The following is a 135,784-nucleotide window of genomic DNA, read 5'->3' as shown; positions in this document are numbered from 1 at the left end:
GTCAGAGTGAGAAAACAGCTTCTACAGGAGGAAGACAGTTTTGTAACAGAGGCAGCCCTGTGACTGTAACAGAGGCAGCCCCAAGCCAGTGCAAGGTGGCCACGCTGGGATGGCTGGAAGTGAGTCCAAGAATTATGAAACTCTTCAGGGAAACAAGCTCTTCTCTTAGACAGAACCATGAATGAAAAGAAAATCAGGTGCTCCCAACAGATTCCAGTGCAGGTTTCCAGAAGACTTTCTGGGAAAATCCTGAGGACCAGAGACCTAAGAAGTTAGAGGGATTTGAAGGGACAGTTCATTTCCTTATTTCAAAAGGTTGTTATTAATCATTTCAGGTAACAGTCACTTCAGAGGCAATGAAGGACATCTCTGCCCGGTGTCAATGAGCTGCTACTCTGAACAGCTCATTAAAAGCACCTTCTTTCAATTATGAAATTCTTGTGGCCCACCACCCTTGATTTAAGAGGGAGAAGAAAAAAAAAAAAAAGGCATGCTATGCTCAGCCTTTCTCTGCACTGTCTGTGCCACTAAAGTCAGATTTTCCCATTTCCTTTCAGTGGAAAATATCCACCAGACGCTGCCCATCACTTCCCCTCATCTTCATCCTTGTTGCTGTGTGGCCTGACAGGCACAGCAGCACAGGGAATGGGGATGCACAGCAGCCACTGCAGGTGTCCATCAACTGAGATGCTCCAGACAATGTCACTGTCTGTAACTCAGTCCCTGCTCCTCATGGTTTGCTTTATACATAGGCAAAAAAGGAAAACAGTAAAGGATGGATAAATGGCATCACCAATAGACATCCATGCTGCTATTAGTACTGATCATGGTAAATGCCTGGCCACTTTTCCTTTTCTTTGGCTATTGTGTTGCCAGGTAAGAAGGCACCAGGGGTCCAACATGCTTTTACTAAGAGGGCAAGGTAGCACTGCATGAATTACAGTCCCACTGGTCCTTCCCTCTCTATTGCTCACAACTCACCAACTGCAGGAACACTGCCAGATGGTCATTACCAGGGAGGAGTTGGGATCTTTAACAAAGTGTTATGTTTTAGGTCTAAGGACAAAAGAGGCTATAAATTACAAGCTTTCGACACCTGCAGATTCCACATTGCAGTTCATCATCTTATGGGCTATCTGTGGGTTTATGTTGGTTTTCTTCCACTTCTATTTTGCTGGAAATTTCCCCTCTTGATCCTGACCAGAAAACCACAGCCTTCTTCCTGCACTGTCTTTGCAAATGTTAATTCAATTTATTGATCAAATAACTGCACAATTCACCTTGCTAGATCACCTTCCTCTGCTTATACTACCTGAGTCCAAAAGATGCAGGGCCTCCTCTGACTGACTGAGGTGACTGATTTCCATCTCAGACCTTGGACCAGCTGCTCTCTCACACCCATCAATATTGTTCTCCTCAAACACACTGAAGAAAGTAGAAAAAAACCCCAAAACTCAAACAGGTTTCTTAAGAACAATGTTATTAATAATATTTCATAGCAATTGATTACCAGAATTTTCCAGGCACCATTTTGTGAGAGACGACTTGTAACTCCCCCAAAACAGGGCCTGAGAGAAACAGGCCTGCAAGAAAAAAACAGCCTGAGAGAGATAAGGGAGGGGTGGGGAGCAGAGGCCCTCCAAGCCGAGGAATGTCTCAAACACTCGCAAGTAGCGAAACTATGGTCATGGAGTGGGTAGTGTGGAGCTTCGAGCTGATAAGGCTGCCTGGATAGCACACCATGCAGCTGGAGGAGCAAGCCCTGTGAAGGCAGGATGGTTCTGCTCTGGTGCACCTTGTAAAGTTTCAAGGGCCATCTGTCTGGTGAATGACCTTTGTTTCATTATCGACAAAATTCATATTAAAGTTGACAGCCCTGAATATGCTAATAAAGATTAACAAGACTATGCTAACTACATCATCCCATGAAGCACCTTACCCCTCCCCGTACATGGGATATGAAGGTATGTGGGTTGACCTAGGGAATGGACCCAAGGAAAGTGTGTATAAATTTGGGGGGGGGGGGCGGGGGGGAGGGCAAGGAGTGAAAGGGAGAAAGGAAAAAGAAGACATGAAGAAGTGAAGAAGACAGCTGCATCCCTGACGATCTTGGATGGGACAAACACAGGAACCCGGACCAATCATCTCTATTTACTCTCTTTCTCTATTTTCTATTCTCTCTATCTCCCTCCTTCTTCCTCTTTTCCGTCACTACCATTAAGTGTTTCAAGGCATACTATAATGCTTGCCGTAACTTGTTATATACTTAGCCAATTATCATGTATCTAATTAGTACATTGTGGGAAGGTAATAAATGTCTGGTCTTTGAGACTTGTCTCACCATTGTCCACTTCATTGGGGATTTATGAATCTGAGTCACTTGTCTCCCTTGTCTGAGTGGGACGTGACACATTTGTGTCATCTATTCCTTATGCTTTTATGGCATTCAGGAGTTTCAGTCACCAGCAGCAGGACTCAGCTGCTGCTGAAGTGAGTGCGTGGGATGGGAATCTTTCCCCTTGGAGGCAGGTTGGTGCCTGTTCATAGTCCTCCACACCCTTCCCTAATCCCCACCGGTCTCATCCCCAGATCTGCCCCCGAGTGAATGAAACACCATGACAGAATAGTGTTAAAAACCAGCTTCAAATTTGCCCTTTGAATGAAAAACATAATCAGAAAACCACTTTTCATTTTCTCAGTAAACGAGCTGAAATATTCTCCAAGTGATCAGCATGTTTTGTCTGACCCCAGCTGAAAAGCTGAGTATTACTGAGCTGTGGGAGGTATTAGAACAGTCAGAAAAAATTTGAAAGAAGCTTTTTAAAATACTTCTCTGGTTCAGAAACTGCCAAAACTAAATGCTTTAATCTTTCATCTGAAAGGTATTTGGGGAGAAACTATTCAGTAGATTCAGCAAAATCTTCAGGAGTTGCTCTGGGCAACGCAACACAACATGTTTGGATGGAGTTTTGACAAGCAGATTTCACCCTGTCAGAGACTCTTCACCATGTAGCTGACCTCCCTCTAAGTATAAAGTCCCTTGGCATTTGTGAAAAAAGAGACATGGGCAATATCTACATTATTTGCTGTTCCTCAGGAATGAGCCTCTAGTCTGGTTAATGTTTATGATATAGTCTGGGTTTATAACACTGTTCAAAAGCTGAAGGAATATTTTTTATAATGAAGGTGGTGAAACACTGGAACAGGTTGCCTGGAGAGGTGGTAGATGCCCCATCTCTGGAAGCACTAAAGGTCAGGCTGGATGGGGCTCTGAGCAACCTGATCTAGTTGAAGATGTCCCTGCTCATTTCAGGGGGGTTGGACTAGATGACCTTTAAAGGTCCCTTCCAACCCAAACCATTCTATGATTCTGTGAAAGCAACATCATGTCAGTAGCAAACCCACTCCTGCTCCTGGCCTCCCTGACCCGCAGCAAAGGGTGAGCTCAAAAATTTTCATGTTTGTGAATCTCTTTGGCTTCATGGGATCCTTCACTGCTCCTGCTCAGTAGCTCAGGTGCAGGTGGTAATCACAAAGATACAGACCAGCCTGACAACACACACCGTGTAAGACAAATAACATTTTCTGAAACATTTTCTTCTCCCCATCAGCACTTCCACTGCTTTTGCAGTGTTAGTGTTGGGTAAGAGATCTGCCACGCTGAGCTGAACACCAAAAGGCTTTATCTTTAATTTGCCAGAGAGCTAAGGAAAAGGAGATAAGCAAAATCTTGTGTCATCTCATTAAGATGATAAATTATTCATAAAATGTTCTCATAAAATCAAATATAGGAAATGTCATGTTCACAAATAAGTGGCTACAGCTGCTACAGATGTGAAAGATGTTTATGAAGCAGATGCTTTCTCCAGTGACCTTTGGCACTTCACCAAAACTGAGCAGCAGATCAAGAGCAGCAGATCAAGAAGCAGAGAATATGTGAGCAAGTCCCTGAGGAAGCCAAAGGTTTTGATCCCATAAACAAAGCAATAATTCTTGTCAATAATTCTTGACAATTGTTCCTCAATTTTAGGAAGCACAGAACAGTAGGTGCAGTCCTGCCAGGTCTCACTCACTGATGTCACCCAGCTCTCCCAGGCTTATGTCCAGCCTGAGGTCCTGGGGGCACTGTGTGATGCTGCCCCCCATTCATCAGCACATGCTCTGAGCAAGGACTCCAGCTCAGGGACACCTTGGAGGAAAGCACCATCTTCTGAGAGCTTGTGACCCATCCCGACCCAGCACTTGGAGTCTCTTATGCAGAGCCATAAAAATGCTGAGAGCTCTCTAAACCACGGAGTGTGGTGTGACACACACTCCAGAGACATCAGCCTGTGGCTTTTTGGGGAGTTGCAGCATGCAGTTTTTAGCTGCAAGGAAGTGAATACTGATAAGCATTTATGAACACATGAGTGTAGTCACTCTTCCTCTGAGAAACATGGATCTACAGCACATGTTTGTAGGAAAGCAAATAGAAATTAGATATCTTGGCCAATTTTGTTCTATCAATTGCAGCAACAATAGTGTTAAAGGTACTTCTAAAAGATCTTAATTTGCAAACATACAAGTATAAATACAATGGGTATATGGTTCTGAGCTCTATTGATGCTAGAAATACCAGTAATCTACTTAAAAGCCTTGGAAAAGCCTAAAGAGTCTCAAATCTCTAATCATAACTTTAGTCTCAACTCTAAAAAAGTTTTCACATTTGCCTAAAGATGCTTGAGGCAGGAAAGTTTTTCCCAAGGAAGAGTATCTGGAGTTCTAGGGGCTGATCACCTATTTAAAAGCAATTTAGTGCAAACAATGTTGTAAGAAACGTGTAAAGACATAATTATACTGCTTTAAAATTGTTAAGAAATTCACTGAAGAGCTATTGAAGAGTGCATGGGCATTTCACTGTCAGATACTTGCACAACAAGACCCAGCAGGTGATTATCACCAGGGACTTCCCAAAAGAATTCATAATTCACAGTCACCATGGAGATTTTAGAGCTGTATTGCATACATCAAAAAGAATTAGAATTATATTGTTATATGCTATACATGTAGTTATATACAGTATTTAGCATGTACTACAAATAACTACAAATGTTCCAGTCAGTACTTCTGGTCAGAAGGAAGAATGTAGAACAAATACAAAGTTAATGCCAAAATATTATTTAAACAGTGTAAAGAAGATCATTATAAACTGTACCTGCTTAATTTTTTTCAGAATGTCCCATTATTTCTGATTCTGAGAAAACATTCCACAATGGAGAAGCCCCAATAGAAAACCAACATTCAAGCTTGTGTAATCCTCCCAAATATAAAAGTGCAATCTCCACATGTAGTCCACATGCAGCTAAAAACACCAGGAGACAAGTAAAAAAGATTTAAGTTGAAGCAACCTTTTCAGCAAAACCAATATAATTACATCAAAATGTATATCTTTAATGGCTATGGGCGTAAGCTGGCAGAGATTTCACCCAGGAAACTCAAAACAAAATGTTTTCTCTGGTATCAGCTGGTAGCATGTGTCTGCATCCATTTGACCAAGTGCAGTGCATCCTGTGAGCTGTGGTACCCACATGACCTCTTGCACCCCTTGCACTACACTGCCAGGGTGGAGCAGCTTCCCTTGGCCCTTCCTGAGGCTGGGTTATCGCAGTGCATCAGGATGCACTGCAGACTAGCCAAAACATGGATGGGGAGTAAGGGCTCCCCAGTGAGCCATGAACAGCTCACACTGAAATGAAGACTTCCTTGGTCTGTGCAACGCAAAACCCAATTTCCTGTTCTGGCTTTTTTCAGGACACACTGCTGACACAAAATACACATTTCCTGACTCTTCTTTCAGTTTTTATTCTAAAGAGAACGTGTGAAAAGCTGACATTTTGTTCTCTTTGGAGATTAAGACAAACATCTAAACACTGAAAACACAAGCTTTTATCTTCTATCTTCAATTACTAGAAGCCAACGGGAGAAAAGATTTGGTGAACTCCCGAGGAAGAGGATTTTCCTGCAGATCACCAAACAAATGCATTATCTCCAGGAGGACAATGTATTTATGAACACCCTGGGTGAGGGTGATCGGCTGCTGGGCCTTCCTCTGTGGTTATCCTGCCTGGGAAATGTCAGTGAGTTTTTCACCCCACTTAATGAAGTACAAATGTAGAGAGGGGACAGAAGATAATCTGCCAGAAGAAATTCTGAGTCATGGAGAAAAACAATTTCACAAATAACCCTTCAGCTGCTCATTTCTCCATGGATATTTTAGATGGTGATAAAGCACTATGGTGAATTATGCACCATATTTTACTTTTACCTTGACTGGAGGACTAAGAAAAAAACTAGTCAAAAGCAGTCAGAAATGTGGGATAACTTTAGGGCAGGAATAACATGCTCCAAGGTCAACAGAGCTCTGGGGTGGGAGCTGGCTCCCCTCTGAGTGAAGCTGGATAGGACGATGCCTTCCAGGACTTCCCAGCATGTCTGCTCAGTGCTGGGAGACACCTGTTCCAAAAGGAAACTCCCCTGAAATGAGTCTAGTGGAGACAGTGGGTCCTCAGCACCAACTGGTTTGCTGCCCAGGTGTAAAATAGCTCTATATTAATTCTGTGCTTACTAAAGAAAAAAGATTAATTAAAACTAAATAATCTGGCAAAAAGTTTTGAAAATCTGTTTCCTCTTATTGAATGCTAGAGATCATCCAGTTCACCTCCTTCCCAGAGAGATTTCTCTTTTTTGTTTACCACTTATGTAATGGGAAAAGTTTTATGCACCACAAGGAAATGGAATAGATACCAATATTCAGTCATCAATCATTGTTGATTGATCAATCATGTTGAGTGGTGGTTGACAGTTCCTTTTCAAGCTGGCAACCTGTCACAAGCGTGGTCCCCCAGGGATCGATAATGGGCCCAGTGCTTTTTAATATCTTCGTATGTGATATGGATGATGGGATCAAGTGTACCCTGATGAATTTTGCTGCTGATACCAAACTGATTGGGGAAGTGGACACTTTGGAAGGGAGAGCCACCCTGCAGGAAGACCTGGATAGGCTGGAAAAGTTGTCTAGCAAGAACCTTACGAAGTTCAGCAAGGACAAGAACAAAGTCTTGCACCTGGGAAAACATAATCCAGGACTGTAGCACAGGCTGGGATCTACCCAGTTGGGGAACAGCTCTGTAGAAAGGGACCTGGGGGTCCTGGTGGACAACAAGCTCAACATAAGTGAACAGTGTGCTGCTGTGGCAAAGCAAGCCAACAGGATGCTGGGTTGCATCAACAAGGGCATCACCAGCAGAGATAAAGAAGTCATTATCCCACTCTACTTGGCCCTTGCCAGGCCACACCTGGAACACTGCGCTCTGTTTTGGTCCCTGCTGTACAAAAAAGGTGTGGACAGGCTGGAGAGGGTCCAGAGGAGGGCCACAAAGGTGATCAAAGGACTGGAAAGCCTGCCATGTCAGGAAAGGCTGAGAGAACTGGGTTTGTTCAGCCTTGAGAAAAGAAGGCTTAGGGGAGACCTTATCACCATATTTCAGTATTTAAGGATGGCTACAAAGAACATGGAGACATCCTTCTTACAAGGAGTCACATGGAAAAGACGATGGGTAAAGGGTACAAGTTAATCCTGGGGACATTCTGATGGGACACAAGAGGAAAATTTTTCACAATGAGAGCAATCAGAAACTGGAATAATCTCCACAGGGAAGTGGTGGATTCCTCAACATTGCACACTTTTAATATTCAGCTGGACAGGTGCTGGGCCATCTTGTCTAGATCGTGCTTTTCCCAAGACAGGTTGCACCAGATGATCCTTGAGGTACCTTCCAACCTGGTACTGTATGATTTGATGATTGTTATTTGTGTTTTCGGTAAATGTTCATATTGAATCTTTTCCATACTAAATTTCACTGAAACTATTCACACTTCTTTCAGACTGAACTCTGTTTTTCTCCCCATTCTCTTCCATGTGTACTTTCATACTTTTCTGTGGGTTTAACAGATCGCCACAGGATATTTTAATCTTTAAGTTGAGGGTGGGGGACTAATAGCTTTCACTGGACAGCATTTCCAGAGCACATGGGTGACTATGTAGTGTGTGTAAGCTGATACTGGTTTAAGCATGTCATAAATACAAGGAAGTGGAACTAAACTTGTGGCAAAATCTTCACTTGGTTACCCTAATTATGCATACAAGTGCCAGATATTGCCACCAGTCTCCTTATCAATACAAACAGTAACTTTTAGTGATCATGACTAAAGACTTTTATCTACATTCATGCAAAGTATTCTAGAACATTTTAAACAATATAGTCACTTAAATGCTTTAATCTTTATTGTAGGTTTCTTTTTCTAAGCAGTGGCAAATGTTTGTGTAGCCCAATATTATCCAATTGGCATGAGCGAATGGACCTGCTCAGGAAAATGAATGGGACTAAAGTACTCATCAAAGCAGTCCGTGCTTGTTGGGAATTCCTGGGAAGTAAAACTGTGCTATTCCAAGCAGGTGAGCAATGCCTGGACATACCTCTGTGTATATCTCATATATACTTTAGGAAGGGTCTGCCTACCTACGAGACATTTCATCAGCCCATACCTGGGTAATTCCTTCTTGTTTTGATGAAAAATAGGATAATAATGCATCATTCCTAGCTAAGAACCTTCATAGACTCCAGGGACAACTGCGACCTCTCTCTGTGCCTGCTTGGTGTGAGTGTCACCACTGGCTCCCACCCCAACCCTAAACTCAGCTCAAGAAGACAATTGCTGTTCTGCTGTGCCCACGCAATCCACAGCGCCATCTCATGGGTTGCTTGGATTAGATCAAGGACAGATATCTACCAGACTGAGATTTGTTCTATTTTGCTTTTTTTTTTTTTTTTTCATTTGGGAGTGAACCACTATACCTAAGCTATCCATCTGTTGGGACAACAATGTGTGGGACAGGCCTGCCAGCCTGCTTGGACCCACCTATGGTGCACAACAGTACTGGGAGATACTTTCTTGTGCCAAGAGTGCAAGAACAGTCCTGTTTGCTCAGTGAAAATAATCCATGATTTGTCTGTTCGAGGACAATGCGCTTAAAAAGAGTTCATATCTACAAGTACTACACATAAACCCATGTCTCACATTCAAAAGGTGAGGGTTACTTCTCATTATTTCATTGCAACCTGTTCCTAAGGCTGTTATCTCTCTGGTGGGACAATTGCTGCAGGAGATCCTCACATACATGCAGGAGAAGGATCGGTTCCCCCTTCAGTAGAGCCAATCATCCTCTGCCTCCCTCTGTTGATAGGCCAACCAGCAGCACTCTCGATCTGGAGGAAACAGTAAATCCTCCAGAAAACTCTATACTTGGAAATACATTTTGTTTACCTTTGATTCACCGATTACAGCGGGTCAGTAAACCATGTTCACATCAACAACAGAAGGTGGCTATTAAGGTGTATTTCCACAGTGGTTAATCTGTTACTAACTAAAAGCCTTCAATTGGAGGGATTAACACTGCCAGCATTGATTATAATGAGTTCTACATAAACAGACACGACTTTGTCTTTATGCTTGTGCATAATTCCTACTCAAGCGGTAGTTTGTGAAAGTTGAAAGGAAAAGTGTGTATGCGGGAATACCCTCACACACATCTCCCCCCCATTTACAGTTTTCCCCAGCTCCCCATCTGAGTTACAGATACCCCATAGTCCCTCTGAGCTCTCCGCGTCCCTCCCAGCCCCTGCAAAGGGACACAGAAGTCAACCTTAAAAAAAAAAAAAAAAAAAAAATCAATAAGTTTTCAGAGCATTGGAAAAAGATTAAAAGTATTTTTCTTAAAAAAGAGAGAAAAGAAGAGTTAGGGAATTATAGGCCACTCAGCCCAACTCCAGTTCTTGGAAAAATGTTGGAAATATTAGTAAAACATCTAGAAAACAACAAGATGATAAATAGCAAGAAAAAAAGCAGGATGACAAAATGAAAATGGTTTTGTCAAAAACAAACCACATCAGATCAACTTAATCCCCTCTGATGGCAGAGTAACAAGCCTTGTCATTAGGAAATAGTTGAGCTAAAGTACAGCTTAGCTAAGCAATTGCTAGGTTATATTTAGGTTTAGTAAGGCGTTATTGTCTTGCATGACATATTCTTACATAAGGTACAGAAATACGCACTACAAGATTGGTGCAATATTGGAAACATTTTCAAAGATTTTAGTGATCCAGCTTTAAGGAGAAATTGGGCTTTCTCACAGGTCTGCTCTGGGTGTAGGCTGATTCAATATTTTAATTACCACTGGTATAAAGACACCAGGTATAACAAGAGGAGGAGGCAGAGTGCAGCCCAGGGGCAGGATGTGACAGCCAGGTACAGGAACAGGGGGGCTTCAGTTTTGCCTCTGGAGAAATGTAACATCAAATCAGTGTCAGTGAAGCAGGACTTCAGCAGTCCCATCTCTGGCCAAGACGCACAACACAACCACCTTTGTCCTGACATTTCCTAACTGTAGGAGTTTACAGTTAATGTGTCCTGCTGAGGCACCTGGCATGTGACAGCACATCCACGAGTCCCAGATTTTATCACCTGCAGTATCCCATACCACCTGAGGTGTCTAAGAACATGATAATCACTACAAATGGTGGATGGGATAAAAAATAAGATTCTGGGGGAAGAGATGACAATACAAATGCTGGAGCAATCAGCCTAACACACAGGTGATGGTAGACTTACGGAGTTCAAAATCAGGCTAAATAATAAACTAGCTTTCAGTCTTCTGGGTATTTCTGTAAGTGGCCAGTCTCCAATTTTCTAGCCATTTCAGAGAGATTGAAAGGCATCTTGGCAGAGGTGATGTGCTTTTTAAGGAGGAATTTGAAAGAAGAAAGTGTTTCCACAGGGCATGTGCAGAAGTTGGTATCCCCTGGGCAGCTTCCAGTGTTTAAATCTCTTATGGATCATCTGTCTCACAGTGCAGGGCAAGAGGTGTGCAGATATTTTTAAACCTGCAGAAACCTAGGACTTTTCTTTGCTGAAAGAACCAACCGTTATCAAAATAAAGATCTGAGTATGCTCAGACCACATAATTTTAGAGCACAGAAGCAACAGGTTCACTGAATCTTCCTTTTCCCTATGGTTCTCCAGAGGGAACAATTGCAAACAGACACAACGAGGAATGAAATTTGCCCAGATAAAAGGTAGAGAACTGTCAACATTTGTTCTCAGACCCACTCATATGTTATTTATTCATGGCACAAGAAAGCAGAACATCAGTCTACTCAGATAATAAAAAATATAAATGTACAAAACTTTTGAACATTTTCCAAACTCCATTCTTCTGTGCTGTCAGACTTTGTCAATAATCAGAGACAGCTCTCCATACCGCAATCACACAAATTCATCTTTGGAGATGCTCTATTTTGTCCTGAGCTTAGGCAGCAAAAATCAGACCTGTTGATACACCCACAGTCATGCTTCTTGCATCTCTAGGGAAGAAAAAAGAGTTAAATCTCAACTCCTTGAACACCCCACTAAGGAAACATCTGAAAAATTACCATCTTAATGGAGATATGTGAAGGAAAATGACAGTATCAAGTGTTTCTTTGACAGCAACTTACCTTTAATTTTGAAATAGCCCATTCAAGTTTGCCTATTCCAGGGTTCACCATTTTCCTTCTCCCCTCCCACATAGGCTTTTAAAAAGCACATCATTAGCAGGTCTTAATTACAGGCAGGTCTAGAGAAATCAAGCCAACTACATGGATCTCTACTGAGACCATGATCAGCGCTGGAAAATTTCAAAGTCTCTGAGGAGAAAAGCACATACCTGTACAGTGCTGCAAGCCTGAGCCCAGGCGACATCACGGAGGGGTGCATGGCACCTGCCACGGCTGTGGCGTGCTGGGAGCACAGCAGATGGTCCACCAGATTTATCTGTTCCCAGTGTGCCTATTGTGTGCCACACTCCGGCAGAGCCTGCGTCTGGGCAGCCAGGAGGGAGGCTGTCTTCTTGCCTTGTGCTGGCTCTGCTGGGGCATGCCAGAGGACGAGGGAGATGACACCTTCCCAGGGGGCTGAGTGTTTCAGGAAAAAGCCTCTGGAGTCATGCGATGAGAAGCAGAGGGAGGTTTCTCTGCAAGGTGAGGTGCAAACCTTAAGTGCGGGTGGAGGCAGGGACTCCTGAGAACATGGTTTCACAGTCATGTTTATTAGAAAAGTAGAATAATTTAGGTTGGAAGGCACCTCTGGAGGTCATCCAATCCCACCATCTGCTCACAGCATCACCAGACTGGAATCTAGCTCAGGTTGCTCAGGGCCATGTCCAGCCAGGTTTGGATGCCTCAAAGGATGGCAATTTCACAGCCTCACATGGTGACCTGCCTTTGTATTTCACCTCCCTGTGAACATTACTTTCCCTATATCTCATCTGCATTTACCTTGCTGCAGCCTGCATCCCCTGCCTTGCACACTACCACTGTGCACTTCTGGGTCCATCTTCTCTCTAATGTAACCCATTATGTAGGGGAGGACAGCAGGTACAGCCTCTCCCTTTGCTTTCTCTTCTCCAGACTGAACAAGCCCAGGTCTTCCAGCCTCTCCTTACTTGTCCTGGGCTCCAGCCCCCTGACCGTCCTGGAGAGATGGCTGGGATGCGGGAAGATGAGACACCTCTGGCAGCGGCATCCTGCACTTTGGACAGGTTAAAGCAATTGTGAAACCACAGCCTGAGAAGAGGAGGAAGCAGACTCAAAGCCAAATTTTGGAAGTGATGGAAAGTAAGAGTCTCCTTGGGACCCAGAGGGTCTTTACTGCATTGTAGGAAGAAACTGATGCTAGAGTGAAAGCAAGAGTAAGGACTCACTGCAGTGGCTTGGGGGACAGTGTTATGGCTGCATTCCCTTTTTGGGGCTGGAATTAACATCTGAGTGAGACACTCCCCCTTGGGGTAATCCCGGACCTACTGTGTGGGGCTGGCAGGGGACAAGACCTGTGTACAGCATGAAATCAAGGAAGAAGCAATTTAACAGTGAAGGTCTGTCGTATCTTCTTGGAAGGACTGCAGCAGACACTTGACACAGTTGCACTGACTTGTATTGATGCTGTGGGTAACTTGTTCCAGCAGGTCACTGCTGAACTGTTCATATAACTATGAGCGCATTTCCTCCTGAAACACAGCAAGAAACAGAGCTCCACAAATTAAACATAGCCTGGCAGCGGAGAGAAAGACACAGCCTTCACTAGATCCATGCTGATATTTAATCTCAGCATTGTAGGAGGGACTCGTGTGCTCCCTGTATTCCGGAGGGCATCATCAGAACAACAACAACCCATCATGTTTTAAAATGGTTTTCAGCGTAATTAGTTATATATTTAAAAAAGATGAAAGTGTTTCTCTGCCAGAGAAGCAAGCATACAGTTCTTCTAATTTAAATAATTAATTATTTTTGGACTACAGCCAGCCTGTTTCATGCTGGATGACTCTTGTTAATGTTGTCAATTTACTGAAAATGAAATAGTATTATTAAGATCTTGCTATGATAATAATAATAATAATTAAAAAAAAACCAAAGTAACTTGAGGTTCAAAGTAATAAGACACCTAATATTCCAGACCAAGAGGAGAAAATAGAAGGATTCTTAACAGTATTGTTGGTAATAAGCTCTTTCAAAATATCAGAGAAGTGTCCACATAAGCCTGTTGCCTGTACAAAGAGAGAGCTTCAAGTTCATATGCAACATATTCTGCTATCAAATATTGAAACAGTCTCTGCAAATTTCAGGATAATTTACATAATTGGATGAAACTGTTGTATACATGAGGTATCACATTGCATATAACATTGGAGATTGATATGAATTAGATTTTATTTCATTCATTTTCCCTCTTGCACTCCCATAGAAACGTCAGCAGGTAAAGGACACTTTGAATTGCAAGACTAAACTGTTCTTAAACAAAGTAATGTTAATTCAATTGTTGTTTTCTTCACTTTACTCATAGCTGCACTTTTTCTTCTTTAATTGTGTTCTTATCTGTCTCTTGGTGCATGTATTATTCGTCTTCAGTCTGCACATGTTCTAGATAAGGCTCTGTAACTTCAGAGGCTGTTTTCATTTGTTACTTTAAAGAGAAACAGGCTGCATGTGCCCAGCTGCTGTTTTACCAGCTGGTAAGCAATACAAACATGTGTTCTAGCAGCCTGGATCAAAACTCATTCTGAGCTGCTCTGCTTCCCTTTGCATGGGTGAAAGGCACCTGCAGAGGAAAAAGAAAGAAGCCAGGACAGAGAAGATTTGAAGCAGCTCTGATAGCCCTGTGTGCATGGAACCCTCCGTGCTGCACATACGGGTAGTTTCACATGTGCAAGGATACATCCTGGAAAACAGGAAAAGAAACACTTCTGTTTGCTCCTAACCCCTGAGAAATGGCCCCGAGTAAAAATCCACCAAAACTGTTATCCCATTATTGTAAATCTTTGCTTTCTGAAAGATTCTTCCTTTAAAGTACTCTACAAGAAAAGACATTTTCACTACAAGAAAGACATCGAGGTTCTGGAGTGCATCCAAAGAAGGGCAACGAAGCTGTTGAAGGGTCTAGAGCACAAGTCTTGTGAGGAGCAGCTGAGGGAACTGGGGTTGCTTAGCCTGGAGAAAAGGAGGCTCAGGGGAGACCTTATTGCTTGCTACAACTACCTGAAAAGAAGTTGTAGTGAGGTGGGTGTCAGTCTCTTTTCCCAAGTAACAAGTGATAGGATGAGAGGAAATGGCCTCAGGTTGCACAGGGGGATGATTAGATTGGATATTAGGAAAAATTTCTTACCAAGCATTGGAACAGGCTGCCCAGGGAAGTGGTTGAGTCACCATCCCTGGAGGTATTCAAAAGACATTGAGATGTGGCACTTAGGGACATGGCTTAGTGGTGGACTTGGTAGTGTTAGGTTAACAGTTGGCCTCCATGATCTCTAGTGTCTTCTCCAGCTAAATGATTCTATGATTCTGTGAAGTATAGCACCTTTTCTCCTGCAATCCCCAACGTCACAAGGTGATGCTCCTCCTGGGTGGAAGGTGTTCAGCTGGGAACTGACCTGTGAGCTTTTTCCAGTCCCTCAGTTATACCCACGTTACCACATCCCCTGTGGTTGCCCCTCCATGGGTGCCACAGGAACACAGCCTCCTGCATGGAGTTTGGCTTTAAGGGGGGAGTCATGTAAAACACAGGTGGCCCAACCACATGGGTTCACCTCTGTGTGAAAGCATGCTGTGGTGTACTGGCCTGATACTTCCTCGCCTGCATTTCAGCAGTGTCTTCACCTTCTGTCAGCCCACACTCACGAAGAACAGGGCAACACTTTGTCCTTCAGTCCATTGCTGCATGAGGTACTGGGTGACACCAGTCTGGCTGGGGTGTGCTAGGTACCATGGGCTCCTGAATGTCCATCTCTCCATCATGTCACCATCCCTATAGCAATCCTCAGTCACTACAAACATCAGTACTATGCTTTAATTTTAAGTTTACTAGTGATGTCCCAGAATTTGGCCCTTATTAATGGCTATGCAGATAATTAAGAAATAGTGGATTATTTAAAATAAATATGCCAAATAAAAGCTATTAAAAGTCTGGCATAGAGGAAGCAAAATATCCCTGCACAAAATACTAAGATGAGATCTGGCTACAGCATGCATCCAGCTGTATTTTCCTTAGGTTCTTGTCTAGTATTATGTATGTTTTTAATTTATTCATTTCAGTACTTCTACTGTATGAATTCATGCAGTTTACAGAAGTTAATGATGCATGTGAAGTATTTGCTAGAGTGAGGGGCTGGATTCCCAGCAGGAGGATCTGCAGAAATGCAGGAGGACTCTTATGACTGTTGTAAGCAAAGGCAGGGTTTGGCCATGCATATACAGCAAAAATCAGGTGCCTCTCCCAAAAAATTGTCTTCACTGTTTACTCTGCACCATTCCAAAAGTAATAACACTTGTCTGCCCTGGTTAATGTTTTCTAGAGGACACTTTTCTTTCATAATGCTACTTAACAGTATAAATAAGAGACGGAGCTGCCGGGTAGTCCTAGTGAAGGCAGCAGGATCCTTGGAAGCTGCTGTAAGTAGTGATTTTTTTTCTTTCCTATAGAGACTTCAAAAGCGTATCCTCTTGTTGTACACAATTGATTTTAAATCTTTCCTAGGGTTGTTTCTTATATTGAAATCTGTCTTAGCAATTGTTCCAGTGATAAAGAGGCTTTTACTGGGTCAGCCGGATATAAAAGACATAGGGATCATAATTTAGGCATGCAGTTGCCTGCACATTGTCAGGTGGCTGGCAGGAGGCGTAGGAATCTAAAAGCCAGAGTGGGGTGTCTAGTTGCCTTGCAGGGAAGCAATGTGATCTCTGGAGCCAGCAAATCCTAAGCACCTAAAAGTGAGTCTTTTCCAGATGTAATTGCTGCTAGAGGAAATAGGCTCTGCTCCATTAAAAGCCTGAGGATGGGTGCTTACAGCTTTTTTTTTTTTTTTTAACGTATTAGTGATTCTTTTTAAGTGATTCTGCTGAATTTTATATTCAAGATCTACAAGAAATATCTTTGCTTAGGGAATGGGATATCTAAGGTCTGCTTCTCTTTTAGATGAGACATCTCCTTATTGCTCTAATCATCATATTACAGGATCATTGAGAGGGAAGGAGAGAAAATGGTGTTTTCCACATGCTCAGGGCAATTAAGATCACAGTGAGGCCAACATGTCCACGGAGCCAGAGACCGAGAAGTGGTCAGGTACACACTGGAAAGTAGAAACTGGGAACCTGGTCTGATCTGTTCTTGGGACTGCTGCTGCTTTGCAGAGAGAAGATCTCCTCTGTCCCACCTGGCTGCCCTAACCATTGCACTGGTTCTTTTCTATCTTCTTTTTTCACCCTCTGGCCTCAGTGATGCTTCATCTCCGAGTATATGCAGTAACTCAGGTTCAACAGCAAGTACTGATGGTGGCCTTGTAGAAGAGTGAGAGCTCATGTTCACTGTTTCCAAGTAAAAGGAAGCCTAGAAGTGTGTGATGCTACTCTTGGAGGGTGCACTTTCTGGGTGAGCTCTCCAATGCTAAACTTACAGAAGATAGATGACACTGGGAACAGCTCTGTGAACAGTCATATACATTTCTAAAGGATAGTGTAAACTTGGATTCCATGTTTCTGATGCAAAAATAATTACTTTTAAAGAAATAGTCACACTGGTTGGATTCTCTGCAGAATCCAATGCCCTTGACTTGTGGTTGCAATCTTCTCAGGGACTTCAGCTGCAGAGACATCAAAACTCTGAATTACAAGAGAAGTAAATGTCTAGTTAATCAGCCTGGAAAAGCCCCCGAGTGTGTCCAGGCATATACAATGAGGTATGCAGAGAGCTTTCTGGAGAGCCAGGAAAGCACATGTGAGTGTGAAGTGCTTCTGTGAATAAGTGGTCCTGGACAGTAGGCTTCTGAGGTCATTTTCTCACACACAGATGTGACTTATCAAGTGTTTTGTGACTTTGGTGATTTTTTTTGGATACGACCTTGAGTAGATGAGATTAGTTCAGCAGACACCACTGGTGAGGGAGGGGGCATCTTGATGTGCCTGGTGCCCTCACAGTGCAGCTTTTGGCCAACAGATTTCTCAGCTTTCCTCATCTAGAAGCAATCAGGAGGGAAGCAGCACCATCTGGTGAGCAAACAGCTTTTCTATTTTGTGCCTGCATATGTTTTTGAGCAGTTCAAAATTTCATGTTGTCTGAAATGAGATTATTGTGAGGACCTCTTATGGGAGTAGCATGGGATGAATATTCATCTCCTGGACTGACATGGGACTCTAATGGCAGAAAATTGTCTTCAGAATTGTCTCTCCAAATCATAGAGATAAAAATCATCCCTAAAGTGGACAAATTAGCTATATCCACAAAGAAACAAGTTCTGTCATTCAGAAAACTTAGTCCAGCTCACTTTCAGGTCTTCTGGTGGAATTAGTCTAGGATAACTTCAGCTAATCCCAGTTTTCTCCATTTTCTTTCTAGGATATACTGTCCAAAATAATTACTGCAATTCTGGGTTGCATGGTAGGGAAGATTGTGTGATAATGATGAGGTAATATATTCACAAGTGTTATCACCAGGTCTATTACAGATAAATTGCTTAAAGGAACACTGTCCTCCAGGTGTTGGCATGCTCTTGTGCCATTGTCTAGTTTGATTTAAAGCTCTTTATGAAAGCAATCTTTTCTTGAATATCAGAAATATATTGTCATTCCATAACATAGACAGAAAGAAGAAAAGAGGCAGATAGGTAAATGGGTTTCCTCCCAGGCTATTTAACAACTCAATGTAGGTTTGGAATTAGGATTGAAGGGCTTTTCACTTTTATTTCCATGTTTATGAACAAACTGTTTTTCTGGAGATTATATGAGTAAAGGTCTTAAAATAGGAAGCTTCCTGCAAAATTAGCTCCTTCAGATAGGGAATTCCCTAAGGGCTTTTTAGCACAGGTTCTCAACTCTTCATTTTTTAACAAATTGTTAGCAACTATGCTTGGTAGGAAAATCTCTCAGTCATTAAGACCATATGAGAATCTGCATCTTCTCATTCATACTGAAAGGATCTCTGTTATCAGTTTATCACTGGCTGATCACTTGCTAACCTAGAAGCCACAATAATATCAAAAGGAATAGTAAATATCAAGTATGAAGTAACAATCCCCAATCATATTCTAAAGGTTTACAGGATGCAAATTCAATTATAAAAGTACCTTTACATTTCAAAGAAGGGCCTAATAGAGTGGGCCACTTGTATCTTCAACAAGGCCTAAACAACAAAAAAGATCTCTAGAAACTGTAGCTGCTGAGTCTTTTATAATCTTATGATTTTAAAATCAACCATTATCAAGATTTTTGTGAAGGCTGACTCACGAGTCTTGACTGCTTTTGATTGGCCAGTAGTGAGTAACAGATGGATGATTCAGATTGTATTTAATTATCTGTGAATTCAAAGCTGTAATAAAATAAAATTAATTCCATTAAAGTACATAAATTAACCTCAAAATGCAATCATGTCATAACTAAATAGAGCAAAAATATCAGGATACGAAAAAAACCTTCAGAAAACTAACCAATATTTTATAGAATGCTTACAGCACAATCAAGGTATATCCATTAGCCATAAATTTGAGGCCAGGTCAGTTAAATTCCATGTCTACTTTGTATTCCAAATAAATAGAAATTGGCAGTTCAATGTGTATATAGAAAAGTCCATCTTACTGCTGTACTTTGTAATAAGTGTTAAATGTGATGAGATAGGGAACAGTTGGTGACTTATGTTTAAAATGAAATGTTTCATTCTTTGGTATTCATGTTATTCTTAATAAATGATGACTGCAGCTGAGTGAATAGTTCACAGTGAATAATTTATCCAGAGGTAGCTTCTGAATCGGCCTGCTGGATATGTGGAAATAGATTAGGCTTAGCTCTGATGCTTCTGTTTGGGAGTTGATTTCTTTTCAGAGTCTGACTAATACATTGGCTCACTGATAGCAGTTTTAAATATTCAGAACTGGAACTCTTATGCTGAGTTACAAGTAGCTAGATATATTGAGAAGTATCGTATCAATGTCAAAATCAGAGGAGGCCAAACTATAATTCAAAACTACTGTGCACAGTAGTTGAAAATGTAGTTACCAAGAACCCTTATGGTTCTTCCATTGTCAGTAACACAGTGGGTGTTACTGCAAATAGGCCTGCTTTCTAGAAATACTTTTATCAAACACATAAATGTTTGAATATTTGATTACAGCTCAAAAATGTTTTGTTGTTCTTATGCAGGTCTAACTGTAACTGGATATTCAACTACTAACATAAATTGCTCCCTCTGATGTTATGGAGAAAGCAGGACCGTGAGCATAGCACTTTATGACAATAGTCTCTCAAGTTGAATCATGCCAGAACAGAAATGTGCAATTGGTTTAATATGCCTCTCCTTGCACAAGTTTTAGTAAATCTGGCTCATTATCTCCCCAAATTCTTTGCAACTCTCTCACTGTTTCTTTGTCCTAGATTCCTTCTCAGAAATGAGGCCCACTGGGACATTCATGTCCACATTTCCAAGGTCCCTTTGTAAGAGCTTATACAGTGCAGAGTGTCAGCTCTGTAAAGGAATGTGGCTACCACAGCCAAGTGTAACAGGTTAATAAATATATCACCCTTTGACCAGTAGAGCATCTGATAAAAATAAGGCCTTGTTTTTCTTAATGACATTGAGTCCTTCTGCTGTGCTGAAAATTAACCCACTCCAATGGTTTAGTTTGGCTATTAAGACACTACACATCACTTCAGGTTCTTATTTAAAGCATTACAACATTTTTATTCAGAAAAAAAGAACACCTATTCCTTAGAGACATAGGGCTTTATATTCAGTTTGCTACTGAAAAACAGCCATCACCATTTGTCCTCTCCTGAAATAGGGTGCCTTTTCAATCTGACCAAAAGTTTATTTAAAGATCTCATTCATGCCTGTTTGCTCAAATTCTGTTTGTATGTGGCTACTGATTGCTGCCCACTTGCATTTATTTCCTCTTTCTCCCTTTACTCACAAAACATCCAGACTTCTTCCATGATGTGCTTCCAGGAATTGTCTTAGATCATTAGTGTCAAAAGCACAGTGGTATTGCAGACCTTCAGTGATTAGCCATGTTGTTTTCTGATGGGATATGATCCGTTCCCTGGCCTGCTGAGGGTGCTGTGTATTCAGCTAATCCATGCTGAATTTTGCCTTTGCACGTATTTAGGGGGAGGGTAGCAGAAAGAGTTAGAAATTTGACAGGAGGCCTGGGAAAATAAAAAAAATATCCGGCAGGAGTTGGAGAACATTGAAACAGAGGACAAAAGAAAGAGATAAGATTTCTTATTCAGTGGGAATGACAGAATAACTTAGTAATAGCTTCTCCCTTTTTCCACAGGATTTTAATACAAGAAGATGAAGATCACGTTCTACATAAGTTTGCTACTGGCTGGGCTTCATGCTGTTGCCCATGGTCAGCTCCCACCCAACCACCACAATGGACACGATCCAAATGAACCTAAACACCGCATGCATCACAGAGGTGAAGCAATCGCTTGCCTCAAACTAGTGCCAAACAATGCTGACTTTGCATTTCAATTTTTTAAAGAAGTTACACTGGAGGCACCTAATAAGAACATTTTCTTCTCTCCTGTAAGCATCTCCACTGCATTTGCAATGCTGGCCCTAGGGGCTAGATCAACCACTCAGACTCAGATCCTGGAAGGACTCACCTTCAACCTTACAGAGATTCAGGAGAAAGAGATACATGAAGGCTTCCACAACCTCTACCACATGCTGAGCCATCCCGAGAATGGGGTCCAGCTCAACATGGGGAATGCCATCTTTCTAACAGAGAAACTGAAACCTCAAAAAAAGTTTTTAGATGATGCCAAAGCTCTGTATCAGCTGGAAGCTTTTACCACTGACTTTAACAATCCCACAGAGGCTGAGGAGCAGATCAATGATTATGTAGAGAGGAAAACACATGGGAAAATTACTAATTTGGTCAAGGACATGGATCCACAAACTGTAATGCTTCTGGTTAGCTTTGTTTTCTTTAAAAGTAAGTCCTCTAGGATTTGCATTCATGTTATTCATTCTTATCAACAGATCTAATGTCAGCTACCTCATTTGGAAATTGCTCTGGGTGAAATTTCAAATGATCTTTACTGGGCCAGAAGAGCCCAGAATGGCATATGGGAGGTGGTGGAGAGGTGGCAGGACCCTGCTCAGCACAGAGAGGCAGCCAGGGGCCACGTAGGCTTCGTTCTCTTTGTGGCAGCCATGGGAGCTCTGCTCCAAGCTGCAGCCTCCCATGCAGCCTGAGCTTGCTTACATGGGTTTAGCTGTAACTCTGATTGTCCTGTGTTCTTCTAATTTTCAGTGAAGGTGCTGAGACTCATGCATGACCTAATCCTTGTAATGCCTCTCTTTAAAAGTATGCATGATTCAATGGCCTAATTTACTACATACTCCTTTTTTTTCCTATCAGACTCCTTTATGTATACACACTAACGTATTTATATATGGAACAAGCTAGTGATGAACGGGGGAGGACATTTTAAGGAACAAAGTGGAACCACAGTGCATTTCTGATGTGGGTTAGATGTGCTCTTAAGCCTGACACAGCAGCGCTCAGATATAAGATCCTACATTAATTTTATCTACGAAGTGAGGCTTATGATTAAAGTCAGTAGAAATTAAATGAATGAAGTATGTGAGCAGACAGATGATGTCAGGTAAACCCTTAAATGGCAACTTACAGAAAGGCCACTTAGATCACCTGAACAGAAAAGGAGTGGTAGGTAAGAAGAAAAAGCCTAATTAGTTCATTACCAGCATCTGAAAAATAAAGTGAATTTGGAATCTAATGCACCCTTTTGACCAGGTAAAAGATTCTTGCCTTACTGGGATACAAGTTTTCAAAAGTTACGTTTGAAAATTCTGAATTTAACAAATGGATGAATAGGTGAATATTATTGCTAGCTACATAAAATTCAATTTATGATGGGATGGGACATGGGATATTCAGTCGCATTCTCCTTCTCTGTATTAGGCAACTGGGAAACACCTTTTAAACCAGAGCATACTGAAGAAAGGGAGTTCTTTGTGGATGCTGAAACTACTGTGAAAGTCCCTATGATGCACCAGACGGGTAGATTCGACTTCTATTTTGATGAGGAGCTGTCATGCACTGTGGTACGGCTTCATTATAATGGGAGTGCTACTGCATTTCTGGTTCTGCCAGCAAAAGGGAAAATGAACCAGTTAGAGCAAACTCTGGTCAAGGAAACCATCCAGAAATGGTCAGACCATCTCTTCCAGAGGTAATCTTTTGCCAGTCAGCTGCAGCAGCACCTAGATTTATAGCCTTTTTTCTTTTTTGGGAATGCAAAGACTATGAACTTGCTGATTCTGGGAACTGAGTGGGTTATTTTTGGCTTGTGCACCCTAGCTGTAAAAATCTTGCAGCTGGTTTGTATTTAACTATTTTGTTGACGCATGAGTGACTTGCTGCTCCCCCTACCAGAGCGGAGACCATCCTGATGGACTCCCAGAAGTCCCAAATAACAAGCCTAGATTGGTGTTTCTAAAACAGTCCATTGACTGAGTGGGAAGGTGGCAATTCTAAGACAAATCTCCTATATTGAGGTTTCAACTAATGTGTTTTACCTCTCATATGTCACTGACACATCGTGACTCAGACATATGTTTAAACCTTAAATAAACCATAACTTAAACAGTTTGTAGCAATGCATATATACCTGATGTGTCCTACACAAATATCTTCCTTACAAAAACCATTGCAGCACACAATGGTTGTTAGAACAGGCTAATGATTAATTGGGGTGTCCTGATTTTCTGGCATTTTGTTTTTGAAACTATAAAAATCTAATGAGGTTTTGTTAGCTCCTACCATTGACACTAACATCAGCCAACACATTTTACAACCTTGTTTGTCTGGGAGGAAAGAGATCTTAGCACCAGCAGATGAGTAATATCAAGTTAATACATGCCTAATTTACCAAGCTCTGCCCTGATTCACAACTAATAAGGCTGTGCAGTTCACACCCATGATTCTTGGTGCATCATTATAGAAATGCCAGCACAGTTAATAAAAACATAATGGGTAGCAAATTGAATATGAGCTAATAGCATGATATCTCAAATATGAAAAATAAAAGTGTATCATTATCAGCTGCAAAATCAGGAAAATCCTTATCTAAATGAATTCTTGGTGCAAATTCCTTCAAGATCAACATAGGAATAAATTCTTCATGGGAGAGGTTGTGATAACCAAATAGCATAGTAGTTCTACTGTTATGTTGATGCCAGCACTAATACACTTGGTCCCATCATTTTCTAGTGCACTGGGCAGCATCACATAAAGGCTACAGCCATGGGATTTGGATCCTGTCTGTTTTGCTATTCAACCCAAGCTGTCTCTGGGTGAGACAGCAAAAGACTTGAGCTACCTAAAGATTAATCACTGCAGTGGGTGACTTGGAGGCTCCAAGGATCCCTAGACAGTGCATGAAGAGCAATTCAGCAGAAAGCATTCCAAGCAAGAGCTGCCTACAGATAGCTCACAGTCAAAGGCAAGCTCAATCATGGCCAGTCCATGGGAGGAAAACTATTAGAGGATAGTGTGTCAAAAGATGCAGGCAGCAGGGTACAGACCTTTCCTGGAGCCATGCCAAATGTCACAGTTATGCCAAAATCACTGCTTTGCTTTGAAGTTTGCCACACTTCTCCCCAAACAGACTCTGTCTGTGCCCCACTTCAGGAGGTCTCCACCTGCTTGAATGACATGGGCTGTCACCTCTGCACCTTATCTTCTCTGCCTGTAAAGAGGGGCTCTCATTACTGTCCTCCTTTGCAGAGTGCTCAAAGATTTGCTGAAGCAAAACACCAGATATGATGATGATGATGATGTTGATGAATGATAGTGCTTGTATCACCATGAGAAATGCCAGCAGTTGAGCAATTGAATTAGTGCTCATTGTACACTCAGGGTCCAATACCCTGGGGTTTGACACTCACGGGAATTACACAGCTTTCTCACCACCATTTACCCCAGTGAAAAATCCTGCTCACCACATTCTCTGTTTCTCTTCTACCTAACAGCCTGGTGAGCCTCTACTTCCCCAAATTTTCTATTACTGGGAGCTATGAAATAACGAACACCCTTAGCAAGATGGGAATTGTGGATGTGTTCACTGACAAGGCAGATCTCTCTGGCATCACTGGCACCCCAGAGCTGAAGGTTTCTAAAGTAAGTCCGTGGCTGCTGGCTGTCTCCTTTCTTTCACAGACTTGCAGGAAAACCCCTCTGAGGTAGTATACAGAAACACCAGCTAAATACAGCTTGCTAGGCTCACCCTGGCCTCAGCCTGTAAGCTTACAAGAGGAGTTTGGCCCTCAGTGATGGTGGAGATCAGATTAGTTTACTGCACACTTGGTTTTTTCAAGCCTGGTATTGGCCAAGATTTCTTGGGCGGTATCTGGAACATGAGAGGAACATGAAGCCCTGGGCCTCTGAGGGGAGACGATAACTCTCCCACCCACACCACAGCTTGTCCTCCCACCCTGGAGACTCAGTTTCAGAGGTGCAGACAAACTCTTAAATGTGGAGCCACCATCCTTCATTCAGTCTTTGGGACAGAGGAAAAATGGTCTGGGAGGGGGGTTTTTTTGAGGACATTTCTGTAACTTCATCGTGGTCCTCATTTAAAGCAGTCATGACTACAACAACACAGCTCACATCTCTGCTGCCTCTACTCACTTCTCAGTGGATTCTCCAAAGCAGGACTGCTTTAAAAGGGGTCTGACTCATCTCTCAGGTGGCTGTTTATGCCCAGAATGACTGTTTTCTTTCTTCCTAGGTTGTTCATAAGGCTGCTCTGGATGTTGATGAGAGAGGTACTGAGGCAGCAGCAGCAACTGCTGCTGAAATAGTGACAATGTCTCTTCCTCCAACCATTGAATTCAACCATCCCTTCCTCATGCTGATTTTCGATAGAGATACAAACAGTACACTCTTCATAGGAAAAATAGTTAACCCGACCATCACTAGCTGAAGTGACGTATGAATTCCACTTGTTATTACTAATTAAAGAAGATGTGAAACTGCATGATGTGATTTATTTCCATTTTTACCATCTTAGTATATGGTTCTTTTTTAGCAAGAGTTTTCATTCTATGCCATTATCAGAAAATATTGATATTGACCATGATGCTTGCTTAAGAGGAAGAAAGGAAAATGTTTTAAATTCAGCTAGCAAAGAATGTTTTTTTTACTTGACTGAAAGCCAAAGAAAGACCTAAGATTTGCCAGCATTCAGAGAGAGAGACATTTGTATTACAACGGACGACTCCAGCTTAATAGGTGGTTGTCAGCCAGAATAACAGATAAAATGATTAACACTCTTGCAAACAAAGAAGAAGTGGCTGTAATTTACCATAAGTAAGTAAACAAGAGATGGGAAGAGTTGGATCAACAATGCAGGATCACAGGAAACTGAAGCATCTAATGGAGACAGCACTGGGAATGTGAAAAGCTGTCTTCAGCAGAGAAAGAAATGTGCTTTCTCCACCAGAAACCTTTCATCATTTTTAGTACTAATCTAGCAGCAAATCTTCCTGGGTTTCTTAACAGCTCAAAACAGAACAGGGGGATAAAATCCACTCTTGAACCTGAGGACTTTCAACTATGCATTGCCAATTTGACAGACTTAGATAGCTCGCATGAGTAGCTGACTTCTCACACATATATCCAGCAGTGGTCAGGAGGATGTAGCTGGATGGGCAGTGAGGTATTTGGATGACAATTACAGAAGCATACTGCCAGCTGAGATTTGTGGAAAATATATAATGAAGCTTTAGAAAATTGTAGATATTTCAAGTGCTGTCCTTTTACAGCCAAAAAGTAGGTAGGGAGCACCCAATAAGTACATCACCTGACCCAGGGGGTGGTGGCAGGCACCCAGGTAGGACATAGGGCAGTTTGAGGGCTGGCTGGTAACTGCTTTCAAATGACCTGCCTTGGCAACAGGTACCAGAAAGAGCACCTTTATTCCCTACATTTGTGGTTTTTGAAAGGAGATGAAATGGTGTCATGGCGTCAGGAATCACACTGGGAGCAGTCAAACGGTTTGGGAAGCTAACACAGCCTCAGCCAGGTCTTGTGTGCTCTCTGTGAAATTAAGAGCAAATGTGATTTTATCAGTCTGGTGCAAAGCACTGTCTCCCCTTTCACAGTCAAAAGGAAAGCCCTATTTCTGCTCTGTGTTCCTAGTAAAAAACTGGTGTTAATTCTCATCATACATGGTGCTTTTTGACAAGTCTCTCTATAGACAAGTGTATGAACTCACAAACATTGATGGCAGGACTCCCAGTAAAAGAGACGCATGTGCACTACATCATCTTCCCGGCTCCTTCCTGCACTCACCTCCATCTGTTTGGGTGGCTTTGTGGCCCGGTGTCCACACAGTGATAATTCATAAGGCATCCTATCTGACTGTGCAGCGTTCTTGTCTTCCTGAAATACGACTGCATGGTGCAGCACCTATAGGGTCAGTCTTAGCCATTATCACTCATACTGTTAACTGCTGTTAAAGAATGGGCATTTAGCAAAGCAACAGTAAAACTTTTAGGGATGAGAGAGCTCAAAGAGGTGAGATCCTTAGCTATGTATTGAATTCTCTAGAGCCGCACCAATTTGCACCAGTTGAAAAACTGACATAATTGATTTTAGTAGAGTGATCCTCAGTTTACATCAAGAAATGTGGAAGAAACAGAGGTCCCAGTATCCTGTGGGAGCTGCAAGACTAAATATTGCTCACTGCCTTGTAAACTATTTTGGAGTGGATGGAGGTATTATATATTATAATTATATATATTTACACATAAAATATATATCCAATTATATATTTATACAATATATTGATATATTAATATATATTTATATTAAATATAAATATAATATTTATATTCCATATAAATATGGCACAGTAGGAAGAAGGATGTCCCCATGTGGTTCTGGGAGAGATCTGAAGATCAAGAGAATTCCTCACATCAGCTACATCAGATATTGCAGTCTGTTAATCCATATTTTGGGAAGGAGACTCCTTTCTTTCCTACCCTCAGTACCTTGGTGCTCTCACAGATGTATGCCCTCTTCAGAAACAGGATGTGGGAATTCTGTTTTCCTTCCATATTCCAGGAAAATGAGCCCACAGGGTTGTAGGAAGGAGGTGCAGGGGCAGACATGTTGTCACGCAGAACTGGCACTCCACAGCTTGTGCTTTCCCTCTGTGCTGGTTTTGGCTGGGCTAGAGCTAATTTTCTTCACAGTAGCTAGTACGGGGTTATGTTTTGGATTTGTGCTGAAAACAGTGTGGATAATACAGGGATGTTTTATGTATTGCTGAGCCATGCTGACACAGAGTCAAGGCCTCTTCTGCTTCTCACACCACCCCACCAGCAAGCAGGCTGGGGGAACACAAGAAGTTGGGAGGGGACAAAGCTGGGACAGCTGACCCCAGCTGACCAAAGGGATATCCCAGACCATATGATGTCATGCTCAGCATATAAAACTGGGGGAAGAAGATGGAAGGGGGGGGGGGGATGTTCGGAGCGATGGCATTTGTCTTCCCAAGTAACCATTACGTGTGATGGAGCCTCAGCTTCCTGGAGATGACTGAACATCTGCCTGCTGATGGGAAGTGTTGAATGAATTCTTTGTTTTGCTTTGCTTGCGCGCGCAGCTTTTGCTTTACCTATTAAACTGTCTTTATCTCAGCCCACGAGTTTTCTCACTTTTACCCTTCCAATTCCCTCCCTCATCCCACCAGGGAGGGGAGTGAGCAAGTGGCTGGGCGGAGCTTAGTTGCTGGCTGGGGTTAAACCACGACATTCTCTCACTGCATCTCTTATATGATCTCTCTGTGTTTGTAAAATGTGTTGGAGAGGTTGCAGGGACAGTGAGTGACGTGGTACCTGTGTGCCAGCCATGGGAAGACAGAGTGGTGGTGACGAGGGGTGTCTGCTCTTCCCGCAGGGGATTTCCTGCCAATGTCATGATCAGCGTCCGGGAGCTGTCTGCCAGACTTACTTCATCAGGCAATAGCTCCTGGTGTATTGACATCGTGCTGTGATTTTCCACTGCAGGATTTGCCAGAGACAGTGTTGAAGAAGAGGCAGGCACCACACTTAGCACAAAAGAGCATCAGACAGCTTGCTCACTGCCTACGTCTGTGCTGCACTGCACAGTTCATTATATGGCCCATTCTCCTCTCTCCCCCCATCCACCAAGTCCTACTCTCCTAATCCTGGTCTTGTTGCCGCGAGCAACACCAAACAGATTTTCCCTATTACGCTTGCTCTTTGCGTTTCCTCTCCACACCAGATCTTTTTCACAGCCTCCCACTCTCCCTCCTGTAGGCTAACATTTCATCCCTCCCACCCACCGGTGCCGTTTGTTTGTGCAGGAGGTGAACGCTGCCAGCTCGGCTGTAGCGCCTGCTTCACCAGCACGTCCTGGTCTCCTCCTTCCCAGGAAATGGAGGGCAGGAGGCGACAGGGCTCCTTGCCTCCCACAGACCACCTCAAGGACACTCAACGGCAGAGCGGGGAAGGCTGGGCAGAAAGGCAGGGCTTGAGGCCACTGACCTATTCCCATTCGGTGAGATGGGCAATGTGTGCATATAAACGAGTCAGAGGTACATCTCAGCAGCAATTAACGATCAGGTTCATTAGCCATTGACACAGCTAGTGAGCGTGGGGATGGGACTCACAGCTGCGCTTGTGGTGATCCCAGGTTTAGGTGACCTGCTCATCCCCTGGCTAGGCAGAAAGCCCCGTTTCATTGACTGCACCAGGGCTATGCCATCGGCTGTAGCCCAACAGCCCCCAAGCACTCCAAGTACCACATCCCAAGACTGGAACTGACTCCTCGGCTCACACACTGTTTCTGGAAGGAGGTGTTTGGGGTACATTTTGCTCTTTTCTCACCATTGTCCAAGGCTGTACCTGGAGGAAGGGAACTGAAACTCCCTTCACTTTCCACCCCATGTCCTTCAGGCCCCCTATAAAGAGGAGTCAAGGAAGAAACTCCCCATTTACACTTCAGGCAGGTGTAACATGATAGCTCTTGTTCAGCATGAAGAAAGACATGGGTCAGCATAACCTTTAGCCTTGCAAATACAGCAGTGTTGCTGCTTGTAACACACCTACCTGCTTCGTGTTAAACTAACAACACAGGTCTTGGGTTTCTGCACTTGTCAGGCTTTGCTTGGACTTGTACTGTACACTGGGGTTTTGCTTTAGCTTCTTTGTTTATAACAGTAATTATCCAATAATCAGGTGCTATTACTTAATTTGTTCAAATCTTTCCTTAGCTTTATATGATTGTATGGTATACATTTACATATTGTTACAAATATAGATATTTCTATAACTAGGAGATATAAAGTAGTTATTCTGCATAGAGCGGAGTGTCTATGGCCCTAGAATGAAACATGAAGGAGTACAGGCACAGTGGGAGGATAGCAGGAGACTTGAGAGTACAGGCACAGGATGATACTGGAGGCCTCAGGGCTATGAACATCTCGCCAGTACTCAGTTACTGGTCATCAAAGAATTGCAGCCTTGGGAGCTGGGTAAAACCTGTTTGGGGGATAGCTAGGAGAACAAAGATTGAGTACCCGGGGTATGTAAAACACAGCACAGGTAGTAAACTCAGGTGTAATGTGGATCTGTGAACCAATGAAGGAAGAGCAAGCAAATGTATAAACATGACCCCAAGCAGACCCCAGAGCACAGAGTTTGCACCCACTACCCTTGTACTCCTCCTGGGAAGGATGCAGGATATGGCTGTCCTGCTGTCCCCTTCCCTTAGGGCTGAAGACATTGACCTGAGGAACCAGCGGGGCAGAGAAAGGGTGAATATAACACTGGAGAATGGGGAAGATGCTAAAGAGTTCATGTGTATTAATTTTAATGATCCATAATCTGAACTGCAAGTCTTAGTATTATAACCAGACCAGAACTTCTTGGGTAATACTGTTAAGATTTTAAATATACTACTGATAAATTCTCATCTTTGTGTACAAGGCATGCTTTTTTTCACCATAATAGGATTTTGGTAGGAATGGTAGGAATTGAAGCCACCTACTCTGTTACCTTGATGCAAAAAAATTGGTAATATCAGTGAGCCCCCTGCCCACCTGGGTAGAGCCAAAGGACAGAACAGCCCTATTGCTTTCTTGCTTCCTATATGCAATACCAAAATACCCCATATAGTGCAAGGTATTCTCTGAAATGAGTGAATCTGGAGGAGGAGCATGACCAGAGCCCTGGCCTTTTGCGAAGAGACAGTGCTACCAGAAAACATAGCGCTCCCCTGACTGAGTCTCAAGGTTGGGGCTGTTGCAGACCACAGATGTGAACAAGCACAACTAACACCTTACTTGCTCTCTGTCATCGTAATTACTGCAGGATGTCCGAGATACTGAGCAAGACCCAAGGGCTGGGGAAAATGGAAGCTTTCAACACAGAGGGACCAGCAGCTGCCACCTGCAATGATCTATCAGTGACAACAGACCTTTCCAACTCATCTCTTTGGCAAAAGGGAAAGGCACCGAGGCTTCTGCACCAAAATCCTCATTTCAGCAGTAAGTCGGAGGATGCCATCACCCGTAGGGAAGCAGATATCATGGAGAAGGCTGGCATAAGGCTGGCCACATCACAGAGGGGCAAGGTCTGGGAGGCCGCAGGGAGGACACCCTGACTGCCCCCACTCTCTCGGGGTGCAAGGGGACACCCCCAGGCAGGAGGCTATGACGTGCAGCCCAGGAACCTTCTGGGTGACTACTCCAGGGCTAACAGGCTCCCCTGCGCTCTGTTGAGGTGGTCAGAGGAGATGTGTCCCATGGGCAGTCTTTCAAATTGCTTTGTTAGTCTGGAAACCAAGGAAGGCAGTACAAGAGGCATCAGTATGACTTCTTTTTCTTTGCCTCCTTATCTTATCTGATATACTGATATTCTGTTATTCAGTCACTAGATATTTAGCAACTTGACTAAAAGCACTTCTTTTTTTTTCCTGGATAGCCATAAGAAATAATATTTCATCATTATTTATTCTGTCTTATCTTCACTAACTGAGCCAGTCTGCTACAGATTAGTGGAAGGCATCAGCATACCTCTACTCACTGACAGCAGTTCACCCAGAGGAGGTAAAAATCACAGCTAAAAACTCTATTAGGTTGCTTTCTTCATGGTTACATGGCAAAACTATTTAAAAACAGATCTTCCCAGCTGTAAATAACTGCGACTGTCCTTCTGTGACAGCTACACAGAAGTTGCTGTGACAAAACCCCTGTGTGCTCATTCACGTGTGTCAAAATCACCACTCCCAGAGCACCCAGCCTCTCATCAGAACTGGTGTTGAAACATACAGTTTTGTTGGTGTTGGGGCATTGATGACAGCCAGCATTTTTAAGGACAGCTTGTTGAAGGCCAGGGGTGAATGTGGTTGTGAGGGTTACTGGTTGTAGGAGACCAGCATGAGATTCTGGTTGTGTTTGTGATCACTCTCCAGGCAATCTGAATATATGAATTTTAACTACTTGTGTTACAGCTTGATCTAGTTCTATCCATTATTTTATATCCCTGGGTTTGCTATGTTTTTTTACACAGAGAAGCTATTTGTCTGCTAAACGATGCAGCTGAGAGATTACCAGACTACCTAGTGTGTTGAAATAGCTGGCTTCAAAACAAGGGAGATAACTGTTTAACTAAGGTAATGTGTTTGGCCACAGGTAAAAATCTAGCATGACTTAATATTTGTATAACATCCAAAACTTTAACAAAAGCTTTAGCAATATATACTAGAGGGATTTATTTTTCATATATTCTCAAAATATATCCTGAGTTCCTCATACAGTAGTGAGGAAGAGATACACTTCTGGGGTGGCTTTGCAGTGGCAATGAGCTCAGCTGGTCATGCTGGGCAGTGAGGGTGATGCCATCCCATGTAGCCCACCAGCATCAGTCAGGGAAGACTGGCTGACTCAGCAGTCTTCCCAAAAAGGCAGATCTCGTATGCATTTTTCCTCATGAAGTTGGCTTCCTCTGGTCACAGAAGAAAAACTTTCTAATGGTTCCAGATTATAGTGAAATACAAATGCAAAGTTTAAGAAAAAAAGGGTGTGTTTAATCTGGCAGCTGCAGCAAAGCTCTGCCTCCCTTTTTAGTATGGGAGGTTAGCTTGGTCTGCTTCTGCCCATGGCCACCAGGACTGGCAGTGCTGGGTGATGAGCCTGGCTACATGCAAGGCCACTTGGGTTGAGAAACCAGGGGTATCCCTGTGATGAGAGCTGAGGATAAACAGGAGCCCAGGTGGAAGGAGCCATGGGGTTGCAGCTCCCAGCCTCACTGCCAAGCAGAGAGCCACTGGCTGTGATGCAAGATCCCCAGTGCCATCTGCCCCATGCCCCTGACAGTGCTGTCCTTCCCCAGGTAGCACAGATGGGGATGGCAGGGGAAAGGAGAAACTTCCATGAAGCTGGAAGTCTGAAGTCAGGAGTATAAGTGTGTTTGTTGCCACATTCGGAAGCACGATCTCCCCTGCAGAAGAAACACCAACCTCCAAATGTTTCTTTTAATCTGGTATGAGCAAACCCCATATTTTTTGGATATGACAACTGGGTTCACGATATCATTGCAGAATCAAAAATAGACACTTCAAGACAGCCAAGCACATTTTATTTCAGCTTAGTTCTGCCTACCATGTATATCATATTGTAACCAATGCAGGTTACATTTACCCACACAGGGCGTATCTCAATGCCTTGAGCACTTCAAGAAGAGGTGAGTCTCACACCCCATGCAGATGAGGAAGTGACCAAGACTGTACAACAAGGCAGCACAAAATCTGGACATTTTTGAGATTACTGGGAGACTCAGATGACAGCACTTTGTAACAGAGGTTTCTCCCTAGCTCAAATGCATTGAGATGAGAGAAGGAACGGTGGGGTTTAGGACTCTGCTCCTTCCCACCTGCTCCCCACCACCACTGAGCAGTGTTGGTGCTGCTTGACATGCCAGCAGGGTCCCCTGGGTGGAGTGTGCTCCACCAAGGCATGCTTTCTTCTCAGCTCCCTTCCCCAGATCTGCTCTCAGGTTGGCTTCAATTTGCCACCATTTCTGAGCAAACCCTGGCTAATAAAGGGACACAGCCTGGGTCTATCCAGCTCTGCATCAGTTTGCTTCATGTCCTGGCATTTAGCTATGTTCAATGTCATTGTATTTCCTTCCTACAGATGCATTCACACACAAATGCAGATACACTCATCTTGTATGTTTTGGTGTCACAAAAGTGTTAGGTGCTGTTTTTATAATAAAATCAAATTATAGAAGATTGTGGCTAAGACGCTCTCAATGCACAGTGGAGATTCTATGAGAAAATGCTTTGCTAGCTGATATCTTTGTTTTCCAGTCTCTCAGGGTAAATTTAAGATAACCCTCATGTTTGCATTGCAGCAAGCATGCTGACTTTGCACACTCCTACCCTCATGCCCTATTGCTTGATTTTAAACTAGGAGATAAAACTCTGCACAAAGGCTCCATTGCACAGCTTATTTTTCCTTTCAGCAGAACTGAAAAAGAGAAGTATTTACATTTCATGGGTGCTTAGGACCAAATTTCCAGCCTGGCTTCAACTTTTGCTTTTGCAATTCTCTCTGTTAGAGCTTGTTCGCTTGCAGGCTTTCAGTGTCATGCTGCAGACTGGCCTCAACACTTGGATCTATCACATCTACTTGAACTAGATGTGCTGTTACCAACATACACTGCAGCATGTGCATAATTAATTACTAAATTGGTTCTTGCCTGAGCAAGGACAGTTAAACCCACAGCCTGCTCAGTGAAGTAATACAGTTATGTCATTATACAACTGCTTCATACGGAGGCTGTTTATGCCACTTCCCCTGAGCAGCACAGGCTGTACTGCTATAGGCACAGCTGTACCAGTGTAATTGCTCCTACATGGGTCTCTCACTGGCTCAGCTCTCAGTAAGAACTCAAAACCCATCACGCCATGGCCGGTCCAGGCGTGCCTAGGCTAAGAGCTGCTCTGTAAATCAGGTAAGTGTGTGAGTCTCACAGACACAGGATGGGCAGTATATCTACTCCTGTGGTGCTGGCTAGCAGTGGAAGCTGTGAGTTTTGCAAGGCTTCATATGTTGAATTTTAGTCAAAAAGGCAGAAACAGTTGCACTGATTTCCAAAAATTATATTTGATGAATAATTCGACCTTCACATTAAAATTGTATGTGCACAAGAACAAGCTTCTGCTATGATCTAAAGGATTAGTTTAAAGCAATATAGTTCTAGAATGAAAATGGCCTGTACAGAAAGTTTTGTTCTGGTATAAGACATCCTTTTAAATTTGTCACCTGGCCAAGAGTTTAAGCTCAACCAAAAAGTCACTCTTATGCTGGAATGAAAGTCCACACAAGGTAGTAACATACATTTTCCCATCAGAGTTTCACTGCATTATTTTCTCATGTAGACAGTCTTATGTCAGTTAAATTTTACTGATACAATGATAAAACTTATCCACACTGAAAAGACTGTTAATTTTTCTCTCTTTATTATTTTAATGATCTGTATCTTGTAGGTTCCTTTATTCAGACCAAAACCACCAGTTCTCTATTTTTCATGTCCTCTTCAGTGCTTCTGATGTGTCCGCTAGCAGACATCCCTCTTCTGTAGCTCATCTCATTACACGTTACCTGGGAAGAACAATTGGATCTGGTACACAATCGCAGGAGTCTGAGCATCTGAGCACATTGTCACATACAGTCCACATTACTTATATACAAGTCTAAGGATTTGAGACCTGATGTCTGGAGCATGTCAGAAGCAAAGACATTTGCCTATACAGTCCAACCTGTATGGAGTACAGACAAGGTGGATTATCACTGGGTCTGACCTACCACAACTATCAGAGTAGGTCCAATTCTTACTATAGAAAGGGACTGCAGTCCAAGTGTCCAAGCTCAGATCTTCCAATGCCTATTACGGGTATGATGTGGCTAAGCTATAAGATAACTAGGGTCAAGCTGAAGACATGAGTTTGGGTGGCAAGTGTATGAACCATGATGCTAAAGGCTAAAGTCTGCTCTCAAACGTTCTCTTGATACAGAGTCCTCGATTTCATGATATTACTGCACTGGTGTTCACAAGAGCACTTGTTTTCCTGTTGGTCAGAGAGAGCAAAGTCTTGTTAAATATAGCCACTCACTCAATAAAATGTAGTTGAAGTATCATATTCAACCTACATTTATCTTCTACTAAATAGAAATGTTGGCTGACAAGAAGTCTGACCACAGGACTGGATGTCCTTTAGAAGGACAATGACTGCAACTTGAAGACACCGCTGCTCACTGAAGAAGAATGGGTGGTGAATTGTAATTTAAACCTCCTGTCAATGCAAATGCTTCCATGCTCATTACAATGCCAAAAAGAAAAATGAATACCCCTATCAAAGGCAAATTATATGATGCAGAAATCTCATATTCATTCTATAATCAGACGCTGACCAAGGTTACTATCATTCAGTATGGAGTGACTTCAGTGGGATCCAAAAATTGTTTCATTATAGGGGGAGCAAAATAGGTGCTTTCAATCAAAAATGACTAAGAAGAAAACTGAAGATCCTAGATGAGGCTTTCTGGGAGGTAAGAAGGATGTCTTCAATGTGTTCAGTGTCTTATTCTGATCTGGCCACAGACCCAGGAAGTGTCTGAAGACTGCTCCCACGCTGGAGACACCACTCTTGAAAGGAATATATAATACAGTGTATTACAGGCTTTTAAATACTTCAGTTTGGCACAAAATCCCAACTGTAGGAGACCGGGAATCTTTCCAAGAAAAGGCATATAGAGCGGTGCTGATACTGTGCTTATGGCTGCCACACAGAAAAGCAAGACTAACCTACAGCTAAATCTTCACAAAGGCCCTGATGGTGAAGGTGCTTCAAGTTGGCCCATGGTCCACATCCTGTGGGAACACAACTTTCTACTCCAAGTGAGTCAGTGTCCAAAGAGACTGCACTGCCAGCACCAACCACGTGGAAAAATGCTGTCACTAGCTAAGGAACAGATCTCGAATGACCAGTTACGCTTCATGGAGTGATGAAATCTTGGGCCAGGTTTTGAGTGGCTCCAAGGACAGTTACTATTTCTGAGCTCTGTTCAATAAAGTCTCAGCCTCCTGCTACCTTGATTGTCTTCCTTTTCTTCTTCCTTCCTTCCAGCTGTTCTGTCACCCTCTAGGTGTGGATACTTATATAAAAACTGCTCAACATGAACATATCCTGCTACTCTTTGTTATCCAGCAAGGGAATATTAAGGTTTCATTTACCTCCAACACACTGATGGGCCTAACTTAACAGCATAAAAATAAATATCCAAAAAAAAAACGATGCACTTTTTTTTCTATATATAAATAGTTATCTGGTCTACAGATTCAGTGCAACCTGGTTTCCATAGCTGCTCTGGTGTGGATTCTTTGATGTCTAGCAAAGACAAGCTCATCAGCTGTGGCAACTGAGGCATGGACTCCCGATGAAATCCAGAAAGAAAGAGAGAGTTTATTGTTACAATGATACATACTTATGCTCTCGGATGCTGTCAGAAAAGCTCTTACTTCATAGTTAACAAATCAGCAATTAGACAGCTATCAACTTTTTCTCCTATCAGCATAAGGCCACTCTAACACGCGCTGTGCAGGCCAATCACTCTCTTGTTCATGCGCTGTTCTTGCGGTAGCATCTTCTCGCAGTTCAGTACTTTTCCACAGTTTAGTGTTGCAGCTGTCCGTTGTTTTTCCCTGCCACCTTGGCATAACTCAACAGCCTCTTATCTTTCTTCCAAGGCCTGTTTTTCATCAAAGCCTAGCACTTTCTCAGAGGCTGTGCAAGGCTGGCAGGCCAGTGCCTCCCACAATCAGCTCCTCCCACAGTGCAGGCTGTAAAGTGTCTCTGTCCTAGATCAGGTCATTCAACATCATTAAACTTGTATGAATTTGGTATGTTTCAGACCTTTACCTTTTGTCAGATTGGATGCAAAAAGAGATACTTTCAAAATATATAAATGGAATGGAGAGAAGGAGAGAGAGTGAGAATGAGAGAGAAAGTGTAACCTGAATTTTCTTAAAAAAAACCAAGCTGAAAATTCAGTCACAGTTACAAAGTTGAATGGAACTTTAGCCAGAAAATATCCGGAACTGGGAAAAGCAATCAAATGCTGTAATGGTCTGAAGGAAACCTCTCAAAAGAACTATCAACTTTTTACCTGGTTCCCATCAGAAGTGAAGAGATTCATGCATTTGTTCCATTTCCCAAATAATTTTTTTAATATAAATGTTATTCTCACTAGCAATGTATGTGCATCCTTAAAAAGTTCCATTTCAAAGATGAGTAAGGTTGCTAAGTGACATTAGCACTTAAATCAAGGAAATGAATAATTAACACTTCACATCTGGCACTGCCCACATATTAAATGCAATATTCTTATGAAACATAAAGAAAACCATATTTGAGTCCCCACACAGCTCACAGACAGGGGTTGCTGTCCATTTAACTATTTCACTGTCTAAATATTTTTACTTATGGGAAAGAAACAATGGAAATATTAGTTACAAATTTTCAACTGATAGTGGATTTTTAGTATAATATGTCTGCTTCTTGAAAATATATATGATCAAGTGACAGACATAAGTATCCAGTGTCTCTGGCCTCACATTTGAGACTGATCATTATGGATATCTCTTGCATGTAGCAGTGTGCAATTTATTATCCTTTTAACTCAAACTCATGAGAACTATGTTGTTGCCAAATGACAGCTTCATATGGTATTTGAAGAAAATGTTCATGTGTTCTTAAAGATCTGTTTATCTGCCCTTGCTTGTCCACTTCAGTTTTATTGTTTTCAGCTAAACTCAGATACTGTCTTTAAAAATCTCAAGAAGGGACTGGGCTCAAGACCAGCATGCATCAATGAATAGAAGCACATGGATACTGGCTTGTCTCATGGAAGACCAGGTAAAGTGCTAAAGCAGTTTAAATAAGGACACCAAGTCCTGTATGAAAACTAACTCCTGGAATACCCACCACATGCAGCCTACGGGAAGCCAACACTCAAGCCATGAAAACTCGTACCGACCTGTAGCAGGTTACTGTATTGATATCACTACTTAAAAGGAAAAAAACAAACAAAAACCCCAACCCCACAATGCAGAGCCTTTTGTCAGCCATTCTGGGCAATGTGGATAACACTAACTTGCATCCATTTGGTAGTTAGTAAACCTCAGCACATTTCAGAAATGCAGGAGAACATCTTTTGCTTGTCTTTTACAGAGGCCAAAGTGCAGAGATTTCTTCATTACATCACATAATTGCTTCAGGCCAGACAGTCAAAGACTGCAAGTCACAGGAACTCAACTTGATTATCACAGCAATAAGGAGATGCATACACAGCGCATGTAAACATGGAATTTGGACAAGGAATAGTAGGAAAATATATTCCAGGTTCAGGTGATCAGAAGTCATTGATGTCTGTATTTTCTGCCACTTTGAAGATGCAGTAAGTTTTTTTCCCCTTAGACATACTAATCTCTTAGACACTTTATAACTCCTGTCTTTAAAGTTGATTTTTTTTCAGTAATTTAAAGTAGAAATGCACCTGCATTTCACATCTACTGGAGAAACTTTGAGATCCCCTCCCAGGGGAACAGACATATCTTCCAGTGCCATTTTTTTAAGTTTGTGTCTCCTGCCTGCTTAAGTCCAACTCATGATACAAACTTAGTAAGGCACGGGGAAGGGCAGATGTCCAAACACATAAAATTATCCTTCTTCCCATCAGAGAAATAAAGGTTCTGATGACACCTGCTGGCTCCACAGGGACTAGGCAAACACCAACCACCCCTTGCTGCAGTGCTTGAGTTCTTGTATGTAAAAACACAGGCCAAATAAATTATTGAGAATGAAAATATTCCTCTGCTGTGAGTCAGAGAATCACAGGAAAGAAGGCTGGGGGTGACTTTTAAAGGTCATTTACTCCATCCCCTGGAATAAAGCAGGATTCATGCTACTCATGGGTCATTGTTTTACCTGTTACTGAAAACTGATAGTACTTCTCTGGACACACTACTACAGTGTTTCATAGTTTTTTTTCATTTTCTATAAAAGTTTCCATAGTAAGATGTCTTATTAACAGACAATTATGTGTGTTCAAGGACAATTAGACAGTGCTTGACTGCGAAGCTGAAAATATAAAGGAGATACTTCAGCCCTGTGTTATAAAATACTACAGCTTTACTGCTTTAGTCATCTCATACAGTAATGTACCCATCTCACCTCAGGTGAGACGCAGGAATACATAAATTCCCAAGATGCTTTCACTACAGGAATCCTCCCATATGAACAATTGCATAGGTCTAGTTCTCTAAGAAAAGGGTCAGGCTTATAAAAAGTGTAGGTGTGGAGCCGTCAGGGTGTTTGCATCCAGATGATTTCAATTATAATGTGCACTCTTTGAGTGGGAGAAGCAGCAGCCACCTTGATGAATCATCTCGTTGACAAACTATGTTCAATAGAATGTATAAAGAGCTGTTTTATAACTGTTAGAGCATGTTAGTTTATGTGTTATGAGTAATTTCACAGTGAGACTTCAGAAGAAATATAGATCCTTGAAAATCTCTGTATCTCCTGCACTATTGATACACTGGTATTTTGTTCAGTCTAAGAAACGTGGAAGAGGTTAAATCACGTACAGCCCAAATATTTTCTTAAAGTAACACTTTTTACCCTAATTCTTCTCATCAGACTCCATCCTGGATGGTATTACTGACTGACCTCAACTAGCTCCTTCAAGACAGGTGTAAATATCCTGTCTCTGCCCTTGAGAAACCAAATGGGTAGCCACTAGCTGAGGACAGAAATTCACAGGGCCTGGAGTGAAATGTATCTATTTGGTTACTACCTTGTTTGAGGAAGGCAAGAAACTCAGTTCAAAAAATTTCTTACTGGGAACCTGGTACAGATACACTTAATTAAATCACTAGTTTCCTTCCTGGAACCTGATCTCTTGGTACTGCAATCCTGCCCATCATATCTTACAGATCACTTTGAAGCTCAGCTGTGACCGAGTTACAAACATTGCTAAAATGGGGCAAGGCATGTCAAATGGGCATTACCTAATCAAGGACTATTGCTGTACCAAGGAGCTTGTCACTGGAAAGAACCATAGTTAGCACAGGGAACCTAGGCCCAAAACAAACCAAAAATTAAGATGACTGGTTGCTCCATGGTCACCGAAGTTTTCCTAAACCAGACTGGGGAAAATAAGTAAGAGGAAAAGCAGCCACTGAAGCAGAGGTGTTGCCAGCCCCACAAGAACTGCAAAAGGATGAAAGAGACTTATAACAAAAATCGTTTGAATGTTTGGAACAAGCAGCTGAGCCTGCCTCTGCAGTATCTAACCCCAGGTACTCAAGAGTCACAGGACTTTTGACAAATAGATTGGTGAGAACCTGGACTACATAATCACTGTCAAGTCTTGCAGAGTTGCATATGCATCCAAAAACACTTGTTCATTAGAGAACAGACGGTCTTTAGGTCAACTGCTGACTTATCAGTTGCCTATTGCCCAGCCTCAGACCTGTGCTGGCACAAGCTCCCAGCAGAGACACAACTAGGCAGCAACACACACGTATTGCCCTTGCTTGTTCTGGTCTCACGGCAGTTTTGTCTTAAACTGCAGAAAAGTGTAATTTTGCCAGTGTGACACACCAGCAATTCTTTCCCAGTAAATCACTCTGTGAATATGTATAGTTTGGCAGAGTGTTACCCATATGCTGTGTGGTCTTTTACTGCTCAGAAAGCTCTGTTGAATCCAAAGGGCGACTGACAATATAAATAGTAGTTGGTGGGAGGAATACGTTACTCCCAATAGTGTGTGGAGGATACTCCCAGCAAGGTGTTACCCAGCATGAAAAACTAGCAAGGGCTTTGTGAGTAGCTAGAGAGGAAGACAATCCCCTCTGATCTCTGTGCACAGCTAATATGTCTCATAGCAGCCTCCTTTTTCTTCCAGATAAAATAGGATTGTTGTGGTTTCTGTGGTCCAGAAAAGATTTCACTGAGACTCAAAGACTTTAAGATTTATTCAAATCCTTCTTTTCCCTACCATCTATAAACAAGATTTCATCTTTTGAATATTAAATATCACTATTGTTGCATCTTAACTCAGGCAGAGCTTCCAGTGGTGACCATGCGTGTCAGGGTTCTGATGAGAGGGCAAGAGGCTTAGTTGCTACTGTTGTTGCAAATAACATTGCTAATCTTGCTGAGCACATAAGCTAGGTATGGTTTTGTGTACACTAGATTATCCTTGTATTGTCTTCTTGGGCCACAAGCACAGTACCACAGCCTCTAGAAGATGCAGATTCAGAAACACATCACAGAAATGCAGCTTTGTTCAACCATATCAGATGTAATTTTTTTCCATGTAATGAGAAGACATTTGAATTTCAAATCCAACAGAACTAACCACAAAGAGACTAGGAAGTAGAAAAAAAATGTTCAGTATGGACAGAGAACAAATTCTGGAGTCACTGGGGCACTCACAGTCAAGCTTTTTATGTTTAGGGAATAGGCTGCATGATGTTAGGGCAGGGCCTTCACTCAGTAACCCTGTCTTATGTTGCTGTGTTCTTTAACAGAATGCCTATACTTGGGGCCTATTATGACTGGGATTGTTTCTAAACCAAGAATATTTTTAAATTATTTTAAACCAAGGAAGAATTTAAGTACCTAGAGCCTGTGAACCTTCACGACCCCTCTGTTGAACTTCTTAAGAGCATAAAACCCAGAAGTGCCCTCCAGTAACGTGTCCTTGCAACATGGATATAAACCTGGTCAGACCATGAAGGGGCTACGTTCAGGTCTTAAGCACTTCCTAAGCAAATCTTGCACTTTGTAAGAAAACACTGTTGTCACTTTTATAGAAGTAATACTCATCAGCAACAAACAAAAGTCCTGGATGCCCAAGTACTTTACGGGCTTTCTAAAATATCATCCTTTTCTCTGACAATGCTTCCACTTAGACTGTATATAATTTTTTTTCCGTTCAGTTGAAAAATAGAGACTAATCCCCTTATCTCAAGTTTTAAGGCCAAATTCTTTTTCTTTTACAATCCAAATCAGAACGGAATGTTCTGTTTCATTTGGGAGTATTTAAAAAAGTAATTTAGGAGAATGAGGGGAAGATAGGGAGTTCCATGTTTATATTTTATTTGGAATTAGGCCCATGACCAAAATAGTGAAGAGTTTAGATCATCCCCACCCTATAGAAATTGCTGAGTAAACTATCTGTCTTAAAGAATGTGCATTGCCCAACTAATAATGTTCAAGACCCAAAACTGGCCTGTCAAATCTGTCCAAGCCAGACCAAATGAAGATTTTAAAAGTTTATTCTTACTTCCCGTAGCTCTGTACAAAATTTACAGGAATATCAGCTCTCCCCATTTTGTCTTTTATAGGAGAAACATCACTCAGTGCTTATCAGTCAGTTCATTCTGGCATACTGATATGTTACTGAATAGCTGGCATGCACTTGAAACAGGGAGTTGAGCCTTGGTCTCTGCTCTAAAAGGAATGGCCAAATGGCAGGGCGAGGGCGCTGACAACACCCCTACAAATGCTGTAGGAGCTCCCTCCCTTGTGTTTCCCCCTGCCTTGGTGAATAGTGACCGATTCTTTTACAGAAGGGGGGATTTTAAGCAGGATTAGACACTGCTTCCACCACTGAGTAGCTCAGAGCCTGCCTGTAAAATAATTCTCATGAGCAACTAGATGTGTGGGGGGCCAAATCCTGCTGGGGTGCTGAAGGGCTGGATGCGAAGAGTTTACTGTTCTCTTGTTTCTCATGAAAGATATAACTTATTTACTGGAATATAACCCTCCCTCATTATGCCATTTATGGGAAACACAAGATGCAGTGTTTATAAAGCAGTTAATTTATAACAGACAAACCCAGATTATCACTCTTTGGAAGAGCAAATATTTGTTGAAAAACTTCTAAATGGGACAGACATCTTCATCTCATTTTTAAAGGTAGCTGATTGAGAAAAGTAACAGAGGAGCTACCTAATAGGTAAGACAAGATTTATATGAAGCATTTAGATTGTAAAGAGAAGGACTATCTTTTATATATATATATATACACATAATTTTATATATTTATCACCTATTCCCTAGATGTGATGTTTTAAGTGGCTCTAGATCTTAATCAGCATTTCAATATAGTTTTCTCTTGCTCTAATGCCTTCAGAAGAAAAATGTATTTGAGTAACAAACTTCTTTGATATCTGAGAATACTAGAAACAAATAATTCTTAAAATGGAAAGAATGTTAACTTTGCTCTAACACTTATATGTTTATTAATGAACTGTCTAGTCTATGCATAAAGTTCTCTAAAATTAGCAATAAGCTTCACTCAGGTCTAAAAATACAAGTCTAGAAATATCACTTTATTGTTTCCAGAACTGTTTTTCCTAATCCTAGAGGACATGCTTTATTTCTAACTCTTACTGAAGGTAAATAATAAAACTGCTGTAATGTCAACTTTAAATTTTTGCAATCTCAAATTTGCAGTGAATGCTTAGGGCAATTGTGAAGTTCTTATTCCTGTGATGTTTGTAACACCCAAATCAGTAGCATTTGTGTATGCCTGAGGACGCAAGACTCTTTTCTTGAGTGTTGAATGGTCTGGGATGTGCCTGTAAACAGGGGCTTTGCGTTTCTCCTGTCCTTTCAGTCTGAAACGTATTTGTGTTAGGAAGGCAGAGCCCTTTGGAAAGCAGCTCACCGCTTTCCCCATTCGGTCCCTTCACATCTCCCAGGGGGGATCAGATGGCCCGCCTGATCCAAGTACCGTCCTAGACCTCTCAGAGAGAGACGCAACAGTGACGTCTGCCAAACACAGCACTGTCAGATATTGCACAAGAACTGGACTATCCCCAGAAAAGATGGGGAAAAGCTGGTGCTCTGCAATGTCCAGTGAGCAGTTAGGTCTGATACTCTTTTAGAGCGACTGTTGCTGCTGCAGAAACCCTTTCTTTGTGACTGAATATGATCAGAACCAAAATTTTCCAATCCCTGCCTTTTGATAGAGCTGACTGCAGTGTCCAAGGATACCTCTTTGAAGTAGGGATGACTCCCAGGGAAAGGACCTCCTTCTTTGCTGCCAGGGCAGGCATAGCACTGTAGCAGAAACAGTACCTCAGTGCCTGTGTTACTTCCCACAGAAGTGGGTCACTACATAAGGAGCAGAAATGCCTACCAGTTACTGGCATAGCTCTTAACAGTGCTGCTTGCAGTCCATCAGGGCAGAGTAAGTATCCCAACCTTGCAGAAATCCTGTGCACCATCTGGCCAGCAAGGCAGCAGCTGAAGTCAGGCCATCCCCTTCTCTATTTCGTTCCTGCAGAATCCAGACACTGTGAATCTCATTGAAAAAAAAAAGAAAAAAAAAAAGAAAGAGAGCAAGAGCTAATGGGAAGGAAAGAAAAAATATTCACAACCACAGTACACTGCATATTTTACGCTGTTCCCTGGCTGCCATGCACTCAAGAAGAGGCATAACGTTCAGGGATTTCACTACCTCCCGATTAAGTCATTACAGCCCATCTGTGTTGCACCAAGTACAGAACGTGACCTATTATCACAAAAGAAAATAGCACACCACCTGACTGCCAAAAGCACCCTGTGACTTGGCACCCAAATGCCTCAGTACTCACATCAAAATACCTTTTCAGGACTAACTCCCACAGCCTGAATCAGGCAACTGTGAAATTCAGCTGAACTCTAAATAAACGGCAATCAAATAAAGCCAGCTTTCCTATATGCCAAATCACAAATTATACAATGACCGTAATTTGTTGTTACAGATCCTTAAATTAAAAGGAGTAGTTAATAGTTGCCATGTGTTTTCTAGATTGTTGAATCACTTACTACTTTAAAGATGGGGCCACATAATCCATCTCTTCACCTCATTTATCCATTTGCATGCCACTGTTATACAACAGGATTCTGTGCAGGCTTGGTGGTCCTGAATATCCTGTTTAATTTACAATGGGAAAACGCATCTCCAAAGATGATGGCCATACAAAATTTTTCCATAAGGTGCAATTCAACACTGCTGTATGGGAGAGAAATTTATATACTGCTTCAATGGAAAGATGAATGATAAGCATATTTGCATTTTATGCTTGAAAAGTGTGTTTGCATGTGCAAATTTACACAAGCAATGTCCGATGCTAAAGTCTGCCTGAGTCCTTCTGTAAGATGTGTTCAGTTCTCTCCAAAGATTTTGTTGGACAGATGAGAGACCCTGTATTAACTTCACTTAGAAATCACAACTTGTGTAGAATACTGTATTTTTAAGCACAGAACAACTGTTTCATCCTTGTGCTATTTGACACTGGCAAATGGTATTTTCAGGGAGGAGATGGCACTGACAAACCTGCTTCAGTGTTTGCTGGATGGTGAAGTATAAAAGAACAGGGAATCCTATGGCATGTGATCAGGAAAATGATCTGAATGGGGTAATAAACAACCTATAACAGAAGGATGAAAAGTGAAATGAAATTATGAAAGACAAGCATGTCATTTCCACCACATGCTGCCTAGAATTCTTGTGCTTATAGATGACATCTATTTCACAGGAGCGAAGGCTGCGACACAGGTCCAACAAGCCAATTTTTCATCTTTGAGCTGCATATTGTACTTGAAATTTGGCTTTCATTTTGTAAAGGAATTACAAGTTAGCAAGGGAAAATCAGTGAAATACTTCTGACGTGAACCACCAATACCAGAAGATCATGATATTTCTTCTGGATTCACTTAGTGATGTTGAAAACTGCCCTATTTCACTTATCTAAATTTGATCTTTCAGAGAGGAACCAGATCTCAGGTTTAGAGTATATACACTGGAGACACAGAAAGACCACCTTGCTACATCTCTGACCTTTTGCACTGTGAATAGAACAACAAACTAAAAAGTCATTGTGTTGCTTTTTTTTCTTTTTCCATTTTCTTTACTAGAAAAAAAAGATCTCATTACTGGATGTCAACATGAAAACAGGAATTTACCTACTTCTCTTAAGTGAAATATGTGTTGAAAGCATAGAGGCTAGCATCAAACCTAAAATTCCAAAGAAGGAAAAAGAGAGTAATTTCTTGGAGGGAAATAAAAATGTCAGTATTTCTGAAGAGTGGCAACATCATAAAAATATCTCTAAGCCTTTTGAAGACGGAGGTCTTGAAGAGTTCTCTCTTTACAACTTCACTGAAAAGACTGCAAATTTTGGATTTAACCTCTACAGAAAAATTGCAATGACACATGATAACAATGTAATCATCTCCCCCCTTTCCGTATCAGCTCTCATGACTGCATATATGCTGGCAGCCAAAGGGGAAACACACAGACAAATAGTAAAAAGTCTAAACCTCCATGCTCTGAAGAACAGAGTGGATCGCCATCATTTCCCAGCTTTGTTTAAACAACTGAAAGATAACATGACAATGAATGAAGAACTTCTCCTTGTGCAAGGTACTCTTTCTTTTATCCAAAAGGACTTCAGACTCAAGGAGTCTTTCCTCAATTTATCTAAGCAGTACTTTGATATGGAATTCCTGAGAGTGGACTTTCAAAACTTTACACAGGCAAAATTTGTCATAAATCACAACATTAACAAAAGGACCAAAGGAAAAATCCCAAAGCTCTTTGAAGAGCTTGACCGCCATAATAAACTGCTACTTGTGGACTACATTGTCTTTAAAGGTAACTGCTGTTTTTATTTTGCAAAATTATTATTTATTAGAAGAATCAGGACTCTAACTTCAGCTATATTAGGGGAAGTTTAAATGAATTCAGATGTTCTGTTTTCTCTACATCTCTATCCAGATTTACTTTCTTCTATTAGGTTTATGTAATAGGAAATTATTTTTCGTGGTAGGGAACCACAGTTCTTCTACACTTTCTTCCATACAACAGTCTCAAAGGGAACAAAAAGCCCTGCATCAAATTATCTCAATCCATCTCTGAATGATCCCTCTTTACAAATAAAATGATGTTTCATTTTCATTCACCAATTAAAATGAAGAAGCCTTAATCATGATAGTCTTTCCAATGATGGATACTGGGCATAAAATCATCTGATTTTACATAGTATACAAAATCATGAAAACAAAAATAATTTCACTATTTTAGTCAAGAATCTTTTTCCCCAGAGGAACCAAAGTACCCCGTTATATTACCTTACAGGGTAAGAGAAAGAAATAGCTGTGATGGGCAGAGACTGTTCTGTGGAGGTCCTCTACTGCCAAATATCTTACACTTCTTTTCCTGTTGCTGGGGTCTTTCTGTCCACTGGCTTAGAAGATAGATAAGGGACTCCAAATGGAGGTCCTGGGAACGACAGGGAGCCGTAGCCCACCCTCTACTCTGAAACAGCCATACAGAAGCCAGAGACAGCCGGTTAGATAAAAAGCAAAGACAAAGAGCTAGACTGACAACGGGGGGAAGAGGAATGCTATGCAGAGAAGCCACAGCCACAGCCACTACTCCAGTCCAAAGTACTCAGCAGATGCCATCCATGGAAACCCCACTGAAATAAATGCACACCTGAGAACAAAGAAAATTACCCCTCAGCCATACAGGCTCCCTATGGACTGAGTTTATTCTTTCATATTTACAAAAGTGCAGTTTGTCCAATGCCATTCTTTCCTTGGCAGAAAATCAGAGAAGAGATAAATGGCTGTGGCTACGTTTGAAAGCAATGCTAGAGATCAGAATCATTAGTATAGAAGAGGTCATATTCCAGTGCATGTTACAAGTCAGTGTACTGCTGAATCCCCATTCAAAAAATTGTATAATTAATTTAAAACCAGGATGTTGAACAGCTGGTAGAGAATTTTAGAGAAGGTGACATGTTAATGAAAGATGGATGCTCATATGGCATTCAATAAGCAAAAAGGATATCAGTTCTGAACTTGACTGGCAATTAATCAACCTTAGAAAAAGATTTCCCTTCTTTCCCTGCAAATGAAGGAGTTTACTTTGTGAATTACTTCCTTTTCCTGCTGTAAAAAATTTAAAAGCACATACACTAAATATACTGCAATTGTCATCCACTTATCCCAGACACAACTGACATCCACTTCAACTAGATACAGAAAATACTTTTTATACTTTTTTATAATAACTTTTATAAAACTTTTATGACTTTTATACTTTTTTAAAGGGTTTCTGAACATTTTTCTGAAGTCTGAATGCACATAATTACTTTTTTCTTTCCTCAGGCAAGTGGCTCTATCCATTTAATTCCAAATTCACAGAAATGGAGACTTTCCACATAAACAAATACAGAAGTGTACAGGTACCCATGATGTTCAAGTCAGATAAAGTTAATTCAACTTTTGATGAGAACTTAAGATGCACTGTGATAAAGCTACCCTACAAAGGGAAAGCCCACATGCTGATTGTCATCCCAGAAAAGGAGGGAGATTACATTTCACTTGAAGACCATTTGACTATGGAGCTTGTGGAATCCTGGCTTGGAAACATGAAAACCAGGTATTGCTTTGATAACCATTGGTCTTAATGTCCTTTATGTCTATTGCAGCAAAGCAACAAAGCGCAATGAAGATTAGCTGGTCTTCCTAACCCTTTTCACATGCTGGCATCTCTGTGGCATTAGGTACCTACAGAGCAGAGGTCCTTTAATGGCTACCCACAGCCCACGTGGCATGTGAAAGCTTCTACTCTGAGGTGACAAGTCTGTGGCTCATCTCAGTAAGAAATGTCTGTCTCACTGAGGGCACAGTCAATCTAGACTTTTCAAATTCTTCTTTAGGCCGCCTTTCTCCTTCAATTTAGCACTGCCAGGCAAAATGTCTAGTTATACAGTATTTTTACTAAACCTTCCCTACCCGTGGAAAACCCGAGTAATGGATAAATTTGAATATGAAAATGCAAACCCAAATTATTCCTGTGAAATGTAAAGTGACAATTCTTTTCACTGGTCAATAAACTAGTGTGTCACCCTGGTATCAGGGCACTCTAAGTGCTGGTGGAAATATTTTCTACACAGAAGGAAATGATTTCTAGCATCTTTGGCAGTCAAAAGGTCAGATGATATGATGCAAACCTAAATTCCAGCAGAGACTCTAGTTTTTGCCCCTTCTTTTTCCTGTGTAAAGCTTAATTCCTGAATAGCATGTGTTTTAGCAGTCAAATGATATACTATATAGTCCAAGTTTGCATTGAACTTTTTTCTTCCAAACAGAGAAGTGGATATTTCATTTCCAAAGTTCAAACTAGAGCAAAAATACAAAATGAAGAAATTGCTTCATGCTCTTGGAATTAAAAATCTCTTTACACGTACAGCAAATCTTAGTCATCTCACAGATCAAGGATATGTAGCAGTTTCACAGGTAAGCCTTCTAAAATTATTTGTTATTCAGATTACAATAGTATGTAAATGGTCTAACCAAGAGACTACGTCATATACACTTAGAGGGACACTAATAGGAAAGGACTTTATCTGCCAAGTATACGCAATCTGCACACCTTAATCGGTATGGATCCCACTTCAAGTATGAGGTGTGTAGAAATACAGGGTGGTTACATTTCATATATGCTCAACACCTTCCAAAGCTAACCCATCACAGGAGGAAAGCTCTGCCTCAAGAAGAGTATGGTTGGTAGGGAAGGAGTACAATTAAAGAAAAACTGTGAACAAGAAAGACATCGTAAATGACAGTCAAATGGCAAAAGCCAGAGCAAGGAAGGAAACCCAAAGAGGGAACCCATCATACACAGTTCAGAGACAGGTATTCTTCTTACAAATAAAGAACTTTAAAAAGTTCAAATAATAAAATCTCAAAAAGGTAACAGTGAGACAGAGAAGTTGAAGCAGTCCTGCCTTTCCTTCTACATACCTTGGCAGAGAAAAAACAGAATCTCACAGCAAAGCATCTGCACAACACAGCTGTATTTCAACCCATATGGATGCACCACTTCATACACTGAAACTTTTCAAGATCACTTAAACAGGCAAAGGCAAGGGTGATGAATGGTCAAGAAGGCAGGAACACAGGAAAAGAGAAGACAACTGAGTACCAGGGAGAGCAAAAGGGAGAGCAAAAATGAGTTTCAGAAGACTGATAGAAAACAGAGGCAGAATGAGAAGCAGAAAAGAATGGAAGAGAAAGGACTTGACAATCACACCAATATCAAGAAGGAACAGGTCTATGTGACCAGAGATGTCCCATTAAGAAGAAACTGCTAGTCTATACAAAAGACAATTTGCTGATGATAGAAAATTAAGAGGCACAAAGAAGGAAGATAAAAGACATATCACACAGAGAAACTGGTGACTTCAAGAGTGTGTGAAACAAGACAAAATGCAATTAATGCTAAATGCAAATTCACACATTAGAGTAAAAGCAACAAAATTCCTGCAACAAGCTCGATTTATAAACAGTTGAGGAAAACAAGACTCAAATGAGATTAATCTAACACAGAATTTAAAAACATAGCTTTATAAACCTATGTAAGGAATTTATATAACACAACTGCCTGAGGTTCTATGGGGCTGCATAGTGTTGATAACCTCAGACCGTAACTCCAGGAGAAACTTCACAGAAATATGTTGAGATTAGAAGGGACCTCTGGAGGTTATCTGGTTCAACCCCCCTGCTCAAGCAGGGCGACCTAGAGCTGGTTTCCCATAACCATGTCCAGATGGCTTTTGAGTATCTTCAAGGAGGGAGAATCTACAACCTCCCTAGGCAACCTGTGCCAGTCCTCAGTCACCCTCACATCCTGACATTCAGAGGGAATCTCCTGTGTTTTGGTTTGTGGCCTTTGCCTCTGGTCCTGTCACTGGGCACCACTGAAAAGAGCCTGGCTCCCCCTTCTTTGCACCCTCCCTTCAGGTATTTGTACTCTGTCAGAAAGAATCCTTCTAAGCTACATGTTACAAGTCTCCCTACACCAAATCATTACAGAAGCCTTTCTGATTTGCCAAAACTGTTAATAGGCAGTATGATAAGGACTTCTATACAAGTTGCAAAAACTCTAAGCCCTGAACTACAGTTTTCCAAAACTGTGCCGGGTTAACAAAATAACCTTTCTGGGAAAACATAACGTAAATATTTAAAGGATAAAATTGCAGTGATTTTCAGTTTGGTATAAACTATTTAACTTTTGGGAAGTACAATGGTAATCTGCAGCACTTTCTTCACTTCCTCTTGATCATATAACTATTCCATGCTGATTCTCAGCAGTTAACTCTGTTGTGTTATCATGAAAAAAAAATCACACTTGAATAGTAGCTGCTAACTGATATTAGAAGCAATATGTGCATCAGTTATAAAGTGCCAGAGAAGCATCCTTGTGAATCATGACAGCCAGATTCATTATTTAAGAATATTTAGCAAAGAGCTCAACACCGCTGAAGTCCTTCAGCTGTCTTCACATAACTCATTCCTAGAATTAGGAGTTTGGAATGCACTAGCTGACCAGGCAGTTCACCAGTACAGACCCAAATACAGGGGAAGTACTGAGAGGTACATGCAGGCTGAAAGAACAAAAAGAGAAAAGAATCAGATCCTGCCAAGCTGAGATTTCAGTGGGAAGGGAAAGTCCTCAGACCAACCCAGGATTATACCTCACTGCTGTACATCATTACTCTGTGCTACCAAATGTACAAATTAGAAATATATAGGAAAAAAGCCAAGGTTGGTGCATTTGCCTAAGCTCTCACAAAATCAGCTGTGAATGACATATCCAGCCAGTCAGTGGGGTGACTGATGAAAACACACCTCCCACTTTCGAGAAACAGTTAGTCAAAGAGAAGCACTATACAAAAGCAATGGTTGCTTCATGCTACAAGCTGCAAGAACAAAACCTCTAAGTGAGGCCCATGCTCAGAAATGTGGAAAAGCACAATGACACCTGAACTAGCATCCACATAGTAAGTATTGTGGTCATGGTGGCTGTACTAACTCCTCTGCTGCTGAAGCTGACAGCATATGGGTCTACCACAGTCTACCACACAGAACTAGACTGCACAGACCTACTCATTTTAAACTAATAGAAGCCTACTTCAGCTGAAAGCCTTGCTCTTTGAAAAATATTCTTCATGCCAATGTTTCTTTCTGTCACATTTTATTGCTACATTGCATTTCAGGTTGTCCAAAAGGCAGTAATTGAAGTGGATGAAGAAGGAACTGAGGCCACAGCAGCTAGTGGGTCAGAAATAACTGCATTCACAGTGCCTCCTGTCATCAAAGTGGACAGACCATTCCTTTTTATGATTTTTGAAGACACTTTTAAAACACTACTGTTCATTGGCAGGGTGGTTGATCCAACAGAAATGTGAATAAAGGTAACAGTTTCTATTCTGGGGTATGTAAGAGGCTTTATTTCTACTTTAGTAATTCACATTAGAATAAAAAGACAGTGAAATATGAAAATGTGAAAACCTGTTTTGTCTCTCCACCTAGCAGTAAGTCATCCTGTTAAGACTTTATTAATGCCTAAGTAACAAGGCTAAATTCACTAAGGCACCAAGTGACAAAAATGTGTCTTGTAAAACCTACCCTGAAAATTAAAAAGACCCCACAGAACTGAACTTACAAAAGTCAACATTTTAGTGATAAGTCTGAATGAAACCCACAGAATCATATGCCAAAATATTCACAAAGTTCATTCCCAAACACTGCACCTTGATATTCCTGTTATCTTCTCTTGCAATGAGACTTAAGAGACTACTGATCTCAATGCTAGCTGAATTTTGCCACTTATAAAAACAGAAGCAGGATCAAGCCCTAAAATAGAATTTACAGGCTCCGTCTAGAGATCTTTATTACTATAGAAATTGTGCCCAGTCTATCATGAAGCCTACATGGTCTGAGTGTGACCTCTTTCAAAGTGAATAATGAAAGTATCAAACCACCTCATTTTCTCAGGGTACATGATGTGCCTGCTTTTAAAATATTCTTTCTATTAAAGACAAAATAATTCTGAAAAATAACTTCAGTATTCTAAACCTGGAAAATCTGAATCTGTACTACTTCATAACATCAAACTGGGCCTCTCCTAAAACAGAATTTTCTGCATGTATTAGATATCAGGGTGAACTATGTAACAGGACTCTATGCCTGAACTAAGACAGACTTTGGTAGGATAAAATATACATCCTTCCACAGAAGTGGAATAAATCTATTCACAGAGTTGACCCTAAAATCCAAAAGGTTTTTCCAAAGTGTTTTAGAAAAATATTTCCATGATCTAGATCCCATTCATTTTACTGCAGTGATTCCAATAGAACAGCAAGATCTTTAACATTCAGTAAATTTTAATTAGCAGCAAAGAAATGTATATAAAGTACGAAACAATGCAAAAAGCTACTTCTAGCTATAGAATCTAACTAACAGATCTAAGCATTACTCTACTTGCTCATACAGCCTCCACAAAATAGCTGCCCAAAAGGGGGCAGAAGAGTTTTCAAAACCATTTGGCATAGAAGCTTCAAAGCTGTCTATCAGTAAACACACATAGACAGACGCACTCACAGGAGAAGATACAAAGGATACGTTACGGGGTAAAGCTGGTAAACATCTCTCAAAATCACTTCAGTTACCATCAGATGTCTACCTGCAGCAATCCAGACACTGACGTAAGCCGCTCAAAAAAGGATTTAGCAGGCAGACTCTGGTTTCTGACTAGACTATGAAGGTGCATCTAGCCTAACTCCACATTGCAGTACAAATGTACCCAGAAAGAAGGAGAATCACTCCTTCCTGCCCCTGAAGGGTTAATAGGAGGAATGTTGCTATACAGAACCACCCAGTTATCACTGTACAGTTGACCTCCAGCTGTTACTCTGAATTGCAGGTAAAAACAATGCTATGAAGGATTCAAAAGTATTGGTGCTGTCAACAGAAGTAACCCAGAAGTAATCAGCCCCACAGAAGATTGCTGGGATGGAGGTCTGTAGTGTGAAGGACTGATGAAAGTACACACAAGACACCAGGAGTATTGTACAAGGAAGATGTGCAGACCAAAAAATGTCTAAATAAAGCATTTAAAGATTACATAGCAGGAATTTAATACATAGTAGGGTTACTGAGTGGAGCATGTTATCAGTATTAAATAATCAGTTAAAAATGACAGACAAATGACAGCCAATAAGAAACAAATGACAGACTGTATACAGAACTCATTACATGCTTATTAAGGGGAAAAATATCTTGGATTGAAGTTTCTGAAATTACTGGTTGTTCTGCATTGCTCTAGTGAAGGCATCTGAGTTTTGAGTCCTGTTCTGCAGCTGGGTACTGCTGATCTGCGTTCGGTCCCTGGCAGAAGTCAGACTGAGAACAGACTGAGCAGCCTCCTGTGGCCCACAGGTGAGCAGCTGTAGCTGGCACCTTAAGTTAGCTGTCCCTGGGGAACAGGGAATATATGCTTTCATGAATGAGACAAAAGCAGAACCTGGGAGGACACAACATAGGTCGTCTGTATATCTGCATCAATATTGCATGTTAAACATCATAATACTTGAAGAAGCTGTTAAAGAAATCTGTGATTTACAAGATCCTTACACCAGGCTGCAGAACAAACTGAAAACGTCAGTGTTTCCACAGAATCCAAACAATGTCTGTGACTAAAGACAGAGAATACACCTAAATCCAACTGCAGTGTAAGAAGCTTAAGAATTCAGACAGTAAAACTGCTAAATCCAAAGACACATTTTGTACTTCACACATGGCAGCATACATCTAGCATTATTACTATTTAAAATAAATACCTTCTATAGGTAAATGCTTTTATTTATTTTCATTATAAAAGATGCCCTGAGAAAATTTTTTTTCAAGAACATGCATGTACAGCATTGTCCTAGGTTTTATTTTGCGTAAACCATCATTCATATTTTTACATTATAAAAAGTAACCACACACGCATATGCATTCACAGATCAGATCATCTTTATCATACACCAATAAATTTTAAAAACCACATATTTCTGATATCAATATATTTATGCTGCTTCCATTCTGAAATAAAGAAGCTGACAATAGCTTCATAGGCTCTGTCTTAAGTGTTGGCATAAATAGAACTTTTTAAAATAGAATTGCATGTTTTCCACAGACAAATTTTGATAGAAACATTAGCATTAATACAAACAAATGCAGATGACATCACTGAAGCATGATAGCTTGCAATAGCAGCTGATTAAAAACTAGATTCATCATTATAAATTATTCAAGTGAAAATACAATCTGAAATACTAAAAATTAAAACAAGTATTTACACAACAAAACTTATGAAATAAAACTTTTTTTTTTTTTGTATCATCTGGAGACATCTGCTTTTAGATTGCTTTGAAACCTACACAGGATTTTTATGAACTTAGTACTTGTAAAAACATTACCTCTAAATTCACAGCACAATGCTACTGAAAGTTTATCTTTTTTATAGACTTAGCAATGGTTCTGGACTTTGGTCTTAAATTAGGTTTGAAAGTTCTTTAAAATGTGGGATTACTTTTTCATATTCATAACAGTTCCTTGTATTTCTTGCATAAAACATGGGTGCTAACAATTGCTAAAATTGTAAATAAGCCAATTAAGTAATGGATATGTGCATTCTAAATCTGAGAATTTGAACTACAAAGGCATAATTGAAGAAAACAAAATCCTCTCTTTAGCTGCAGCAGTTAAGAGCACATAGCTGAAGTTATATTTCTTAACATTTCACTACAACATTAGAATTCTGCAACCATTACATTACTTATCGGAACATATTTTACAGCTTGGGATTTTATTTAAAAGATAGAAAGTTTTAACATTGCAAGATGCACTTTATTCACTCCAGGCATTAGACAGTCCATCTGCTGCTCCCACCTTACGACACCAGAACGTTGCTTCCAACAGTCTCTCGTTTCCTTCTTTTTCTGTCAGAAGATCTAAGAGTTTGATTTTCTGTTTTTGCTTCATACAAAAGAAGAAACATATATCATGTGTTGTTGCTATATTATTAAATAACATAATAAACTGCTATTGCATGCAACATGTTAATATAACTCTTAGCTGCTGTACTTCAAAAATTACTAGCTGCTCTACTGCGCCCACTGAAGAAGCCAAATGGGCACATTCTGAAGGCATTCTTCATAAGAAGGGTATATTTCTCCATGAAGTTTCCTACAGAAGGTTATGTAGAGATCCCTCTAAGTGAGATGGTTAAGGTAGTACAAATATTTTACTCACGGCTACAAATAATGACAGAGATTTCCAGCTTAACCCATGATAAGATCTGGAGATGGGGAGATGGAGAAGTTTAAGAGCTCTTTACAGTGTTATTTCTAGGTCTGTTGTTGATCATGTCACTTGGGCAATTTCTGCACTTTTCATGCCTTTTTTAATCTTTAAATACACTGTTCTTCAACTTCACAGTTGTAGCTATGTCAATTAACAACTGTTTGAAATGGTCAGAGATCTCCAGAAGAACAGGGCTTAAATTTTAGAACTCTGTGGAAATATTTGCATCAATATTTTACAGTATCATTTACAAACGAAGCAAGATATTGTTCTGTTTCACCCTTTTAAAATTGCTGATGGAACCTTTCATGATAATACACCAGTGTTAGGACACCTGCTAACTTTGTCTTAGAATTGGCACCTAAATCACATGCCAGTCACAATGGACCTCAAAACTCTTACCAGTTTAAACAGCAGAAGGAAAACGTGCTTAGAAGCTTTAAATAACCAACTCAAAGTGTAGTAGATTAGTGGTAGAATTACTTCATCTTGTGCTCAAGTTTGTAAGCAATTATATGAATGGATGAAAGACACTACTTTAAGATGCTTATGCATACAATTGTTACAACATGGTCACACATCAATGTGGATGTCTTAAAGGTCAGTTGTGGACATCTGATAAAATACTGATATCAATTTATTATTAAGAAATCGATTTCTATGCAACAGTACATCTACTCCCACTTTTTACAGGATGAAAAACCTGTACCCCTCATTCTTGAAGTAGGTTTTAATTGAAAGTGAAATAAAATCAGGTACTATCTGTATGTCTATAGGCAAGATGCAAAATTTTAAAATGCTGTCTATAGAGCTACATATTTTTATTGATGAATCTACAAAGTTCTGGAAAACAGTTTTAACCAATTGCATATTGAAATCAGTCACATTACAGTAACGTACACTTAGGCAAACCAGCAATTCTCATCCTAAAAGAAAACATCCTAATCTCATAAAAATGAAAACATTTTAAAAAGATAATAAAACTACATAGCAAAATAATAGACAAGATCGGACTACTTGATGGAACACAGCGTTTATGAATCATGCCAATTTCTGCACTAGGATGATTCATGATCTAACTGGCAACTTTTCAACATGAAATCAGAACAGCATGTTTGCTCTGCACGCTGACTTAAGCGAGGTCTCTTGTGGGATGAAATACTCAACCAGTGTTCTTTGTGATTCTTTCCTATTCCATAAGGTGCTTAAAGCAGGTATTCCTCTCCTTTGTGATTCCACCATTAAGTCATACAGATGCATCTTTAGCATAATTCTTGCATTTCCTATTACCTGAGTATTATTTAAGGTCTAGCAAATGACACCGAACCTAATGGTCATTTTCTTGTCACCTGCTTGTAAGCACTGGATCGGGATTTACTGAGATTTTTTTTTTTACTTGCATCTACATTATTTTCAAAAAGAGGTAATATTTTAATTGGCACACACATCTCTGAAATGAGACAAACAAAATGTCTGAACTCATGAGTATAATAAGTTCTCCACCAGAGTAGCTTTGGGTTTTGAAAAATTCCTGGAACAATATGAATATATGAAATCAGAAATTCTTCATCCCTGCAAACTGCACTATATTGTCAAAAGTGAACATTTGCCAACATTTTATGGAAAAGATTACACTTAAGCAATTAAAAAATATTCTGTCCAAATATACATCATTTTGCACTAAGAATCATTAATTATATCTGCTGATATTTTAATTATCAAACAACATATTACTGCCCAATTCTTCACCAATGCACACAATTACTTAGAAAAAGAAACATATTAGAAGTTACCTTATTCATCCTGCAGAGCCAATAAACTAAAAGCTAGGACTTGTCAGAATTAAGATGGTCATTGAAATGTTTGACCAGCGCATATGTACATTTATATGATGATATTATCTAAATATATACTCAGTTATTATTTTCTCACAAGTTTTCTACCTTAGCGAGTCCACAGATGGTGACACTCATTCAAGAGCAACTATTCAATTGCACCTCTCATTGTACAATTTTCAAATTCTTGTCTCAGTAAGAGTCATTTCCGTCAACTGCTTATATATTTGGGTATCAATTTTTTCTATCCTTCTACTTAGAGAATAATTTTTCCTTGAAACTGACTTTTTTTTGTATCTTAGTATGTGTATATTTAGCACCAGGACTGACTTTCTGAAGAAAAGCAAGATAAGATCTGTGGTCAGCAAGGTTATGCAGATGATTGCATTCACCACCAACCATTCCTGTTTCTGTATCTCTTAATACCTCCTCATAGAGCTGCTCCATTTTCTTATGAAAACAATTAAGTATTGGGCCAGATTACAAAAGAGAATGTACAGTGCCTCAGACATTATACCAACTTGAGAGATGTGTTTTCCCATAAGAACATAAAACATTAAAACTCTTATTCAGAACTAAATGTAGGTCATACTAAATCTGCTCTTAAAAACGTTTTTCTTCCCCTAGTATATCCTCTTGGCTTCTGACACTATGCATTTTAGGGACTTTCTGAACTAGAGAGAGCATCCAGATCATTGTGTTTGATCAGACACCTGCTTTCAAATAGTCTGCTGTTAAAGTATTCACTTGGGAATGGTACACTGAGACTTGAAGCTGAGTCTCTTACGTTCCACTTTCCTGCCTGAAGACAAAGGTACAAACTGCTCTGTGTGAGTCTTCTTCTGTCCCTTTGTATTCAAACAAAAGATATCAGTTTTATTTTAAATGACAGATAGAAAAATCTTTGAAATTGGGAAAAGCTTCATGTAATGTAAAAAAATATGTCTAACTAATCTTTGCATCTAACTGCTTTGTGAATATTAATCCATTTATTTTCCACAAATCCTTGTGAGACGGATGAGTAACTGGTATTTCTACAATGGTTGCTAAAAAAGAAATTACAACATTTGAACTAATTTTCTGGTTTCAAAGAGAGGGAACAGAGGTATACAGTGATTACGGTGAAAGCGCATGGGTTTTTGAGCACACCTAGTTTTTGAAAGTATGAAGCACTATGTCATTTTATGTACTCAAGATATATCTACTTTATAGATAGCTGAAAATGTCAGCACATCTACTAATCTAACTATTGAGTTTGAAATCATGCACTCTGAAATAAGTGACCACCTAATGATCACCTATAAGAAGTGTGAAGTAGGTACTGTGGGTAATATTTAAGAGAAAGCTTGATCTCATTCCAGAACAAGTTTATCTTGTACAGTGAAGGTGGTAAAATTCCAGTAGAAAAAATCCTACGCACAGCAAGAGACTGTATCATAATATAATGTATATAAGTAGCTGAATGCAAGGTGTTTAGAGAATTCTTTTTACATTTGTTAAACTTCTGAGTGTTTTATTTTACAATTTAGGAATATTATTAACTTATATCTGTGAATAAAGTTGGAGCGGTTGTTATGGTTTGTTTTTTAAAGGAACTTGAAAATACTCATGTGGAAAAATATGAGTTCATACAGATACTTAATTCACTGGAAAGGACCACTCAGGAGATATTACTGTCACTGCTGTTTCCTCTTTATACCTGGCAAGCCAGTGTAAGGTGTTTCCTCTTTCCTATCTGGTGCAGGCTCCATATCTCAGCTCCATTATCTTTGACCAGCAAGTCATAGCCTCACATTCTAGACTCTCCTTTCATTCCTGGTCTCTCATACCTATTCAGACTTCCAAGGCTCAGCTTGCATTGCCCTCTACTTTTCAGCTTCTAGTTCTAGTTTCTATTACACTTAAGTCTACTTTCCCAAACAACCTCCCTTTCTTGCTATTGCTGGCTCCTTTCCTTTCTCCATTCTGCCTTGGCTAAGAAAGCAAATCTCTGATAGCAAAGAAAAATCTCAGTGTGAGCACCTAAAATTACAGCTAGTCCAATGATAGTAATTTAGAACTATAAGTTGTAGCATAAAAGGAATCTGCAAGGAATTAGCTGCTAGATTCTACAGAGATTTGACCAAGTAAGTACATATCACAGCAATTTTCTAAGACGGATACACTTTTATCACAGGAGCAAACAAATTCATCTTTGATTTTGTTCTTGCAAAACATGAACAATTTAGGCTGATGTTTAAAGAAAATCAACCTGAGGAAGATGCCTAGCATTGATTTTTCTTTTTTTATCTAAATGGTTAAGGTAAGGGAAAGAAGGCAGCCTTAATAACAAGTAGCATTACCAGTTCATCGTAACTCTCAAAATTCATCATGAAATTGTTACATAATAATATATAAACATATATAAGCACATAAAAAGAAGGAAAAGGAAAAATTAGATCATCTAACAATACATACATTTTATTTCTCCAACTACAGGCAGCTAAATCACAGTGACTGTAGTTATTATATATCAAATGCACTAACCTTCTCTTTGTCCTATTCCACCCTCCCCATAATGTACCAGCTGAATGCAAACTTGTGCAGCAGAAACAATGAGAAAAACTAATTAAAAGGAAACTCAATCTTAAAAACACTTATAATTGCACACATCATGTTTCTACTCTGCTATTTTAGTATTTCAAAATCTGGATGCAGAAGTATCATAAATATAGGCTTAATTTTACATGGCTCTTTTGAGCTCCCTTTGAAAATGTTACCCATAAGCCTGATTTAGCCTCTTGGCAACCACTTACATGCTCATCTTTCGGGACTGACTCTCCTTATTTCCATTGTTCTTTTGGTCAGCTGAGTTAAATAAATTGCGAGAAGAAGAACTGGAGGGGAAGGCAGAATTCCCACTATTACCTGTAGAATGACTCCGGAATGAATCATCTGAAATAAAGAGTTGCAGTTTAGACAAAGAATTTTGTCTGAAAAAAATACACAGAGAGTAAACAGAATGAGCTGTTTCTCCTGTGGCAATAGTGGCATATTTCCTAAAGCAATAATCCAGAAGTTTAACTTTCTGTAAGGGGAATGGTTTCAACTTAACATTTCTTCAAGTATTTCTATGAAAAAATGCTAAATAAAAATAATTAGAACACACATTTTGGAAGAGAAGATTAATACATTTAATACATTAAAATTGTGGGATTTAATTGGCCAATCTTTAGCTGCTTAAAATTTAACTATTTCATCTAAACTAAATGTCTAGTGTCTATTGGTAGTGAATGGAAAAAGACAGGTTCCTCTAGGTAGCAATTAATTTCATTCTAATCTTTAGTCATCCAAACTCTTCAACAACAAATGGAGAGAGGGGCAGTTCCAGACAGCAGTTTCTCTTCCCTAATTCAACGTAAGTTATATATAATATCCCTTTTCTCACATAAAATGGGTGGAGGCAAATTGCAAAACCAACCTTTTTATGACATCCAAAATGCCAGTCAAGAAATGCCAAACTCATTTTACTTTTACCGCTTTTAAATGTAACTTTAAACAAACGTGTAACCAAAAAAAAAAAAAAATCTGAAAAAAAGACTAACTAGATTAGCACTTAAGTGCTCAAATATATTGGATTTCTATTATTCTACATTCTTTAGGAGAATGATATCTTACAGTATGCCTGTTTAATGGGACCCAGATATTCAGCACTCCCACAAAAAACTGATGTAAAATATAACCTACTTACCACTAAAGGATAACATACAACTCTTTCCCATTCCTGATACTGAAGATGTATATCCTGTAGCAGAGCTTTTACTTAAAAACCAAACAAAACAAAACCAAATTGCTTATTACAGAAAAGTATTCTTATTCATTGTATCATCCTGCTGTTTAATAATATTGGAGGTTATTTCTGAGTTTATACGAAAAAAATTAAATGAGAAAGTTATGCTGAAATTTCTTTAAGAAATATACAAATTTAGATTTAGCAGTTCATATTGAAAAATATTTTTAATATGTCATAAAAGGTGACGTGTATTAACTTAAAAGGAATTCATAACAATTTTTAGGCCTCGGCATGCCTTAAAATGGTATTTCCTCCTTCAGTTCAAAACTGTGTACATTAATCAATTAAAAAGAAAGCTGAAAATTTAGGTCACAATTCAGTGAGCACATCACTACTTTCATAGATTCATGTGCATTTAGTTTCATAACAGTAGTCTATTAGGTAAACAGTTGCCTATGAGGTAAGCAATGAAGATAATGAAGATAATAAAGATACTTAGGACACTTGTCTATGTTGCTGTATTTTGGATGTAGTGCTTGAGTACTGAAAGACTGGCTTCGAACCAACTTGGATTTTTTGTCTTCTTTGCCTAAAATTATAAGTAGCAAAATTTTTAACATGGATGTCATTGCATTTCCTCAGTAACTAAGAACACTTTTAATATAATTTTCTGTCAACCTGTGCTAGCTGAAGGAACTGATTTAAGTACCCCAGTAACAATAAATAAATCTCATGCCACCTATTTATATAATGAAGAATAAAATAAAACAAAAAATATAGAAAACACATTCAGTTCTAGGAGTAGAATCTTTTCCTATGTGCAGTAGGTGAAACTTTGGCCCACAAATGCCAACAGCAGCTTTACTGGGTTTTATCCTGCTGATGTGAGATCAAAGCGTTCTAGAAGAGTTTTTAAAGGGTTCTTACCTGCTGATGTACAAGAAGAGCTTCCAGGAACAGAGAGAGTGATACTCTTTGTCAACACTGATGATGTTTTACTGTCTCTACCTAAAAAAAGGTCCAGTATAAATACTTCTCTCTTAAAGCTTAACTTTAAATAAAGAAAGAGGACATAACATACCACAGTCCTGGGGTAGACAGTAACATTATCTAATCTAGTGCTACTAACACTTCAGAAATAACACAGACAAGTACTTACATTACATCCCAAAATCAAAAATACCAGAGAACTAAAACTCTTATGCATTTTGTTAATAAAGCCACAGATCTCGCTTCTAATATAAGGAGGCCAGGTTTCATAAGTATCTTTAGAAATACATAGAAAAAAGTTTTATTGCCACTTTATGGAACTCTGTTATTTACGATATAAAGTGTCTTTTTTCTGCTCCTTTCTCCTCTATCTTCGTAGAAGAGTAATGCATGCACAAACAATATGGACACCAATAAACAAACTTACGCTTCTTTTCAAACATTTTATCGTTAACATTTGCAGATCGTCCTTCATTTTGCTGCTTCTCTTTCTCTAATTGTTCCTAAAAAAATGAATAAATTTTCTTAGGTATTACTCATAAATAAATAAATAAATAAATAGTGTTTCAACTGGGGATTGTTTCCAAATCACCAAAACAACAGTTAATTTCTACTCTCTCCTGCTATTAGTACAACCCCTAGTGAAGATCCAGAGAACCAATTAAATAGTACAGAATGAAAACAGGGTACATATCCTATATAAAAATCACACCAAAAAATGCTGACTTTAATTATGAAGGGACCTCAGAGTTGAAGTTCGCTTTTATAACTTATTATTAAAATTAAGCCTGGCTTTTTTTTTAATTAAAAAGATACAGAAATTGGCAGCTGGCAATGTAAACTTTTTGTGCTACACAGATACTCTAACAACAGAACTGGCAATATTTTCAATTCAAACATACAATTCAGTGAAAATGTTTTCCTGAAATGGTGAAGTGTGACACATGCTCAAACTTTTTAAAGGTCTAAAATTAACATCTACAGTTGATAAACCTTTACGCAAAACAAAACCAAGTATTACAATTCTTCAAGTTTAAGGAATTTATTTGCCTTCCTGAAGTATTAGCTAGCCTTAGAATACCTTTTGAGAGCATATCCATAGACAGAAAGCGGTGTTAACACAGCTACATCAATAATTTCAAAAGTCAATACTTGCTTCAGGATTCAGGATTCTTGCTGAATAGATATCAGTCCAACTTCAAAAAGTTATGTAATTATGTAATTATTTTCTGTACTGTGTTAATAATAAAAAGTACCAAGTGAACATTAATTGTTCTACTCTATCTTCTCATTTCACTCTAATTACTATCCAGGTTAACAAGAAAAGAGGTAATTAATTCAGGTCAAGGTTGCTGAAATATAGTTTCTACTAAGTCAGTTACTAAAATTAAGGAAACATATTAACATATTCAATATTAAAATCTGTAGCAGTCAGATACGTTTAACTGGGTTCAATGGTTCCTCATCTATTTGGGACTGCAACATGTCACAATTTGCTTGTGTACATCTCCAGTTCCTCAAAAGCATGTCTCTCCCAGACAGTGCTTAACGAGACCTTTGTGACAGAGAAGGTATGCCCATATCAATGGGACATATAAAAATACAGGTGCTCTTCTAAAGTCTAGCTGTAGAAACAGGGTAAAAATTAATGTTATCATACAATACATGATAACACAGAGTGCACTGGAGGTTATTTTACCACAGCCCCAAATGTTTTCACTATTAAAACATTAATCTACCTAAAAAACACTACAGCTAAGTTCAAGTCTTTGAATACGTGTATGCAAGTCCTGAGAACAAAGTTTGAACTGCTGCCTCAAGCTAATGGGATGTGGCAGGAAATAGACCAGACAGGTATCATAAATTGAATCATCATCAGCTGCCCAAGAGAAGGCCTGCAGGACCTATTGACATCAGTGAGCCACAAACCCCCATGGCAAGGGGGTTGGAATGAGATGATCTTTAAGGTCCCTTCCAACTTAAATCATTATATGATCCTATATGTAGGCTCTGTAGCAACCCCGAAGAGGAAAAAGTGACATTTTTTGGACAGTCTTTAATCTGTTCTGATTCACTACAGGGGACCTAAATTAGAAGTCAGAGAAACCATGCTAAAGAAATTTGACCTCTTCTAAATCCTATCAGCTTCTTAGCTTCTCCCACCTCAGGCTGGAGAGGAGGCAGCAGAATGGAGAACTGCAGTAATCTAATCTAGGTTTTGTGAAGATGTATTAGGCTATGTAGTGAAACACCTGCTGCAGGTTTTGCTTACAGCCATGACTGAAGATAAATAGTTTTATAAGTTGGAAAAGCATTCTGCAGACTTCTCTTACAAATCCTAAGTAACTTGTAGCTCCTTTTGCTCTCTACAACCTGCACTAAGTCTCCCTCCTGCCAGGCTGCAGATATCAATGGCATTTCTCTCTCTCTGCCTTTTTCTGTCTAACAGGGAAGCTTGTAACAAACAGAGCCTCCTTCAGCTTCCTCAGCATAAAAGAAGTTATGCCATTAATTTCTTTGCTACAGAAGCTGTACGTGAATTCTGAGGTGTTTCATTACTCAACTTATTATGTTATACATGCCTGACAAACGGCTAACCTCCCTCAAAAAGATTTCATAAGGATGTGCTGAAGGGCTTGGATTTCAGAACTATAGAGGCATCAAGCATGAGTATTTTTCAAGAAATTCCAGTTTGCCTTTCTAATTGATACAGCAAAATTTAGGTGGTAAAGGAAGTTTTATGTTACTTTGAAGGACTTAAACCTATTGTAAAGTGTAAATTTACACACAGATTATGAACGTATCAGGTGTCTCATAATATGCACTCCCCTACCTTAAAATTATTGCCTCATTAATATTTAGCTACAAGCTATTAAAAAAATGACAGATTGTACTGATAAAATATACCATTTCCAAATATATTTTGGAAAAATATACCATGTTCCAATATATCAGACAGATTGTACTGATAAAATATACCATTTCCAAAAGGAGATGTTCTTGTCTCTCTTTTTCTTGATCCAATAAATCATTTTCGTAAAATCTTTTCTGAAACTTCAAAATAAAATCAATAAAAATAAAAAATCACTACATGAAAATGGGAATTAAAAGTACTTGGTAAGTATTAAAGTTAGTAAGTACTTACAGCATCTACAGAGATCTCCATTCTGTCCAATTCTAACACTGTCTATAAAGAAAATCAAAATGTTATTTATCATTACTCAACAGCATGCCACTTTTAACTAAAAAACTACCCAGATAAGAAGCTTAGAATAGTGGTATTTAAAATTAAATATGCCTTTTCTTCCTGCTTGCATTTTTGTGCTACAAATGCAGTTAAAAACTATGAGTATTCTCAGAGCCCTGCTGAAACTCACAATGAAGGACTAGTAAGACTATCTATACAGAACTCAAAATACACTCAAGGAAAGCACAGAAGTATGAATGACTGGAGCACGGACCTAGGAACCAAGACTGAAAAAACAACTGAGCAATCTGTGAATAAGCCAGGATGCTCCATGCAGGTTTTCACCCATTCTCTCCTGCAAACTGGCCCTATACAGAAGCCACCTACTTTAGTTACTTCACTTCATGGCTTCTTTGAGACTAAGTATGGGCATCCCTTAAAGATATACTTTTTTGTGAATATTCACATTACAAAGACATTTGTAACATTTCAAAATCCTGCAAATCCTTTATCTGTATATTGTAAAATATATAGACTAACAAGATGTCTCTACCTCAAAGACTTTATCATTTTTACTAGAGTCAACATTTAATACTATCTTTAGTCATCTACTGTTTTTTCACAATGGTCATTGAGCCAAAATCCTGAACCCCAATCACTAGAAAATAACTGCAATATAAGTAACCAAGGAAACACCAACTTTCTTAGATTAGACAGAATGCACTATACTACATCTTCTCTTAATTGTTCGAAATTACATAATAGACAACAGAATTATTTAGTCTCCTGTTCTTACATTAAGAGAATCAACAGAAAGCATAACTCTGATCATCTTAACTTTCATTGATAACCCCAAGAAAAAATGCTGCTGGAAAAGAAAAATCCTTACTCTTTTTACAATAGTCAGGACATCTTTGTCTTTCTCTTGACACAAAAGCTTCCTTATACATAATTCCAGCTGCTGAAGTAAGTGTTTATCAGTGGGAATCTTCAGAGTAGATTTAACTTTTGGCAACAAATAGCACAGCTTCATTCTACAAAAAAAAGAGTAAATATTCACCTTTTGATGCAGATGTCTAATGAACATTATTATTTTTTTAATTGTATGCTAGCATTTAACATAAAATAATTAAGTTAGTAGGTCTTATTTTTCAGAAATAATTATTGCTGATGTGTTGTTTCCAGATATATTGCAGCATTTTCAAAAGCTTCTCCATAGATCAGGACTACAGTCCTGTATCTGAAAGTCAATAAAGATTTGAGGGTTTTTTTTAACCTAGAAAGAGAAACTCCTAATTTTCAAAATTATCTACACACCTAACTCTATCAGGTACCTAAATACCCTGGAAATCTGGTCCATCAGTACAAAGGAGCCTAAGTCTCACCAAAAATCATGTGACTGCAGTTCCATACAACTGCAAGGATGGTGTATCAGATAGACTAAAAGGACTGAACTATTTACTGGCTCCTAAAAGAAGAAAGCCCTTCGTCCCCCTACCCCATCTCCCTGTTTCTGTCTGGAGGCTCCCCCTGCTTGTGCTGTCTCTGCTACCGGCTGGACCTTTCATCAGCTCAGTCAGCCCAACTCCCAACTGATTAACATAGCAGAAAAACAACTTACTTGAGAGGGGGAGGGCAGAAAAAAGTAGACAGCTTTCTGATGACTTAGTGAGTTTAATCAGCCTATCCAAAGGTCCAATAAGCACTCCTCAAGGCAATGGAAGGGGTGAACAGTGTGGTTAGGAAACAGAATGAAAGAAAAGTAGTAACAGGCTAGGATGCTTTCAGAACTGTGAGCTGCTCTATTGACTGAGGATGCAATTTTTAAACACAGTATGAATTTGTACGCTTTGCTGGGTGAAAAAACTGTCTCGATGGTCAGACCCAAAGAGTGGAGGTGAATGGAGTTAAATCCAGTTGATGGCCAGTCACCAGTGGTGTTCCCCATGGCTCAGTACTGGGGCCAGTTCTGTTTAATATCTTTATCAAGGATCTGGATGAGGGGATCGAGTGCACCCTCAGTAAGTTTGCAGATGACACCAAGGTGGGCAGGAGTGTTGATCTGATCGAGTGTAAGAAGGCTCTACAGAGGGATCAGGACAGGCTGGATCAATGGGCCAAGGCCAATTGTATGAGGTTCAACAAGGCTCAGTGCTGGGTCCTGCACTTGGGTCACAACAACCCCATGCAACACTACAGGCTTGGGGAAGAGTGGCTAAAAAGCTGCCTGGGGACAGAAAAAGACCTGGGGGTGTTGGTCAACAGCCGGCTGAATATGAGCCAGCAGTGTGCCCAGGTGGCCAAGAAGGCCAATAGCATCCTGGCTTGTGTCAGGAATGCTGTGGCCAGCAGGACTAGGGAAGTGATTGTCCCTCTATACTTGGCACTGGTGATGCTGCACCTTGAATACTGTGTTCAGTTTTGGGCCCCTCACTACAAGGAAGACATTGAGGTACTAGAGCACATCCAGAAGGGCAGTGAAGCTGGTGAAGGATCTAGAGCACAAGTCTTGTGAGGCGCGGCTGAGGGAACTGGGGTTGTTTAGCCTGGAGAAAAGGAGGCTCAGGGGAGGCCTTATCACTCTCTACAACTACCTGAAAGGAGCTTGTAGCAAGGTGGGTGTCAGTCTCTTCTCCCAAGCAACATATGATAGGACGAGAGGAAACATCCACAAGTTGTGCCGAGGAGGTTTTGATAGGGTATTAGGAAAAATTTCTTCACTGAAAGGGTTGTCAAGCATTGGAATAGGCTGCCCAGGGAAGTGGTTGAGTCACCATCCCTGGAGGTGTTGAAAAGACGTTTAGACGTGGCGCTTAGGGACATGGTTTAGTGGTAGACTTGGCAGTGTTAGGTTAACAGTTGGACTCAATGATCTTTAGTGTCTTTTCCAACCTAAATGATTCTGCAATTCTGTAATAATTAATTTGCGTTAATTCCTAGATATTGTTTCTAAACTGGTTATATAAAAAAGTATGTTTATTGCTTTTTATATCATTAACCCCAAAATACTCTGCAGATTAAATAAAAAATATTTCACACATTTAAGAAAATAAAAATTATTGAATTTGATCAGACTGTAATAGTGTGTAATAGTGAATAGTTTTAATCTATAGCAACAGATTAAAAAAACCTCAAGAACAACACATTGTAATATTCTCTGCTGTTCCCAGATTCCACTGGCTTGTGATGAGAGAATCCTGTGCCAGAAATGGTAACCTTCTGATTAATAACATTCAAAAAAAAATTTTAGATGAATTAATCTTACTGGTTTTATACCTTCAAAACATTTTAACCTTCACAACTTTCCATTACAAAGGGTTACACCACTCTGCGGAAACCTAGAATAATATGTCCCTAAGTATGTTTTAAAATCATGAGCTAATAACTATGTTTGACTTCTAAATTTCTGTCCACTACAGACAGTGCATTCCTTTTGTAAAAAGTGTTAGGCAACAACCCAGAAAAGAATTATGACAAAATTAATTTTAATGTCAGTTAAGGGACTGCAAGTTATTTCAAGTTTCCATTAAATTTTAATATTGTATCAATAGGGCTTTCAATTAAAATGTCTGTTAAAAGCAATAAGCTACTTCAGATTATATACAAATTTAGTTTATTGTTTTAATATAATTCTCTTAATTTAAGTGCATGAGACATGAATGCTAACCTATATGCACAAAATGGCTCAGTTTTTAGGTTTGGGATTCTGCTGAACTGAGGTGTTGGAGTTATACTAAACACAAGGTCTATTTAAACAGTTTTGCTTGGTAATAAACTGTACTTAGTGAAGCTTACTGAATGCACACATGTATGGGCAAATTATGCTTACTAAATCTCTACGCAGCATTAGTATTAGATGTTAATGATGACAAAATGAATTACACACATCAGAAATAAGATTAAAAGCATAAAATCACACAAAATACATGACAAAAAGAAAAGAACTATTTTCTTATTGGTAATAACTGCCTGGTCCCTATCTGTTTAGTGAAGAAAAAAATCGACTAAGAAAAATAATGGAAAAAACACTGTATAAAAATGAATAACATACCAAATTCCCTTATATTTTTCTATTCTTTTTCAATTTACTTCAACAATGAATAGAACACTTTTACAAAAGGTAAAACCTATGCTAACTTGTTAAGCTCAGACCACTGAAAGAATTGCTTGTGTGTTTTACTTTACATATAGTGATGAAATGGATGGAAATTAACAGCAACTGAAGTTAAGTTTCTCTCTCAACACCCAAGAAACAGCGTATTACTTTCTTCTCATGTATTTCTGGCTCCTCTGCCTCAGTGTTCCTCTCACTCCCAAAACCTGACACTTTTGATCAGACTGACCTGCTTCTGTGGTTTTCTAACATTATTCCCATAGTCCCCTACACCTTTAATACTGGTCACCCTGAAGGCTCTGTACCTTTTTACTCAAGTCCCATTATTTAAATAAGATATCAAACCTGTAGCAATATTTCTTAATATATTATTTAAAGCTTTCTTCCTGCTATATCCTCTTCATACAGTACCTCACATTTGCCACTGGATCATGTGTAAGTTCAAGCACAGGTAGAAAGAAGTATTTACAGAAGAATGATTTTGAAAACAGTTCCATAATGAATTCACAAGTATCTAAAAAACGAAGTCTGTTCCAATAACTTTTTCCTTGGCCCAGTTCTGAAAAATAACAATCCACAGATATTATCTATTAAGTTTTCAATGTCAGATAGAAAACAATTCAAAGGTTAATCTTTGACTCAAAGATGATAATCACACTCATGACAACGCAGACCTTCTCAGACTCAGTTCCTTCTTTCAGTAAAAACATAACCTTCTGAATACAATGACCATTTCTGTCAGTGAACATTTTTTTCAGAAATACAACCTGTCTCTTTAACCATTTGAAAAACCAAAACCAGTGAGTGAACTAGCTACTATGTTGATCAAAGCCCTGTATGCCTTTCAAACCACGTCACAGGTATATCAAAATTACTGTGAGAATATTAAGGATTGCTAATTGGAACCATTCAAACTTCTAACCTATCTTTAAAACACATAGTGTAGACTAGAAAGTCAACTTAGGTGACTAACTCATTCATAAATTAATTTCTGAGAAGATTTATTCAGCACTTCTGATGATGAAGCCTCTACAGAATTTTACTTCTATAGAGGAACTCTGCTTTGTATATTGCAGGACCTACAGCTAAGCAATTTTGGGTTCAAGAAGTAGGGCTGGAAAGGTCTTGGCATATTATCAGTTTCCCATATTGCCTCTTTCCCGATTCATTTGCATAAGCTTCAGATATATTCCTTGCACATGCACAATATATTTTGCCTGGTGATAATATGAGCAACTGAATGTCTTCTAAGTGTAATCCCTCCAATGATGGCAGGAAGTTACACTGAATAAATATAACCATAAATAGATCTTCAGTCAAAACTAACTTGCATCTCTAAGTAATCAAGGAAAAATTGTCTTACGTTCAATCAGTTTCTGAATAACCTCATGCCTCTGTTCTTGTTTGCGATTATAACGCAAATAAACACAGAGAGTTCGTGCAGCTGCTTTTTGGACAGGGAGGACATTCTTGAAAGAAACACAGAGAATACAATTAAACATACCTGAAGGAATATGAAAAAAAAAGTATAAAAATTCTAGAAGTAGAAAAAATAGCTAAAAAATAGCCTAACTTTATCAATTTTGAAATAATTGGCATAAGGGAGAATAAGGAAGCTTGGCCAATTCATGACACCCCTACTTATTTATCCCTTCTGCCTAACTTGCTTATTCAACTATTTCATAAATGCCTTAAAGTATTCCATGTTTGGAAGGCACCTTCTATATTGCAGATGTTAGAAAATAAAATTTACAACATCATCTCTTACAACAGACAGTTTTACTCTTGAATTAATTCAGTAAAATTTCAGACTAGTAGCTCTAAATGACCATTCATTTTTAGAATAGTGTTCTTTCACAAAGTATGGAACACAATGAAAAGTAATGTACGGAATCAGGAAAAAGACAGCATATATCAGAGGAAAAAGTTTTGATTTACCTAGAAACAAACTGATAATGAGCACAAGGAAAGAAAAGAAGTCTTGGATGGGAAAAAAAACATGACAATCTGTCAATCCAAATTTTGCTTCTCAAATGAGCGGGAGAGTTCTCAGAGCAATTTCTCAGCCTTATATAAAAAAACACAGCTTGATATACCATATGCAATAAGATTAATGTAAGTACTACACATAGCAAATATCTGGTGGTCATTGTTCTAATGGTGTAAACAAAAAACAATGGGAAAGAGACAGGTGGGCTCACATTTGTCAAAATGATTGTTAACATTCTGTGAAGAAAACGGTAATAAATCTGATCACTTGATATGATATGAGGGAGACATGCATATTTTTGTAGTAACTTCTCATGAGTTCTCCATTTTAAAGAAGTTGCTGCTCTCTGTTCTGCTGTTGTTAATGCAGGAATCAAGTCAGGAATAGACAATAACTAGAAATAAAAATATAAACATTAAAACAATTTTACATCGTCTAGCTGTATGTCATGTTACTATGCTTAAAAAGCACATCACAACAATGTAAGTAAGGAAGAGATTTTAAGGGGTCAATTAATTCATCTCCTTTGACAGGATCAGCTACACTGTGAACATTTCCAGTAGATTATTAGTCTAACTTGTTCTTAAAAAAAGTTAATGATCAGGTTTAAACAATCTCCCCTAAGCAGTAAATTCCACTTAACTAGTCAAAAAGCTATTCCAGTACCTAACTAAATGCACTTTCATTTCCAACTCCTCCTCTTGACAAAGAAAAACTAATTACTGTTCTTTTTGCAATACCCTTTTACAGATATGAAGACCATTATGACAACCCTCCTCAGTCTTGTATTTCTCAAAACAAATAAATCTCATTTTCCTTCTAGCCTCTTAATCTTTGCAGTTATTCTTCTCAGTTCCCTAATTAATTTTAGTAGGAATTATACACCTTTTCTCAGTAGGAGGCAAAGACTTTATAGTAGCCAAGCTAAATTCTTTTTAGCACTAAGCAAAATGAAACAGACTGCCACATTTGACATTGCACTTGTTATATGTTATCTACATTTACAGCTGTAAACATCTGATAAATTCACATTTTAAATTACACTCTCAGCTTTCATCCGTACAAGAAAATAAACATACAGTTCTTATTTCTCTATACATTTAGGAAGTATGCTCAAAACAGCATCTTGAAGCAAGAGATGATCTTTTATGTTCCATTTTATAGGTGAGGAGTCACTGAATAAACCATCATCCAGAGCCACATACAATTAAATTAACACAGTTGGGAGCTGAATAAAAATCCCCTAAATCCTGATTCAGTGTCTTCAGAAAATAGGCTTCCTTCCCACAGAAACTGTCTGAAAATGTCAATGATGGGCCACATCAATATATTTTAAAAAAATAAATAAATAGGGTATTAGCTATCGCTCCATTGGCATGAAACCAAGTTTTGTTTTAACAATGATTGTATTTCAAAATTTGATCTATTTCAGCAAATCTGTGGTAAGTTCGAAAAAGAACATGGATAAACTGTTCATTTTTACATTAAGTCTAAACTTTCAAAAGTTTTTTTTCTATTTTAAAGTTTATAAAGTCAACAAGCAATCAAAAAACCACAGAACCTTTATATCTCTCCAAAGCAGAAACTAATCATGAAAGCCTTTTCATACAATATATGTTGGAACAACTTTGATACTACCTTTATTTAGAAAGCAAATTAAAAAAACCCATAAGAATACCCACCTTGCTTTCTGATCCACTGTTTTCTCCTCCATTAATCATTAGTTCAAGGATTTCAGGAAGATGACCTACTAGGGCATCTAACACCTATTTAAAGAAACACTGCATGAATGAGGTCTGTAAATTAACTTGACTCAATTTTTATCTCTCATCAACATATCCCTGCTGACATCTCTTATGTTACTGTTCTCTCACATCCATGTTTAAAAAAAAAAAAAGAAATGCAACACATTTGCATTGATGAGGATGGGATTTAAAACTGATGTTTTAACATAGTAAGTAATGTAAGTATTATAGGTTTCGGTTAGAACAAACTATACTTTTGATTTATGTGAGTACCACAGCCAATGCCTTCTGAACTATTCACAGCATACAATATTTTAAAATGAACATTCATTCTTAAAGATCTGTATTTCATAGACAGTTAAGAGCCTTGACAAACACAAACTTTTTTTATATTTGTCAGACGAATCTTAAAAGCCATTTTTCCTACTTTAAGAAAAACTGCAGTTGATAAATTAAAATAGAATATAGAGTCTATATCAATAGAATAGGCCTACTTTCAAATGTTGTAATACTTGAAACTAGACTAGAAAAGTACATGATTAAATATTTTTGGCACCAATTCTGTCGGAGGTGGTATATAAGATAAAGCACCATTTTTTCTATTATTATTTAGATAATTCTATAGGGATCAAACCAAGGGATTTTTCAAAATCCCCAGCTACTTTTGAGTCTCAACTTTCAGGTGTTCAACTTGAGAAATCTTTTAAGACGGGTCAGAATTTCATAAATTTTGTATTAGAGATGTTCTATGATGTTCTATGAAGACTTTTAATTTCCTTGAAAATGTCTAATGAAGGGTACCAGAACAAAAAGGAGCAACTGAAAGCAAAACTCATTTTTCCATGCCATATCTAAAGATCCTACACAGAAAACAAAAAAGATCAACTACTGGAATAACTGGTATCAGAGGAAATCATGATTTTGTCTCAAACATAAATATTTGGGGTTTTTTCAATCCAAAAAAGTCTCACTATATTGTCTGTAATATAGTTAAGTGATTCATATTTTACTCAGGTTGAAACTGAGGTACACTAAACTGTCTCATAAACACTCACAGATTCTGTATCAGATCTTGCACTGAAACTCTTTCTATAAATCTTGATCTTTGAACCATACACAACTTCTTCATCTACTCTTCAATTGGAGAAATGAAAATAAAACAAAGCAAAAACCTTGAACGCTATCAATTATTATTTTGATATAGTATCAAACCCAAATCTTTCCACAGAATTTGTAAAGTAATAATATCACAATTAAAACAATTTAGAATTAATATTTTAAAAAGCTAATAAAATCAGTGTGTGTTTACTAAACTCAAACATCTTCCTATTTTCCTCCTTTCTATTCACAGAAGGCTGACATCTTTATGAAACATCTGTGAAACAGAAGTAAAAGCTGCTAATTGTTTTAAACAGTTACTTTACTGTCTTATCACAGACTTATTAAACATCAAAATCATCTGCCTCAACGTAACAAGCAAAAGAAAGTTCCAATAAAAGTATATTACCTCTAGTGACTCATCCTGTAATAGCGTAACCAGTTCTTTATGTATTGCGTATACACCAGAATTTAAAAGCTTAGCAACCTAAAAAATGACAGTAAGATAGAAAGGTGAAACATTCTTTAGTTCCACGGCACTACAACAACTATACTACATGTGCTTACTTTACAGCAAACATGAAGAAGTGATGCAGAACAACTGTTTAATATCAGCCTTCTAAAGTTTGATCATTTAATGTGATCCCATTGATCACATTAAAAATATGCTTATATAAAGAATATGAGTCAAGAAACAGGCCTATTATCTAACCATGAAACATGCTTTTGGAATTAACTGTATTTCACATTTAACAAAAAAATTTAAGGCTGCACTGCAGGGCTTGAAAAATTCCTTCTGGAATATTCAAATGTTGTACTTCATGCTCCTTAGGAGAGTTAACAGTCAGTCTGCTATATAATTTACAAAAGATAAAATATAAAAACTGGCTTAGCCTGTGCTGGATTTTAAGTTTCCCCAACCTTTCCATCTGAAGTTTTCACTCCTTACTTTTTTGGGTTTTTTGACTGTGATTCATAAGTCACATATAAATTTCTAAAAATAACCACCAGTCCATCTCCACACTGTTAAAAAGGTTTTACAGCAAATAGGAGAAAAACTTGAGGAATGAGATTTTTGCTTTACGGAATATTTAGGTGACGCTTTTTAACAGTTTTATTTATATAAGCCAAGTGAAAATAAGAGCTTACTTTCAATCAAGCGGAAGCTTTAAGAAAATGGCTACAGGGCATTTATTTAAAAAAAAAAAAAAAAATCCACCTAGCAGTGAAAGCCATAAATTACTCATTTTTGGCTGTCACGTGGTTGCCTAGTTATGGTGTTAAAATTAAATCAACCAGCACTAAATGTACATTCAGACCAAGCTATAATTTTACAGTTTTTTTAAAATGAGCTAAAACACTTTGCTTATATTCAGGCAGTACCTTAAAAGTGTTATACATCTAACACAAAACATTATGTAGAATTAGATACTAATTTCACAATTTCAACAATCACCTTGGATTATCATTCATTAAGACAAGGCGTCAATAGGTAACAAGAACTGGGAATGCATCTATCTTTCTTATAATGTTAGAAATAAAGTCATTTATGCCCCTACTAGTGATTTAAATGTTTTCAGCAAGCCACTTAGCTTACCAATTTCCCCAGCAAGAAAATGGGATAAAAGGCTAGCTCAAGGACTGCAACACAAGGATTCTCAGTAAAACACTATGAAAACCTTGAAGATCACCCTGTACAGGTTACTACAATCAGCAGAGAGTGTATTTTCATTTCTGGAATTCACCCCATATAGCTATGCAGTTGTACGGTTTTTAACTTTTATGAAAATAATACAGTGGAACTTAATGTAAACTGAATGGAATAATAAGAATACATATGCTTTTACATCTGCATAAGTTTTCAAGTAGTTTCCTATTAAATTGAGCATTTAGCTCAGATTGAGCCATATAAGCATTCTCCACAGAATATCGGCACACATCAGCAAACCGTACAGTTCTAAAGAAGGTTTTCAGGACCAGAAGCAGCAAGTTGCTTTCTCCCGTTTGTCTCATTGTTTTCTAATATAATTGAAAACCTTCAAATATTGTAATTACTACTATTGCTTATGTTTGTCGTACTAGACCATTATAAGTTTCTTATAGCTTTTGCTCCTTAAATGCTCACCTACCTGTAGGCTCTTGCAGTCAAATGCCACAGAGCTTAAATAGACTAGCGTGTGTGTATATGGGCTATATAGAGAGGTTAGAAGGGACTGAACACCTTTGACAAACTGAATCATTTCAACAAGTTTTCTAAAGTCTTTTTATTTTGGTTGAACAGTCACAAATGTAATCTTAAAGAAGAAAACAACATAAACCAGAAACATGTAACTACTAACAAAGAACAGCTGTAGACTCACTTCATAGAAGCTTATGGCCATAGTATATCTGACAGGAACTTCAGGGTCATGACAAAGGCAGAAAAATATAGAATATAGTTCTAAATGGAAGTTCTTTGGATCCACAAAAACAATCATGGCCTGTGGAAAGATAAAAGTTTTTTATTAACTGTATAGCTAAAGGACCACACTATCAGAGATTATCAGATGAAAACACTGAGTTACAACCAGCAAGACACGGGAGATAACAGGTTGTGATTTTAAAGAGGAAGTGTGGCATTTTTGATGGCCGTGTCAAAAAACAGGCACCAGACAAGTTCTGGAGTTGAGAACTAAACTAGATTTACATATCTTCCAGACATGCTGCAGGGTTTTTTTTTCCTGAAGACACAGATTAAAACCACAAGATATAAAACCTTATTTTTATAAATATTGTTAATGCTTCCATACGCTAGCAGAAGCTGCAACTGGAGACTTCAAAAATGAACGTTTTATCAAGGAGCAAAGCAAGCATCTGAATTCAACAGAATTGTGTGTGCACATACCTTGTTTTTGCTCAAATAAACCAACAGATGTCTACCTACATACAGGGTGCTTGTCTTCAAAAGTTAGAATAAAAATAACTGTCTACTGTCTCTTTGTACAAACATATTTTCTTTAAATATCAATGCAGAATGTCAAAATACAAAGCAGATTTACAGCAACATGAGTGGTAAGTTTAAAGACCTCACATAAACTTGAAAAGACTTTCTGTATTCAGGCAGGAACATGACCAAAACATGAATCTGACCATTCAGATTCAATGTTCAACTCCCTAGAATGCCATGACACAGCAAATGCTAAAACCTAGCTTTGAGTGGTTTGAAACTGGGGACTTTGTTTCATAGCCGTTTTCTCAAAGCCTTTGTGCTAAGTGTTCGGAGAAAATGTATAAGAAAGAATGAGATCAGTAACCTCTTAGACCAACACTCTTTCAGTCAAAACTTTCCAATAATTTTCTGAGGCTCTACAAAGAGGAATCCTTCTTGGTAATTTTTTTGGACGTCTACTTTAAGCCATTACCTTTAACTTTCCAGGAGAGAGCTAGAACTTAGCTAACCATATACAATTTGAGAATAATTTGTCTATCATTCATGCAGTCCTATTTAGTGAACTATATGCACAACATCATTTTTTTAACCTTAAATTAATGTTACTTACTGGAAAATTGTAAGCACAGTTCTTCCTGACTGAAATATACTTCTTTTCCTGTTCCAGAGTTTGAAGTTGTAGTTGATTATCATTGTGCCCGTTTTCCTGCTGTAAACCCAGCGTGGAAAGCTTCTTATAAAATTCCAAAAACCGTAAGTGCTGTTCAGGAGTAAAAATGCCTCAAAAAAAAAAGAAAAAAAGTTTACTCTCCTCATTACAAATGCTATTAATAATGCCCCAAAACAAATCTCATTTGCAAACCTATCAAATATATATTGATTTTTACCCCTCCTCCCCCCTGCCTTGAGTCTCGCAGAGTATCATCAGTATACATTATACAGAAAAAGTGATTACAGAAATATGACAGCTAACTGTAAGAGAGTGAATCTTAATTTCTGTTTACATAATTCTTGAAATATTCAGGACTTAAATGGCAGGATTGTGAATATATTTGTTTGTTCCACTAATATTGTTTTCTTCTTGATTACATTTTTAGATCTTTATGGAACTCAGTCACATGAAGAATGCACATCTGCAGAAAGTTGAAAAATTAGGCCATGTTGCTACGGATAATAAAGAGGTATAAGAATAAAATTAGAAAACTCAGAACAAACTGGAATGCAACTAGCAAGATGACTTCAAAAATTACAAGTAAATTTATAAGTATATTAGTAAAGAGAACAATCAAGGAAAGGCTCCATTTTCTACTTGAAAGAGAGAAAAGCTATCAGTGATTGGTACCAAGAAAGTTGAAACACTTAATGTTTTTATTTTCTTTCTCAAATTCCACTAGTATGATCAGGCTCAGTACAATTAATAAACATGACAAAGATTCAAGCTTTAAGCAGAGAAGGAACAGGTCAGTGAACACTTAAACATGAGAGGTTTTCAAAATGTGCAGGGTCAGATGTGTTTCATTCCAGTATTCAAAAGTATTTAACGTACTAGCTGCTGAAATCTTAAATAAGTGAGATATCAAAATGGAAAATGGCTGAAGTGGTACTGATAATTAATAGTTGGAGTGGTGAAGTAAAAGCCATATAATTACAGATCAGTCAGATTACTTCCACATTTTTGAAAAGAATTGGAACGAAAAAGTCAAAAAATCTATTTGTAAATACCAAAAAGAAAACAAGAAAATGAGTAGCACCCAACATGGCAAAAGCAAAAATTGTCAAACTGATTCCATTTCCTTCTAGTACTGGATAACAGGACCTGTGAATACAAAAGAGGCAGTAAAGGTCATGCTTTTCACAAGCAGAAGGAGGGATCAGGAAACAGGTGAAAAACTATAAAGGTGCTGCATAACTGCTTAGAAAAAACAGTTAAGAGAAAGTTACCCACAGTTCACTGACAAGACAGGCAACTGTATAAAGGAAGGTTTATTCTAGTTCTGGTACTATTCAATATTTTCACTGTTTTTTTGGATGTTGGATTAGAGACTTCGCCTATTCGATATTCTGATAACATCAACCTAGGAGGGAGGCTGCTTATTATTCAGAAGAAAGTGTTTCAAATGATCTTCAGAAACTGGACATATGGTCTTAAAACTTTAGACTATTATTCCATTAGGACAGAGGTAAGGTACCATGCTTAGCCAGATCTGCATCACCTGGACAAGACCACGAAAGAGAAAGACTAACTAGCTGTCAGATCTTTTCGGAAAAAAAAAAAAGGCTTCGTAGACTGCACTTGAAAAAATATGTCAAACTGTTGCAAAAAAAAGGCAGTTTTTCATGCTGAAAAATGTAAACAGCAATAGAGCTTGCAAGACACATGAAGTAACCTTTTTACTTTGTTCAGCTCTCTTAAGGCGTAACACTTCAAGAAATATATGAACTTGCCAGACAGAGTTCAGAGGTGAAGAGAGATCAGCAATTAAAGTCATTCAACCTAGAGAAAAGACTGGGAAGACATGATAAAAACAGGATGGACTGTCCTAGCTTTATGTTTCTGTAAACAACAGTTTGACACTGTGGAATAGCCCTTTCAAGTTATTTGTAGTGAAGCTACGATCAATTTGACAGTCTCTAACACGATCATAAAGGATCATTTTAGAGAATTGTAAGAAGGATCAAAGGGTTTAAGAGTCTAGGGGGAAATGCTCTATAATGTGAAACCATGGTTCTGTGCTGTTCTTCCCCAAGTAAACTCTGAGTAGAGGGTATATGGAGGGCAGAATGACCAAGCTCAAGTGAAAACCACAAAAAATTATGGGTACAGATTTGGCCTCAGCCTGCAGCTGGGAATCCACACACTGTCAGGTCTCCTTTGAAGTTCCTTATGGGCCATATTCTGTACAGTACCTCAAAAAGGATATCAAGCACAGAAGTGAACATACACAGTTAACATCACACTGTGTTTTCAAAGTAGTTTCAAAGTAGTTTCAAAAATTCACTCATCCGCCTCACAAGCTCCAAAATGTTCAAGAAGGAAGCAAAATAAATCAGTCAAACCAATAAATACAAACCACCACATTTCCATTTCTAACTCTGTCTAAACGAAAAATTCCATCCCTGTTTAAACATAAAAAACCCAATAAACAGATGGACACCCAAAGAGAAAATTCACAAAATCCAATATTTATGCAATAGATTATTTCAGAATTTTACTTCCGTATTTCATTTCCTAACTATCATTTCATTTGATACATTCAAATCTGGATATTTTCCAAGGGCTTCAAACTCTAATCTTCCCTCATTTCTAAGATTTTTTTTAAAAAGAACATTAAATCATACCATATAATCCATTACATAGTTTCCCTAAATGGAAAGATAAAGAAACCAGGATAGATTCATCTGCTTTGAAGGATTTTTCACAGAATGATTTCACTAAGGGAAGCACAGTTTGACTCCTATCATCTGAAAAACAAAAGAAATTTTTTAAGTTAGTTTGTCAACCTCTAACAAAAGAGCACAGAGTGGACTTCCATAATAAATTATGAAAAATCTCATTTAACATGCTTATGAGTATTTTTGGCAGGCACTCATTGGAGGTAGAAAACGAGGTATAGAGAATGATGAACATACTACCATAATACAGGTCATAAATTTTAATACCTTACCTGTTTTGTTTGTTTGCTTTTAGGGAAAAGACATCCCCCAGTAAAGGATGGGATAGAGAATAAATGAACAGTCACTAGCTTCTCTGTTCACCAAGAATACAAGGAGAGTAAGAATATTGCAGTACTCCTACAATAATGTTTCCTACAATAGTAGGAATACAGGGAGATCAAGACCAAACATGAGCATGACAGTAAAAAGAAAAATCTGGATATGCTGGAAGTTAATTTTTTCAACCTACTGAGAAGAAGAGGTTGAAAATCTTTTAGTAAACAATAAATTCAAAGAGAAACAAAATTATTAAGGACAGAGGAAAGAAATTAAATAATTTAGAAAATAAAGTCAAATCCAAGCACTCTGCCTCCTTATAAAATGAGTAAATTATCGAAGAAATTTATGTGGTTTGACTTGTTTTAAATAAAAATACTGTATTTTAAAATGTTCAAGTTTTAAAGGGATTAGGATTTTCTAATGGTAGATCAACACCAAAATTCAGCAAATAATTATGGCTGAACAAAATATTTAGGTTGACCTGAAGAAATATTTTGATATTGTGGGAAAGAGACCCTAGGATATAATTTTGGGTCATCTACCTTCAAAATGTTCATTTTCTAGTTCAGCTACAAAACTAAAAACTACACAAACCAAATTTCTAGAAACACAGTCCTTACAAATCTGTAAATAATCCCTGATTACCTTCTCTAAGTTTTTTCAATAGCTAAAAGCAGTAGTTACAGCAATTGTGGGATGAGGGAGGAGGAGTGAAGACTGAGAGGTGCAAAGAGAAGCACAAACTTGATAGCATCAATGCAAAAGCTCCATAATTTGAAAATTAACCTACTATCATATTTACTGATATAAGCGCTAGCTGCTAAAAAGTCCATTTATGGTATTCTCCCCAAAGCTATCTTATTTCTTTATGTACTCCTCCATACGGCTTATATGCAGTCATGAATTTTAGTAATTCATCATCAAGTTCCTGTACAGTAAATATTTCCTCCTCACTTATGCATCAGGAAGGAGTAGTAGAGTCAGTAAGATGGGAGTGGGAGTGGGAAATGTGGTGCAAAATACAGAGTTGCTAATGAAGATAAACAACTGAAGAGTTTGGAAAAAGACAGTATAAAGAGCAAAGTGGCAAATAATGAGCAGTGATCAACAATATAATTTTTTTTTCATATACACCATTGCAATGATCTATCATGTACTTTGCTGCTTTGTACATTTCCAGTTGTAAAAAAAAAAAAAAAAAAAAAAATACATCAGAGAGCACAACTGATACAGAGCCAGAAAAGCTGGCTGTTATTGTCTTCTACACCCCCCTGATTGGAGGACAAGACACAGCAGTTACCCAGAATATTCCCCCATACTGGAGCAGCCGCAGTAGCTCTCCTTAAAGTCTGTCCCAGTCAATGTTGAACTGAACTTGTGATGAGAACCTGAGAGGCATGCATGTAGGTAACCAACCACCACTATGCCAAAAGAACCAGATACAACAAAGAATTTCTCCTTCCTCACATGAAGACACAGACACTCACCCCTACATCTGGAGAAGCATGAAATATGCATGTTGATCAGAGGAAAGATATAGAGTGCTGAGAAAAATACAAGCATTTAGATTGCCTGTTTTAAATACAGAAAAGCTTTATAAAATGCACACACTTTCTCATTGCAAAGAAGAAAGCTTTCAGTGCCATATAGCCATAAACTTAAAGGGATTTAAACAGTAATTGCTGATGCTTAGTACCTCTAAAACTGATCAATCGTGCACACTGCTGTGTATGGAACAAAGAGAAACATTTTCTGTTCCAAAATTTACAAATGTGTTTGACATATAACACTGGATGTTAAAACCTGCAAGGTTTACCGATAAACACACAAATATCATATAGCCCAAGCATGGGTTCTTCAGCTCAGAAGGCAGGCTGCAGTCTGTAGTCAGGACTAGCTTTACTTCAGTTAAGAGGCAAAAAGTAGTTAACAGCAAAAAAAGCATAACCAATGGCACCTGTGGAGCTAACATTTTGTATTATGTGTATTGATAGCATTAAATAAACACTAACAAACCTATATGCCTGTCATTTATAATTTTACTCCTCCCATTTAGGCATGTTATGTTAGAAACTTGGACTAAGTTAATTGATTTCATCGACAACTGGTTCACCTTCCTTAAAACTTACTACGTATAATGCACTGTAAGACATGAAATATATAAATGATAAAACAATAAACTAAATAAAATCAAAAATGTCTAAAGAATGCAGGCAGAACAAAAAGCATTTAAATACATTTAGAAGATGCATTAAAGCATTAAGAACTGGGCTAGTAAGCTTAAAGTAAATTCTTACCTGCATCAAACATATCGAGCAGATTCACTAATGTCTCAAAAGCTGCAAGGCGTACACTGCTGCCCTCATCTCTTGCCAGTTCTATTAATTCAGGAAGCACCACAGTTTTTGTTAGTTCTGTCCTGCAAAGTGAGGCAAGCAGTCAAGAGAAAACTCACAATGAAACAATACTGCCAAAGCAAAACAGAATTCTCCCTTGAAATACTCATTTAGATATTTTTTTGGGTAGTCATGAAGAATTGACAAAGTTGTAAGAAAATGAAAATTAAATAAAAACCTCCAGTCAATTTCAAGACTTTTTTTCTTTGCCACCCAAAGAAACATGCAAATTTAAAATGCGAAATTCATCACTAAAAAAGCATTCAAATTAGCTTTAAATCAGAAAAAAATGGAGTCTGAAAAAACTCAAAGGAGTCCAGCTACTTCACTGTTACTAAGAAAACTCTTCTGATCAAATATGCAGAAACTGCTCAATGCAATGGTCCAAAGCCAAAAATTATCAAACATGAGTCATGTTAGACTGAAGTGTCTGGAAATCTTATACTTCAAAGCTAAGCCTTCTTTACAGAGGGTAAGCAACTACTGCTCAGGGAAAACACGGTTTCCCAACTAGTCCAAACACTAGCTTTTAGGCTTGTTTTAAAGTAGTAGAGAAAGGGTTCTGCTTGTCTCTTTGCCTTGGTAATTGCTAGCACTGTTGCGTGTCACAGTCCTGGCAACTTGAATCTATACATTGGCAGCAGATTGCTGTATTAGAGACTGACTTAGAAATCAGAGTTTAATCAGAGAAGTGACTAAGGGGAGTGAAATACTCTTAACATAGAAATATTTGTGCAGTAAGTGACTGGCATAAGGGAGATGAAAAAGAGATTCGCTTCTTGGAGCAAAAGCATAGCTTCTGTAGAAGCTACCAACCAGCATAATTTCCCATGTCCCAGTGTATAACTGATTCTTGACTGTTAAGAGATTTGAAAGATCTTTTCTGCAGCCTTACTATCAACAAGAACTGGGAAGACATACCCAGTATTTCCACTTTTTTTGGTCACACTTATTTTCTTATTTATAGTAGTCAAGATTTCTAGTGTTTGAACTTGTCTGCACTTGAGTTGAGAAGCCCACTTTGTCCTGTTTTCATGAATGAGCTTGTCAATTAGTGAAAGCTGTTCTAAGCACCACACCTGAAGAATGGGACCTCAGCAATTTATAATAGCCAGGGATCTGGCCCTCAATGTTATTCTGCCCAAAACAAAACTGCATGGAAACAGTCTGATAAAATTACACAACATGAGCATTAACCAAGATGACAAAATTGAAGCTACGTTTGATACTTTGAGCAACTGCGTATGAAGAATTTACTCTGCCATTTCAATCACAATTTTCAATACAGAAGTGATCACAACCTCCAGGATGCCAGACTTTTACTGAAATAAAAATGACCAAAATACCCCTTCCAATCAGACTAAACAAGTAACAGCTGTCCCTTTTGTAAATCAGTATGAATAATACTATCAAATGCTTATAATCAGCATCAAAATGATTTGCACCTTACAGAGTTTATTATTACCAGCAAATCAATATGTAGTTTAACAGTATTCTTCCAAACAGATGATTAATCATTGAGATAAAATTATGAGAAAATTACATGATATCATTTAGTGGTGATATCACTAAATAGTAAAAATAAGCGTTGGGACTGTTGTCACATTATGCCTTCAGCATTTACCTAAAAATGTGCTTATTTCTGTTTATTTAATTGTCTTTATTTTCCTACTACCTATTCATCCTCAACATGAAATACTGCAATAGTTTACATACTGAAAATACCAACAGTTCACCATTTCTTATGAGATTAAAGATTAAAGCATCTAAATCATTGGGAATGGACTAGGCAAAAATCTCCGAGAGAGAACAGTGTGTATATGGATACATTAATGCTAAAAATAAAAGTTGGGGAGGAAAGAGTTAAAGAAAATTATACAGAATGGACCATTAATTGATAACTACGTATTTAACCCTATTAAATTGGGTAAATTGCCAGTAACACTGTCATTTGCCACTGCATAGCACCTATCTTGTTTTAAGACTTTCAGCTCCCAGGTATAATAAATGCAATTTAGTTCATTTTAAAGACATTAAACAGAATGAAGAATATGTTATTTTCTTTCCAAAATGGTCACTTATTAGTATAAGATATAGCCACCTTGTTACAAATGAAAACAACTTTTTTGCTTCTTCTTTCACACTGCTTAGTATACATTGAACTTAAACAGTATTTGGAGAAGGAATGAGGAAAAGGATGCAAATGCACACATTTAGTTCTCAACAGCTGGCTGTACATATACCTATCTTAAATGTAAAATAAAACTGCTGAAAGCAAATTCACACACATTCCAACAAACTGAGTGCTTCCTAAAGGCTACCACCAAAACCATTTTCTGCTTCTCAACAGACTGAGCCACAAGGCAAGGGAATCTGTGCAGCTATACATTTTTAGATGTGGCACTTAAGGACACGGTTTAGTGGTGGACTTGTCAGTGTTAGGTTAATAGTTGGACTTGATGATCTTAAAGGTCTTTCCCAACCTCAACAATTCTATGATTCTACTGTAAAACATAAGAAATGTTTCAGTAATATCTGAAAGGAATTTTCTCTAACTATATGCATATCCTAGATAAGAGTTATTTTACTCAGAATACCATGCTTACACTATCTAAAAAAACCAAACAAAACTATTTTGCTGTATTATGTGTCAGAAATAATTTTCAAAGCCAAATTCATATGATTACTTCTTGACTATAGCAGAGGTTAACCAAGAACATTAGAGGAATCCATAGAAATGCAGACGGTATCTCAAATAAGAGATCCAAAAAATCTCATGGGATTGAGCAATAACAAATGAGAAAAGAGGAAGGAAGGTGATTGTGATAGACAAGAACATGTGGCCTAGGAATGGTTAGGGGAGAGAAAGGTAGGACTACATCCTAAATCAAGACTCAGAAATCAGGGGAAAAAGAAAGGGGGGGGAAAAAGAGGAAAAAATAAATGATTTGCAAATATGTTTCTGTGCATTTCCATTTTGGTGGCATCAAAAATCTTCAAACTAATATGACAGAACCGTGCTTCCCTTCAAAACTCAGTAGTTATGGAAAAAAACCAACTGGTCCCTGAATAGTGACTCTCACTCATCTTTAATCTTCCATTAAACAGAATTCAGTTTTAAGATACATAGATATACATGAGATACATGAATACAATAAAAATAAATGCAAGTTCAAATTATTCAGTAATTCAGTTTAGTAAAATGCATGTTAAATATCCAGTTTTACAAATTATCAACAACATTGACAAACACTACCTTAGTTTTCTGTAATCACAAGTTCTTTTAAATTCAAAGCCAATATGGAAAATGTTAAAATGATTAACCACGCTAACCTATATTTTGTTAAAAGACAGTAAGTACAAAAACAAATGAGTAACTTTACTGAGATGAGTAATATTGTGTTTTCACATTACTCACATCCTTTGAACTTTTGCAGGACAAGGACCTTGCAGAAGAGGTGCCTAAAGCACATATATAAAAGTATTTTATATGCAAAAAAGACAAGTTTATCTAGGAATCTAGAAATTACCATCCTGCATGACCTTACCAAAACAACGTTAAATTAAGTACTTGGCAGTAATACTTAGTTCTTGCTGTGAATATTCATTTCTTATATCTGAGTAAGCCAGAACACTGCCTAAACACTTTTCCAGTATTCTATGGCTGTGAGGTAAATCGCATTGCTTGAGGAATTTCTGGTGTTTTGTTTCTGTTTGGTTTTTTTAATAACTCAGAATCTAAACCACAACATAATTCTCCATTAAAAAAAATAAATCACAGCCACAGGGAGGCATCTTTTCCACAAGCACCAGTACTAACAAACTGAAGTGCATATTTACTGTATCTTTCAAATTACATTTCAGTTTCAGCCTGATTCTTGAATTTTCTCATAAATTCACAATATTAAAAGCCAGAGGGACTCCTAAAACCTAATCTATCCCCGCTGTGTAACACAGGGTAGGGAACCTTACTTGATAACTTCAAGTCTGTAAGAGAAGTTACTGCTTTTTTTTCCTTCCTGACACAGTTACAGGTGGACAGACCTGGAATTTTAAAATATTTGTTCACTCACAGACCAATCCTGTGTGGGTAGTTGACATGTTCTATTTATTAAAATAAAAGTTCTAGACTTTTTCTATTCCTGTATGTGCAATATTGAAGGTCTTCAAGCTTAGAGTAAAAGATGATACTGAACTGAAATTTGCTTACAAAACACATTTAGCATCCTTTTGCAAAAAAATGCACAGTAATTATTAGAAACTGCTAATACTTCCCATAATCCTCTTCCATTTTTAAATAAACCTAACGACATCAATGGATAATTGACATGATTTCAAGAAGCTATAGATGAACTCATTATTTACAAAAAAACCTGTTGTTTGTATGGTTCAGCAATTTTACTATCAGAGAGAAAGAAAAAATCTGAAAACGGAAAAGAGCCAACTGCCAACAGCCAATGCCTAAGAACACATCTGTACACTCCAAATTCATTACTGAGTATGCATGAATTAAGTCAGAAATCTTAAAATGAGTTTTTAGGTTACCATTAGATATTTTAGAGAAAGATTTTGCATTTAGAAGCAGTTATGCAAATTGTACTCACCCTATTCCTTGAGCTATATGTTCCAGTTGCCGACACATGCAAGTTCTAACTTCATATTCCACATCCTGGCACAGTGATTTTACCAATGGAAGAATCTCTCTTTTAATACTAAAAATGTGAACATTCTTTATTAATATATACAGAACAACAATATACAAAATACATTCTGTAGTGGATCCACTCAAATTTTACCAATATATTACTTCTAATGGCAATTTTTTATTAAACTAATTTATCACACATGGTAAATGATTTTTTTGAGAATTTGCAATTATAAAAGAATACTGTATATCAGATGCAAATATGTGCTACATAGAAAGAGCAAAAGGATTATTTACAGTCATTATAATTTGCTCATATTTCATCTATCTTTTTTCTGAACTATAAAAATAGTACATAGGCTTAGAGATGCTGTCCTCATTTAATAACCATCTTCAGTGCAATTTCGAACAGCCACTGTGAGAATACAAAGAATTACATAAACGGAAGTGCAAATCCCAATTAACAGTCTCTAATACCTCATCTTTGGTATGCATGTATTGACAAAGTGGTATTTGGAAAGTAGAAAAAGACTTTAAGATTAAAAGCTTCAGTACTGCAATGCCTTTATGCAAGTAGACCCAAGTATTCATGTTAAATCAATGGCAGATAGAAAATAACTATTTTGAATTATATTTAAGTAAAAACACATACCACAACTTGGCAGAATCAGCCATTGTGTTTCCTTTCACTGCCCAAGATGCTGTCATAAGTATTCATAAAATATCTCTATCCAAATCCTTATGTTGTTGCAAAACTCAAGAGAAATAATATGAAGACACAGACAAGCAAATTTTCAAGCCAGCTTGCACAGCCTCCACTCATTCCAGTGAAAACTGATTTACTTCTTACAGAAAAATTTGGCCTCAAGTTTCAAAAATTGTACAAAGTCTTGAGAGTTTGGCATTTTAGAATACGCTGAAGTAGTGACTACTTCCAAAAAAGACTTGGTTTTAACTAGCTGTTGGAACAGAGGGTTGAAAAACTAATGTTCTATTCCAAGGTTAGGACATTTTCAATAATCTATAAAATAACCTGGGAGTCATGTGAAATTTTAATTATAGTATAAATTTTATGAGTAAAATGGTGCCATTCTGAAGAATATGAAGATATGCTTATATATTGCCTGCTCCTGAGGCCAGACACATCTCCTAAGCCTATACTAAGACCCCTCAAGCAAGGAGAATGAGGGTGTGTCATGAATCTTACTCAGCCTGTCACATTCTAAACCAGCGGATCCAGGTCTCTTTTCAGCCCTCTGAACTGCACTCAAAGCCCTCTACCAGTATGTCCCAGAAAATTCTCAGCCATCATCTTAACGTGTAGCTTCTGTACAGAAATGGTGCTAATATCTGTTCACTGAAATCAGGGATTTCCTACTTCTGAAAAGCAAGGAATCATACTAAAGAAACCCAACAAAAGAAGGTATGATTATCTGAATTTATTATGGCTAGTACTATTATAATCTCTCATAAGATTACAAGTCATCTGGAAAGTCACTTTATTTTCATGAGACTGTAACATCAAGTAAATAAAAGCAATTGTGATTCTGCCAGAATTCTACAAATTTTGAAGATAAAGATTTGAAGGCTTTGGTAACAATCTCAAAAAATCCTCAAACTTTCTCAAAAAAACGTGCAAACTAACTTTTGCATGTCCAACAAGTGTAGTCTACATATCAAATAAAGTTGTAGATAGCTTCCTTTTGGTTGCTTCTAGTTCTTTTTTATCGGAAGAAAAAAATAATAATTTAAAGAAATTTATTCCTAAATGTCTTGTCATACGGTCCTGTTGTTCATCTTTTCTGTTATGCTGAATTCTTGCATTTTGGGGCAAAGAAATACTGGTATATACTATGAAATGAAAATATATGTACAGTCTACTTACATATGAGCTTCAAATTTGTTAGCTAATTTTCCCATGATTTTACAACTAACTAAGCGGGACTGAAGTGTTTGAGAAAGCTGTGCTTTGGAAACAAGTGGATTCAGGATCTATATGAAAGAAAAAAGAAATATGAATGGAATAAATTTAAGCAGTAAATAACATATTCCTCCTCTTAAAAAAAAAAAAATCTTGAAAAACATACCCCAAATGTCATCTACCACTTTCATGGAATTAATCAGTACTAACAATAATGATGCCTATGTACATTAATAGTCTACTGGAAACCCGCATTTAATATTCAGTGCTAATTATAGCATATTAAGCCCATATCTTGGCCCAAATAGCAGTTTATGATTCACATCACAGCCACTGTTTTACATCTGTCTACTTGTGTCTTTATTTTGAGACTAAGTAGTGTATGAATATTTATAGCTATTAGCTGGTAATTTTCACAAAAGTTGTTAAATATGTTCCTGCACAAGAAAAAAGAAATATACAGAGAAAGAAAAAGGAAGCCTCTCTGAGACTCCTTCTCATAAGTTTTCCCAGGAAACACCTCTTTTGACATAATGTTTTGAGGCAACGATCCCTCTCGATTATGCATACTTTGGGGATCTGAAGGGAAGAGGTTTCATTTCCATACAGATGGAGAAAATCTGCATCTTTATTGGAGCTCTGCTGTCATTTGCTGGGTCACCTCTACGGTGCCAGAAACAAACTAAGAAAGGCCTGCAGAACACCATATTTAGATGTATTATTTTTTGCCCAGAAATAATCGCAGAAATCCAGGTGCCAGGCCAGGAGGAACATTACAGAGAGGTTTCTCCTGTAGTCTGCCACAGTTCCTCACTCAAGCTCTTTTGAAGAGCTCCACAACAAGGAAAATATACAGGGCAGGAAAGTCCAACAATATTCGAAAAGCATTTTTCTTCTCCTCTTACCACCCTAAGGAAAAACAGATCACCCAGGCTAGAATTAGTACATTAAGGTATGCTTCTAACTATAACACTGCATAAAGAACCATATCATTAGTTACCTACAATCGGTATATTACTTTTATGGTCTTTGAACTATGACAGCAAATGCACCAGGACTATTAATCCCAACTCCACTTACTGACCTAGACACAGTCTCTCCCATGAAGTGGCCACTGCCAGAGACAGGATAGTGGGTTAGACTGACCTTTGGTTTGAGACACACACCTTTCCTTATGTCCTTGGAATCTATGATTGTCCTATGATTTTTACTTACAAAAAAATTAACTAAAATATTTCAAGTTTTCTGATATAAAGATCCTTGAAGTAACAAAAGGATCCTTTTCCGATTCAGGTTTCTGTATAGCTGCTGAATCAACACTGCTTTATCATGCACTGTTTTCTTCTCAAAGCAAATTTTTGTGGAAACTTAAAAATGTATTCCTAGAGACAAATCAGGCGAGAAACTCCATCTTGTTTAAATGGCCTCTTTAAAATTACATTACAGTTAGAAATTGGAAGTGACTAGAATAATTTTTCCTTTTTTTTTTTTTACGACCTAACCTTTCACTGTTTAGAAGTTTATTTTTTTAAACAGTGCTGGGTTTCAATTACCCACTAATTTTAGTAAGTATTTTTATAATAAACAAACATATATTTAAATTTACATATTGTTTTAAATTATAAACACAGTAAAATATGCCCGTTGCAAAGCTTTTAAACTTAACAATGAAATATGAATACTTAAAACTGAATAAATTAGCTGAGTAAAGGGAAGTGACATTATGACTTAGTGATAGATTTCCTTCCTGTTTCTTGAGCTACACAGTGAAAAATTAAGTGTTTGCAAGGCACTGTTTTGGTACATCAAGAACAACTGAAATACACAATGAACTGGATCTCTAGCATTCAGTGCCATTTAGCAGAAATCAGAATTTGAGTCCAATAGCAAACAAAATGTAGTTTCTTCATGAAGACACAGAATGAGATACTATCCTATAAACCAAAACATGAGAGTATGTTACTAAGAATACTAAGTGCAGTGGAAGTGTTACAGTAAATAGTCTTTATTTGCTGAAGAACACTAAAATTTTTTAAGGTGACCTTCCTGCCTCACCTTTTAGCACAGTCCTCTCTTACATTATGTTCCACAAGCATTACTGTTTTCACAGGCATAGAACTGCCACAAATCTTACTAACGTAAATGAGCCTTGCAGGGAAATACAATCTTATAAAATATTACTAACTTGTTAGCATAAGTGGGGGAATATTATTACCTCATGTCTGATAGTCTCTTTTGGTAAAGCCTCTATTACAGCAAGAAGGGTTTCTAGCCATGCATTGCTGACACCTGTTAGAAAGAAATGGGTTATGTGTTATGTTGTACATACAAGTATAACAAAACACACACTAGTTTTACAAAATTGGTTCTCACTTCTTACACACACCTCTTCAAGGACCTCTGTATCTAAAATCCACAAAATTAACATTCAAGACTTCAAACTAAGAAGTAGGATAGGTGAGAAGCAAATTCTGCCCCCATTTCTTTTACCTTTTCAATTGCTGTACAAATACAATAATGATCCTGTTTGTTTTGAAAAGATAATTTCCCTCATTTAGAAGTATATACTTTTCTTATGCTGACTGAAACTTTCTAGTTTTACAGGAGGCCTTTTTTTTTTCTTCTTTGTATCATAAATATAGTGTCAAAGTATAAGAAAAACTAATCATCACAGAAGAAATGTCAACCACCCTCCCTACATTTTCTCAGCTACAAAATTCTGATACTTCAGTAGAAGCTCGAACTCAGTAACAACTCCAGGATTTAGTCCTTCAGACAAAGTCGTTTTGTTTGCTTCAGTCAGAATTACATTTAAATATCAGTATGTAAGTAGTCAGCATGCAAAAATCTTTTCATTCACGCAAGTCTAGATACAAAGTTACAGTGATTGCACTCACTGCTTTAGGCAGTATTGTACGGTCACTAAGGAAACAAAACATATAGAAGCAATCAGTCATCTGTATAGTTGTTCAGCCCTGACCTGCATCTCTGTGTTCCAGGTTCTGGAGAATGATGTGTAGGAAGGAGTGGGAGTATGTATGAATGGACACCGACTCCTCTTGCAGAACAGTCAAAAATGAAACAGCAGCTGTTAACTGCATTTCCACTCCTGCAATATGCAGCACCTCCTGTACAATTACAAATTATATCAGTTATAGTATGAGGCAGAAATGTACTGAAAGAAGACTCACATTTTTATATTCACTTTTAAGAGTGAAAATACAACATCCTGGGTAAACTACAAAATTGGCTGTAAAATTATTTTCTCTTAACAGCAATTACTTGGAGATATTAAAATCTCTTATGTTATAGCATGAACCTTTTAAGAAAAATAAAGTTACTGACAATATTTTTTGTGACTTTGTTTCATTAAAGCATACGTGTAGATTTTTCTACTTTGCAAAATGAGAGGTAAAAACAGACCAGCCAACAATTACACTTCTGCAATTTATGCACATGAATTAAAAAGAAATATTTCATTCATCCAGTGAGAGATACTGAAATAGCAGAAGGCAATTTAAATTTCATCCCTTGCCAACTGACATGGAACACAAATGAAAATGTATACGTAAGTGTGTGTGTGTATATATATATTCTCAAGAATAAAGCAAGATGTACTAGAATATTTATCTAGGTAACTCAGCATTTATTAGTACTTAGCTTTAACATATAAGAATATAAATAATTAGGCCGTCTTTAAAAGCACCAATTCAAAAGTTAAACAAAGATAATACCAGAATAAAATATTACTAAATTTTCTGAATGAAACAAAAAGGCAATTTAAATTTCAGACTTATGCACATGCCAAAGAGCTTGCAGGATGCAATCTATGACATAGCATTCATTGTAAGTATGTACATATCTATCAGTTAGGTGAACATTCCATTTGTTTACTTTTCTAAATGTATCTCTATCTCATGAGAAAATAAAGTGCATTATTCTACTACTAAAGCATTACACTCATTTTACAAGTGACTCCAAACTCAGTAAGAGTTTAAAGCCCATACTTCCTAAACACTTTATATGTGTGGTTTTGTTTGGTTTTTTAAAGTGCTTGAGATGAACAGTGTTTTCTCAGATCACATACCAAAAATCAATGATAAGCTGATATTTTAATATTTTTTTAAAACATGCTAGATCAGTTTAAGAAGATATTCATTACGCACCTAAGTGTTATATAGCAGAGGAATTTTGCTGAGAAAATACAGTTTGCAGAGAACATCTGAGAAATTTAGTAAACTTTGTTTACTTCAAAGTAAAGCACCAAGAAGTTTTCATTACACAAATGTCAACCAGTTTGTGCATGCAAATGTATAGTTTTTAGTTTATCTGATTTCAAAGAGAACCATTACTTATCTCTGAACAGCTGCCTCAGTTTACAGCCTGTATATTTGTGAAAGCATTCTCTGTGCCCCTGCTCTCCCAAATGAAAAAAAGAAACAGCACTGTGCAGCTTATAAATCAAAGTGTGATAAAATATTTGCATTCAATAGCCATGGAAATTGCCCTCTTGTTATCTCCACAGCCTATCTCTGTCCTTGTTCCTCCATTGTTATTACAACAGCAACAGCCAAGAATAAGGACACCTAACAATTTTGTAATTTGAATGTTTCTGGGATCAGAATACCTGTGCACACTGTTCTGGGATTTCGGTTTACATACCCAAAATAATCAAAAGAACTATCTACACTCTATAGATGCTAAGACCCCACTGCAGATCAGAACATAATGGAGCTGAATTCAATTTTACGTATGTATTCTCTTTGTACACAATGCAAACAGAGTTACTTACCATCAAATAAAGTTTCCAAATAGTCTCCTCCACAGATCCACACAACTCTGGATAATCATGTGTGAGAACACATTCTCTGGATGTGTCTCCTCATGGACCTCGGGAGACATTGAAATGTAAATTTCTAGATTGCTTACACACCTGCCTGCATCGATTGTTGCACTCAGAACTCTACAGTTCCACATATGAAAATGTATGGGTCTCTTCTTTCCAGTTGCACTGAACTCAAGTTGAATTTACTTAATATAAATGTATTTATTTTGAAAGTAATGTATTTTTATCCATGTATAGACATGGATCCTCCACAGATTCTCACTCTGGAGGAAAAAAGCTTTTCCTGTCTGTCTTATTCAGCCAAGCATATTTAACAGAATTTAACAGTATTAGCATGTCCTTGAAGTATCCTAATGCCTACAAGTTAAACTCAGGCATCAAAACTTGCAGAATTTAGAAAGCCTGGTTTATTCCACTAATTAGAAAACAGAAAATGCACCTGTAGTTTAATGTACTAATTTATGTCCTGCAGCAACAGAGTTTTCTTGAAAGAATGCTGCAAGCAGAAACATAGACAATCGTTTTAGCAACTCTGTTGATATGACAGACATCTTCGTTAAGGACTAAAAAAGACACAGAAGTAATGGAGATTACAGAACCTCAAAGATACAATGAGGATAGACCTTAAAATCAATGTTAGGTATATAAGACAGCATGAAAATCACTCCACTCTTGTTAAACTATAAAATCAACTAGGGAAAAAGAAAAGCTTTCAAGGGGAGACTGATATATTAGGAAAACAGGTAACTGAAAATGAGTTTGGAACTAATCAGACAGCACCAAATAAGGCTTGATGTATACACTTCAACGAGAGTAGCCATAGTTTTCTGCAATCACAGCATTTGGAAAAATCTCTTATTAGTCAATCAGATAGATGTCTGCAATCTCCCTCCACTGCTTTCAGTGGCAGTGCCCAAGGATGGAAAACAGGGAAAATACTAACACAATTTGAAAGGAGCCATTTGGTGCACAACAAGAAATGCTGAGAAGAATGTCTAAGCTTTCCCTAAATATGCATTTCAATGACTTCCAAGGTTCAGGAGGAGGTGCATGCAGAAATCCAGAGAGTGGGGATCTCTATGCAAAAGAACCCATACAAGGATGCCACTTCATTTTAACAGTAGAATTTTTAAAAATATTTAATAATCTCATTCCTATGCTAACATCTAAATGATATACAACGTATTTATTTTATTAGCATAACCAAAATACTGATACCCAATTTAACCATTACTTAGATCTGGCATATTTATTGACGTATTGTATGTTTGATTTTGCTCATATCAGACCTAAAACACTTATGTTAAATATATAAAGGGTCTTTGACATACTTTTAATTTAATTAGGTTTTAAGGAATGATAAGCAATTTGCATATATCTATTTCAATATTTATTTATAAAAGTAACCAGGTTTATCAGTTTTTCACAAGTGAAATAAAAATTTGTAATATATCCAGCCAGAACACTCCTTACATTTATTTCTTCCTCTATCTGTTTTTCCTCAGCTCTAATTTAAACAGTATTTATTTTTACTTTGGGTTTCTGCAACTATGCTAAATAAGTATACTGGTTTCTCTACCCAGTTATATGGTGACAATACTTTCAGATAAATAGCACCCTGAAACTACTATACAACTCATTGTTCATGTGCAAATTTGAATTCACATATTATTTTTCACAATCTACAGAAGTGAAACCAAGTGCAGTAATTTAAGTCAGTTTACTTCCCTGCAATGCTAGACTACATTTGCAAGACTCTGATTGCAGTTGAGTTCAATTATGCCTTTACAGACTCTAACAGTTTCCATTTAATGTTCAGGACTATTCCTCCAATACAAACAAGGACAAGAAAAAAAAAAAAGGTCAAGTGGTTAATGATGCCAAATACTGTTTTGCAGTTGAAAGTGCAGTGAATATGGATACAACAGAAAAGTTCTATTAGAGATTAAATAAATATTAGCTAACAGAGCACCACTGAAGAACCTGCTTTATAAGAGTATTGCCACAGAAAGAAATGTAACTCATACATTCCATAAACTCTCAATTTATAAATCTTAAACATGAAAGGACCACTTAGATTTAGACTGACCTCATTCTATTTCACTCTTTTACCTCTGCTTGAGCCCATTAACTCAGGTTTCATTTAATTTATCATCTAGGAAGGCATTTAGTTTGAATTTAAATGACACTGCAAGATGAAAAACACACTACTTTCCTCTGTTATTTGCTCAAAAATTGATTTATTATTAATTGTCTGCTTCGTTTCTAATATTTCTGTCTTCAATTCCTAACTCTTCTTTCTTCATATGCTGTTTTCAGTTGAATGTCCTTTACTATTATGCAGGAAGATACTGTTACAAAGTAATTAAGTACCACCTGATCTAAACACACTGTGCTCAAACTCCACCATACAAGTGTCTTCCAGGCCCTAGGCTCTGATCTTGCTAATGATCACCCTTCAAATGTTTTCTCCATCCCTATATAAAAACCCTAAGACTAGAATCAAAAACTGTACTCCTATATTATACTTTTTATTAAAGACAGAGAAGCAAAGACTACCACTTCTCCACACCCTGACAAATAAGGGTAAAAAAACCCCAGAGTTTCTTATTACTCCTTCATTTCAGGAAGAACTCTGCTCTCAAAGCAGAAACACCAGAGAAAAAAATGGATGCAGTATGTTAAACAAAATTTAAAAAAAAACTTTTCTTGAAGCCCGTAGGTTGGTTTAGGAAAGAATGCATTATGAATGTCAGAATAACATCTAGTAGTAACTTGGTGTAAGCTAAAGGGTTTTCAATTACTTTGTAACTTCAAGTCATTCTTTTTCTGAAAGCATTTTTTTAAATACACATATATATTTAAACAAAATGCCTATTGATCTGCATCTTATAGCACAGAACATGATAACAAGAAGTACTTTAACGTTTTCTAAACAATCTGTCAGTCTGTACTACTCCTCAGTTCTGAGGACAGCTATTTCTTGGCCATTTGCTGAATTTAAATAATCAGCAAAAGTTGGAACAGCTCCTCTTAAGAATAGGAGTCTCCTGGGCTCGCAGAAGTTTCAGGAGATAATATATGAAGTTTAAAGGTGATATCTGATATTCACAGAATCACATAATGGCTGAGGCTGGAAGGGTCCTCTGGAGATCATTTTGTCCAATCCCCCTGCTCAAGTAGGGCCACCTAGAGCCAGTACATGTCCAGACACCTTTTGAGTATCTCCAAGGAGGGAGACAACCACGTCTCTGGGTGACAGTGCCCAGTCACCCTCACAGTGAAAAAATGTTTCCTGATACTCAGAGGGAACCTCCTGTATTTCAGTTCATGCCCACTGCCTCTTGCCCTGTCACTGGGTACCACTGAAAAGAGCCTAGCACTGTTCTCTTTGCATCCTCCCTTCAGGTATTTATATACATTGATAAGATCCTCTCCAAGCCTTCTCTTCTCCAGGCTGAACAGTCTCAGCCCTCTCAGGCTTTCCTCATAGGAGTGATGTTCCAGTCCCTTAATCCTCTTCATGGCCCTTCATTGTACTCTCTTCATTATGTCCATGTCTCTCTTGTACTGGGAAGTCCAGAACTGGACACAATGCTCCAAGTTTAGTAGAACAGAAAGTGGAGTAGAGGGGAAGGATCATCATCTTTGAACTTCTGGCCATGTTTTGTCTAATGCAGCCCCAGATGCTTTGCCACAGGGGCACACTGCTGGATCATGTTCAACTTGGTGTCCACCAGGACCCCCTTGTCCTCTTCTGCAAAACTGCTTTTCAGTTGGGTGGCCCCCAGCATATATTGGTGCATGGAATATTACTGAGTACATCTACCACATGGAACCTAAGACTCTTCTGCAGTAGGGCTTGCATTTAAATATCCTACAGAAGAATATTTGCTAAGTAATCATGTTGAGGACTACATACATATTTGTTCCTCACCTTTCAGTCAATCAATTCATAACAAATGAACAGAATGTAACTCATTAAATTATTTTTTCATAAATACTGAATTGTTCCTTGAGCAGCCTCTTAAGATTAGGACACAGAGGTAGGATTCACTTTAAAACCAAATTCACATGCAGTAAGAAATATCCCAAGTAATTTTTCTTTTTTTTCTGGAATTCTTTTATTAATAGAATGTTATGGTGGCTGCCTTAAAAGAAAAAAAAAAAAAGCTGAGAGATACATATCCACACAGCTTTTCAATAAAAGAAACAATTAATTTCTCCAAAACTTCAGCAAAGAAAACAATGAACTATAAATGAGAATTTACTGAAACAATCAAGTATCATTCTGGCATGGGCCCACTTTGCTATTCAGTAATCATCTCCTCGGTAGATAGAAAACTGCATAACATAAGCATGTGACTCAGCCATCTCACGTTTGTTACTAATATAATTATATACTTTCTTACACCTGGCAGTGAGAATCTGATACAGATATAGGAAGAAAACTCACAGTAGCTACTACAGAAGACTTTTTCTTCTCATCCCTAAAGTGCTTGACATAGAGAGGATAACATAGCCGAGGAGATTCTTAACATAACTCAAACTTCCAGTTCAAGGTATTTTAGATCATGAAATTCATATTTAGCTTAAGTCAGTAACTAGTCAAACTCTGTCTTTCTGAAGTTAGTGATCTAAATACTCTTCTTAAGCATTAGTTGTTTGCAACAAGAAAACAATATTTCTGTTGCCAAATTGTGTTAAAAAGAGAATTTTAAATTATATGGGGAAAAAACCTCTAAATTCTACAGCATCCTAGTAAAATCATGACTGAATCACACTACTGAAAATGTCAAATGTATGTCTAAAAATTTTTGGGGAAATCGAGTCTGTCCATAAAGTTATGAACACAACTAATGCTCTGAAATAAAATTTCTACAAGAAACCCTAGTGATTTTTACTTCTTTTCCCATAGAGAGCATATACATTCAAACAGCTACTAACAAACACAATGTTCCTTTACCTGACAATTTGTATAAACTAGAACCAGGTTTATATCAGTGATCAACTGCATGAGGCCAGGCCAGAGACTCTTCTAAATCAAAACTTTATTTTAATCACATTAAAACTGTTAATAGTATCAGTAGAAGACTCATAATACACTGATTTAATGAAAAAAACCCTCAGAAATTTGCTGTTACCAAAATAAACTTTCAGATATTTTGATAGCCAAAACCCAATGTATTTTTCCACTCATCTGGTAGCCTTTAAAACCACTGAAAACCACTGAAAACCACTGAAAACCACTCTAACAGTCAGGCTAACATAATCAAAGTCTTAATTCCTATTGTAGCCTTACATAGAGTTATTAGTTATTTAGCTCTAGAGTTATTCTTTGCATTTGCGTTTGTGATGCAATTTGGTTTTATTTGGCTGAAGATGCTCCTTAAATTAACTTTTTCATTTCTTCTAGGCAAGGGGTCATACCTGGGGCAGAATGGAAATACAGAGATATTTATCTTCCTTAAAATCATAGGATGGTTTGTGTTGGAAGGGACCTTTAAAGGTCATCTAGTCCAACCCCCCTGCAATGAGCAGGGACATCAACTTGATTGGGCTGCTCAGAGCCCCGTCCAACCTGGCCCTGAATGCTTCCAAGGATGGGGCATCTGCCACCTCTCTGGGCAACCTGTTCCAGTGTTTCACCACCCTCATCATAAAAAATTTCTTCCTTATATCTAGTCTAAATCTTTTAGTTTAAACCTTTTAGTTTAAACACATTACCCCTTGTCCTATTGCAATAGGCCCTACTAAGAAGTCCCTCCCCATCTTTCTTATAAGCCCCCTTTAAGTATTGAAAGGCTGCAATAAGGTCTCCCTGAAGCCTTCTGTTTTCGAGGTTAAACAACCCAAATATCCTTTATACAAACATATCTGTATATAAAATTACCGTATAACATTACGTGGCCAGTATGCATCTACCACAGCTAACAATGACTTACTAAAAATGCGGAGGGCAGCACGTGAAACTTCAGACAGCTAAAAGCAAAGTATACATTTCTGGATAGCAGCATGAAAATCTTAATGTTTGGATGGAAGGAGATTCAGAATATCAAAACGAACCATTATGACTGGCTGATCCTCAAAAAAAGAGTTCTCAAAAAGCTGTCAAAACACTGGTAAATCTTTAGGATATGTAAATAGTATTAATTCTGTTTTTTTTCCTGTGTAACCTTTTTTAAAAAATGTAATACATGCAATACTTTGTAAATTCACTGAATTAATGCGGAAGATCTACTGGACATACCTCTCCTGGAGAGTGAGTTTGCAGTAAAAGAGGATTTTTTTTGCCTTTGTTAAAATACTTATACTGGCAGATAAAATACATTCAAACCTCATGACACATAACTTACTCTGATTTTTGGTAAAACCCGACGAAGTGTGTCTGCAGGATTCTGTCGCATGAGGACTGGAAGATTTGCCACCACACTTGTTCCTTGGATATCCTGGCCAGAACTTACAAAGATATATACATACAATACATTACTCTCTATGATGGTTACAAGCTCACAGCTTTCATTTAAAAAAAAAAACAAAACAAAACAAAACGAACAACAAACCCACACACTACCCAGGTTATTCATACAGTAAGTTGAGAGAGGCATTACTTTTTTTATATAATATGTAGTAGAAAACAACATTAAAAAAAATCAACCATAAAAGCTGTTATGTATCATTTCTAACATGGAATATTCTAATTTTTAGTGTAGCTTTGGAAAAAAATATAAGATGTTTGAAAGATCTTTTTGCACTGGATGATCAAGGCAGTAGTTTTGTGGGAGCTTTTATATGTTAACAGTACAAGTGATTAAGCATAGGAAGGGGACAAACAGAAGATATAAATGAAAACTGCACTTAATGTACAACACTTTAACAGAAGTCTACCATTCCTTCTTTATGCAGGAAAAACAGATATATAATCAAATGTGTATTGACAAACATGATTAAAGAAGGATGCAAAAACTTAGATTACAGATCTTATACCTTTCTCCTCATCCTGTCTCTCAATGGTATCCCACAATTGAAAAGGGAAAAAAAAAAAAAAAAAAAAAAAAGGCAGGATGGGAGGGAAACAGTAGAACAGTAGACAGGAATGAAGAAAAGGCATGAGATGAAAACAAAACCTACCCAAGTGGATAAACTTCTAGAACAGAATCAGAAAGAGAAAGGGTCTGGATGCCAAAATTAAAAATAAAACTAAACATCAACACATCCTTTATTCTATTTAAATGCATAAAATCCATTTTGCTAAGCAAATTCAGATTTATTCCAACAGCTAAGCAGCTCATTTTTAAATAAGCACGCAAAGCTCAACTGTACACATGCAAGCATTTTTCTTAGTGTGACATTACAATTAAATGTACAATATGATTATACACATAATTTTAAAAGAAACTCATAATAAAACTACTTTTAAATAGTTCCATATGCCTCTCCCGATCCCATCGTCTTTCCAAGTTTTCTTAGTGAAGCATATGAGCTCAGAAAGGGATCTAGGTACACAAATTGGTCAGAGGACAGCAGTTTTACAGAACCACTTTCCAGTTCTTTTCTGAAGTATATTAGGGAATTCACAGCTAAGATGCAAAGCCTTTCTGCAGCATTTAGAGCTGAAAATACACATTCCATTAATGCTCTATATCATCCTCAACAATCATGTCTTTCAGCAGAGCAAATGAAATTATAGGTACAGTCGGGCAGGCCAATTTAGATCCATTTTGTTAAATGTATACAAATGTGCTTTTAAAAATGAGGATATGTTTGTATAATAAGCAAGAAGGAAAAGTAAAAGCTTTGGTTAAAATCAACAGAAACTAAAATACCCCCACAGAGATACTGTAATATCCTACTGGAAAGATTTTTTTTTCTTTGCACACTATAATTTCCCAGTGAAAATATTCAAACAACAATTAGGTATCACCAACATTAACTTAATCATGTTTAGCAAACTGCAATTTCAGTATATTTAAGAAATAAAGCATTCTTTACTATCCTCACAAAGATTATTCTCCATTTTAGAAGGCAGTACATTCTGCAGGCTGGAAGGCAGGAATTCAGAAATTCAAATCCTCTTTGCAAGGTGGAGAGTCATACACACACACCCCAGTTGACTTTTGTGTTAGGTTTCCATTCTGCAGATGGGCGTAATTACCCAACTCACCAACTACAAACTATCACTCTGTATAACGGTCTTAACATGAGAAAGCCTCTGCCCCAACAAAACCTTCCCCTTCCAGAAAGAGTAAATCTTGCTACAGCAGATATGTCTCATTTTTTGTGCAGAATTACACGAAGTACTTGTAATTTGAAAGTATGCATCTAAAGCATATATGATGGATTTAACCTAATCTTAAGATTGTGCATTTCCTCTTTTAAGATAATTTTCCTTTAAAATCAATGGAGAGAAATAGGACTCAGTAAAAAGCAATTTATCTCAGCCTAAACAGATGAGATGGACAGTGCCCCTGAAGTGCCTGTTTCCCTCTACTGCCTGTAAAGGCAGACACAAAGACTAGCTCTCCTGCATGTTACCTGCACTGTAAGTAAATGATGGCTCCTGCCCACAGAAACACATTACAAACCTTAGTCCTACAGGCATTCACGTTTATGCTTAGCTTCACCATTGCAAGTAGTACCATTGATTTCTCACATAGTAATATATTAGAATCATAGAATATCCCAGGTTGGAAAGGACCCATAAGGACCATCAAGTCCAACTCTCTGCTCCTCGCAGGACTACATAAAACTAAATCATATGCCTAAGAGCATCGTCCAGACACTCCTTGAACTCCAACAGGCTTGGTGCCATGACCACTTCCCTGGGGAGCCTGTTCCAGTGACCAACCACCCTCTCAGTGAAAAGCCTTTCCCTAATGTCCAATATGAACTTGAATTAACATCTTTACAAATGCTTGTGTGATTATAGCACCTAACTCATAGAACTAATCTGAAACAAAATAAAACATTCCTACTTGCCTGAGTTCCAGAGCAATCAAGAAGTATCCCATCGCAAACTTAGTCATGGCAATAACTGTTCTAAACGGGTGCTACATACCACAAATGCCAGGAACCAGTACACCTTATACTTTAGAAAGGTAAGAACCCAAATAGGAGAGTTATCATAAATTCTATGATGAGTACCAAGTGAGAAGAAAGCTATGAACACTGTTCTGAGGTTATCACACACTGCTGTCATCAGGGCTGCAACATTCTGACCTGCTAAGCAAATTCTGGGAATCATTCCCAGTGCGGAGACGTCACCTTTATGGTGCCTATACATTTACAACAATAAAGAGCAAACAAAATTACAGCTGGGGATGGAGCTCAACACAGATGTAAAAAAGCCCCACTGAAATCCACAGTATCAGAGTGTAATAACAAAAATATTGATTAAAAAAACCTCAACAGGCTGAAAACAAGACAAATGTTACATAATTTCAAGGTTAAAAGTAAGAGACTTGACAGAGCATAAAAACAATCACCATTTCCTGTATGTTTTGAAAATGGGTTATCTTTTTCTCTTGGTATATATCTTACTTTAGGAATACAGAAAATACTAATCCAATACTGTATGCTTTTTAAAATACAGTGTGTATTCCAACTGAGAAAATGTATCAGTATTATTGTATTTTTTTAATTCTCTGTTAAGACTACTACTGATGTAAAATTAAGCTGATGTGACTGTCTTAAAAAGTATTAGGAACCAATTTTCTGGCTAGTTACCATATACACCCCTCTATATTTTTAACTGTTGTCTGTAAACACAAGAATGTTGGCAAGTTTTGACAGAGCAAAGCTATACCAAAGCCCTTTTTAATGCCATTCAAAACCAGCAAGAATGGATGAGAGTACAGATTTTTAAACCAATTTTAATATTAGCATCCCTGAAATCTTATTTGGTAAACATGTATGAGCTCTCTCAATAAAAACAAGTCTCCCAGTAACATCTAAACTCAGTGAAAGGACAGTATTCTGTCAACTACTGAAAATCAACTTAAATTAATGATTAATAACTGATCTATTTACAGCTTGCAATATTTTTGCATTATTCAAAACCATTTTATTATCTAATTTAAAGCCATGAATATTAAAGCCTTTTATGTTTATGGAAGATTTCTCTGGGTATCACATACTTATTCCAACAAAGCTTTAAAGCAGAACTGAGAAATCTATGGCTTCCAGAGTAGAAAAGGGTCACAGAGTGGATGAGTTCCACAACGTCTTATGATACAACTTGCAAGGAAAATATGCATGCCTTTGTATTATCCAGCAATAATGCAGAAGATCAAGGTAACTTGGAGAAGCTATTTAATTGAAAGTTTTATTCATTTTGTATCAAGATGGAAGAAATCCTAACTGCTAAAAAATTAAACCAAAATGCAACCTTTATGCATCAGAAACATAAAGAAAAGGGGAGCATTTCCCTTTAAACCAGAAATGCTTAGTATCTGGCTTGCTGCCAATTAAGAATGTGAAGCAGGAGGCATTTCAACACCTACACAGCCTGTAATTTTCCAACTGCAGAAGATTTTTCTCCTATTTCTAAAGGAGCCGCACCATAGATTTTCTTTAAATCTTAAAGACTTCAGGATTACAGTGAATTATTGATAAATGCTCAGATTTAGACATTTTTGTACTAATAAATATATTAAAATAAATGATAAATCTTTTCTTCAGAGTCACAGTAAGCTCAATGTAATGAAGGTGGTATTCCTTTATTAACAGTGCTAACTATAGAAGAATTCAAGAGAGCCCTATACTTAGAAGCAATTTAGCTCAACTGCTTTTATGCTAGCAAAATCCACATAGATAATATCATTTAAATATAAAACTTCAGGACTCATCTTCTGAGTTCATCCTACAGAAGATCCCAGTGACTTTACAATGCTGGGAATCCTCAACCAGAGGGAAAGCTCTCATGCCTGAACACTTCTGTCCTAATACATACTGCCTCTGCAAGACCAGCTGCGTGCTGCCAGCCTGTGGTACCAGAGCTGGTCTAACTACAAGGCTCACTGAAGAGCTGGTACTTCTCAAGCGCAAGGGTAGCACTAAGCCTCTCCCTCTGGCCCCTACATTTGGTTTTACTTGTTTTTCTACCCTCTACATTATATTTGAGACTGCCTTGAGACTGAAGAAAATCCTCCTAGAAACCATTTACAAACATACAAAGGACAAAAAAGTGATGTTGAGTAGTCAGGTTTGGTATGGAGGAAATCATGCCTGAACAATCAACTTGACAGCCTTCTATGACATGACTGGCTTGGATGGTGGAAGTAGTTTAACTTAATTTAGCAAGGCTTTTGACATTGTCTCCCATAATATCCTCATAGATAAACTGATGACGTACAAGCTAGACAAATGGAAAGTGATGTGGACTGAAAACTGGCTGAACTATTGAGCTTAAATGGTTGTGATCAGTGGAAAGGCAGCAAGCTGGAATTCAGCCAAGAGTGGTTTACTTCAGGCATCTACACTAGGGGCAATACTGTTTAACAGTTTCATTAATGACCTGGATGATGGGACAGAGTGCACCCTCAGCTAGTATGCAGATGACAAAACCAGGAGGAGGGGTTGATAGACCAGATGGTTGTGCTTCCTCAACAAGCTGGAGAAACAAACCAACAGGGATCTTACAAAGTTCAACCGCAGGAAATGCAAGTCCTGCAGCTGTGCAAGAATAACGCCCTGCACCAGAACAGGCTGGGGGCCAGCCAACTGGAAAGTAAATTGGCAGGGAAGGACCTGGAGGTCCCAGTGGACTCCAAGTTGACCAGGAGCCAGCAATGCATTGTTGTGGCAAAGGCAGCTGACAGCATTCTGGGCTGCACTAGGAAAGCATCATCAACAACTAAAGGGAGGTGATTATTATTCTCTATTCAGCACAAGAAACCCATAGACAGATGGCAGCGAGTCCATCGAAGGGCCACTAAAACGATTATAGCATCTAAAATTTGCGCAGAAGCTTAGACAACAAGGATTTTTAGTTTCGCAAAGGCTTGGGGGCCTTATTTAATAGGTATAAAATCTGATGTAAGGCTGTAAAGAAGACAGAGGCAGATTCCTTCTATGTCAGAACACTCAAATATTAGAATGAGTTGCCCAGACAGGTGATAGAGTCTCCATCCTTAGGATTCAAAACCCTGAGCTCAGGACACGATACTTAATATATTTCTCTAATTGACACTGTTTTGAGCAGGGAGGTGGACTAGATGATCTCCAGAGGTTTCTTCCCACCACAACTATACTATGATTCTATGATTCTATTCAGGATAGGTGTTTCCAGGTTTGCAAACTTTCAGCAAACTCAGGGTGGACAATAAGATTTCTTATACTTAAAATAACTAGCTACTTAAAATGGATGCTTAAATATTCAACTCGAGTTTAATTTTTAAGGCATTTTTAAAAACAGATTATGCAAAATAAGAATAAAAAAGTTTAAAAGGACCCTGGGTACTCAATTAGGAACATTTGTATCTAGAAAGGGAATGAAGGACTACAGCTCCTTCTACAGCATGAAGAAAGATTAGTCACTGAATGTTCACCAAGAGAGTATTACCACAAAGGAGTTTCAAAAAGACAAGATAGATTTATATCTCTCTCCTTCATTTGCACTAGCCTGCAAAACACGATGACAGGAGCTGAATACAGCATAGTAAAATTGAGGTACAGTGTTTACCCAAGCTCCAACTAAAGCACTGTGCTTACAAACTGACTTTTCTTTAACACTGTGGCTAACTATCTGTTCAACAAAAATTATTTGCTAAATAGCCATTGTTGAATCAACCCCTGAAGTCTGTGCTTTGTGTAACTTGATTTTACAAACCCAGAAGTTCTGAGGGATGGCTGCAGGGGATTACAGTGTTAACACCTCATAAGTGACATTATTTTCAGTGCAAGACTCCAAAATGTTCTGTGTTGTTCTAAATCTGCATTTGCTGAAGTAAAAATTTACCAACTTCAATGAGTGAGGGATTAGAATAACATGATAAAAAATGAATAAAGTATTCAATAACTATTAGGTATTAGGAAAAAGACATTCACAAAGAACACTGTCAAACATTGGAAAAGGGTGCTTGGAGGTTGGGGGATCCTTGGAGACATTCAAAACTCATCTGGACAATGTCTTGAACAACCTGATCTAACAACAAATTAAATTAGACTTGGAAGATGGCCCTGCTTTGAGCAGGGCATTGAACCGAATGACCTCCAGACATCCCCAACCACCTAAACTATTCTGTGACTGTGATTCATAAATCCTAAACTTAATTTTCTCTTTGTATAAAAGCTCAGTATCTGACAGGATTTAGCCTATTCAGAATGATTCAATATCAATTCTCCTTCCAGGATTTCTCTTCTCCTGTACAATAGACTGGTTGCCAAGGCAAACTAGAAATCCAGTTAAGTATTTCCGTCAATAACATAAAAGTGCTTGGTCCACAAGACTTCCTTAGAGAATCTTCTTTTACTGTGAAGATTTTTATATAGCAATCTTTTCTATGCAGACAGGTAGACACAGACTTTAAATTTATTAAACTGCTTTCTATATACTACTCTTACTAAGTAAAAACTAACACTTTTTCAAGTTTTATTTTTTGATTTTGTCTTTGATTGTATAATTTCAGGTTTTTCATAACAAAAACGGGAAAAAATTCCAGGAAGTAGAAAAATGTCTTGAAATCACAAATATTGATGAGTGATTTTAAGACTAATTTCCGTTTTCTTTCAAGATGAATACTCCTTTGATAAAATACAGTCTGGTATTTTCTGTAAAAGTACAATCCTTTCTTAATACCAGTGTAAAGCAGTAACTTTCCCTTTATTTCATGTTATGTATACTTACAATTTAAGTATACTTCTGTAAACATAAATTATATACCAGGAGTATCCAAATATCTGACATATCTTGTAATAAGTATATTGTAAACTGACCCAGTCCCATCAAAGGATCATTTCATTAAAATAACTTTAAGAGCCTTAGCTGAACAAAGACTGAGAAGCATAAGCTGTACAAATATTAACATGGTCTTAAAACTATATGTTATAAGGGAGATTTTATAGAACATAAGTGCTGTTCAAAATTGTATATTATCCTCTACCACATTGCAAATGACAAATAAATGTATCTGGAATCAAAACAATGTTTTATCTGATAATTTGCCCTAGGATTTGAAACTGCAAAGATACACAAGATATATGGGATATATTTCTAAAATCATGTATCTGATGTATCAAACTGCTTACATTTCTGGCATTGTACAGTAACTGCTAAAAAAAGAGACTTCTTTCTCAAAAAAAGCTAGTACAAAAATTTGAAAAACATTACTCATTTAGACACACACATATGCATAATTACAGATCTATGCATCATATTAACTATTTTATATATTATAACCAATCTTATGTATTAAAATACAATATTGGGGCTCCTAAGCCATATGCTGCACTTTCTTTCCTGTCAGAAATACCTTTTGAAGACCACAGTTAGCTGGGCACCACATCTAACAACCTCAAAACTAATTTAAATTGTCCTAGAAGCTAACGGCCTTTTTCTGTATGTACGAATACACTATAACATTTATATATGCAAGCCTTCATATATATGAAATTTATTACAATATGCAAGATTCTTGAACAGGAATGTAAACCAGAATGTAACAAAGTCCAAGACTGTGATGGGGCCAAAGAAGCATTAAGCAGGTTTGTCCTTTAACCCTTCCCTCCCTCCCTCTCTTACCTGTCTAGCCAGAGCAAATAAAGAGGAGAAACTTTATTTTCAGGCTTCTACAATTTTACTGAAAATATGATAGAATAAAATGAATCTGAAAATGTAACACCCGATTAATATCCATTTTCAAGAGTCAGAAGTCCTGATATCACAACATGAACATCTCCTTGCAATTGATATTGTAACCCTTTTCCATTAAAATCTCATTTGCAAAACCACCTTCTCATCCTGATCTTCTACTCCAGATACATGTGCTTGTAGTAATTTTACAGCACATCTGAATAAAATCTATGTGATATATGAATTAAAAAAGAAGAATTAATATGATCTTAGTACATATCTGAACATACACCACTAAACATGAAGCTTCTAGTGCAATTAAAATCAGAATGGAAAACCCAGATTTAGCTGCCCAGGAGTTTTTTGTATTCATAGTAACCTTGTTTACCAGGATCAGTTTGGTCAACTGAAGTTTCTTATTTCTGTTTGCTTGCTGACCAACTGTCAAAGAGAGAACGGATTTATAATTCATACAAGTACTCCCTTCTGTTCCTGAGCCAAAACAAATGTACTGTAATGACACAATAACTTCATTCTTCCTAATATCACCAATTTCTGTGAGTTTAGACACTAATTGCTATGAGAAAACATTAAGCTCTTCTCCCTTGAATTTTAAGAAAACTTTCAGGAATATAAAAATTGCCTCAAAGGAACACATTTTTCCTCTCAAATATTACCCTAGTATCAATGTTACTATCTCCTAGAAGATAAATATTTCCTTTTCCTTAGATGACTTATAGCACATACTGCATTTTGTATGGTCTCTGGGTAGAATTTATCTTGGTGTTTTTCATTCTGAGTCTAAATTTGAGAAGTAAAAGCAGTCCTTTCACTCCAAAATCAAGACAATGCGATTTCCAATTCCTAGGTGATATAACAAAAATGAGCTAGTAGCTGATACTATTTTTCTCTCTGCCCAGTCCTCATTCACTGACTCAGAATTTATAATTTTCACTTGCAACAAGATTTGTCATTTCACAGCATGCATTATATGATATAAGAAGTCTTCTGAAAAAGTACAAGACCTGTAATTTTTCTACACAGAAAGTGAGGAGAAAAAAAAAAATTCACAGATGCTAACCAAATTCTAGAAGGGTAGATTACTTCTGCTGACCTAAATTTATCTTATACTCTAATTTAGACACAGGATCTCTTTTCATTCTCCAGTCTTATTTGTTGTATCAGTACATTTCATCCACAGAGTTAGCTATTTGTGGCATGAAAGAGATGAACACTTCATATGATCTAACAAGTCCTAATATCTACTTAGAGTCTTCTTCAACTCATGGGTCTTACATGTGTGGGGCACTATACACAACAGATCCAAAAGTTCCCACTTTATTACTTATCTGTGTGCCTTTCTATCATGCATTCTCATCCCTTCTACCATAACATATTCCATCTTGTATCAATTTGTGGGTTTTCTGTTTTTTTCACAGCAACCCTAACTCATAGTTGTGGAAATTGATGAGAATCTTCTCAGAAATATTTAAAGGTTCTTGATTCAGAAAGCAGTATCTGTGTATTTCAATCTCTTCTTTAGAAGATGGACTTGCAGATCTAAAAAAATTGTCTGTTTTTTCAAGATACATTGACTAGTCTAACAGAAGATATCACTTACCTTCATCCCATCCTGTGCTATGAGTCTCTTCAATCATTTATTCAAAACTTAACTATCCTATACTACTTCCATTAGGAATTCCTCTGCATACCATTAGCAAAAACACATTAAAGGTTAGGAAAGCAACTGTTACTGGTCTATTTGTCTATATGAACAACAACAACAAAAAAAGCACCTTTTCTGGATAAGCAAGAGTTTGTTTTGTATTGAAGACTATGGTAAAAGCCTCAAATAACAATAACCTTTTAAGACTTAAAGTACAAGTAGGACTTTTAAGCCCTCTTTCAAAAAATTCAAACTTTTTAGAATAGGCTTACAAGATCTAGAACAACAAAATCTAAGTTGCTGCATCAACCGCTATAACATAGACAAATGGTGCATAAAACATACTTTGCACAAGTTGACCATCCATTTTCAAAACCACACAGACTGGCTCAAAAGAAAATGCAAATGTAAAAGACCAGCAGAGACACTGTAAAGAATGCTGAGTACAGAATGAATGAAAGTACAGTGTATGAGTACAGTGAATGAATGAAAAGCCACAAGGAGAATAAGAATAAAAATAAAAAAGGGTAGGGAGACTGAATCCAAGGATTTGAAGCCATTGCTCAGAGCATTTTCCCCCATATGCAAGAGAAATATATCTATATATCTATAGAGATATTGTAAGTAGATAGATATCACATACAATAACATAAGCTGAGCTCATATTTCAATTTGAAAAATATGGGAGTAAAATTGTGAGCACTGAAAAATACATCTGAAATTTTAGAAACTCTTTTGAAGCTTTAGCTGTAGGAGCAGCTCTTTCTCCCCAACCAAGGAAATCTGACTGCGACCTCAGAAGGACTTCAACCAGTTAACACTAAATTTCTACCAAATTATTGCTGTCATACTCAAAGGGCCTGGTGACTCAAAAGAAAAAAATAATTAGAAAACTAAGACAAAACCTCATATAAACTAGCTTTTAAACAGCTCAGAAGTGGAAAGCCTTGCTTGTTCACCTTCTTTTCATTATTCAAATGTTTTCAAGTAAAATGGGACATTTACTTCAGACTGAAGCAGTTACATGCATCAGCAATACAATGTCAAACAGCTAACTCCGGTGTTGCTTTCTCATCCATTGGAAACAATCATAGATCAAAGGCAGCTTTCTGAGGTAAACATGCAAATAACTTAAAATTACTTCAATTTCAAGCTGTTGCTGATTCATGTTCTGTCAAACAAAAAAGTGTTTTACTTGATTAATGTTCACTTTGGAAAGTAGGATAAAATTCAGCCACTTAATTAAAATGAAGAAAGAGTCAGAGTTATGTCTCTCATAAATACACGAGATTTGTTCCATTGACGACATACAGCTTGGAGTGGACAGATAATCAAACCAGATAATACAATTAACATAATAAACAAATTGAAGTGATGACACAAGTATTGCACATTTCCAGCTCTTTGACAGAATAATTTCAAACAGTAGGTTAAAATGACTATTATATATACAGATAATTGATCTGTATTTACATCCCTGTTAAAATTATTATGAGCACAGCATCAGAATCCTCCTGCCTACCCAACTAGGTTTAGGTAATTATAATCCAAATAACATTCCCTACCTTCAAAATCACTACAATGATCTTAGCCTTTTGTTAGACTATTTTTTCCTCATACTCATATTTTAAATTATTTCTAACAGTACAATTATCTCAAAAAGAGTTTGACATTCTGCAATGGAAAGAATAAATAAAGCATTTACCAGTAATTCCACCCACATTTACTAAAATTAGTTCAGAATAATCTCTGAAAGAAAAGAGTATCTCTTTCATTTGAATGTGTGTCAAATGTGCTCAACTGCATAGAACCGTCACAGCATACGAGTGTTAACCACCAGAATATCTGGCTTATCTATTTACTATGTTAGTATCAATATCTTTCTATGAAGCAAAAGTAACATGGAAAAAGAAAAATTACAGTAAAAGGCAACCATTGATACAATAATATTTGAACACCACTTTTTTCCCCTACCTTTGGTTTGTTTGTTACTGAAAATGAAGAGAATTAACTGATCACTAAAAGGTGTGGACAGAAAATTTTTAGTCTAAACTCACTGTGGAATATTAACACAATGTATTATTTTCATGAATTATACTTTTATTAGGTATCTGATATGGCATCAATGCAAATGGATATCTACAGGTAGATTTTACCTTAAAAACAGCACACAGTGCTTAGATTATCAGTTATTTCAGTGATCCAGAACTCCAAAGTTCTTTACTAGTATCACAGGGCCAGTGTAGTCTTTCTTTACAGGTGTCACACTAACCATCTCCACTGGTATTTGGTGTGTAGTCTTCTGAAGATAATGAGCCTAAGGCAAACCCACAGTCATAGGGATGACGGCAAGGAAAAGGAAAATAAGATGTATGCACATGCAAGGAATAGTTTTTGGGGAAAAATAAAATCAGTCTTCTGTATGTTGGACTCAAAAAGGGGGAGCAACAAAATAAAAAAAATACCTAATACCTAGCACTTGCATCCTTCAACAAAAGGCAAGTAAAATGAGTCATGAACACCTCAAATGACCTAACAAGTACTAAAATCTACTTAAAATCTTCAGCTCATGGGTCTTATAGGTGTTGGGCATTATAAACAACAGATCCAAAAGCTGCCACTTTCCAATTATTCATTTAAAAAATAAAAATCATCATCTTCATTTAATCAGGAAGTATGATGAGGCACTGGAAAAGCAAGTACTTAAAGCCTTCAGAATTGGCAATAAATAAAAAAGATACAAAGATCTGGATATTAATTTTATTGATCTATCTACTTTCTAACACATCACTTCCAAATAGGTGGGGCAGTTTAAGTGATCCAAACACAAGTGTATTTATCTGTCCTTAAGAGTATGCCCCTAATAATTTATTACAAACTCATGGTGCAAGTATTTTCTTCATGTGTAATACAACAGGCATGCAAGGTTCAAAAGAAGTTACAAGTAACCCTTAAAATGCATCTACAGTTGGCCTTACATGGTGATAAGAGGAAATAGACATACTCTTGGGTTAAAACCTGTACTAAAGAAGCATGTTAATTTTAAGTTGTCATCATTCTTTTCTCCATTGATTTACTGGCTAGCACTTGATGCAGCTGTAAAAAGTAAAAATAAAAATAAAAGTCTCTACCCTAAATAACTTCTAGCTCCCAAAATGGCAGAGAAATAGGTATCCTAATCCTGAGCTTTACAATGAAATTACATAAAGGAGATTAACTGTTTATAACAGAAGAATTTTGTTGCAAGCAGCAATGAGGCAGTGACTCATGTTTTGCTATTTAATATGGACATAAATCCTCCTCCTCAAAAAGCTCAGTTACAATTTCAGCAGTGAAAATGGCATCTTTTCTGTTTCTCCCTTTAAAGCCAACATTTTTATCTCTGGGCCTGCACAACAATGTAAGTAATATTACCATGTAAAGATGTATATTAAAGCAGATGCCTTTCACATTTCTCTTTTACATATGTCTGTTCTGTCAGAGACAATACAATTAATTCATATTTACAAAAAAAAACATAGTTAGCATTTTTGAAGTATTGCCTTACTGTCCCTTATCTAGCCTTCTCGATATACTCTTGGTAACAGAAGTTACCAAGCAGTTTCACTGGGGGGTGTGTGGAAGGAAGAAAAAAAGAAAAAGGAAAAAGGAGGGGGGGAAAAAATAAGAGAATATATACTACTTTGGAAAGTCAGACCACAAGCTGGTCAGTTGGAGTTCTGATGCAGCACAGGCAAACAGTAAATCACCCATTTTTCAGACATAACCCCTTGCAAGCAAAATGTATTGGTATTACTGAGTGCAACAGCGCTTCTCCTGCTGTGCAGCTCTGTTTATATCAATTGAGTTATCAATGCTTCAACCCAGCTTGAATCCAACTTTCCTGTTCTTCTCCACCTCGTAAAGGGAAATGTGTTGGAGTTATACAAGCAGCTCTGAACAACTTCTGTATAATCTTAGGATAAACTGATGGCTCCAGTGCTTAATGTTGTTCTCTTTGTTGTTCAACAATAGCCATCGGGGGGGAAAGCTAATTGATACCTACCCAAATTAATTCACTGTTTTTACTTCAAGAAATGTGGACTAAAAGCTTTTTACTAGGGAAATAATTGACAATTTGTACACAAAAACAGGGACATAATTGACAATTTGTATGTAAAGCTATTCTCATAAGAAAAAAAAAAAAAACAGGCTACAAGACTTTCTGCTTACACTCTTCCTCATACTCCTGGACTGCCACATAAAACTCTGTGGCAACTCTGGCAATTTTCTTCAAAGTTACAGTGCATTGTCATTTAAAAAAATAAAAAACAATTATTCTGATTTAAGATACACTACAGGAAAAAAATTCTTTTTTTTTTTTTTCCACAGTCAAGTGGAAGATTTCACTTTTTCCTAAGGCATTTTTCTCATAGGTTTTTAAAATGTCTGCATTGATCTATTTGCAAAGCCAGAAAAATTCTCTTAAACTGAATGATTATTGAAAAATGAATAAGGACGAGAAGAATGTATAAATTACTTTTGGTTTTCCCCTGTTAGAAAGAACCTAAGACTATGCTCTTTGAAGCTTCAGTCTTTCTTCATCATTATACATTATTTTGACTTGGTGATGCTGGTCACCTTTATTTATATAATCTTCCAGAAAATGTAAGTTTAAAAAAAATGTCTGAAGACCTAAAATACCTTCCTGGTTAGGCTGAGTAGATAAAGTCAGTAAAACAAGAGTCCTAGTTACTATACTCAGCTTGGATTCATACACACTTTAAATTATGTAATCCCATTCATTTCAGTTCATCTATCCCTCCTTACAGACAGCCTGAACCTGACTTTCTTATGCTATAGCAAATTTAAGAACAGTGGAAGAACAGCAAAGTAGAAATCAGAGAAACACTGGGGCTAAAAATCACACTGTAGCATGTTTCTGTAAACAAAGAATGCATAATTTGGGAATTATACAATGACTAAGAAGTACTGTCTGTCCACAGAGTCTGTTAAGAAAGGGGTAGGTATCTAAAATTCCTTAGTATGTAGGGATAGATGGGCAAGATGTTAATTATTGTTGGAAACAGGTTCAAGAAATAGCAACTCCCCTTGGTTTTGCTGTGAATTGATACGACTGACAAAGAATGACTCAGCTCATCTGCACATGAGAGTTGTACACATTCTCAGAACCCACAGACATGCAACATGGAATAAAGAAACTGCTCCTGAAACAACTGCTACCAAGAGACGCAGGAATATATCCAGAGCCTGATATTTTTATTACTTAATGTTAACCCCTTGTAGGGTAATGCTTTGCAAACAGAAACATGCAAAAACATTTATTTGAAAGCAAAAGAAGCTAAAAGGTAGAATTTAAATAAGAATACCCGCATCATCAAGAGTCCATTCAAATAATAACATGGATATGAAACATCTGGTACATTTTCCTGCTTGTATAAAAGTATCAGCCAGAGGCAATAAAGCATGCCTCAGACAGATGTATCTAAGAAATCTAGCAGAAGTTTCCAAGTGGTTCTTTGTCTCTTTTCTCATTCTGTTTTATTATGACTCATAAAGCAGAAAGACATTTTTCTTCTGTAGACAGGGGTGTTCATCTGATAGGCTATAGGGAATTAACATTCAATGGGAAAAGCTCCATCTCGTCAAAAAGTGTCTCTATGAGACCAGCAATGTTATTCATGGAGAGAGGAGCGACTTCAGCTGCAGTGAATGTGATAGCCATCTAAAACTAGTTTTAACAGACTGAGGTGTAAGAGTTCGAGAACCCTTATTTTCAAAGCCTGCAACGGATACTGTTACTGTTCAGACTGGAAAGACCCATACACAACCTGATCTAGGAAGGGTGAGGGGGGAATCAAAATGTAAGAATGCCAGCGACACGTTAATTCTCAAACTGTGAGTTTTGAAAACTCAGTTACGTAGCATTCCCATCACTATCATGTTCAAATGAAAAGATTCTTTCTACTTTTGCATCACTAGCCTACCTTTAAAAATCTTTCCCTGAGGACATAACTGTCTTTGCTTGGAAATGCCACTTGTGGCATCAGTTTTAGGAATCTGAAGCGATCTTCTTTTTCAGGCACAGAGTCCTACAATTGTGTATCATTTAAACAGTTGGCTCTTCAGCTGTAATATGGGTTTTGTCAGAACATGTCAATAGAAATCCTCACTATAGAAATCTCTTCCAATTTCCTTTTCCGTTTGTTTTCAAGACCTAAAGAGAACGTCTGAAAGATTGAATAAAATGCCCCCACCAACATAGAAGAACTTCTCCATGAATAATGGAGACCTCCTCATATTACTTAATCTCAAGAACTGTCTACATTCCCATTCTGCCTTCACGGTGTAAAAATTTCTGTTTAAGTGATGAAATAATCCTGGTTTCTCTCTTGTAATATAAAGCTTTGGGGGTCTGAGTCTTGACAAAGATCCGATGTAACTTTACCACAGTGTTGGCATTTAGACTACCAGCTGGTGAAATAAAAGCATTAATATTACTGAAGTTAACTCTAAAAATAGCTAAATAAAACAGTTCTACAAGTATACCCCAGAGAACAGGATTAATTTTAAAACTCAATGAAGCTATTTCTTGTCTCATTCCAAATTATTCCTGTCATAGCATATCAGCTGAGGCACAGACACAGGCCCAGGCCTGCAGTCCTAGTTCCTGAAGTCCTAGTTCCTGAAGTCCCTAAATTATAATCAAAATTTCACCTCAGTAAAACAACTTCCTTTCACACAAAGTTTACAAAGTGCAGCAATGTGAACCAATACATAATGGATTGTTATCTGCCTCACTTTGTGGAGATTCTGAGAAGTATCTAAAAGAGCTCTGAATGTAAAAATGTGGTGTGTCAGCACTAAGAATGATTATTCTGAAGAGTCTTAAAGTACTCACATTTTTGGGACAGGTAATGGTACATGCTACTATCCTGATATTCACAAAACTGAAATGTCTACTGCTGCTTTTAGGGGAAGAGTAGCTGGACCAGTACTAACTGCTGCTTCTTCTCTCTGTCAGCAACAAATGAAGTAGAGTCAAAGTGCAGGGCTGTGGAAGCATCTCGCCATGACATGCGAAGGGCTCCCTATGCCCATGGCAAAGTAGTCCTCAAAACATCAGAAAGAGGTTGCAAGAAAATCCACTAGATGCTTGTTTCAGTCACTAGCATATGACAGTCATATTACAGGGCACCATCATGTGAAAGAGTTCTCAGACTTGCCATAAATGAACAGTTTGGCCTACTCCTTGAGGAGTTTATACCTTTGATATATTCTAACACAAAACATTGCATTTTCCCATCTACATCCTCATGCAGTTTCCACTGGATGCATCCCAGGTCCTGACATAAACTAGCGCAATACTATTATCTGTTCCCAAACCAGGATACGTAAAGGATACGAACATAAATTAGTAATACTGAGCCAGCATGAGTATAAAAGCTCCTTAAAAGTACAAAATGTTGTTATAAACACTTGGAGCTTTCTAAGGAAGGTGATATAAAGGAGAATTATTATACTTACACATTAATTATGTGCCATCTCAAAATGAACTGTGCAGCTGTTAAAGTTATTTATTAAATGCCAGTGCTCATCTAAACAAAAACAAAACAACTCAGTCTCCTGCTGGGCAACATGTTATTCCTGTATGGGCTTTGCCATGTAGAAAGAATGAAACATTGTAAATGTTTAGCTGGATATTCCTATGTAGATCTTTTCTAGGAGAGCATGATAAGGTTTTCCCAGGGCAAGAGAACAATTTTTAGAAGTTATGAAAACCCACAATTCTTTCAATTGTGTTTACTATTAAAAAAGGCATCTACACAGCTACCTAGTTTCTCCTTATTATGTCATGCACAAAGATGCTCTGAAACATAAATATAATTGATATCTCCAGAGGAGAATTAAGCAATGCATAAGGAAGAGCTACCACTGATCTCACACATCGCAGCTCTCACGTAGACTTCCAGAAGTCCATTTAATGTCAAAGGGCTCATTAAATACACTACAGCTAATACTTTATACTCTCTGATTATTTCAACCACTATTTGACTTCACAGATTCAAAGTATAGATTCAAGATTAGCGTAACCTGAACTAAATCTGTTCTACTGTTGATGGGAGAGTGATGTTCCAGCTGTGACTTCTCTGTTCATGCTTTGGCTTACAGTAGCACGAGAACTCATGCAGTTGCACATTTTGTTGGAAGCAAGTACCTGAAAAATTTCTTAGGATTAGCATCTGTTCCCTAATCAGACTGAGACTGCATGGCTGCAATAGCATTAGTGCAGGCACACAAAATTTATCAGTAACACGCAGTTATGTAAGGAAGGAGAGAAGAGCTACTCTTTCTGATATAGGAAGAGCTTCATTCAGCTTAACTTGACTGCAAAACTATACACCAGGAAACCTTAGCTTCATGAATACTATAAGCCAGTCAAATGTAAGTCTCAAAGCCATTTCACCCACTCCCAAGCACTGTTCCCAATTCTCTTGTGCTGACACAGGGCTTTTTTTCAGTTGCACAAAGTCCTGGATCACACAATTGATCTGTTTTAAAACTAACCATTATTTTCACGGTTTGCCTCAGACAAATTCCCCAATGCGCTGTGCAGGCACAAGGGCAAACGTAGCACAAACACCAGAATGGGGAGAGGACTGGCACTGCCATCTTCCTGCACTGATTGTAGCCAGAGAAAGAAAACTGAAGATTTTTCCCCCCCCCTTTTTTTTTTTTTTGAGGTTTCTCAGAGCACTACATGAACTCTGCTCTGTACACTTAGAGCTGATTCCTCAGCTGTAGTTTCAACTCAGCAAATATGATCAACCAAAGTATTTGCATAAATCTAAATTTTAATAAGAAGGATGTGACTTGGCATCATTTCAGAAGACTACAGGTACACCTTTCACTTTAAGATGAAAGAATCAATTTCATATATATTAATTTATTTGTGTAACTGAATCAAGGTCAGGCAACTCATCCATCCAATTAAGTGAATCAGGAATGAAACTTGTATAAAATTTGTCATTTACAAAATAAAAGACAGGGAAAAAAAACAAGACTGAAGAAATACTTTTTATGTTAGTATTTACAGCTTGCCAGTATAGTTGGAAGAATTATCTTCCAATGTCCTTAGCATGACAGCTGGATCTTTCAGTATACAATGTACGCATCAGGACCATAAATTCAGAAGCTGTATAATTGGAAGAGAGAAGCCAGTTCTCAGGATTATGTAACACAAAAAAATTGACACAATGTTTATATTAGAAAATCAGTTCCTAAAGTTACATTTAAGTGAAGGGTTCTATTTAAATTGTCTGCACCTACAACCTCCAAAACTAACATGATGAAGACTAAAAACTAGAAAGAAAATTTTAAAAATCTTTTTAATAGTAGTGGTTTTGACACTCGCAATTAACAACATATACTGTATAAAAAGTTGTTTAGAATCTGAGAATACTCTAGCTAATCACAGATGACTACAATAAAGTATAACTTTTTTTTTTTAAAGACACACCAAGTTTATAGGCATTGAATTCTTTCTAATCTAGATAAAGTATCTATTGTGTCTTCAAAATGTTTTGGAGGGGGATTGTGTTGTTTTCTAAACTGAGAGATAGGATCACACCAAAAACAAATTACAGTATGTTCCTAAAAGGGTGAATAATTCAATCTTCCACCTTGATAACTCATTATTACCCTGTTATTTTGAGTATGACAGAAATGTCAAGGCCTGGAAGCTTTAACATAAAGCAGGCAGAAATAAACAAAAAGTAGCTGAATACAAAATAATACAATACACACAACAATGTAAAACCCCTAGGAAATCTATCAGAAAAGTCCTCAGAAAACAAACCATGCTACGGCGTGCATGGCAGTAAGCATCCCTGTACCCAAACCAGATTCAAACCAGGCAAAGAATACATATTTTGCTATTGGCTGTATGCCAATATGTAAGACAAATAAGTAATAACATCAATCAAACAGCCAACACAAAAACTAAGATTACAGGCAAAAGTTCATAGCAGGCATAAAAATTACTGTCCCTGAGCTGCTTATTGCCACTGTCCTGGTAGAGGTCATGATGCCCTGAAGCAGAATGCAAACCATTCAGTCGGTTCGGTGCAAAGTCTGGCACCACGTCTTAACCTGCTGATGGTTTTATGATAAGCCATCAATCTTGAAAACAACATGGTTGAGATGTACATAACTATTTTGCTCTCCTTGTTCTTCTGTTGGTCCAGCAATATCCAAAATACAGTCAGAATACAACTCTTCAGTGATTCCAGTTAGATGTTCCAGAAACCCCCAAAGCACTCAGGCTGAAGCTCTAAAACAGATCCTAGACACTCAGATGCCTCTCCCTCTTTAGGTACCACAATCCATTTGATTTCCGTGGCAAATTCATAAACATCCCTGACAAACTGGTCTAAGGAAGCCCAGTTCCTCAACCAGAATCAAGGTTAATTGAGACTACAACAAATGAGAGTCCAATTTGCTACCGCATTCTTATTAAATTAGAACTTGCTAAGTCTAATTGCAGAATGTTACCTAATTAAAACTGAGTAGTCTGGGCAACAGTGATCTAAAGCTGAAGTTCACCCATGCTTATGTCATATTAAAGTGACTCTGGCCACCAGGAGAGCTACTGAGTCCTTTTCTTTTGCTTGCATGACTGTTTCTGTATCAAGGAGTTGATTTAGCTGAAAACTAATCTGACTAAAAATGATTAGCTATAGCTAGATCATTTTGTCAGTCTACATCATTACATAGCTATCTGAAGAATAGTACTGGCAGAAAAGGGGAGACTGAAAGCAAAGTCATCCCCTAAAAATAACAATCAAATATATATATAAAAACTTGTTGGGATTGGCAAAATGACAATTAGCACTTTAGAATGTAAAACCAAACCATGATAAGTAACAATAGAAAACCAATTAAAATGAAGCCACATTCCTGTGGGAGTGAGGTTTGAAACAGGATTAATATGTCAATGTACTTACCATGTGCTAAGAACATTGGTAGACATAGATTTATGTCATACTTAGGAGAAGATAATGAACAGAAATTTACAAAATCTATGACAATACATCATGGCTAGATAGAGACAGACAAGATATTGTGGAAATACAAAATAATCATTAGATGGATACAAATACATACCAGATGAGCAAAACAAATAACTAGAATATCAAGAAGTAAAAGAGCATGTCAGAAACTCCATAGTATTACTGGCAAATTACAAGTAATACAAGAGGTGAAAAGAGAAGAATGAACTGATGAAACTGATCAGAGTTGGGAAATTAATACCTCCTCATATACACAGTATACCAAGAATCAGTCACAGGAAAAAAGAAAAAAAAAGCCACAAACCAAACGAAACAAAACCCACTATTCAGGCACCAAAACCCTCAGACAGTAAAAGGCTGTACTATTCTCTCCAACTATGATGTCAATGTACCTGTTTTCAGACTACAATAGTAAAAGACTTCAGAAGCAGAAATCTAGAAAAAGCAAGTATCTACTAAAGGTACGACTCTGCATATAAGCAGACCAGAGTATCCAAGTTCAAGGGTGGGGAGGAGAGAAGTTGGGACAGTTTTTGTAGGGAAAGGAGCATGCGAAAAGAGAAGTGATTGGGCTTTTTCGTTCAGAATGAAAGCCATTAAAATGTGAGGACTCTTGCACTTTCACAGGAAATAATTAGTAAACATTAGCTTTGTTGTATCATACAAAGGTTTCACTCAGTATTAGTCAGCTCCATTGTACTGTACAAGCAACACCAAAGATACCCTCCTCAGTAAATTAAAAATCTCCAACTTGCAGATTAGGGTTGCATAAGTAAGTGACAATATAAAAGACAATGTGACACAACATTAAGTATTTTGATACTATTTGTAGAATTTAAAGTAAGATATTTGCTTTCTATTATTGTTCTTGCGTATTTTTTAATGTATATGGAGATAGCCTCATCCTTTCCAAATGGAGCACAACACAGACATCATTAACAATTCATTTCAATCTCACCAAAGCAATTTTTATAGGGGGATTTTCAGAAAACGCAGTGTTGTTTTGGATAACATCAAGGAGAGTCCCACATAAGGGACAACCTGAAGGACAGTAAATAATGCATCCATGTGAGAAAATGAGGCATGAAAAGACCAGACTGACATCATTGTCAAACAGGAACAGGGAGGGTTATTGTATTATAATAGATTAAAAAACTCCAGACAAGCCAAAACTACATTCCTTTGTACATTATATAAAGGATACTACCTGTGTTACAGGCAGCTTTTCAACTCTGATTGCTTATACTCCACTCAGTACAGGGAAGATAATATACTACTGAACAGCCAAAAGCTTCCACCGGATTATTGTATTAACATACCTGGACAATCACAGCAAGTGACTGCCTTACAAGAAGTTTATCAAGCAGAGTTGAAGCTACCTTTCAGCAATGAGGACAATGCAGAGGCAAAAATGAAAACTTCATCACAAGGAAAAGAATATTATGTCCCCAGAACAGCTGCTCAAGTAGAGAGAAAGCAGATGAAGATGTCGGGAGAAGTTCAAGGCCAGGTTGAAAAGCAATTATTAAGATGAAAGATACGAAGTGGAACCTTTTACCCTTTAACAAGGCAATGATCCAGTAAAGACATATTGCTGGAAACCTGATCTTTAATTTGGAAAAGAGCAAAGAAATTTGCTGCCACACAGGGAAAGGGGGAAAAAAATTCAACTATGCTGATTGCTGTGAGGTAAAACCAAAAATTTATATGCATCCTTTGCAATGATACACACCACATGCAAAGTGTTTCCTCTGAATCTCCCTAGAGTCAACAGACTGCTTTGATTACAGGAACTATTACCAAACCAAGTTTTAATATCCACTATTTATTAAAGTTCAGCATTAAAAAAAAAAATAAACAAAACTCAGTATCAAAAGTAGTATCAGCGGACAAAAATACTTGCCTAAAAATAATGGCATGCACCCCAAAAAGAGAAACATTGAGGACAGGCATAGACTAGAAGAGCATTTAAAATAGCAGAATAAGCAAACTGAGAGGGAGCTGCAGCTGGTTCTCCAATTACTAGGTATTGTTTAAAAATGCATATTCAAATCAAAAATCCCTCAGAACATTTGTACTCTCAAAGATGACTTACACAGTAGTTGAAAGATCAGTATTTCAAACTATCAAAATTTAAGTTATTCAAGTAGCTGCAAATAAACAAAGAACAAGAAGGAGGTAAAACAAAAAACCAGAACACTGGGAAGTATTAATATAGTATCTTCTACAGTATTTCCCAAGGACTATAAAACTAATCTCTTAAATTTTCTCTTCTGAAAGCCCAGACATATAGAGTATGCTCAAACAGCCCTGTTACCAGTCTGTGGTAACTGCTCATGCCTTAGGGTGAATATGAAGTCACTGGATGATTGGTGTTATTAATGTTAACACTCAGGGAATCTTGCAAAATCAACTGCAGGCTAAAAGAAGATGAAGTACAACTCAGTGTTGGTGAGGGCCATATTAGAAACTCAGAAAAGAAATGTTTATACATGTACATAGGCATGCCATTCTATGCATCTTTTTGAAAAATTACAGTACCTATTTTTATCTTGCCTATATGTTTAATGCAGCAGAAAGTAAAAAAACTACTACTGAAAGACAGAAAATAAAGAGTAAAGCACCAAAAAAAAAGCTGTATGTAAGCATGATGGTGAGCAATGTTTCACAGTAATATTTTAGGAAATACCTGAGGAGATAAACAGCCCTTTCAATATCACTGAGCTCTTCATCAACTGTCAATCTTTCTATTTCTTCTGGTGTCTGTCAAGCGTGAAATAGAGATTATGAGTTTACAATGCCTTACTATTTCATCATTTTAATCTTCTTAAAACAACCCCTTCCTCCCCACATATCCAGGGATAGTTCCATAAGTAATTTGAATTTAATCCCTGAAATCTCTAGCCAACATTTCAAATTCAATCAAATAAATCTTTCACCAGGAAAAGACAGAATGTAATAGAAGTACAGTTCCATGTCAGCCACCATCACTATTAATCACTTAAAGTATAAACAAGTCACATAGGAATTAATCTAACGAACTAAGTTAGTCTATTTTTTTCCAGCTTAATATTCTTATACTGAAAATATTAAGCCCCTGCTGTATAGAATTCGAGACTGCTTATTCCAAAATGACCAAAACCCATTTTTAGTATCCTGGTGCTGTGAAAAATAAACTGCCTATTCAGTTAGCTGTGCATAAATAAAACAGACACAATTTCAGATGGATTTTAAAGCATCATTCTATTTTGAAGTGTATACCTTCAGGCTCCTGCGTACTGGCCTCTCTATAATAGTTAGTTCCTGCAGGTCTTCTATGTATCCAAATAAATTGCTCTGACTAAAATCCATTTTGGAGAAGATGATTATTGGATGCATGTAACACCTAAAGCCTTTGGCAACCGCTGCTCTCCCCGACTCTCACATCGCGCTGAAGGAGGCAGGACCGACACGGCGCAACACCCCCTCCGAGCGCGCCAGCCGCCTGCCTCCTGCCGCCGGGAGGCCGCCAGGAACCCGCCGCCGGCCTCGCCTCGGCGCACACACTGCGGCACCGGCCGCCCGCCGCCGCTCGCCCCCGCCGAGCCTCCTGCCGGGAAACTTTCTCCGCTTGCCCCGGGCGGGCAGGGAGCGGGGCCGGCGCCCGCAGCCCCCGGCAGCCCCGGGCGGCCGCGGGTACCTCGACGGGGCGTGGGGAGTTTCGAGCCAAGTTTCCCCCCGTCCCCGAGGGGGGGCGCGGGCAGGGGACGGCGGCACCCCTCCGCGCAGCGCCCCGGCCGCGCGGCTCGCTCCTCACCGACGGCGCAGAGCGGAGCGGAGCAGCCCCCCCACCGCGGTGCCCGGCTGCCGCCTCTGCCCTCCCACCCCGGGAGGAGGGACGGACGGTCGCTGCGGTGCGGTGACGCTCCCCGCCCCCGTCCCGCTCCCGCGGCGCAGCTCCCCCCCCCCCCCCCCCCCCAGTCGCCCTGCCGGCGCGAGCGCCTCGGCACCGGCCCGGCCCGGGGCTGCCCCGCGGCCTGCACGGCACCGGCCCCCGCGGTGGGGCCGCCCCAGCACCGCCGAGCCGGTCGCCGGGGCAACGCGGCGCTACAGCGGCCTCCGCGGGGCAAAACAGCTCCCGAGCGCGGCAACCGCCGAACGCGCGTGGGGCGCCGCCGCCCCCTCCGCCCCTGCCCGCCGCCTCCCGCCGGCGGGCCCGACCCCCACAGCCCAGCCTGCCCCGCCGGGCCCCCCTGGCCTGCTGCGGCCGCCCGCGGGGCTCCTCTGCCGCAGCAGTGGCCGCCATGGGCTTGCCCTCCCACAGCTACAGCCTCCCTGAAGCTCCCGTTCCACTGCTGCGGCCTCCCCGGGGGGGCTCCTCGTCAGTGCTCCCTCTCCCTCAGCTCGGGTAGGGTCCCTTTCCACCTGTGCCAGGACACCTCGCCAGCGTCCTGGCCCGCTCCCACAGCTACTGCAAAGAAGAATTACACAGAAAAAGGCTATAAACATGCTGATTTTAATGAAAAGTCCAAAGCAGGTTCCTCCCCCAATGAATGCTTTTATATTATTCTAAAAAGACCCAAGAAAAACCCTTGACGTCCTCGGCAATGAACTGTGACTCTACACCAAAGGCATCACGTCAGCGCTTTGTAACTTCTCATTCCTCGCCTTTACAGCCCTTTCCCTGACCCTGGCAACACACCGCTCATACTTGCAGCAGGGCAGACATGGATATTCTTCCTGATGCAATTAGGCCTTGGATGCTGTAGGATTTATTGTTCTGGCTCACAAATACAGAGTACATTGGGGGTACAAGGGAGAGTTTATTTCAAAATAAAGGTATGCCATTTTTACCCCGGACTAGTGGACACATATGCATGGAAAATTATATATTTCTTAAAGATTTAGAAAGACAGCTTCATTTGGGGCATGTTAGTGATGCAAAATGCATGCAGGACAAGAATCAACACACATAGTTGCACTTACAATTTACTGAACAAAGTCATTCTGCGGGCCTCAAAACAGTGGCCTTTGCAATGATTATATGGAACACAACTAAACAATCACAAACCAGGAGTTAGAAACACCCCGTAAATATTTTACAAGGGCTTATCTGAGTGGGTGCAACATTTCCCTATTAGTGTGAAATGCCCACATGACCCAGTAAGTTTTGTTGATAAAGTATAAAAATTCCAGAAATTGTAAGGATTAGGTAATACTATGTACTATATTGCCCAGAATTTGATTAACTTTTATTTTATGGTTGGTAAGTACCTCAGCTTTTATTTAGCAAAAAATAAACGTGGTCCTTTGTGTGTTACTTCTCTGTGTACCAGTTAGGCCAAATCCTGTGCTCAGTTAAACCAGTAAAACAGTAATAAATTAAAGCATCTCCATTAATTTCAAATGTACAACAGAATTACTAGCAGAAAAATCTAATCCAAAGTACATATAGATAATTAAACTGTTATATAACAGAAAACTAAAACCAATTGGAGTTTTCAAGGCATAATGACAAATTAAAATGAGAAACACCATTTTGAACATCTCCTTTGTATTATCCTTTTAACCGGGGAACATCATCAGACAGCAAATGTAATAGCTGTAACTGAACCTAAGTCAGCTCAGAGTAGTTCATTAACTAGCACCACACGGAAAAACAGAAGTTTTATAAAATGTTCCCCAATTGAGAATCCTGACATGCAGGTTTCTGCCAAGGATAAGTATTAGGAAAATGCATTGAAATCCCAGTCTCAATTAGTTAGGAAAATCCTTTTGCAAGTTCTTTCAAAGACAATTTGTGGTTATTTCACCTTGCAAATAGTTCTCATGAATCTCATACAGATTTTATGAGACCAAAGACATTTTCTCTTGTGTGCCTTGAACTAGGAATTCATTGCAGTTTTCAAATCAGGTGTTTCATAACTCGGTTTTAAAGACTGAAGAACGTGGAATTTAGATATACAATTAGGCTGACTTATCATATCATGTTTTACATATATTTTGTAAGCCACTAAAGAAGAGGGGGCTTTATAAACATGTAAACAGCTCCCTAATGCCTTTAAAAATCTGTCCTTGTAACAGTCCAGGAAACACTGTGCAGGCATGACTCCCATTAATTTTAACATCAGTAGATATGTCAAGGAGATCCACAAATATCCTGGAAATGTGAAGAGCAGAATTAAAACAAGATTTTTCTTCTGCAAAATGAATACTGGACCAGAATAAAGATCACTTAAGGAATTAGCTTGCTCAGATTCAACATAAACGTATCTCCTTTAGACCCACACATTTCTCAGACAGGAAAAAAAAAAGCTTGCATATTTTGTTCCACAACCACATATATAAAAATTAATCCCCTCTGAATGTAAATCTGCAGGCATATTCACCCCAACTGGTCTGTCATTCTCATCTGCGATGAAAGTCACGCATGACTTCCCTTCCACTGCTGCTGCTTTCAGCTCCTCCCTTTTCCACTACTCTCTTCTCACAAATAAAGCTCTACTTTCAGATTCGTTCTAACCTTGTCACAGCTATTGTAATAGAATGAAGAGCTATTTCGTACTGCTTTTGTGAAATCCAGAGTGAATTGGAGCCTCCATTTTAACACAGGAGCCGTGGAAGCTTGCAAAGCCAAAACAGGGCTGATTTTAAATAGTCCTTCATTGATGGAGACAACTACAGAGCACCTGGGAAAATGGCACTCATACCTACTGGAAGAAGAGAAATAAGTGTTATTCATGCCTTCTAAAGCAATAAACTCTAAACGCAATACAGACAAAGATCAAAAAAAGACAAAATAGATGGGAGGACTTTGTACCTGAAGGACTCTTGGGTGAAGGGATTTGTCATGTCGCACAGTCGTCCTTTGCTACCCAGCAGTTAGGTGTCTGCCTTCTGGAAATTACTCTGAAAAGGTTGCAATTCTTACTTCACTTATTACACATTCCCAAAGAACTAACCTGTGAATCAAATTATTCACAGAGAAGCTGAAAATTTAGGAAGTCTCAGCATGTATTGCAATACCTGCATCACCTGGAATATGAAGGAACTGATTTGGGGGATACAGCACATGACAAGAAATGCTTTCAGGCAAAATGTGTGCACTCCAGATTAAAAGCCAGAATTTCTTATGCAATGGCCAAACAAAAAAAAAAAAAACAAACCATGCCACCACCTTCCATAATGTACACTATGTAGATTATGCACTGTGTAAGCACAGTTCTGCTCAGGACTCAGAACCTAAACTGTGAGGAAGTTCAATTCAGTCTGTTCACTACCACGTTAACAGACAGAGCAGTATCAATCGTTGCTCATAATTTCCAAATGAGCAACCTCTGACTGGAATGTTGGGGTTTTTTTACAGTTCACCAAACCCTGAAAAAAATGCAGCTTTAATGTTCCATCTAATGCCTTAGCCTTACAAAACAAGATTTTTGATTCCATTCATACTCCAAGTAAGAATGTCTCCATGAACAGTGGTTCTTCAGAAAAAGTCCATGTCAGGGCAAACCTATAAGAACATTAATCTGAAAGAAACACACACAAAAATCTGTGTCTACTTCAGAACAACGCTTGGAACATAACATACACAAATCTCAGTGAAAAAAATATTATTTAGCATATTTTCGAGTTTGTTGCTAAGAAACTGTTGCTTCATTTTCCTATTGTCATTTGCAGAAAATTTCTGATTGTTCTTTTGCCAATTCAGTCATCTCGTTGTAACAGCTATATAATTAAAAAGGGGTATAAAGGAAAAAACACTGGAATGTATTCATGCTTTCATTGTCTGTAAACTGGTCTCCCATACTCTCTCTTGTAACTTAGTAGCCTCCAATAAGATCTAAAAAACCAGAAAGATTATTTTACAAGAACACAGAAAAGATCCTTAAATTTGTTTTTGTTTTTATGTAATATATAAAATTTGTAAGATTGCAATCACTGAATTCCTCATGTCTTTCTGGAAGAACTAGTAACATTTTCCTCCTACAGTGTCTAATCTGCTACCCTCTCCAAAAGTAAATAGCACATGCACAAAGACAGAATAACAACAGAGCAAATAGAAAGTGCCATTTTTCCTCACATCTTCCAGCTATTTGTAGGATTTTTGAGCTGAGAGTAAGATCTAATAGCAAACTACTTTATGAAGTTTAAGTGAATTATATTCTATTGTAAAAAAATAACATGTTTTGCCCAGGTTTACTATTTTTTTCAAATAAACTGCAGAAAGCAGAGTTTACATTTAAGAAATAGGAGCAATAATGGCAGAAGTCTCAGTGCCATCAGTATTTCAGTAGGGAGGTCTACACCATATTCTACTGGCATTTTTTTCAACCCTTTACAGTGAGCAGGGAACAGAAAACACCTCTGGAACCAGTAACAGATTAAACAGTACCGGGACTGAAGCTCAGTGTTTCACACAGTGACATTGCCAGTGCAGTCCCCAAGGCCAGCCTGCATGCTCCCACGTGGTTCCCTGGTTCAGGCCAGGGTTAGTGCCTGCCCAGGCACCTCCCTGCAGGCAGTAAGGATGCAAGCGCCCGAACTCGGGAGGTCAAGAGAGCGTACCAGTATGGACATGGTGAAGCCACACCAGACTGCCTTAAAGCCAAAGACCACAGAATCACAGAATCATCTAGGTTGGAAAAGACCTTGAAGATCATCCAGTCCAACCATTAACCTAACACTGACAGTTCCCAACTACACCATATCCCTCAGCGCTATGTCGACCCTACTCCTAAACACCTCCAGGGATGGGGACTCCACCACCTCCCTGGGCAGCCCATTCCAACGCCTAACAACCCGTTCTGTAAAGAAATGCTTCCTAATATCCAGTCTAAACCTTCCCTGGTGCAACTTGAGGCCATTACCTCTTGTCCTATCGCTTATTACGTGGCTAACGAGACTCATCCTCATCTCTCTGCAACCTCCTATCAGGTAGCTGTAGAGGGCGATGAGGTCTCCCCTCAGCCTCCTCTTCTCCAGACTAAACAACCCCAGTTCCCTCAGCCGCTCCTCATACGACACGTGCTCCAGAGTCTGCACCAGCTTCATTGCTCTTCTCTGGACACACTCGAGTAATTCAATGTCCTTTTTGTAGTGAGGGGCCCAAAACTGAACACAGTAATTGAGGTGCGGCCTCACCAGTGCTGAGTACAGGGGTAAGATCACTTCCCTGTCCCTGCTGGCCACGCTATTTCTGATACAAGCCAGGATGCCATTGGCCTTCTTGGCCACCTGGGCACACTGCTGGCTCATGTTCAGCCGGCTGTCAATCAACACCCCCAGGTCCCTCTCTGACTGGCAGCTCTCCAGCCACTCCTCCCCAAGCCTGTAGCGCTGCTGGGGGTTGTTGTGGCCCAAGTGCAGCACCCGGCATTTGGCCTTATTGAAACTCCTACAGTTGGCCTCAGCCCATCGCTCCAGCCTGTCCAGGTCTCTCTGCAGAGCCTCCCTACCCTCGAGCAGATCAACACTCCCACCCAGCTTGGTGTCGTCTGCAAATTTACTGAGGGTGCATTCAATCCCCTTGTCTAGATCATCAATAAAGATGTTAAACAAGAGTGGCCCCAAAACCCAAACCAGCTCTGTTATATTCATAACACAGAGGTACAGTCCAGTTCCATGAGTCCAGTTTCTTGCTGTGACAACCATGAACACTATCTGTCATATGCATGTCAAACTTTATATTAAAACTAACAACTTTTTGCCTTCAAGTATTCTTTACTCATTGGTTGCCATAGAAACTCCAGATTTCCTACCTAAAATTACTGTTGGCCAGTTTACTGAGTTTCTTCTTGTGCCAGTGTTGTCCTTTAAATTATTCTTCCTTTTCTGGTATTTAAGACTGCAGTCATATCTGCTCTAATCCTGGGTGAAACAAGCTAAGCTCAGCATTTAGTCTTCACTCCTAAAACAGGCTCTTCATTCCCATGATCACCCTAACAGTCCTCTTGGCATCTGCTGCAATTTGACTTCAGCTCTCTTGAATTAAGGTGATCAGAATATTGTATTGCAAATAAAAATTTCAAGGAAGTAATGCCTCCTGTGAAGAATGAATGTCTGTACAGGAATTAGTTTACCAAATATACTGCATTTGCAGCTCACAGTTATCTTGTGATCAATTAATACATGAGGTCATTCTCATCCACAGTGATCTAAAACTAATTAACTCTTAATAGTATAAATTCTCAGTATTAGACTAGCTGAATGGTGCTGCACTTTGTATGAGTAAATTCATCCAATTATTCTGGTCCTCAACATCCTTTCAATCTGCCTGATACCATAATTCTCCTCTGTATTAATAACTATGTCATCAGAAAATTTAATACTGTATCACAGTTATTAATGAAATAAGATTAGTCCACAAGACTTTAAGAAACTCCATGAGTAAACTCCATATACCCGATAGCTTAATCTATAGATATACACTACAATGTGCTCCCCAAATAAAACAGGCATTTCCCTTCCTCTTTAGCCAACTCCTTTCACCTCAAAGTTCTCTCCTATTCCTTGGTATTAATCATTTCTCATACAAAAAAATATTTTGAGGATGACCAGATAGATTAGATGAACTTTGTTTTACTGCCCAGAAAACCAGTTACCCTATCAAGTGACATGGCATGACTTCCCATTTCCCCTTGGTTAACCAATACAGCCTTTTATTTAATTCCCTGTTATCTTCATAACTTCATCATTCTTCCTTCAAAATACATTCTGAAGTATCTATTGCATCTGACTGCATTTGCAACCATTGCAAATGTTTCCCTCCTCTTAAATGAAGGTGTCTGCTATTCTCCAGTCGTACAGAAAAATCGTCACCTTGATATATTGGTAGTTGAAAAAGTCTTTCCTATTGTAACTAGAGTAAATGTGTCAGTACTCTTAAATGTCATGCCTGGAGATTATCTTGTTGTCCTGGCTTTATGAACACATTAGCTGAAGAAGCAGCACTACATCTTCAACAAAGCATACTATATACCAAAAATGCTTCATGGAGATAAGTAAGCGACTCATCTGCAAAGTTAGAAAAAAGCACAAAGAAAGAAAAATAAAAAAAAAAAAAAGGCAGTGCAGGCAAAGGGGTATGTGTTTTCAAATGAGGTTTAACGATAGAGAACTAATAAATTGGAGAAACATAGGAAAAATATTCCAGAATGCTGCAGAAGACAGAAAGAAGAATCCAACCTAAAGCTCTCCTCCAGTTAACAACCCATCTCCCAGAGTTATTTTTAATAACATCATAACCATATTATTTTTATGGGGCTATATCTGAAGGTCTTGTCAGTCCTAGAACGATGTTCCAGAACTTCTGGATGTGAGAACAAAGGCCTTGAGCCTGAGAGAACCAAGATTTTACCTTCCCACTTCAAGACCAGGACAATGGGCTGCATCTGACATGCGAGAAAAGACAGAAGAGCAAATTCTACAGCCTGCAAAGCACAGGAGACATCAAGTACCAGCCAGTGGCTGCATGTTCTTCATATGCAAAATGCACAATGAGTATTAATATAAATCACAGTATGGTGACATTCTTTTATTAGCTGTAATGACTATTAAAATCAGTAGTTAAGCAGATACTTATCTTCCTGCAAAAGACAAAGAAAAAAGAAGAGAGAAACCAAAGAATTTGATTACTAAGTGAAAACCTACATCAGTTTGCTCACATGCAGATTCAACAGTTCCTGGTGCTGAAATCAGCTATCTGAATCCCAGAATTAAAGGTGTGCATCAGAAAGATATCTGGCTTGACCTATCTTAGTAGAAGTCTTTTATGTTTTACAAAACATCAAAATATTAATTGACAAAGCATATAATATCTAATATTGCACAGTAGGGACCAAACCATGATCTCTTGGCTACTGATCTGCAGGGCTGTAAGTTTACAGCTGGGAAGGACAGAAGGATCTGTTGTCAGCTAAACTTCTGCAATAAAGACATCAAACCTCTCAGTTTCTCTTAGGCCCTCAAACATACTGGCTTAAATAATGTGGAAATTATTGATAAAATAATCAAAATGTATATCCTGACGTGAGCTATGCAAGCATACAAATTACATGACTCCTTAACTATTATTAATAC

At 38.1% G+C, this 135,784-nt stretch overlaps 3 protein-coding genes across 7 annotated transcripts; 2 read left to right on the top strand and 1 right to left on the bottom strand.

Moving 5' to 3' along the window:
- Nucleotides 1–16,605: 16,605 nt before the first annotated feature.
- On the top strand, nt 16,606–25,679 carry LOC141922429 (alpha-1-antiproteinase-like). The gene is made up of 5 exons (XM_074821574.1): nt 16,606–16,743; nt 20,942–21,607; nt 22,601–22,871; nt 24,673–24,820; nt 25,431–25,679. Exons 2-5 carry the CDS (start codon nt 20,959–20,961, stop codon nt 25,623–25,625), a joined length of 1,263 nt encoding a protein of 420 aa, XP_074677675.1. The 5' UTR covers nt 16,606–16,743; nt 20,942–20,958; the 3' UTR covers nt 25,626–25,679.
- A 17,697-nt stretch (nt 25,680–43,376) lies between these two features.
- Nucleotides 43,377–54,787, top strand: SERPINA10 (serpin family A member 10). Of its 2 annotated transcripts, none has more exons than XM_074825020.1 (6): nt 43,377–43,772; nt 46,724–47,462; nt 48,983–49,256; nt 49,969–50,116; nt 52,879–53,076; nt 54,588–54,787. In XM_074825020.1, the coding sequence occupies exons 2-5, from the start codon at nt 46,754–46,756 to the stop codon at nt 53,068–53,070; spliced, it is 1,323 nt and encodes a 440-aa protein (XP_074681121.1). In that variant the 5' UTR covers nt 43,377–43,772; nt 46,724–46,753; the 3' UTR covers nt 53,071–53,076; nt 54,588–54,787. The 2 variants fall into 2 exon arrangements, with proteins under 2 accessions (XP_074681121.1, XP_074681120.1); XM_074825019.1 differs by lacking the exon at nt 43,377–43,772 and adding an exon at nt 44,678–45,205.
- A 793-nt stretch (nt 54,788–55,580) lies between these two features.
- Nucleotides 55,581–127,568, bottom strand: PPP4R4 (protein phosphatase 4 regulatory subunit 4). Of its 4 annotated transcripts, XM_074825015.1 has the most exons (25): nt 126,986–127,568; nt 126,414–126,487; nt 102,552–102,654; nt 94,330–94,477; nt 93,565–93,638; nt 91,314–91,420; nt 89,388–89,495; nt 84,685–84,806; nt 82,013–82,135; nt 79,284–79,453; nt 78,105–78,224; nt 76,154–76,231; nt 74,584–74,667; nt 73,113–73,295; nt 72,275–72,380; nt 71,323–71,470; nt 67,687–67,831; nt 66,756–66,797; nt 66,590–66,664; nt 64,038–64,113; nt 63,548–63,628; nt 63,116–63,209; nt 62,579–62,649; nt 61,644–61,782; nt 55,581–56,686 (listed from the first exon to the last, which is right to left on the bottom strand). In XM_074825015.1, exons 1-25 carry the CDS (start codon nt 127,100–127,102, stop codon nt 56,662–56,664), a joined length of 2,613 nt encoding a protein of 870 aa, XP_074681116.1. In that variant the 5' UTR covers nt 127,103–127,568; the 3' UTR covers nt 55,581–56,661. The 4 variants fall into 4 exon arrangements, with proteins under 4 accessions (XP_074681116.1, XP_074681117.1, XP_074681119.1 ...); XM_074825016.1 differs by lacking the exon at nt 66,590–66,664; XM_074825018.1 differs by lacking the exons at nt 102,552–102,654; nt 126,986–127,568 and having other exon boundaries at nt 126,414–126,478.
- Nucleotides 127,569–135,784: the final 8,216 nt, after the last annotated feature.

The sequence above is a fragment of the Strix aluco genome, chromosome 4 (genome assembly GCF_031877795.1).
Source record: "Strix aluco isolate bStrAlu1 chromosome 4, bStrAlu1.hap1, whole genome shotgun sequence".
Classification (NCBI taxonomy): domain Eukaryota; kingdom Metazoa; phylum Chordata; class Aves; order Strigiformes; family Strigidae; genus Strix; species Strix aluco.
The sequence above is the reverse complement of the archived record's forward strand: the minus strand, read 5'-3'. Positions and strand labels throughout refer to the sequence as shown.

Coding starts and splice junctions, on each gene's coding strand:
- LOC141922429 (XM_074821574.1), top strand. CDS start 20,959: ATGAAGATCACGTTCTACATAAGTTTGCTACTGGCTGGGCTTCATGCT. Junction 21,608..22,600: donor TAGCTTTGTTTTCTTTAAAA/GTAAGTCCTCTA, acceptor TCTCTGTATTAG/GCAACTGGGAAACACCTTTT. Junction 22,872..24,672: donor TCAGACCATCTCTTCCAGAG/GTAATCTTTTGC, acceptor TCTACCTAACAG/CCTGGTGAGCCTCTACTTCC.
- PPP4R4 (XM_074825015.1), bottom strand. CDS start 127,102: ATGCATCCAATAATCATCTTCTCCAAAATGGATTTTAGTCAGAGCAAT. Junction 66,665..66,755: donor TGGAGATCTCTGTAGATGCT/GTAAGTACTTAC, acceptor TTTATTTTGAAG/TTTCAGAAAAGATTTTACGA. Junction 62,650..63,115: donor AACATAGACAAGTGTCCTAA/GTATCTTTATTA, acceptor TTGGTTTTTAAG/TAAAAGCTCTGCTACAGGAT.
- SERPINA10 (XM_074825019.1), top strand. CDS start 45,173: ATGGGAAGGAAAGAAAAAATATTCACAACCACA. Junction 45,206..46,723: donor AAAAAATATTCACAACCACA/GTACACTGCATA, acceptor TTTCTTTACTAG/AAAAAAAAGATCTCATTACT. Junction 49,257..49,968: donor CTTGGAAACATGAAAACCAG/GTATTGCTTTGA, acceptor TCTTCCAAACAG/AGAAGTGGATATTTCATTTC.